This window comes from Micrasema longulum, unplaced genomic scaffold (assembly GCF_059751315.1).
Source record: "Micrasema longulum isolate JH-2025_06_02 unplaced genomic scaffold, ASM5975131v1 h1tg000897l, whole genome shotgun sequence".
Taxonomy (NCBI): domain Eukaryota; kingdom Metazoa; phylum Arthropoda; class Insecta; order Trichoptera; family Brachycentridae; genus Micrasema; species Micrasema longulum.
In genome coordinates, this window is record NW_028278088.1 from 3,059 (window position 1) to 147,237 (window position 144,179).

The 144,179-nt window shown below is 32.2% G+C and overlaps 6 protein-coding genes and 1 long non-coding RNA gene across 18 annotated transcripts; 3 read left to right on the forward strand and 4 right to left on the reverse strand.

Annotated features, from left to right (window-relative positions):
• Positions 1–231: 231 nt before the first annotated feature.
• LOC148278296 (uncharacterized) lies at positions 232–2,505 on the forward strand (the record flags this gene model as incomplete). Its single annotated transcript, XM_088231629.1, has 2 exons — positions 232–319; positions 2,197–2,505. Coding segments are annotated over 2 exons (251 nt in total), but the record flags the coding sequence as incomplete, so codon positions are not given.
• A 1,709-nt stretch (positions 2,506–4,214) lies between these two features.
• On the reverse strand, positions 4,215–29,997 carry Fmr1 (synaptic functional regulator FMR1). Of its 3 annotated transcripts, none has more exons than XM_088231613.1 (15): positions 29,896–29,997; positions 29,459–29,511; positions 29,221–29,371; positions 24,664–24,830; positions 23,626–23,775; positions 22,021–22,110; positions 19,951–20,098; positions 18,872–19,015; positions 17,430–17,567; positions 15,634–15,835; positions 12,867–13,020; positions 10,313–10,421; positions 9,385–9,481; positions 8,569–8,826; positions 4,215–5,667 (listed from the first exon to the last, which is right to left on the reverse strand). In XM_088231613.1, exons 1-15 carry the CDS (start codon positions 29,944–29,946, stop codon positions 5,594–5,596), a joined length of 1,986 nt encoding a protein of 661 aa, XP_088087739.1. In that variant the 5' UTR covers positions 29,947–29,997; the 3' UTR covers positions 4,215–5,593. The 3 variants fall into 3 exon arrangements, with proteins under 3 accessions (XP_088087739.1, XP_088087740.1, XP_088087738.1); XM_088231614.1 differs by having other exon boundaries at positions 4,215–5,659; positions 18,863–19,015; XM_088231612.1 differs by having other exon boundaries at positions 18,863–19,015.
• A 1,009-nt stretch (positions 29,998–31,006) lies between these two features.
• Positions 31,007–42,073, forward strand: LOC148278298 (uncharacterized). The gene is made up of 9 exons (XM_088231611.1): positions 31,007–32,591; positions 34,167–34,400; positions 36,194–36,448; positions 38,472–38,675; positions 38,960–39,186; positions 39,447–39,549; positions 39,638–39,782; positions 40,174–40,427; positions 41,739–42,073. Exons 1-9 carry the CDS (start codon positions 31,200–31,202, stop codon positions 41,925–41,927), a joined length of 3,003 nt encoding a protein of 1,000 aa, XP_088087737.1. The 5' UTR covers positions 31,007–31,199; the 3' UTR covers positions 41,928–42,073.
• An 8,881-nt stretch (positions 42,074–50,954) lies between these two features.
• LOC148278299 (WD repeat-containing protein 44) lies at positions 50,955–72,172 on the reverse strand. 5 transcript variants are annotated; one of them, XM_088231616.1, is made up of 17 exons: positions 71,881–72,172; positions 71,655–71,808; positions 71,409–71,563; positions 69,146–69,234; positions 68,954–69,064; positions 66,299–66,585; positions 64,406–64,535; positions 62,448–62,657; positions 60,947–61,127; positions 57,912–58,078; positions 56,770–56,893; positions 54,923–55,054; positions 53,882–54,083; positions 53,664–53,795; positions 53,187–53,585; positions 52,509–53,099; positions 50,955–52,378 (listed from the first exon to the last, which is right to left on the reverse strand). In XM_088231616.1, exons 1-17 carry the CDS (start codon positions 71,946–71,948, stop codon positions 52,235–52,237), a joined length of 3,276 nt encoding a protein of 1,091 aa, XP_088087742.1. In that variant the 5' UTR covers positions 71,949–72,172; the 3' UTR covers positions 50,955–52,234. The 5 variants fall into 5 exon arrangements, with proteins under 5 accessions (XP_088087742.1, XP_088087744.1, XP_088087743.1 ...); XM_088231618.1 differs by having other exon boundaries at positions 66,299–66,519; positions 71,881–72,078; XM_088231617.1 differs by having other exon boundaries at positions 66,299–66,522; positions 71,881–72,078.
• A 60-nt stretch (positions 72,173–72,232) lies between these two features.
• Positions 72,233–83,533, forward strand: LOC148278300 (RING finger and transmembrane domain-containing protein 2-like). Of its 4 annotated transcripts, none has more exons than XM_088231621.1 (6): positions 72,233–72,277; positions 72,803–72,949; positions 76,865–77,189; positions 78,152–78,577; positions 78,659–78,874; positions 79,909–83,533. In XM_088231621.1, the coding sequence occupies exons 3-6, from the start codon at positions 77,052–77,054 to the stop codon at positions 80,140–80,142; spliced, it is 1,014 nt and encodes a 337-aa protein (XP_088087747.1). In that variant the 5' UTR covers positions 72,233–72,277; positions 72,803–72,949; positions 76,865–77,051; the 3' UTR covers positions 80,143–83,533. The 4 variants fall into 4 exon arrangements, with proteins under 4 accessions (XP_088087747.1, XP_088087750.1, XP_088087748.1 ...); XM_088231624.1 differs by having other exon boundaries at positions 72,266–72,405; XM_088231622.1 differs by lacking the exon at positions 72,233–72,277 and adding an exon at positions 72,386–72,401.
• Positions 83,534–85,729: 2,196 nt separating this feature from the next.
• Positions 85,730–91,011, reverse strand: LOC148278301 (uncharacterized). 3 transcript variants are annotated; one of them, XM_088231626.1, is made up of 4 exons: positions 90,944–91,011; positions 90,432–90,778; positions 89,764–89,869; positions 85,730–86,188 (listed from the first exon to the last, which is right to left on the reverse strand). In XM_088231626.1, exons 2-4 carry the CDS (start codon positions 90,721–90,723, stop codon positions 86,065–86,067), a joined length of 522 nt encoding a protein of 173 aa, XP_088087752.1. In that variant the 5' UTR covers positions 90,724–90,778; positions 90,944–91,011; the 3' UTR covers positions 85,730–86,064. The 3 variants fall into 3 exon arrangements, with proteins under 3 accessions (XP_088087752.1, XP_088087753.1, XP_088087754.1); XM_088231627.1 differs by having other exon boundaries at positions 90,883–91,001; XM_088231628.1 differs by having other exon boundaries at positions 90,919–90,995.
• A 31,314-nt stretch (positions 91,012–122,325) lies between these two features.
• Positions 122,326–136,468, reverse strand: LOC148278302 (uncharacterized). The gene is made up of 4 exons (XR_015823223.1): positions 136,371–136,468; positions 126,871–127,029; positions 125,780–125,926; positions 122,326–122,615 (listed from the first exon to the last, which is right to left on the reverse strand). It is a non-coding gene; the product is annotated as an uncharacterized LOC148278302 (long non-coding RNA).
• Between the last annotated feature and the right edge of the window lie 7,711 nt (positions 136,469–144,179).

Genomic DNA, 144,179 nt, shown 5'->3' on the forward strand with positions numbered 1-144,179 from the left:
AAGTAGTTACCCCACTGTAAATAATTACAAAGAACCCCCATTTGGACCAAGTTTACTTAAAACTCAGTATTTCTATTCTGTTTTATTGAAACACAACTCAAACAAGAACAAATTATTATTATTTCCAAAGGGAAAGCGGAATAAGATTTTAATTTGATCGTTTATAAGATATACATTGCCTAATAAAAGTTTTTTCATTATGTTAATGAATTTCTAACATATTTTTTGCAGATGAAGCTTTGACATGCAATGTTTGCGACAGGACATTCCCCTGTCAACGCCAGTTGGACTCTCATCAACAAAAGAAACGCCATTTTGGGTAAAACTGTTTTTTAAGTTTACTTATTTTTAAGAACATTTTTTAATTCAAAACTTTTTAATTTCAAAACTTTTAAAACTTTCATATTCTTTCATCTTATCTGGTTGCTGTCCATTTATATCTGTGTTTTAGGAGCCCAATCGACATTTTGTGTCAATTTTAAGAATAAATACTCTAATCCAGAAATTTAGAATCGGGTTTTGGTCACATGGCTAGTCCCACTCTACCACAACTTGATTCCCATTTTCTTATGTTAAGTTATTTAAAATTCATTGAATGTTCATTTGGCCTTATTGGGGGTTTGATTTACATATACACTTCTTGAATACAAATTTTAATGAATGTGAATTAACATATTTCAACAATGTTTTGAGTATGTCTAAATCTTTGCATACTGGCTGGATTTCCTCTCTACCCAGGGAATTATTAAGATCTAAATTTGTTGCAATAGAGAGGGGAAACATTTTTGAAAAGGAATATGTAAGTCTAGGCATTTACAGGTCATACGACTTAAACCAGACAATGACAGGTCATAATGTCTAGACTTCCATATTCCCTTCTCAAAAATGTTTTCCCTCTCTGTTGCAACAAATTTAGATCTATACAAATTTCAATTTATTTATTTAATACGTTTATGTACATTATAAAAATATTTTCAAGGCATACATAACACAAAAAAATAGCAATACAATTTGAATGTGAAAAAATGGTAAAATAAAAATACCCAGCAATAAGAGTAAAAGGAAGCTACCCTCTCTGAACTTTCTTTCAGTGTGCATTACTTCTTCTTTTCGCCAGACTACTGTAGCCATAAGCTCCCAGTATGAAGTCCGACAGATACAACCAAGGATAGTATCCGTACTACCTTCTGAACCATCTCCAACATAATAAATAATAATCCCAACTATAATACAACTTTTTTTTCTCATTAACGCCCAAGGGGCAAATGCCCCTTTATGCCCAAAATAAATTTAAAAACATACATGCTAACATACGTATCGCTAAACACAACAACACGTTATTTTAACATAAGCTTTTTTAATGTTTAATTTTAAGTTCTGTATTTTATCCTATAAATGACCTGTGTAAAAATAATTTAAGTACTCAAATTGCTCGCAAATGCTTTTTATGAAATATTATCGGTGATGCTGGAATACCGCACAACCTTATTTTTTTATTAAAATAATTTCACTGCATAAATTCATTCTAGGGATTAAAAGCCGTTGGTTTGAATTATTTATTTTATTTTATTATTTTTATTATAATTATAATGTATTTATAACAGAACAGTTAGGTTCCCCTATAAAAAATATAATTTATAGTTCTGCTACTGCATACTGATACTTCACTGACGATATGACGTCAAGACGCTTGACTCACGCACGGAAGGTTCCGGGTTCGATTCCCGGTGAGAACACAAAAATTAAAATGTGATTTTTCTCAACCCTGGTTGTTCTGTAATGTAATTCACCACTGTAATTGGGCCTCCTGGCCTGTTGTGGTGCAAAAAAAAGGAAAATGAACTAAAAACATTGTAAAACTCGTCCGCCTTGTGATCTAGTGGCTAGCATGTTTGTCTACCATGCATAAGGTCTCAGGTTCGATTACTGACAAGGTCAACATAATTTTTTTTTTAAAAACATCACTGACAAAAAATATTTTCCTTTTCATGTTACTCAAATATTTAAATTCGGAGCCATTTTCAAATTAGAAAATAAATTAATGGTAGAAAATGGAAATCAAGTTGTGGTAGATTGGCTTTCGAATTTCAGAGTATCAATTCCTAAGTCCGCTATATTACAACGGATTTCAGATTCCCAATACAATGGATATCAAGAATCTTTCATTTCATGACTTTTTTCATAATATGCTTCCAGATGTTCAGCCTGTGACAGTCTCTACTTGTCACTGATGGCCTTGGAGCACCATAAGGAAGAGTTTCAGCACTGGAGTGATGATGAAGAGTACTGCTCAGCCGGATACGACAGCGAGTCCAGTGAAGATACTGCACCCAGTGAAGACTGTGAGAGACTGCTGTAACTCCTCACTACAACGTACAATCGAGTTTAGAATCCCCCTATTGATATTATGTTTTACGTAATAGGGATTAAGCAACAAAGCGCTTCGAAAGCATTCAAATACAGAGTAATCAAAATGTAAAACGGTATCAATAAACAAACAAATTTTCACTTTTGTGTCAGTTTCAGATGTCAATTAATAAAACTTTTTATATGCATTTTCAACAGTATCGATGCTTTCGAAGAGATGCCCCTTGTAAACACATAATCTCACATATTTTTTTAAGAATCTTAAAAACTTACGCTATATATTATTATGTATAAATTAGAATTTAGTCAACCCTTGTGAAGTCTTGGCCCTTAAAGGGCACATTATAATAATATAATCTTTTAAAGACAAACATGTATTTTAGACCATTTTATAATAATTCCATGTATTTTTAGCATAAATATAACATTGTTTTTAAAGTTTCTCCAAAATATATTGAAATGTGTAATTTATTTTATAGAAATTGACATAAAATATGTACCAATTGATTATTTAAGTACTTTTGTAGCGTTTGATGATAATTTATCCAAAATTTAAAATATTGCATGGGCATATGACATTTGAACCATTTCAAATGTCATATTTTTATTGTAAGTCACATTTTGCGAGAACAAGTAATATAATTAAATTACATCTTAACCATAAAATAATGCGATGATACTGTCTGTAAAATGATTTTTATATTTACAAGCTTATCCAGTTCTTTTCTTAATCTTAGGTTTTTAGGTTGTGCGTGGCACTGCTTCATGTACTGCTTTAGCACGTTTTCTGTCAACCACATATATATTTTGCAGTAATCTTATTAACTATGCATTATACACAGTATTCTGGTGTAACTATGGTGCTTTTTTGTTGAAAATTATGATTACGAAGAAATGAACAGCATCTTTTGATTTAAAAAATATATACCAGTAGTTGCTCATTCCATACATACTTACATATCTAAAACTTATCAGTCGATACCACATAGACTTCTTGAAAAATGAGTAACTATCCATATTTTAAAAATATGTTTCAAGAAAGTGGCTTCTAAAAACTCCATTAGTGCCGTTATCCTCGTATATTACTTACCTATATACAAAGTCATATCCACCTCCGAATGTTGGGAGATTCATATCTTTTTTATAAACCATATCAACCTTTCTTTATTTGACAAATTTAATATTCAAATATGTTTTTTTAGGAATTTAATCACATGTGGTCGCGTATCCAATCGTAACATTTTGTTAATTATTATGTGCATAGGATGCTCACTTGGAAACGATTTATAATAATGAATTCATCCGAGGAAGTTCAAGTAGCGGAAATAATTCAATGTTACCAAAAATTAAGCTTGGAACTCTTAAGTAAAAACATAAATTTTACAATCAAATAAAGTTTGATAATTGCAAAAATAAGTTTTTGATTAAAAAAATATATATGATATGCAGTTGATGACAAGTTATGCATTTGTTGTACAATAGTAAATTAGTTAATATCGTGGTATGTACAAGTTAAAAAACATTTTGAAGAACTTTATTGAGAGACTAAGAACGATGATGTAAAATGAAAGTTAGTTGGAAAAAACTAATAAAAATATCACTTTGTTGACAATTTGTTTGAAATAAAAAAAGGAAAAAAACATTTTCAAACTGTAAAATGAACAAGTCTAGTTACATAATTTCACAAGTTAAAAAACGTTATTCCAAAAAACTGTTAACTTATCAAATTACAAAATACGTATTGATATTTATGTTTTAACAACTTTCCTAACGGGAATATGATTTTAGAAAATAATTAAGGATCCATTGTGTAATATAATATTATGTTCAGATTAATAAAACAATGATTGAAATATGTACAGAAATCTTTATTTTTAGGAAATTACATAACCCCTAAATATAAATGGAGCATTCTTTTACGTCATTTCATGAGGTATGTCCAAATCCCGTAACAGATCCTAATGGAGTGAACTACACCCGAATGTCTCGCACATCGCATTTCGACCCAGCTCCTAGTTCACTTCACATTTCTATAGGGACAATATGCACACATTTTTGTTTAAGATTACATATTCTGGTAATACAAATTGTATTTCAAATTCGTAAAAAAAGCAATTATGATAAGTCTAGTTTTATATGTATTGCTTCATTAGTGACATATCAAATTGATACAAATAAAGATGGTTAATGTAAATGATATACATCGACTGGGTTTTATATCTTTCTAGGGCAAAAGACAATACAAACTTTTACAATAAAGTTTTAGTAAATAAAGATGCGTGTTCAATCTAAAGGAGATATTGAAACAAACAAGCCAATAAAGTGAGTATTGAAGAAATGAAAGTCATTAACGAAAGAATCAACACTCCAATCTGAAGGAGTAGAGGGCAAAAAGGCTAAAGCAACAGAATCCCAAACAATTATTAAATACAAGTTCTTCAACACAAGAAAAAATCAACCGTAGAGGTTATAAAAAAAAGAAAGGGCTATTTTATTTAGTATGTTACGAATAGTAGCAAGTATTAAAATCTATAATCATATAGTGCCTGCCAGCCAAAATACTGTATAACTACATCGGATCCAAGTGATCGCGACAAAAGTAAACTTTTATATGATACTTAAAAACACGGTTACACATTTCATATTCATGAAATCCCAATGAAAAAATATTAAAGTTAAACTCAATCGAGACTTAAAAATATATAATTACTTTAAACATCCACTGGGAAAATGCCATGTCTCCATTACTACTAATCATGTGGAAAATGTGACAGTCTGTCATATCATGGTGCAGTTGGGTAGTTTGGGATATATATCTAGCCACGCGGGGGCGCAGTCGGCAACTACTGTCGTTACTGCCGACGCGGCCCCGCGTAATGCACTATCACTGCTGGACAATGTCTATATGTAGTCGGGTGCTCGAACCGGGGAGCTGTTCGCCGCTCCCCGGCGGGGGTGCGGGATGCGCTCGCACAAACCCGTGTAGAGTCACTGCTCCAGGCCCAGAGGCCAATCGCGACATTGATGTATAATATTTTCCACCTATGCTATCATATTGTGGACAGCATATTAAAAGACAAACACAAACTTTAACTTGCAGAACACAACCTTCCACATTGATCATAGGCGAAAAAATTTAGTACTTTTTAAAACGGAATCTATGATCTATAGTGCCGAAATATGCGCTTCCTCGATGGGCAGCCGTTCCACTAGTCGTCAGCTCTCTCTAGGCAGTTCCATTCAGGATGGTTTCCTTAGGCTTCGGCCCACTTTCCTGGCGCTTCGGGGCCATCTTGGGACCTGCAAGTGTTACGCTTTATCTGATGTTTTATATTACAACTGGGTCCTCCGTGGGCGGACGTGAACAAACTCTTCAATCACACACTGGAGAAGTTACATAGTCATAAATATGTCTTTAGAATACATTGAAACAATTGTTGTATTGTATTATGTATGTCCCAAAGATATTATTAGATAAATTGTTGATATTTTTTATTTATTTTTATCTCTTGTACTTTATAAATTATTACATTAACTTTAAATGAACACTGGCTCTCAAACTTGTATTAAATCGACAAAGTTCATCAAATTTGTGTTATTATTTTACAATATATGTTTATTCAATCTAATTACTTTAATTTAATTAAAATATATATTTATAATCCGAATAAGATGACAGAAATTTGCTCCAAAACAAATAACCAACCAGAAGCCAGCTGTCAAACTAAAAAATCAACTTTCCATAGTGCCAACTACAAACATGAGCAGAAAAATATAGAGACATACTTAGGAATACAAGTAATTGAAAAATAAACTCTCCATATATATTTTAATATTACACCCGGTCTGAAAGGGTTAAAATTTTTGGCTTAATAATTTATCAAAATAGAGTACACCGAACTCTTGCATTACACGGTGGATCTACATAATACCATTGTAAAAAGAGTATAGAAAAATGGTGGATAGGTTTTTTTTGTGTAAAAATCGGAATATCAAAATATAAAATTTAATTTTTGTTGTAAGTACATAATTTTTCTTTTAATTGTTGCTCTAAAAAATGATTAAGATTGTTCACTATCTGACAGTAGACGCATATTTAGTACAAGATTATTTTTACCACTTGAGATATCCAGTCTTCCGCATACTTCTTTACGACTAGTAAGTGCAAGAGGTGTAGAAAATACCAAAATGATTGCACGGTATACTATTATGCATTTGTTGAATTGATGTTTCAAAATAAAAAAAATTGCACTGCATTATTCAGAAACCGTGTATAAGGGTTGTCTGGTGTACACTTATTAAAGAATAGCTACACTTCAACTTGGTGACAGGCATTCTGATAAAAATAAATACTTTTCTGAGTTGCCATGTCGGATGCCTTCGTGCCTAAAATGTTATTGGCTATTTATACATCGCACCCCCAGAAGAATAATGTCGCAAGTCTAAATTTTGTTGTTTCGGGATACGAATGCAGTTTTAACACTTCTATTTTCTCTTTCCTAAGATATGTTCATCTAATCTAAATGAACACACATATTTCTACGTTTGAGTGAGATATACCACAAACTTCAGGAAATCAATAGAGTAAAATATCGAGAACACAGCAGTAATTATGATACTACAGTAATGAGGAAGTTCAGTGATTTTTTATGTTAATAGACTATTGAAGCTCAGGCAAAAAAATATTTTTTATGTATCAGGGGCTATCATTTATAAAAGTTTTGTATTTCTTAAATTACTCCGCATGTGACATCTAAAGTTCTCTTCCGTTTTTTTCTAGGTCAGTTCTGCCGATTGGTCTGTTCACTTATTCTTATTCTTAGAGGGGGGGGGGGGTCAGTGCTATTTAAGCTCCTGACGTCAACAACGTCTGTGACCTGTGAAGATCTATTGTGACGTGTCCCCGTGAATAGTTCTCGCCCTCCTAGCCCGGGTCTATAAAGAGCTACTGTGTTGAAGGCGAGAGTTTAAATTTTGCCAAATCTCCCCCTCCAAGCCCAGGTCTATAAAGAGCCTGGCTGCTGTCTGGAAGGCGAGAGTTTACATTTTACTAAATCTCCCCCTCCAAGCCCGAGTCTATAAAGAGCCTGGCTACTGTGTGGAGGGCGAGAGTTTACATTTTGCTAAATCCCTCTCAAACCCCAGATCCGTAAAGAATCAGGCTATTAGGTAGAGGCCGAGTTCTTTAATATCCTCAGGTTTAACCAGTGCTCCCCGAGGATGAGGCTCCTTTTGAGATGTAAAGCATCACATTCACATAAAATGTGTATAGGTGTTTCCTCGTTTGCACTGCAGAACCTACATCTAGAAGTTTTGGAAAGGTTCAATCTAGCAAGGTGTATGTTCAATCTGCAGTGCCCTGGGCGGGCTCTAGTGATAACCCTCACTTGATTTCGGCTGAGCTTTATTAAGTCAAAGGCAAACCTTTCCGAGTAACCTTTTATCAGTTCCTTTGCATGGTGCTGACCAGGTACTTTTTGCCAGAGCATAACGCTCTGCTTCCTACCCCATGACCTAAGATCGTTACGAGGAGCACATATCGGCAACCCACAGTAGGGCTCAGGGCCTATTGGGGCTGTCTCAGCTCCCAGCTTAGCAAGGCAAATTAGAATGAATTAGCAAATTCATCAGCTGCCTCGTCGATGTCTGAGTGTCCGGGTACCCAAATTAATGTCACTGTTACACTCACTGACACAATTAAGCGCCCGTAGGCAGTCTAAGGTTAATTTAGAATTGATCTCGACAGAGTTCCGTTCACTTACCGGAAATCTTTCACAGCTCTCTTATCATTGGTTGATTCATACGAACTAGTGACATCATTCAAAGTAGTTTGTTTTTATTAAAACATTTTTTTTTTGTACATTTTCAAGAAACTTTGCAGTATAATAAATAAATTTTTACTGCACGTAAGGAAACATTATTGTATCCAATTTCCCGTAGGGTGAAGTTCCTCATTATGATTCTACAGTACTCTCCTCACATTTAAACAGTCAAATGAGCAAATGTCACAAATAAAATACAGGGCATTATAATAATATCCATTAAGTAATGAGTATGAATAATTTTCAAAAAAATTGTTTTTGCCCTCCGGCTGAATGGAAGATTTAAACACAAAGCAGTGTACTTCTGGGGGTGCGACATGAAAAACACAGAAAATTATAATCTACGAAGATTGACCATACGGCTACTTGAAGTGCTCACCCTTTGGCTTGTGATCTCTGGGACCCTTGGGTTGGACTGGCGGTACGGCCCCAGCCTCCTGGGTGGCGACGGCGCCCCCCGCGCTCCGAGGCGTGCCCCCTGCAGTCCCCTGCGCCGCCCCCCGGGGCCCGGCTGCGCCCGCCGCCGCCCCCTCCTCCTCCCCAACCCAGGCCCACTCGGGTTGCCCCCCTTCCACCCACTCGCTGCTCTGTCCACCAGATGGCCAGCTGTCAGATGCACCATTGCCATTTTTCACTCCTAGACGAAGTACAGAATATGAGATACATTTTTATGCAAGTTATAAATAAAAATGCCCGTTAGAAGGCAAAAGCGCTAATTGTTTAAATAAATAAGTGGATGTGTACTAATACTACTAGTATTTAATTTTTGTAACTTGCATAAAAATATAAGTTATATCTAAGGTACGGAAGACTAGCGCGGTGTGGCATAAACTTTAGTAAATTTGGGCTTTTTGTGATAATAAACCGTTGAAAATAAGTGCAATATAAAATTAACAACTATATAAACATGCATTATACTCATGAAAGATAAAAATCTGAAACATGTATGACCGCCGCAAAATCAATTTTTTCTTTGTAAAATTAAAGTACCGTTTGAAATATTACATACAAAAATAATCAATTTAAATTTATTTAGTTACCCGCTTTAATCACGTAAGGAGCTGAATTATTTGTTACAATCAGTCATTCGTAAATGTTATCAATATACAGTCGAACTTGGTTATAACGATCACAGAAATAGCGAGGTCTCGGATGCAATAAGGAAACATTAACTGGTAATAATAAACGTAATTACCTCTGTCTGCACTGGAAACATCATGACTATCGAGTACTGAACTTTCATCATCGGTTTGCCGGCGTCTCTCATCTCGGCGATTTGGTCGGCCTCCAAACTAAAGAAATATATAAATACACAGTTATCACATGCAAGGAAAATGAAAAATAGGGTAGAGAGGTAGTTTAGTAATAATTAGTAGAGGCTGGAAAATTTCGCAATCGCGATTAAACGAAAAATAACGCAAAATTTAGAATTTTTAAGCGAATGCGAAATTTGGCGTTTTTTGAAAATAACGTGTAATTTGGTGTTTTTGGAAAATAATGCGAAATTTGGTGTTTTTGGAAAATAACAACCTTAGCAAGCTTTGAACTGCCATAAAATAGTTCGCCGAAAATTTTAAGTTGCTAACTTCACGCTTGTTTCTCTGCGTCATTCTATGGAATCTTGGCTTGATTCGAATTGGAGGCCATATTTGTTTTCATAACTGTCTTATTTCCATAAAAGTGTTGTTTATTTTATTAGTTATATTTTTGAATAAGCAAAAAATTATAATGGTAACCGTATTAATGTTTTTTTCGTGCGACGTCAGATAAAATTTCTGCAAAAGTTTAATATGTATATTTTGAATTACCCGAAAATGAGACGTTACACGCCCTGAGGGACAAACAGCACGTATGAAATTTTGGCGCCAAACTTGTACGCAATGTTTATAATCAGCGCAGTAGGTGGGTATGACGTGTGACGTCAAAATGAAATGACGCCAACTGAGAGCCGTTTTGTATGAGCTCATTTTTAAATTGAAAAAATATGAATGTAGACTTGTTTGGAATACGTTGATAGTTAAATTATTAGAATCGTTAAAATCCACTCTAAATTTGTAATGTTATTTCCGTTTTGTGAAAATACCCTATTATTCTAAATGATACACATGCTGAAAGTAACATACCCGTGAACGTGGCCCCCCATTTTCAGTAGCTGGAGGTGCTCCATTAGGTCCGGCCTCTCTCACCCGCCCGTCCTCTCGATTTCTGTGCATCATGCCGCCATCGCGACTTCTGAAAATTCGATGTTTTAAATAAATAAATAAGCGGTTCAATGGTATAGTATAACCCCACAATATTTTCTAGGACCCAAATAAAAATTGAACCAATGATACCATATCGCAGTGCTCCGCAACCGGTGTGCCGTGGCACACTAGTGTGCCGTGAGCTGGATACAGGTGTGCCGCGGTCAAATTCAATGTATTTTGACATTTTAGTATAGAATAATAATAATTATTATAGTATAATATAATGTGGTTTATGTTGAGTGATGAAATCTGGCGGGACATTTAGCGAAAATACAAGTAAGTTTTGACGGAATCTGACGGGATTTCCTGTAGATTTTAGCGGGAATATAAATGACAAGGTGGCAACACTGAGCGGTTCAGTTCACGTATACTCGTCTGATATTACTGTCGTGTGCAGAGCTGTCACTATTTTTACAACACAAAGTTAAGTAAAATAAAAAAATGCAAGGTCCAAATGAGAATATATTGACGAGCTCCGACAAATTACAAGGGTTGAAAAAAAAACTCGAACTTTGGCAGAAAGAGTTGCAAAAAGGATGTATGGAAATGTACCAAAGGACCAACCATAGTACAATTGAAAACAAACAATTAATTGTGGATCTGGCCCAACAACATTTAAGTATGCTTCAGCAGAAATTTGATCAGTATTTTTATTCTATTAATACGGAACAATACGATTGGATTCGAAATCCTTTTGCAACCAATGCAATAATTTCTACGGAAGCACTGCCTCTGCAAATTTGAGAGGAATTTACAGATTTAAGTAATGACAAGACTCTAAAACTTCACTCCTCCGAAGTCCCATTAGATGTTTTGTGGATTTACGTTAAAAAAGAATATCCTCGCATTTCCGACAAAGCAATCTTAACACTACTTCCATTTTCGACAACATATTTATGTGAGCAAAGTTTTTCAACGCTTGTATTAATCAAAAATGATAAGCGGTCATGCTTAAAAGGTCTTGACCAAGAACTTCGGGTTGCGCTGTCAAAAATAGAGCCGAATATAAAACTTTTGTGTTCATTGAAACAAGCGCAGGTATCAGATTAGTTTAGTTAGCTTCTATTTTTAACTGGTTTTATAGCTATTTTTTAATTGGTTTGACTGAGTTTTGAAAATTTCTCCCCTGTAAATGTTCCAAAACTGCTGTAAAATTTTAAAATTTCGTAACAAAAAATATGTTATAGTTATACGTATGTATACCTTTCAAATAAAAAACTAAAAATGATTGTAAAATTTTGTATCAATTTAATACCTATATATCTTAGCTTTCGGTGTGCCGCGTAATTCTAGGAAGAATTTTGGTGTGTCGTAGGTGAGAAAAGGTTGCGGAGCACTGCCATATCGGATACATCATTCCACTGTTAGATTCTATTCAGTTTCTGAAACTTTCCTGGCCATTCTGATATACATATGTATCGAGTTTTTCTGGGTTATTGTGTCTTGTATCGTTTGGATTGCCTTACATCATCCATCATCCGAGTTAATGTGATCTGATCAGCACAATAACTCAGAAAAGTGTAATGTGCAAGATTCGATTTTTTTATAGTAAATATATTATATGTATTTATTCATACAAATACATATATATTACAAAAAATAATAACATATCCCTAACTCTATGAGGCCAAGACCCCTAATGTTGTGACATAATGTAAAGTGGAAGCATGCAAACAAAAATAAGAATTCAAAATCATTACATAAACAAAATGTATGTATTATAAGAAAATGTGTTTGCCATTGTTGAATGGACTGACTAAGTCCGTAAATAAATAAATGATAAATAAACATATCGTGGGTTTACAAGGAAAACCGGCTAACTGCAAAAAGCCAGTTTTGCGTAAGTTGAATTTTAAAGATTGGTTGTTCATTAAAAATCAAGTTGTTATTATTTTTTTAATAGATATTATTTATTATTCATAAAACATATTTTTATACATTACAGAATTTATATGAAATAAAAAGCAACAGAATTTTGAGAAAAAAAATAATTAAGTAAGATAAGAAAAATAAAATCCGCATTTAGCTGATTTTCCTTGTAAAGAAATTTGTGCTGGTTGAGTTAGCTGGCGACATTGTCTAACTGAATTTAAGTTGTATCGAATTCAACACCGTCTTCATCTTCAGATAAAGCATCTATCACATTAGCGGAAGTGGAAATACTCTTGTACCAACGATATTAAAACCTCTCAAATCTGCTTAAAAATCAATCATTAAAATAATATTAAAAAAGCCCTTTAGGTACCCCAGCGTCAAGTTATTTGAGGAATTTGAGATCTTAGTTATAATTCAATTATATATTTTTAGAATAATAAAATTTGTGAAAGTAAATTATTCTATGGAAGAGTTTGCATATAGCAGGTAATAGTCTCGATATGAATAACACAAGATAAACTGCGGCATCCTTCATTATCCTACTACAGTTAGTGACCTGTCTGAAGGCGGGCGCATGTTAGGTCTGCCGGCCCCTCCCCCCCTCCCGCCGCGGTATCCCCCTCCAGCCGAGTACTGCTGCGGGTGGTGGGGGGCACCCCCCCCTCGTGACGACCTTTCCTCCGACACCTCGGGGGTCACTCGGCGGGAACCTGAAATGGATAAGCTTAGTTGACTTAAATTTTCAAAAATCTTTCTCAATGAGGAAGTTCTGTGCTATGGGAAATTGGACATAAAACTTTTTCCTAACACATGGCAAAAATTAGAGCATTTAATTGTACAATGAAGTTTCTCAAAATCGCATGAAAAAATTTATAAAAATGGTTTTAGTACTTTGAAACGTCACAGGTTCACGTGAACATTTTTTTACAATAACCAATCAATTATAGCAATGTTATGTTGTTGTGTCAACCGGCAACAGATTTCCGCTTTTTAGGGTAGTCATGTTTTTTGACGTATGTGTTTTGACGTTTAGCAGGTACAAATAATTTGTTTTTATAATTGTACAGGGTTCTACTTTAAAATGTCATAAAAACTTGAATTTGTGACGTCGTAGGCGGTGTAATTTTGAATTTTCGATGGAGATTTTCAAAATTTTAAAAAATTATAGCCATAATATGATACATAAAAATAAAATATATTATTTGGCTTAGTTTGATGGTCTATTAAACAAGTAAAAAAAACAAAAAAAACCACTGAACTTCTTCATTATTTTAAAACTCATTAGCGAAAAAAGAAAGAAAGGGTCCTATTCAACTACCTCGATACTTTTATAAGGAAAACACCTGATTAGGTAATAATATGCAATAGGCCTCGTTAACTTTGTTCTTTTTAAACAAAATTTAATGGCGTGTCACCTTAAACTTTATTATTATAATTCCCTTATCTGCACCTAGTAGTATATAAGGTATTGGAATGGTACGTAAGGTACACTGCAGCATATCCATCATTTTTGCTACGTTAAGCTAATCAGATGCTAGTTAAAGACTATGAAATAAAATAATATTTATTCTTCTTCTTCTTCCTCTTTGTTTAGATCTGTTGATATGTTATGGCAGAAAGCTGCTACTATTGGGACGTTGAGATCCAGCAGTCTCTCTATATTTTAGACGGTCTATTGGGAAGACGGTAACTGGGTGAAATTCCCTCAGCTACAATGTAAGGGATTCTGGGTTGTCCATTCTGTTAACATGGTCTCTCCAAAATCTTCTTGCTCTGCTCCATCGCGCAACATCTTCGGTCCCACAGGTCAGTCTTATTTCTCCATTGCGGATTCGGTCTCTAAGAGTTCTCCCCGTGATTGCCCTAAAGTTTTCATTTCTGATGTTCCAAGCAGATTCTTTGTCCTGGTTGTGTCAGCTCTTGTTTCTATCCTACTCATCATGATTAGCCTGACACACATTTTATATATCCGTCCGTACTTAGCTTCCTAAATGCATACGTTTATTGCACCAAATAATATTACTGAGACATTTAGATATGGTGGAAGCTTTATCGGTCTATTCCCTAACTTCGGAGCACAGATCACTACACCAGAGATTTCTACACCTAGGCATTTGAATGACATAACTTGTTCCACTGGTTTGTCATCTATAGTGTTCGCCTGGGTTGTTTGGATATAGTTAAGCTCATTGTTTAGTTCGCTGAGATGCTCGTGTTAACCCTTTGGGATGCTAGGTGGAACCTGTATAGCATTCGTTGCAGGTCACCCTCCGATTCTGCAATTAAGGCTGCATTTGATTGAGAGGCTGATTTTGTCCATAATTAAATTATACAGAAAGGGGCTCTGACTGTCCTCTTGTCTAATGCCACTGGCTGTGGAGATTTACATTAACCAATCGAGCTCGAGACCTCTTGCATGATAGGCAAATACTCCATGCCATGAGCATAATAAAGCTTGCTTGGGCATAATGAAGCTTGCCTCACTCATGTCTCTGCTCAAGTCTGTGCCGTTTTAGTCCCGATCTAAGGTAAGGTGGGGGTAATTAATTCTTTACTAAACAGGAGTCACCAGACGTGTCTGGGGCCTGCGGTTTATGATTGCGGGTGCCCCTGTCAATGGAGATCTTTTGCTGAGGACTTCCCTGGGCACGGAATATACTTCTCCTTTATTGCTTTCGCTTGATGAGGTAAAATTCTTCAATAACTACAGTTTGAGTAGGTATGAGTGGTGACTAAAGTTAGTTTGCAACCAGTAGTCTTTGGGTAAGTCCTCTGATTTTGGCTGCGCCGCCGGTGACCGGCCTTGAGTGTCACCAGGGGGCATTCTGGTGCTCCAGAGTAGATACTAGCATTTTCTCTCACTGTTGATATAAATGGGTTTGAACTGGGTGATGGATTTATTTTATTTATACTTCCCCTCGTCCTTACCTTATAGACGATGAGGGGGGGGTTTAGAGCGACAGTGAAAGGGACATTGAAAGTTGTAAATGTAAATATTTGTTAGCACTTTTCCTTACTGATTTTGGTAAGTAGAGGAAGAAATATAATCAATTCGTAATAAAAAATTGGTCGCTTATATGAGTGAATTCGAAGGAGAAATTTAGTCTTTAAAATGGATTCGGGTATGCTTTCAATACCCATTCATAAATGTTTTTAAGTGCAATTTCTAATGTATTTTTATGCATTTTAAATGGCATAAGTTGTCTTCAGCATGGAATAAACATCGCTTCGGATCGGGCCGTAGTTTATACTCCTGATCCAGAGTCTGCGACACTACCACAAAAGTACAACCTGTCTCACTGTCATTTCGTTGCTTGTCTAACCTGCATTGTAGCGCATGGGCGGGGGTCGCGACCTCTTGTTGCGGTCGTCCCCGGTGCGGCGCTGCTGCTGGGGGCCCCCGTAGCCACCCGCGGACCCCCCAGGCCCCCCGCCCCCTGCGCCCCCAGTGCTGCCCGGCCCGCTGGACATCACACGCAACTGCTGGTCTATCTCCAGCTTCTCCTGCCGTAGCTGCTCTACTTCCTGACAATACATCAACAATAAATCGATTGACAATATATTTACAAATATGGGATTTAATGAAAATAAAGAGTGAAAAATCCCTCCACACAACTGAAACGATGTACTCTTCTGATCAAAAAATATTATTATTATTTGTTATAGGCGGGCAGCCTTTGCTGATGCGCCTGTATCTCGTATACTGCTTTTTGTCTGCGTTATTCTTCCTAAAAAGCATCCAAACGGTTTTTGAACTGGTTGACTGAAATGGAACGGACAAACTAGACTTTGTAATTTATTCCAGAAACTACCCAGCTAGAAAATTTTTCTTAGGATTGAGGTGGAATTGGGGACGATAGAGTGATTTTGAGTTTGAGTGATTTTTTGTAGCAGCAACTACTGACGCTACATCCATTTGAAGTAATAAGTCCTGATTCGTTGAGATAATCATTGACAAATTTAATCAAGTTAAGACTTGTCACTCGGCTTCCAGAACCGGAAGAGTAGGGTTGAGTTTCATCATGGATTTTAAACAACGCGTTGACATTAAATTTTGTTTTGAGTTATAAAAAAGTAGCAAATAAGTTCATGAAATCTTTAAATCAGTGTATGGCAATAATGTGGCGGCTCTGAAAACTGTTTACTAGTGGTATGAGTGATTTAAAAATGGAAAGGAGTCGGTTAAAGACGAACTACGGTTGGAATGTCTTTTGACTTCAACAACTTTGTTTAAACAAGCAATTGACCGTTCGAGGGCTTACCGAGGAACTGAACATCGTGTAAGGGTCCGTTCAAAGCATTTTAACCAATAATTTGCAAATGAGACGAGTGAAGGCGAAACCTTCCTCAGATCAGAATTTGTGAAGAAGATTAATTCAAATTTGACGTAAACTTATTACTTTGTTGTAAAATTATTCACCATATTTGTTTATCACACTTCGGAATTGTCAGTATCTGTATTTGCAGTAGCTTTTTGCTCGGTTTGAGTTTATTCAAAGGTTCAATGTTAGCATTTTAAAGTTTTTCCTCTTAACACTATTTTATTATCATTTTCCTATTCCCACCCAGTGATCCATAGGGCATTGTGTTTATACTGTTTGATTTCAGCATAACTAAATAATCCTGGTTACATGGAAGGTTAAGTGATCAGTTTAACGCTTCGGATACTAGTCCAGGGACTCAGACTAACCCTGCTGGGAATCGAACTTAACATATTTCTAACCTTCTTATACAAATAAATACATAGTTACAAGGTGTGATCAGAAAATATGGGAATTATTCAATTTGGCGGGTTTGGAGAGTCCGTCAAGTGTCCTCAAGTGTCACTAAATGAAGTCAACGACGATGCAAAATTACTGAAACACGTGACGAAACATGTGTTTACGGATATGACGTCGAAACTAAGGCTCAATCGTCCCAGTGGAGGCATTCTGGATCGCCAACACGTCTAACCTTAGCGGCTGCCACAGACAAAGTAAACAATGAATACAGCTGAAAATTCTAGCGTACAATCAGACTCTCCAAACCTGCAAAATTTAAAAATTCCCATTATTTTCTGAACACATTCGTATATAAAGTAAAGTGGCAGATACATGTTTTTTATTGAATAGTGGCTTACCTTGAGATGTGACAAATAGTACTCCAATAAAATTTTAGCATTCGCAATACTTTCCATTGTGCCAACAAATACAAACGGTACATGGCCTTCTTCACGCGGTATTGTGGGGTGAGGTTCATTGTCTCCTTCTATTTTGACCTAAAACAATCAATCAGCAATTAATATGTCATTAATACTCGCTAATATGTTCCTGAAATGCGTTTGAAATATGACAACTGAGAGTTAATGTAAATACACAAAGCCAAGAATTGATTAACAATAATATATACATCAAGCCATCTTTATACTACTCACTTATCATGCTTTAATGCAGCTGAATTGATTGCTATTTTGTAAAAATAGAAATCAAATCATCTGTTTTTAATGTGTTTCAAATGTTAGAACTCAGCCAATGTAAATATATCGTAATAAATTAAGATTTAAAAATAATATTTTATTCAATAACTTAATTGTTTTGTATCCCTCAGAATAAATAATGGAATTAACCTGTATCAAATATACTGTAAAAAATATTTTGCTCTGTGTAATGCATACCTACATGAAATTTGGGTAAGAGCATAAAAAACTTTCTCCGAAATCAAAATTCATGAATTTATTACTTTTAAGAAAAGCTATATAATAATGTTCACGAGTACGAATAACATATTTATTGAGTTTGTTAATAAAATATTCAACAATTCAAAAAAAAAATATTGTTATACATGAGGAAGTTAAAAGCAAAAATGCCACTGTCCATTATCACTGTTTTTGGGAAGACCAACAAAACCAGTAGCCAAAAGACAAAGTTCAATGTGCAACTTGTGCATGGTATAACAAGTAGCGAAAAGTCTATTCATTTTAAGTTCAATGAGCACATTGAATTTTATTTTTAAATGTATTTTTGCTAGTGCTTCTGTTGGTCTTTCCAAAAGCAGTGATCGTGGACAGTGGCGTTTTTGCTTTAAACCTCCTCGCGCATAATCCTATATGTTTTATACTTAATTGGAGATTTTGTTTATGAAATGAGATAATTACACACTCAATGTGGACTCAATACAAAGTTCACCACTTCCAATTTTTTTTTCCTTTAATATTATTATTTATAGATGTAGCATCAGGAACTCTGACATTAGAAATCCAAGATAGGAACCATGTCGCTTTAATACAATTTGATTCTCTTTTTCGAGCAAAGTAAAACTGACCCATAAAATGAAATATACAGGTATATCATTTAAGCGCAAATGTATTTAATTTTTATTTAAAAATAAGATTTCACGGTAGAGCATTGTGTAGAGCATTGTGTTTTGTTTATTTTTACAAATTAAAAAATTGGTAACAAAAATACATTATGGCATAAACACATCCGCGAGACTAACTTTGATCTACGAAAAAATATTAATCCTATTTTAAAATTAGTAAAAAAGAAATAGATACAAACGTATCTTAGCGCTCACACTACTCACTCTAACAACACCGCTCTTGTCCACCATTTCCTGAATGGTGCGACCGTTCTTCCCAATTACTTTCCCGACAAGGTCTCGCGGTACTTGGAGTAGGTCCTCGCTGTACTCCAACATGGAACGGGCTCGCTTTACTGCCTCGTCACTCTGGAAAATAATCAGATTGAGTCACCCTAACTTGTATAACTCGTAACTTCAAATAATCCATATGTGAGTAAAACTTGTATATCGGTTCAGTTTTGCATTGCAAAACTTCGCTATAATTCACAACTGAAGTAAAAACTGTTTACTCTCCAGGATTCAAAATTCAGGATTTACGAGTTTGCAAGTAAGGCCGACAATATATATTGGTACAATATTAACGACACACTACAATAGATTTACGCAATTTCAACATTTTATTATTTATAATTGGCAACATTTAGAGTGTGTCAAAGTTTTTTTAGTTTGGATTTACCCCCTGGGAAGTTATCAAAATAAATGTTACAACAGATGTGGAGAACATTTTAGAGAACAGAATATGGAAGTCTACTCATTTGCAGGGCTTATGACCTACACATGAGTACATTACACTATGTCAAAACTTGTTGGTTTGGGTAGGAAAAGGATGTATTTCCACTGAAAAATAATTAATAATTTTGAAATATCCAAGAGAACTAGTGTTGTCCCCGGCAACAATTGAACGGCGGAGTATCTCAAAAATGCAGTAAAAAAATAATCAAAAAAAGTCCTTCCGAATCAACCGATGATAGAATTGCGATAGATTTTCAGTTTCCGGAAAGCCAACTCAACAATCAGCAGAATTCGTGATAATACAATACAGCTGATAATACGATACATAAAATTTTTGGCTTAGTTTGATAGTCTGTTAATGAATTTAAAAAAAACACTAAACATCCTCATTTTATCACGCCTTTATTTACTTAAATACAAAACAAATTTTAAAATATACAAATCCTACTGCCAAGCTTCCAACGTTTTTTACAATATCACATTTAGACTCCTGATCACTGAAAACTTCAAATATATCCACTCTCGTTTCAGCCAATGTTTAGATAAAGAAATGTAAATATAGAACCAACCTCTCCACATATCTTGAATGTGCACGAGTTCTCCTCCAATTCTATGTTGGTTATACCATCCACTTTACGAGCTTGTTGTATGTTAGCACCGTGCGCTCCGATGGCCAAACCCATCAGATCTTCGCGTACAACAAACTCGTCTGAATACCTGCGAAACAACCGATATTCTTCACAAACATCAGAATGTGTAATAATAATTGACAAAATACAGTTTACACATAGACATAAAAATTAACTGCACAAAAGAAAACTAAAGTCTACTTATAATATTATTATATGTTTTGGGCAGGCAGCTTTTGCTGGTGCGCCTATATCTTGTGTACTGCTTTTTGTCTGCGTTCATCTTCCTAAAAAAACATAAAATGTTGACCGAAATGGAATAGACAGACAACTATGCTCGGGAATTTATTCCAGTCAGAAACCAACTGCTTGAAAGGAAGTTTTTAGTTGGGATTGATGTGAAATTGGGGACGATACAGCTTCCAGTTACGACCCCGCAAATTGCAGGGGTCAGTCATAGTAATCATTTACTATCTTATAAATTTCTATTGACTCGCCTCTCCTCCATCTTTCTTCCAATGATGTGAGTCCTAGTGCTTTTAATCTACCATGGTAGGACATCCTTTTGAGGAATTTTGGGATTATCGTAGCACATCTTTGGACTTTTTCCAGTAGTTCGATGTCTTTAGTGAAGTGGGACTCCATACTTGGTATCCACGATCCAACAGAGGTCTTACATCATCATGTTCCCTTTCCACACCTAATGGTGCATAGGGCACTGCATTGGTGCACCAATCGCAGCGTATGTTGATATTTTTTTTGTTAAATGAAGGTAAGATGATCAGTCTTACGCTTCAGGTCCAGGGACTATGAAATATTCTGGTGTAAAAAAAACCCTTTTGAATAAATATTTCACATCATCTATGCCGGAAATCGAAACTGAGACCTCTTGCACGGTAGCCAAACGAGCTGATCAATACACCACGAGGTCTTACATAGGTCTAGTATATTGAGGATATCTCTGGAGTAATATTTTGGAATATCTTATATGTTGAGTCATTGTGTAGAAGTCTCAAGAAGATGATACAAAGCAGAAAATGTCCTTTTATTTTATTGATACAATATTATATTAAATTTAATTCAGTAAGGTCGACATGCGGTATTTATTTAAATGGTGTTTTGCAATGCAATATTTCAAAATCCCTGGACTGGCACACGAAGCGTGAGACGGATCATCTAGCCTTCATGCATATAAGAAATTACCAAGATATGCTGCGATTGGAGTACCAATGCAGTTCCTTATGCACCATTGTGTTTTTGTTATTAATTATTTTATACGTTAGTTGTTTATATTTGATTAGTATGCGCTTTCTACATACTTTTCACAAAGATTATTAATATTAGACAATGTTTTTATGAATTATTATTACATTAATTATATATTTTCATTACTGTTATAAATTTTTTTGTATTTTTTGGTTTTGTAATTAACAAATTTAATATCACATTCAATTATTCTTTGTTATAAAAATTTCTGCTCAATACAGGTTTATAATAAAAATTCATTTTTTTATATTGAAATAAAGAAATGAAATAACGTGTGACGGCGGTGATGATTTTTGTTTCAACTGTAAATTGCATGAAATACTATTACTGAAAATGTTTTGTATTCAAAATGTCAAGTTTTACATAATATAATATGTAATCTATAATAAAACAAATGAACCCGGATTAACAAGCACGCACTGCACAATAGAACCCCTCTTTTGTTTTTATTTATAGTGGAAATTAACCCTGACATTACTTATAATAATGGGAATTACCCTTGACCTTTAGCTCGGGAATCTAAATACAGACTAGATTCATTTATTCAACATACAAACTGGTAAAAAAGATAGATATATTAGTAAATCTTAATCCACTGGTATTTTGCTACCCAATTTAAAATTATTTAAATTGGGTAACTACAATAATGGTAAGTCAATAAAGAATAAATAAAAACAAAACTATTAGGAGATGAACCGGTGAACAATATACATATATAACAAGATGTTGGAAGGTCCCTCTTACCCTCCTTGAGTGTGTTGTAATTTCGTAGACTCTAGTTGTCGTGCTGCTTCCTCAGTACGTTTCAACAGCAAAACTTTTTGAGATAGATTCCTGAAACAAAATATATTATGAACAAAGAGTGTTCCAGACACGCTGGAGTAGGGAAATCCTAACTAGGAACTCCGGTATCGGTTAGCCGAGTGCTGGACCTTCAATAAAGAACAAGTTTCGTTTTTATGTCTGAACTTAGCGATAGAGACCGAGGGAAAATATATTTTAGGATTTCTGCATTTATTTTATAATTTATAAGTATCACTCGAATAATATATTAAAATTGAAATTGTTGTATGTAATATTTTTGCTGCCAAGAAATAATTAAAACATTTCTAACTAATACTTTTCAAAACCTTCTTTCGGTGTCATGCCCGTGTTCAGGCATTGACTCCATCGTGTGCACAAAGTGCACCAAAAGCCTGCCTGTATCAGTCACGATTCTTTGCTAGCCGGAACTACTCCCCCACAGCTAGAGTTACCATTTCAAAATGAAGGGATGCCTGTTCAGGATGTCTAAATGCCTGATTTTTAAGATAAACGTCTGTCTTAGGAAAAAAAACCGTTAAAAAAAAGAACAAATATTTGACATTTGATTTAAGACAATACAGTACATATGAACAAAATAATATAATTACTTCAGAAACTTGGACATTGAATTTTTGTTCTTGAATTTTTTAGAAACAAATCCTTTTTACCTAACACGTAAAATTAAAAAATCTTCATAAGATATTTTGAAATTTTCTTGCCATCAATTTTGCCTTTATCAATTATGCTTCTACAACCGATACATCTTCTTTCTCGATAGACTGAATTTTAGTTTGAAATTCAAAAATGCCTGTCTCAGCCTGCCACGAATTCTTCCACCCGGCAATAGTTTTCCTTAAATTTTTCCCCCTATTATAATTTATTAAAGCTTATATTTTGGGCCCATAATTAAATGTGTGTGGTACTCAATCTTGCCGCAACATTAAAAATAAACCAACCTTAACCACTAATAAGTACTTACAACACAAGAAATTCAAGAGTTTTTATATTATGATTCAAAATAATGAAGAAAAAACTATTAAAAAAAAAAAAATATTCAAAATAAGAAGTCACAATATTTATAGCTGCAATCGAGATGGGTCCTGTGGAAATGTTGCGCTCAGAGATCAGAAGGCCTGAGTTCAAACCTCCCTCTACCACAACTTGTTTTCTTAAAACATGGTTATTTAGGACTAAAAGAAAACAGCACTGAAATTATAAGAAGGAAAACTTTTAAACAAGTGGATTACACGTAATTACTGAAAATGTTTAAAAACCTAATTTGACTTGGTTTAATTTTTTTTTTAATTCCACTGAAATCAGGTTGTCTCAAATGTTACATAAAAATTAAATGAGCTCGTGAAAAAAACTTACACTGAGAAAAACGTAAAGCAGGAATAAGATTTTAAAAATATTTATTTACTCGAGTTTTCACATTACCTAATAAATTAGGTGACAAGCATCTAAAGGGCACATTGCAAACATTTATGATATCTGATAAAAAGGTGAGATGTAGATAAATAATAATAAAAATCAAAACAAACTTACCTAAAATACATTTCTTGTAACATATCTGCTCTGTGCCTACTAGTGTCAAACCGTGAAATTACAGCTAAAACATTTCTTTCGGGAATGTAGCGACAAATTGCAGCACCAATTGCCTTTTGAAATTCCTTGTGTGCATTTTCAACTTTCGCACTGAAAAAGAGCAAATCATTAAACATACAATCTACCATACTACCGATATCAGTACATACTATACTTCAAAGAGATCCTTTATTATCCATACACATTTTAATAAAAAGAAGTAGAGTAACCGAGAAACAAAGCATAGACAAAATAACATTTTCAAAATGGTAATCACATTGATATGCAGCTATAAAATAGCGAACCAGGCTGTGGTCCCGTGGTAGACTCACATCATTTTTATTAGAGTTCTGAGGTTTGAACCCCACTCTACCACAACTTGATTTTATTTTTCTAATAGTGGGTTATTTAGAAGTTGATGAAAATTTTTTTTAGATTAAAATGTACATTTGAATTAATTATGTACACTTCAAGTAAGAATGTGTTGATAACTTTTGTTGTTTAAAAAATACACCTTTATTAATTATATAACAATTTATTTTTTAATATAAGTTATAAATTAAAAATACTCTGTACACATCCAATTATTTATTTGATCAATTAGCGCTTTCACCCTCGAAATGGCATTTTCAAAATGGTAAGTTTAAAGTTTATTGTGAAAGCCCCCTGGGCATTCAATGTATAAAACATTTTATTTGATAATTTATTTGGAGATTTTGGGAGTCTTGCTGTAGAATTGAATTAATTGTGTAGTGAGGGGTCAATAAAAGGTTGTGGATCACATTTACTCAAATTCATAGGTTAATTGCATATTGTGTTTCAAGAAAACAAGAATCTTTTGATATTTTGTAAATTAATTAATGTTGGACAAAGCCGATACTTGGAAAATTAATAAATAATTACGTATTTATCCACTCTTTAATGATTTTTATTGACCTGACTTAACAGTCTACAAGGGGCAGTAGAACTTTTGATAGAAAATATATTTTTATAACTTACTATTCCTTTAGGTCTTCGGGAACAGGTATCTCAAATTTAAGAAAGGTAGTTTTGTCTATGGGCTGGTGATTAGATCTTTTGGGTCGAACTCTCTCTGAAGAAACAATTTCTGTATATGGTGTGTCTAGACCCATGTATTCTAATACCAGAAAATCACCTCGTATCATCTACAAATAATTCAATAATAATATACTCATTATTAATAATGCAGTGGGAAAGATCAGTGTATTAAACGCAATATAAACTGACTGGTTATAAATCACCGATTTTATGATTTATGAAGAGTTGGAGCAAGTAAAAAAAATACTTGCTCGGTGAATAGTGATTCTCTTATAATAATACTCTCATGTCTTCATTGTAAGTGTTCGAGAGTAAGTGAATAATCACACCTTATAATTTCAAGGGCATTTCATAATGTAATAGCGATATTGATTAAAAAAAACTTTTTGACTAGCACCAACTAATTAAGCAGTCAGTGAATCAGCTGCCGAATTAACCCATGTCAACTTGATACTATATGTCTCTCCCAATTGTTTGAATGATTTTCATCAGGATTTTACAGGCGCCGTTGCGCAGTTGGTTAGACGGCTAACTGTGAAACTAGCGTCGCGGGTTTGATTCCCACCAATTGCAAGAAAAAATCCAAGAAATACTTTTTTTTCTTAATTGGTCTGGGTGTTGTGGTGTATTTTTCATTACCTCTTTCCATATCCCCTCTATCCCACCTTATTCCTTTAAAAAAAAAGTGTTTTGGGCAAGATGCAAACATTCCCAAGTTGTTTATACCATCCATTCTGGAATAAATGTTTTGCAACACAAATGTTTTGAGGATGTTTCAACTATTTATGAATTTACATGAATCATTTTTTCCGAGAGTAATAAGTAGTAATGACGGTTAAAAATGCTAAACATTTTGTGTTTACCAAAAACAAAAAAGAAGAAAACAGTAAATAAATGACCCGATATAAGTGATTTCAACCTATAATATTCAAATAGAATAATGCCAGGTACCGTAGATACTTGGACTGAATCCCAGAGAAAGGAATTTTCATATGCTATAATAATTTATTGATATTGCTGTGATTCTTTTTTTTATTTTTAAAAGGAATAACGCGCTAAGCGTCTATTTTAGAGGCTTGTCACAGCTGACCAGCGTAGGAAAAAAAGGATATGGAATGAAGTTATGAATTATGTACCACAACCCCCAGACCAATTGAGGAAAAAAATCTTTGTTGGATTTTTTTCTTGCAACTGGCGATGCAAGTTTCACAGTTGGTTGTTTTACCAACGAACCGAGTTGTGGTCCCGTGGCTGGTGTTGCGGACTCACGGATCAGAGGTCCGAGGTTCGAACCCCATTCTACCCCAACTTGGTTTCCATTTTCTAATAGTGAGTTATTTACAACTCGTTGAAAATGGCCGCCAAAATTTAAATATTTGGGTAAATTATAAAAACGCTAATATTTCTTTTAAAAAAAAAAAATTTTTAAAAAAGCCACGACGCCTGCCTGTTCATCCATATTTTTCAATTTTACACCTTTTCTTATTTTTAAGACCTTAATAAATAAGTTACTTGGTGAACATAAGTAGATAATATCGAGGCTTTGCTGCATTAAGTCATTAAAACAAGTTATGAGATAATCTCATTTAAAGCTTTTTTATTATTATTCTTTCAATGCATTATTTCTTCCACAATTTATTTTTATTTTTTTAAGCTTTAAAAGAGTAATCTTTATTCTCTAAGCAGAGCATAAAATTTGAAATCAACATTTTGCACCTATATTTGAAATATATGAAGACTGTTGACTTAATGGATTTTGTCAGTATAGCCTCGATATTTGCTACAAAAAGAAGTCAGTGTTCGGGTTGTAATAATTATTATAACTTTATTAATCAGTTTAAAAAGGGTAAGATAAAATAACTATAAAACTTGTTATATTCATTTTCACTTAGCATTTTACTTTTATATTTAGTAAATATAACTTTTTTTACAGTCACTTTATTGTGATACTTTTTAAATACAATTTAAATCAGTTTTATATGAAAACTTCAATCTTCTTTGTTAAAAGTAGAAGTGATTCAAAATGAGAATTGGAACATAAAAAAATTTCATGCAATACAAACACATTCCAAAACAACACAAATATTGGAAGAAAAATAAATAATATAATATACTAGAACGGTCACATAATACATACAAAACTATATATAGTTGGCTAGTTGGGGGTTTTAGTGCTTTGCTTATTTATTAAAGCAAGCAAAGTAAAAGTTATTTCACAAGTTTCCTTACTAAGCAGAAGTACAATATGACTACTGGGATGACAATATTGTTCGTCAGTGGAAATCTAAAATGCTGTAAGATACAGATAGTAAATTATTCAAGAGAGGGGGTTAAATTTTTTTGGACGTTTTATGTCACAAAAGTATACCATTTGATACTTGGGTGGTTATACATGTTTTTTTTTCAAACCTAAAAAAAGCCTTTATACAACTTTTTCAATATCAAAATTTGATATTGAAAATGTAAAAGAAAGTCAATGTCGCATTTTTTGCACATCCGCCGTTGTTCTACAATCCAGACAAAATGTTGGGACACCAATCTTTTTGCCATTTTTCGCGAACTTAAATCGGGATTATTATTATTGTGGATAATTTATTTATATTTTCTTTTTGGTCAAACCTCTTACCTAGTTCTCTTCTATACACGTTTTAAATGACTTTTTTTTTTTCGCACCGACACATACACACCCTCACACATTCATTTACACACATTCATATCATCATCATTCCCTTTCCGCACCTAATGGAACATAGGGCACTGCATTGGTACACCAATCGCAGCGTATCTTGATCATTTTTGTTACATGAAGGTAAAATGATCACTCTTACGCTTCAGGTACCAGTCCAGGGACTATGAAATATTCTAGTGTGAAAACACCCTTTTAAATAAAGATTTCATATCAACCACGTCGGGAATCGAGCCCGAGACCTCTTGCATGGCAGGCTAACGCTTGACCATTACACTACGATTACATTCATATACACATACATGAATACAAACGTCGCACACATACAATTTTATAAACTCTTTTCTTATATATCATGTATTATTAGATTAACTGTGGATTTTTTTAATTGGCTTTAGTATTGTTAATATATTTCTTCTTATTTTTTATGTAAATAGCTGTAAAAATCCCAAATAAATAAATAATTTAATTTATATGGCGCCTTTTACAATAAATATCTCAACACGGCTTGCAGCTACATATCTCATGGACGGTTGGGATTCTTGTTCCCTGTTTCCAATTATATTTTAATATAATAAGAGATAACGAGCTAGATTACAGCAGGTCTTCCAGCTACAGAGCGCATTTGGTTTTTCTGATAACTTTTAAAAAATCGTTTACAAATAACAGCTGGATTACGACACATTCTACAGCTACAGAGCGCATAGACGATTGAAATCATAAACCCTATTTATGAATTTTAGGTTTGAAATAATTTGATAATTCGTGATATTTACTTGAACGAATGTCTTGCACCTAAAAAACGCATTGACGAATGGGATTCTAGAAACCTAACAATGATTTAAAGAAAAAAAATACATTGAGTAAAAATACGATGAGAAGGGTTATGATTTTGAAAGCTTCTATAGTAAAAACCGTTAGTTTTGTTGCTTTCATGCCATTGAACATCTCAATGATGTTTAACCCGGATCATAATCACAAGGGACAAGTCTGAAAACTACAAATGGGGGATGGAGGTGAACCGCTTGTCAAAGCCTCTCTCGCCAGTTCATCGACTTGCTCGTTTCCCGATACCCGAGTGGGCTGGAATCCAAGCTATATTCACATCTTTATTGGATGCATTAATATCAATGTTTATTGTTGCTCTTTATTAAATAATAATATATGGACAAAATCAAACAAAAAAATCAGATTTAGCATCCCTTTCTTGAATAATTTATTATTTTATTGTTATTCGGAATAAAAAATTGTGTAGTGTCACTATTTTTATTATGAACAGCTTCAAAGGTTACAGCAAGAGTCCAAGAGATATTCGTTGTATACATCCACAAGTTGGATTAGGGAATACACTGTATTATCTAGACTCCACCATTCGATTCTTGTTTAATTATTCTGTTGGTTAACACATTAATTAAGAAAAAATAATCACGGAGAAGTTAAAACCATTGACAAGGCTAACTTGTATGCAGGTGGCAATGATCAATTGATCATTGCCTCTTTTGCGCTGTAAGGCTTAAATACTTCTAAATAAATCATTTACAGGTACTAGAGTATCGGAATCATGAAAATAGTTTATAATATTCTTATGGCAGAAAGACCGACTGGATTAGAAAGCTATTATTTCATACTGCTAGAGTATACAATTTATTTGCATTTGAGAGTGAATCGATAAGTGAATTTTGAATGTTTAATATTTGAACAAATCAAGACCGAGAAATTGCTATGACAACACAAATTTAATTGACAAACAGAAAAGGTTTTTATATAAAAGGGTTTAGAAGAGAAGAGGGAATCTGTTACAGTACACATACCTGAATCTTAGCAGTCCACCAACCACAGTCCTCCCGAACATTGGCTCTAGAGTATACTTCGACATCTTGTTTTTCTGTAAACTCAATCTTCGCAGTTTCTTTCGGAGGTAAAAATACTCGGGAGAAGGGAAACTTAGCTTCTGGACTCCAGCTAAAAAAAACAAAATGGTAGAAAAGAATAACAATTGAATGCATGCTTGAAAACACAGAAGACGATTGAAAGTCTGCAAAAACTTACTCATTTTCAAATGAAACTAGTACTTCTCCATCAATCACGTCCATAACATACGCCTAGAACAAATAATTCATTATTTTTACAACAGACAGCGATCTAAAATGTGCAAGCACGGTAGGACCAGACGGAATTTTGACAATCATTTACGCGCGAATTTCAACATTTAACTGAAAAATTTATGTAGAAGCGCAAAGAATATATGAAGCGGTTTACGTATTTCGCAAATCTAGCGGGATTAGAAGACCGCACATGGAAAAAATCACGCCCTGTCAAATGGACATGGCGTCCATCCTTGCCGCGAATGTATTTTTGTATGGAAATATTTTTGTAAGTATAGCACGAAACCTTCAACGGGGACTGCCAAAACATGCATAAAAATATTATTTATTGATTTTCGGAAGAAATTCCATTCAAAATGAAGTACTTCAGCTACAACAAACCTTATAATATGCCCCATTTTCACCATACACTTCGACCGCTAGTTCCTCCATCTTGGTTTGCGAGAGACAACCAAAGATTAAATACAACGCTGTGAATTCGGAAAGCAAAAGTAAACCTTCCGAAAGTTCCTAATTTTAATATTGAATAGGCAAGTACGATTTGAAATGCTAGATTTTTCCTTCTTTTATTAATAACTATTACTTGTTCATATTATCAATAACGGAAGGAAAATAAAAATAAGCTTATTTTCATAAGTACTTACTTATTTAACAATAAGAAGCTAAATCTTGGAAGTAAACTAAATTCTAAACATACCTACATAACAACAATTATAATACAAAAACAATGACAAAACGCAAAAAATAGAATTAAGACATAAATAAAAGGAATTTCAAATAAAAATAGAATTATCTTTTTTTTTTCCTGAAAACTCATTATTTAATAAATTAGTCTAAAAAAAATCTTATCGATTTTATTCTGGTCGATCGTACCCTTTTATTATTACATAATTTGTACGTTTTTATAAATAAGCACTGCTACTACCCCACCCTAAAACGCTGTGACCTATTAGATAAGTAAAGCAAATTGATGAGCAAAATAAAAGTAACCAAACTTGCCATACAAATAGAAGATATTATTATTATTTGATAAAAATAGGATTTGCTCTCTGGATGCACCTATTTAAAATCTATATCAAAGGAATTGAACCGTTGATATGATGTTCTATTATAACGTCATAAATATGTCATTTTCTCGAAAAAAGAATTACACAAAATCATAATATAGAGAATTTAAAAAATGTTTTCTAAAGCCGCCTCACTGTGGAAAATATTTAGATTTCAAATCAATAAATATTTAGATTTCAAATCAATAAAACCATGTAAATAAAAAGTAAATAATTAGTTCCACCAAAAAGGTGCTTTCCGAGTGTTAAGTAATGAGTAATAATAAGGAAGAAGGGTTTCATAGGCAAATATAGAGGATATGGAAAAAATCTAATGAAAGTCTGAAGGTGTAAAAAATATTCGCCCAATCCGCCATCCACCATAATTTCATTCACATGTGCATTTTATAGTTTATGCCTTATACCTCATCATCGTCTTCTCCTTTAATTTATAGTTTTCTATGGAAAACGCAAGTCCCTTAGCAACTGTCATCGTGTCATAAAATAATATGATAAATTAATAATGCTCAGATTCGATTGTTTGGACTTGTTGTTTTCATATTTTGTAGTGCGTACATAATTTATGTAAATATTGATTAATTTTAACATTTTTAATGGTTTTGTGTGTAAATATTTGGAATGAGTGATACAGATGATACAGAAGAGCTTCTGCTTATCCCGCCGGATCATTTTCTAATTTTTTCATCAGACTCTGAAGAATCTTTTGATTATTTGCCCAACAATAATTCAAAAACGCGATTTAAAAATATTTCTGTGGGAGTCGACAAGCTTAAACTGTGTTTGGAAAAATTAGAAAACGTTTCAACCTCGGAACCCTCGACCAGGAATGAATCTATAAGCTTTTGTAATTCTAAATCAAAAGCCAATACGCCGGCGAAACATCAGTATAATACACGAAATAAATATAAAGATCTTGCTCTATCGAATACAGTTGTTGATTCTTATTGTAAACGCAACATTTCTCATCTTTCTTCAATTCATTATTTAAACCTAGATTATTGGGGGGAAAATTCTTTGGAAAAAACATTTAAAACAACGCCAGCCTCTCACAAAATAAAAACATTTTTGCCTCCCAATTTACAGAGATGGTCCTCAGTTTCCTCTTTCGAAAGTGAAACTCCGAGTGATTTTTCAATAAATTCGTGTACTCCAATAGCGCCGTCAAAAATGGATTCAGACTCAAGTGCTTTCTTATCACCAGAAAAAAAGCAGGACAAGTATATTTTATCAGAAATTGACCAGTTTTTGAAAAATGTTGAAAGTAATCGTCCCAACGATTGTCCCGAAGAATCAATGTATAAATGGGCTAGTGAAAATTTTCTCCAAAATAGGCAAATAGACAATATTCCCGAAAGTCGAGAACATTCGGATTTCAGTCAAATGACAGTACTTCCTAAATCAGGAAGCGATTGTAATAAAGTTAGCAGCTTCGAAATTGGATCCTTGAAGAATTCTGTTCCTGATTTTGGATATGGAATGCGGGATATTATGTATTCCACTCAACTTCCTCAGACCGACAAGACATTGACTGCGCAAATAGTTCAAAAGGTTACTTCTACACCCAAGTCAAAACCGAAACCGAGTTTTGAAGAAGATAATAATGATTATTTGAAATGCACTTCCAAAGAACCTGAAACTTTGGCAATGAGGTACGAAGTATTTAACGAAGCCTTTAAAAGAAACCACGAATCTCCCGATGTAGATAACCAGTTTAGAATATTTCACCAGCCCACTTTTAAAGAACATTCATCTCAACATATCAAAGATCAGACAGACCCGTATAAGTTTGAAAAACCAAAATCTTGCGAAGATAATGATACTAATATTGATAAGGCCGCTTTGGCAAATGAGTCTGAAACTGATTTTCGTTTTAGTAAAATGTGTTTTGGTTCAGAGCAGTCTCTCGGCAACCTTCCGAGCCTGTCTGACATGTGGGGAGTTACTTCGGATACTAAACCTGAAAATGTCTTCCACTTACAAAGGTTTGAAGAAGAAAAACTTCGAAGAGAGGTAATCCCTTTTTTTTTTCATATTTTTATGTTAATTTACGTTCTATTTATTATTATTATTTGTTTATCACCAGAATACACGGTATAATTTAATTAACAATGGACCTTACTTATAAATCGGGTATAAAGTTAAGCTTGAGAATAGTGGTAGAATAATGATGGTATAGCAAAAAGTATTATTTATAAACCTCGCGATTATAGAGTTAAACTCAGTTTAAATCTTGGATAGCGACAATAGAAATTTATACCTGCACATTATGTGGTATAACGCTGGAATAAGCACGTGGAAAAGTCTGTCTGTCAAAAGTCATATTTTTCGGTAATCATAATGGATAGTTTATCAGTTTTTTTTCAATTTTGAAGTCCTGCGACCTTCTCAGTGCGATTCAAGTGATTTTTAATTATTTGTTTAAATAATATCTAAAATGTTATATGTGTGTGTGTGTTTTAATTATTAAAAAAAAGAAACACGAAAAAACTCTATAATTCGTTTTTAACTTCTCTTCTTCCTAATTTTGATTTCTTTTTCTAACGGTTTTCTCCATGTTTGTTCTCGATTACACTGACAGTAGTCTCGATTTGACTTTGACGTTATCAGTGTTGACTTTATAACCTGTGAATTGTTATTCTAGGTAATAAATATTTTTATAAGTAAGCTTTTTTTCATATCGGTTATAAATTGTTAAAATGAGTATAGTTATTTCTTAATATAAACCTGGTATAAGGAAATCTAATAAGTAAGGCCCTATGTATTCCTCACTGGGAAAACCCGTGCTTAGGAATTAATTTTTAAATTTTGGTTTAGTTTGATTTATTTCTTTCTTGAGGATTTTATTTTTCACTCATTGCTACATATCAAACATACATTTTCATAATATAAAAAATGTTAATAGAATAGGTAGTGTAAATATCAATGGATGAGATCTCCACACTCTTGAAACAAAGCAAGAATTTAGGGATATAATTTGCGACTTCCAAAAATCCTAGATGTAGATGTCCAAAATATAGACAGAATGGTGAATATTATTGTACAATTACCATCATCGTTTCCCTTTCTGTATGTGTAAGTGGTGCATAGGGCACTGGATTGCAGCTTAGAGTCCCCATATGGACAAAAACCATTTTATGATTATCAATTACAAAGTCAGCTACAGTTTACGGCAATAAAGTGGGCCATCGGTACTTAGGTCGAGAATCGCAAGCGCAAACTGAAACCGTCCATTACACGTTTGTTGTTAAACCAAAAATCAAACCAAAAATTTGGAACGCTTCTGTTCTATGCAATAGAGTGAAAGGGTGTCTCTATAAGTAAAAAGCAAATTATTACTCTGAGTATTGCAGCATATTTTGATCATTTTATACAGTGGGCAAACTGATCATTTAAACCAACCAATGACAGGTCGTATGCCCTGTAAATGCCCAAACTTCCATAATCTCTAATAATTCCCAATCACTGAAAAGGCTTAAATTCAGTACTTGTCTATGAAGCTTTGGATAATCTCAAAATATTTTTGAAATATACTTCCAATAATGTTATATGTTTCTTAAAATCAGATTGTATTTTTTTTTATTCCAGCACTGTGAAGAAATCATTCAACAGCTTCAGAAAAAGCTTTTGGAACAACAACAAAAAATCGCCATTGCAGTTAAAGTAGATAGATCCAAAGACGATGCTCTTCAAAAACTCAAAAATGCTCTGACAAAATTGAGCAACAAAGTTTCTTCTGCAGAAAATGCGCATTTGCAGCAACTTGAAAAAATAAACTCTAATTTTAAAACTGTACTGTCCGAAAATGAAGATCTAAAGCAGGTACGATAAAATTAGATTATATTCATAATTGAGAACATGATTGGATGAAGAGGTTATGTGACAAAAACAAAAAGCCGAGATATCTTTACAAAAATGGCGCTATATAAATCAGCCAAATATTATATTTGGGGTTCAAGTTTTTAACTCCAATACAATTATTGATAAAATAACACTTTCATTCACTCTTAAAAGCCACTTTTTGAAAAAAGTACATTTTTAAAAATTATGCCTTCATTCACTCGTGTCTTCAATGAGTGATTTAAATTTTCTGAAACATTCAAGTTTGTTAATGAAAATTCTTGGTTTAAGTTCATTGTAATTTATTATAGAAATAAAAGATGAGTGATACTTTAATCAGCAAATTTAATATTAATAAAAGTTTATATTAGTTCTTAAGATGTATGGACTAATTTAATAAAGCGTAAATAAATACAATATTTGAGTTTGTCCAAATGTTTGTAGACAAAAGACTGGATTTCCAAAATCAACAAATGGAAGAATTGAAGAAATATGGATGTTCAAACATAGGCAAAATGGTGAATGTTACACAGTGTGTAAAGTGGCTACTTAAACCAGTCAATGCCAGGTCATAAGCCATGTAAATGCCTAGACTTCCATATTCTCTTATTTAAGGTATTCTCCATCCCTGTTGTAATTTGTTAATAAATGAATACATTTGGAATAACCAGTTACCGATTTCATCGTTTTTGCGACATCATCGAGACTGGTATCTTTATTATAAAATTCAATGTATTTATACAGAAACAGTACGGATAGAGAATTCAAAATTAAACAATAGTAATTGAATTGAATTATTTCTGTCCGAAGTACCTTTTCACAAAGTGTTGCGGGGTAATACAACAGTTTATATAATGTTATTTAAATACATAAATATATTTTTGTGGCTCAGGTTCTTGACTATCCCATCCCGGTGAGGTTAATGACTGTCAGTCACGACATCTAAATAGCAAAGGATTAAAAAATAATTAGTCAAGTTATTGCAATAGGTACAGCATAAGTTCTCAAACTTATTTCGCCTACTTTGAGAATGAAAAATTTTCTAGAGCCCCCAAAAAACTTAACACAAAGTATTCGTCACTGTTCTTCCTTCCCCGAACACTTCATTAATTAAGTGACAATAAAATTTTCAGTAAGTTTTTTTTACATGTAAACGGCTAAAATGCTCTTTTAAAACATACTAGGTATATTAGGATATACCTAAATATAAGAAAAAAATAACAAAAGAATAATTATATTACTATTTTGAACAAAAATACCTAACTCTTAACAAACATTTGTACTAAACAAATTAACATCATTGCGTACCAAATTACTGTTCCTTTGGATACGGACCAAAGTATTATGAAAAGCATAATAGTACTCCAAAATTAAGACAACATTTTGTCGTTTCAGTTCGTTTCTATCCAACAGACCAAAACACAAATCTGCAGAAATAGAGCTTTAAATTTATTTTTACAAAATAGACATTAATAATGACCACAACTCGAGACAAAATTTGTTTTAAAACCCCCTAAGAATTTTATGAATAAAGCCTTTCTCAGAACTCCTGTACACTTAACTCAATTTTGTTAAAAATGGACTGTTGGACAGAAATGAACTAAAGCGACGATTTGGCAGTTTTTAGTGGTGTGATTTTGTATGCGAATGTTGATCTCATTTAACAATAATAGACAGTCCAACAGATTATCAAATATTTGTATACTAAAATGGTGTTGTGTTGGAATATTCCATTACTCTATAACTTATTTGTTTTAATATGACTTATTTTGCAGAAAACTGACCTTCATAAATCCGACATGTCTAAAGCATTTCAATATGCTCAAGACAGCCAAGCTAAAATTAAAATGATTGTAGCCGATAAAGATAAAACGATACACGATTTACAAATGGAGACTGATAAACTTAAAGAAGCGTTGAAGGATAAAGACGATCGGTATATGGAGTTGAAAGAATCTAATGCTTTGGTTGTGCAGTTAAACAAGCAGATATCAGAAACTGCTACAAATCTGCAGAATAGTATAGAAAAGGTAATAAAACACTTTATTGTTATACAATTTATGAATTTATCAACCTAAAAATGCAATTTCCTTGTATGAATTTTGCATGAGAGTTTTCAAGATAGTGGGTGATAAATATTCCCTTTTTATTAGCAGTGAAACTTAGCTTAACAAATTACAACAGGGATGGAGAGGAAGTACCTAGCTTACCAATAATTTTATTTACACTCTTTATTTTTGAAATACTGCACTTTATTTATGGGTAGAATACTAAGGGCCTTACTTATAAATCGGGTATAAAGTTAAGCTTGAGAATAGTGGTAGAATAATGATGGAATAGAAAAAAGTATTACTTATAAACCCCCCATAGAGTTAAACTCGGTTTAAATCTGGGATAGCGACCATAGAAACTTATACCTGCAAATTATGTGGTATAATGCTGGAATAAGCACGCGATCTGTCAAAAGTCATATTTTTCAGTAATCAAAATGGATAGTTTATCAGTTTTTTTTTCAACTTTAAACAATTTCGAAGTCCTGCGACCTTCACAGTGCGATTCAAGTGATTTTGAATTATTTGTTTAAATAATATCCAAAATATTATATGTGTTTTAATTAATTGTGATAAAAAAAGAAACACAAATAAACTATAGAATTCGTTTTTTAATTTATTATATAAATAAAAGACGAGTGATTCTTTAATCCGCCAATTTGGAATATCCAGTGACCGGTTTCATCGCTTTCGCGACATCTTCGAGACTGGTATCTTTATTAAGGAGTTTAATGTATTTATACAAAACAGAGGTAAGGATAGATAATTCAAAATTATAAGAAAGTAAATTAAATAAAGTTATTTTTATCTTAAGGATCATTATCATATTTAAAAAAAAAAAATTTTGGGTTAACTAATGAGTTAGTATAATGCTATTTTAATGAGTTTAAGTATTTTATTTTTAGTGCCCCTATGATTTCTGAAAAACGAAGGGTAAAAAGTCATTAGTAAAAATATATTACAATAGGTAAAGTAATGGAGAATGCATGTGTGTTATCTGTTCATTAAGTAATTTCGAGAATTTCTAGTTTATCAAGTTTATGGCCTTTAGGTGCAATATGAATTATTTTTACATTCTTTTTTATATCAAAGGAAAGTTTATTTTCTATTAAATGATTGGCAAAATTCGAACTATCTTTATTATTAGACCATGATTGTATGTGCTCTTGTATGTGTGTTTTAAAGGCTCTACCCGTTTGGCCTACGTAGCATGTAAATTAGCTAAGAAATTAGATTAATTCCTTAGCCTTACCTCTGTTTTGTATAAATACATTGAACTCCTTAATAAAGATACCAGTCTCGAAGATGTCGCGAAAGCGATGAAACCAGTCACTGGATATTCCAAGTTTGTGGATTAAAGTATCACTTGTGTTTTATTTATATAATAAATTACAATGAACTTCCATCAAGAATTTTCACTTACAAACTTAAATGTTTTATAGAATTCGTGTTTAACTTCTCCTCTTCTTCCTAATCTTGATTTCTTTTTCTAACGGTTTTCTCTATGTTCTCGATTACACTGGCAGTAGTCTCGATTTGATTTTGACGTTTGTTTATGTTGTTATAAAAGTTACTACACGCGCACGCGCGCGCACATATAAGTGTTGGCTGTTTAAAAAAATTAAGCATGAAATAACCTGTAAATTGTTATTCTAGGTAATAAATATTTTCATAAGTAAGCTTTTTTTTATATCGGTTATAAATAGTTAAACCGGGTATAGTTATTTCTTAATATAAACCTGGTATGAAGAAATCTAATAAGTAAGGCCCTAAAAATATTTATCGAATTTGACTTGAAATTGATATTTGATTATAATTCATGTTTATCGAGATTTATGAATTTATTTTCAGTATTTTTAGAATCCCATTCCAAAACAAAAATTTATTTCAAATTTAAAAATCAACGTAATACCTACAAATATATAAGTACATACATGTAACTCATTATTATCTATTACTGACTCTGTTACACCTGCATTGTATTGTGTTAATTTTATTCCAGTTAAAACAGGATCAGATTCTTGCTAATGAAGGAATATTGAATTTAAAGAAAGAATGTGAAAGTCTTCAGGATGAAACAACCTTGATAAAAAATGAGAGAAATGATTTACGCTTAATAATATACGAAGAAAAATCTAGAAATAGCCATTTAGATACTCAAAAAAATAAATTGCAATCTTTGCTAGATTCTGCTAATAATAAAATGGTATTTATTTCTTATTTTTTTATTTATTATGTTACTTAATAAATTGCATACCTATTCATCTATTTATTCATTTTTACTTTTTGCAAAATATAAAACAAAAACATAATGTGTCCTTGCTGGAGTAACCTGCGCTGAGGAGTACTTTACAATGTACTTTTATTTTGTTTTCTTTTACAAATGCCGACAGAAAACTTTATCTATAGACAGGAAATTTACAAAATATCAAAACAATATTACCTACTGTTTCAAAGTATGATAACTGTTATAAATATTTTTAACACTAGAAATCAATGGAATCCGAATTTGAGTCCAGTAAAGATAGAATGGTGGATCAAAAGAATGAAATGAAATCCTTTTATCAAAAGCAAGTGGAAAACATTGTGATGGGGAAATTGAGCGAATTTCAAAATCAATTGAATGCAGCTGAAAGCTTGATGGATAATGAAATGCAAAATAAACAACGAGAAATAGCCGTACAGTTTGCTAAACAACTTCAGAAAATAGAACAGCAGTAAGTTCTTCATTATTTTACTTTTTTATGAATCAGAAAAATATCTCAATTTAGGGACCATTTTTAAGGTTGGAATCAAGTTGTGGTTGAGCAGAGAACGTACCTTCAGCCTCTGATATACCATGGGTTGATAAACCGGCTTCGTTGCATACTAAATATTTGCATTCGATTTTCACTGAAGTTTGTGGACTCTCAAAGCCATCTTTTTCTTGTTTTCTACTGAGAACATTTTTGATAAAGGAATTATTCAAAAATTCTAGGCATAAATTGGAAGTCAGTCTTCTTGAGGAAAAACATAAAGAAGAAATTAAGCTGTACAGGATTCAGTTGGCTCAATCTTGTCAGACAATCAAACAACTGGAGGTATGTAAAAATATACCACAAGAATGTATAATTAGTTTTTGATATGTGATTTTTGTTTATTTATTATATCAATTATTTTCATATTCAGGATAAACTGGCATCATATAAAAATCGCAGAGGTTTAATAGCAGCCCAGCTACACAGTGTCATGGAGAATCAATGGCAGCAAGCGCTTAAAATAATTACCAACGGTGCACCATCTAATGATCCACAAAACATTCAAAATAATTCAGGTAATGCTTATCTCCTTGTCAGGAACATTTAAGTTTGTAAGTGAAAATTCTTGATGGAAGTTCATTGTAATTTTTTATATAAATAAAACACAAGTGATACTTTAATCCACAAACTTGGAATATCCAGTGACTGGTTTCATCGCTTTCGCGACATCTTCGAGACTGGTATATTTATTAAGGAGTTCAATGTATTTATACAAAACAGAGGTAAGGATATCCTTGTCAGGATTTTAAATATGTTATTTTTTAAAGCATTCTGAATGTGAAATATCCCTATGTTTTATAATTTTAGTAATTAATATCCCTTTGTTATTTAATTGTAATATTTAAAACATTACTTTTATTAATGAATTTTTATATCAAATAGAAAGATGGTTTTTTTTTTTTTTAGAATCCCAAACAACAGCGGGGTTTCATCAAGTCTCAAATAAGAATTTAAAACACTCGGATTCTAAGAACGCATTGAATCCATTGAATAATATAAAATCTAGTAATCCTGCTAATAGTAGTACAGACCAAGAATGTTTCTCTAATTATGAACATTTTGAAAAACCTTTAAAGATGCAATCAAATCGAGCTATGACCAGTGGTTCTCTTGGTGATGTCCACTTAAAAGAAGATGACATTCAACGCTATATAAAATTGGTGAGTGAATGTGTTTGATTTGAGTAAAATACTGAATTAAAATTCCAAAAAATGTTGTTTCTCTTGTAAGCGAAAGTAAAAGCCTAGTCGTGAATGTCAAATTGGTGTCACATATAAGTTGACTGCCACCTGTTTCCTGGTTTTAATGTAATCTGTCAAGAATGTGAAAGAAATGTGTACCTGTAAGGACTTGAACCACAAAACATAAATTAAATTGAAGTCTGCTAAATTGAGGTTTAACTGTACTGCCATTTACAATGTACATAAATTATGTTATTTGTAATTACAAAAACATGTTTTTAAAAAAAAGCACAATAGATTATTAAGGTCCAACTTATAGTCCATAAAAAAACAGTAAATAAACAAAGATGAATAAGTCACTAATACACATTATTGTACATAGTTAGAGAGGAAGAGTCTAAAGCTGGTAATTACAGCATGGAAAAGATCCATCTCTCTCGGTAGGCTGTTCAACAGACCAATCATTATCCCCACAGGCATCATCAAAGGTAAATTTATCCTGCATTCAGGAAGAACCAATGGTCTGTGTTGCCTAGCTCTCAAATAGTTGCTTGGTACGTATAATTTTATGCGCTCCAATATGTTGGGATATGTCCCACTCTTGATGATCTATAGTCTATAGGTACATTCGTGAGCAAGAGAGACAATTTCACGTGTCACTCAGGCAAACAGTCAAGTACTACCGCCTCGGGACTTTGTTAGGGGTGGTCCACTCGCTTAAGTTTTGATGTTTTTTTTCATATATCAAGCGATTATATTTAAAATATTATCACTTTTGACTTCAAATATAGTTGATTGATGAGATTGCTTATGAATATTAAATTTTTCATATTTTAAATCTCTCATTTTTGCATGAGTATTGACTACACAGTACAGGAACGTGCATTACACTTCAAAAATATCTAAAAATAGTCAGTGCCAAACTAATTATTTTAAATATACAAACTTGTTGATTGTCTAGGGTTGTACAGGGCTTATGATCCGTCATTGGCTGGTTTAAGTGGCCACTATACACACTGTGTAATAACATTCACCATTCTGCCCATGTTAAAAACATCCACATTTCCTGAACTCTTCCACCTGTTGATTTTTATGAAGTAAAAGAGCTGAAACCTTTATCGATGTGGGTGAGATTCATCTAGCTGAACCAATTCACCCTAAATCTTACACAGTATGTAAATTGAACAAGTTTGGATCTGAGTGACTCCCTAGGAAGGAAATCCAGCCTGTTAACAAGCATTTGGACATACTCGAAACATTGTTTATAAATATTATGAATATAATTTCCAGCTTCTTCAGAAAACCCCCGGTGTAATTGATTTGTATACTAAAAGTGAAGAAAATAGCGGAAACTCTAAACAAATGGGTGATCCGAGCAATTTCAAATATACAGAAGATGAAGAATATCCAACGAGTGATAGAAATACTGATATGTATGACAGAAAATTAGATAGGCATGCCAAACCTCCGTGGAAATGAAGCCATCATTATTTATATGTATTCAAAGTCACTATTTTTATGTTAAGTTTTATAGATATTTATAATTTATCTACATATTTCTATAGTTTTGTCAACCACATAATCTAAAGCATTCTTAAAATGTTTATTTTTTTGCAGGTAGTAAAAATAATATTTATTATAATTAAATTGATATATTTCTTTAAATTTGAAATCATCAAATTTATTACTGGAAAGACTGGACAGCATATAATGCATACAATATTATAACTCTTTTTGAGAATTTTTACAACCTTAGATAGTGTGTACTTTGAGATATAATAAAATTCCATAAATATAATATGCAAGTAAATCTCTCCAATTTTAGAATGAAATCCACTCAAAGAGTAATAGGTGTTATGTAATTTTTATCCATATTAATATGTTAATACTATAACCGAAATTCTTAATAATAAGTATATATGTAATATTGTGTATAGTTTGGAAGTTTGATCTCGTAAAGGGACCAATTAATTAAATAACTTATTAATTTAATAGGGTGAGCCTCGAAATGCCAATTAATTATAATAAAATATATTTCGTTGGCTAGATACAGAACTATTATAAGTCGGATTTTTAACAAAAATCAGTTTTTGATGTATTCATGTCCGTTAACATACTATTTTCGCTGTGCAAATGTTTTTATAAGTGCAGTCACAATATTTTATCAATAACTCTTATTTCTGCAGAAGTATTTTATGTGAAAAATCTATTTTATTTTCTATTATTTAGCTTAAAATTACTCTCCTTTTAAAAACAAACTGCCACAATGTTATTGTAATCTGTCAGAAGTGCCTTTATACATTGCTGCTGGTATAATTTAATAATGTGTCATAACCTATGAAAGTTTATTTTTTATGTTAATACCACATAATATGAAACAATACGACATAATCACAATGTCCTTGTTTATGAAGTCATACACTCTAACATAAGTGTAACTTTATATATCTGTAACTTAATAGTCCACTTTCGTCATAAAAATGCATTTTTAAAGTGGAAATAAAAATCTTAAATTCACTTTGTTTTAATGCAAAAATCATCAGTAGTCCCAGATATGCTATTTTAATAGGTACTATTATTATCAAAATAATCATTATTTCATATTGAAAGTTCTTTATATGTTGAAATAATTTCATTTTGTTCAAAAGTTATGTATTTATTGTGTATGCAGAGAATTGGTAGAATTCCATATTTAATTTGGTAATGTATCCAAAATAAAACAAGTTTATTGGATCATAATTCTACTTTATTTTTTATAAAATATACAAAGGGTATATTGTGACGCGTTTTGTCTTGTTAGGACATTTTCAAACAAACTAACTTAAATATTTATAAAGTTTCCTTATATACTAAAAATAATTGCTATTTTATGTTTGCGGATTTCTATTGGCTTGTATAGAGATATGTTTTCTGAGATTCTCACAACTCGGTGTAAACATTTTGGAGAGCATCGCAGTGTGGAAATTCAATTGAATGATTAACAGTACGCAAGTACCCCAAAAATGCTAACAGCAAGATCGTAATTATTATGATATACATATCTGCATTCCATAAAGCTTAAAATAAATAATGTACATTGCCAAAATGAAAAAAACTGCCAGCTAAAAATCAGATGAATTTGAATATGTAACTGGTTCACTCACTACCAGACTAGAATAGTGATGTGTTGAAAAATACATAAAATGTTTTGTTTTTGGATATGTTCAGTCTTTTATTACTTCAAATATTTTTGTATTACTTAGGAAAAAAAAATAAAACTAAATGGCGTGTGTAGAGTTTTCTATGATAAACTAACTGCAAATTGACAGCTGACCACAAACGTGACTGATAATACATAATGTTTTGTCACTTTTGGTAACTTTTTAAGTTCACATTAAAACCAATTGTTATATGGCTTATAAGAAATTGCTAGTGAAAACATGGTAAAGCTACTTACTACTGCTGACTCTTTATGATTCCAAATAAATAAAATATTGTTTTAAAAGTAAATATATATAATGAAATATTTTTATACTTTTGTATCTAATGAAATGTACTCAAATAAAAAGATGACAATACAATGTATTTTATTCTTCTCTTAGTGCCCTGTCAGGTATCCCCAAAATGGCGATCACTCTGGCGAAAGTCTCTCTGTCCTGTGCTGCCTGGAAAATCTGCTCCATAGTCCTGAAGCCAGTCCAGTCTCGTATATTACGCAGCCAGGACATATCTGTCTTCTTCCAGCTCCTCGGTGACCCTCAATCTTGCCCTTCAAAATTAAATGAAGCAAGTGGTACTTTTCTCCGCGTATTATATGCCAAAGAGACTAAATTTTACTAACTTTTTTGGTGATTAAGAGTTCTCTTTTTGTTCTAGACTTGAGACTTCAGAGTTCATTATCAGGTTTGTCCAGAATATCTTAAGCATTCTGCAATGCAACCACATCTCAAAAGCCTCCAGCCTGTTTATAGTGTTCACCTTCAGAGTCCAAGTCTCACATCCATACAACAATACAAACCACACATAACACTTGACCAATCTTTGCCTTATTTTCAAGTTTAGATTATCATTGTAGAAGAGGGATTTAATTTTGTTAAAATCAGTTCTTGCTGCCTCGGTTCTGCTTTTAATTTCTATATCTGAGTCGAGGGTCTCTGTGAGAATGTCGCCGAGGTACTTAAACTTGTCGACCTTTTCAATATCACTACCCTTTAATTGGAGAGAAAATGCGGAGTAGTCAAGTCAGCCAAATGTTATCCATTTTTTTTACCAACATTAATTGTTGAACCCAGTTGTTCGCCAAATGCATCCACACTATTTAACAGCTCCTGAAGATCGGTAATGGTATCTGCCAGCAAAACAGTGTCGTAGGCGTACTTGATATTGTTGATTACAACTCCATTGATCTTCCTACCTCTTACGTTGTTGTTCAGCTCTTTCTTAAAAATATTACTATTATTACGTGTTTTATTATTCTACATCAAATAATGTTATGTAGTTTTTTCTAGCTACTTCTTCTCTAGCCTTCCTCTCTCCACTGCTGGATATAGGCCTCTTCCAACTTCTTCCACTCGTTTCTCTCTTGACCCCTCCGCATCCAGGCACCACCAGCTATCTGGACAATGTCATCAGTCCATCTCTTAGGTGACCTTCCGACACACCCTTTGTTTGCCTGGTGTGTCCCTGTTTAGCCATATCCTGCCCATTGCCACTTACATTTTGCCCCACGATTCATGACATCAGCAATTTTGGGTCTTTATCTAATCTCTTCGTTTCTTATTATCCTATCTCGAAGACTCACCTTGCTACATAAATATTCTTTATATTACAATATTAGGGGCAGATATAAAAAGGTAAATAAAAAACAGTTTGAAAATACATACATTTGTATATAATATTTATAATACATACTACAAAAACAATTTTTATTCAAAATATTTAGGCAATTTTACTGACATTAAAATAGCCTACAGAATAAGAAATTAATAATCAATAAATTACACTTAACTTTCCATTAATGAATAAATTAAAATACAACATTATTATACAACCGTTGATGCATACCGAGAAGGTACTAAATACTATGTATATTATATAGGCAGTTTTAGTACAGAAAAAATATATACAAGATAGTTGCTTTTTATGAATCATTAAATGAATTTGAGAATTTTAAAAATGTACTATTAATAAATGAATTTTTCAGAATAAGTATTTGCAAAAAATTCAATGTGCGCAAGATTTAATTTTAAGACAATATTAGTGTCATTTATGAGTGTAGAAAACTGGAAAATATCAAAATTATTCTGTAAAATTTATGGCTTATTTTTCTGTTTGGAAAATCATATGATTTCAAATATCAGGATCAAGCTAGGAATGAAAAAACATAATACATACTTAGTTAGGTCGACTCTTTCCACTCGATTTCCTTTTCCAGGATTTTTACCCGAGTAGCTTTTACCATCTAAGTTATAGGGTTGATAATCAGTATCATGTTTTGTTTGGTTTTATGAATAGTAGCGTATATAAGAAAGTAGAAATTGCAAAATTAACAACCATAGTGAGATGATGATTTTTTTTTTATATAGAAAAATAAATGGCATCAACTTACACTATAATCAACATCATTTGCTTGACGGTATTATCACCTTCATACAGATTAAAAAAACGAAAGATAAAAATTAATTATTCATAGTATGTACATTTTTTTTTTGCATATTGGTTTTTCCACTTATAGAATAATCTGACAGATGGAAAAATAATTTAATTTTTAAGTAATGCATTTATTATAAACACATTCATTAGCTAATTACACATGAAATGTGATGGCATCCTGTTTCTTTAAGATCCTAGCAGTATTTCTTCACTTTAAAAGGACACAACACGGCATAGTTGAATTCAAATCAGGAGTTGCGTACTGCGCGATGTCTACAAAGAAACTAATGGGTCAAAATGTAAACCTACTCATTTATGAGTAGTTGAGTCACCTTCTGTTTGATGTGCGTAAGCGGTTTCTGGACTATTCTTAATTCTATGGTCATAGGATTCGTTAAGATCCAATCAAATTAAAGATTAAATACTTAGGTGTAATTTTTTTTTATTATATTGTAAAAATATTTATATTAAAATGCAAAAAAAACTTCAATTGTCGAACTATGTTATTCTATGACAAAATTCAACGACAATTTATTGATTAAAGCTGATAAAAATTCAATTTCTATAAAATAAAAAAATTGCACAATAACAAATTGATGTTGTCAAAATGTCTTTAAAAAATATAATTATGACAACTGTTTTACTCCAAAGTAGAAAAAAGTTTATAAATTGGACCATGTTATGCAGAAACCATTCAACCCGCAATTTCCGTTTTTTTTATTTATGAATGTTACTTCATTAATAGTGAACTTTTAATTTGCTGAAGAAATACTCAATCTAAAAGATCAACACAACCTTTTTTAGAGATTTTTTTTTCTAACCCACAACCAAAAGTTCTATGAGTATTTTTGTTAGAAACATCCTTGGGGTTGACAGCTTTCAGCATTTTTGACTCTAAAATTATTTTCATACTTCAGAAAAAAATCCGCCCCGAATGAAAATGATTTTGGTGATATTGAATGTCAACTTAAAATGTGACAAAGAGTATATACTCCCGTAGAATACATAACCATAATGGAATAATCTAGGAAAAACTGTCATAAAGATGGAAAAATAAGATTTTTTCGGTACATTTCTTCAATATCAGGGATGACTGACACCATCCAACCAATGAAATCCTAAAACTGTTACCTTATTGACAAAAAAAACAAAATGTTGAATAAGACATACGGTAAACAATGCTTCTATATTGTAATATTAGAAAAAACTTCTACTATTTAACACACTGAGGTATATTTTAAAAATTCTGCAAACATACAAATGCAATTATCTCAGCTTGCTAAATTGTGGGTTGGATGGTTTCTGCATAATATGGTCCAATTAAGTGAAAATGAAATTACTAGATCATAATTTCCCAATACAGGGTTTCTACCCCATTTAGACAGTAAAAGATACTGCCACAATCCTACTCTTGATATCAATAATAATCATGATTGAATCATTTTATTTCCGTATGGATAAATGATAAAATTTGTAGAAAAAATACAGTCGAAATTGGTTATTACGGGGAAGATGGGACCGACTGAATTTGCTTGTTATAAGCATTACTCGTAATACCAAAGAAAGGTTTTTTAAAATCCAATCGCCATTGCGTATTGTCGCAAATAAATATAGATATATATAATTCATACAGATACTTTAAAAATAAAACTGTTAAAACAGTTTATAATAAATGCTTACAAAACACACCACTTCCTAAATTTCAAATGCAGATGAATAAAAATTAAAAAAAACACGGTTAAAACCCAAAACCAAAAAACAAGGATGTCATTCATAAACTACAAAAGAAGTTGTAAATTGTAATGTGGTGCCGAGCTGGTATTTACTGATTTATTTCAAAAAGCTAAGATTTTTTTACATGCAATTTCAACCATATGTGATACTTTTTCAATGTTGTAATCGAAAACATCGATTAGGTACCTGGACATTGGTTACTTAGGTTCTTATTTCTAAAATTATGTTTTTAAAGATGTCTTGCTCAATTGTTTGAAATATTTTTGTACGGTATGTCGAGCAGAGCATAATGCTCAGGCAAAAAGTACCTGGTCCGCACCACGTGAAGAAATTGATAAAGGGGTACTTGAAAAGGTTTGCTTTTGACCCAAAATAGCTCAGCCGAAATCAAGTGAGGGTTATCACTAGATCCCTTACAGGGCGCTGCAGATTGAACAAACACCTTGCTAGAATGAACCTTTCTTAAACTTCTAGATGTAGGTTCTGCACTTATACACATTCTATGTGAATGTGATGGTTTATATCATAAAAGAAGCCGCATCCTAGAATGTTGTCGCCCCCTACCTAATAGCCTGATATTTTACCGATCTGGGCTTGAAGGGGGAGATTTAACAAAATAAGAATTCTCACCTTCCACACAGTACCCAGGCTCGTTTAAGACCTGGGATTGGAAGGGGATAACCGAGAACTATTTACGAGGACCCGTCACAATATATCTTCACAGGTTGCAGTGACATCAGGCGCTTATATAGCACTGACCCCCCCCCAGAATAAGAATAATTGTGAAAACCATAAACTAAAATGTCAACGAATGTTTCCTCATTATATCCGAGATCTCACTATTTCTGTTATCGTTATAACCAAGTTTGACTGTACATATTTCCAAATAATATAAAAGCAATTTACTAACTACATTTCTTTGTACAATGACTTAGGAAAATAATATACATAGTGATATAATACAACAAATTCTTGGTGAAAGAAATTGCACACAGAGAAAAATGGTAACTTTATTTTATAAAATATTGAAATAAATGTTATATTGTTATTGCGCCTTGGAAACTGACAATGTGCATTCATTTGACTAAATACGTTATAACAAGGTTTTTTTTTTATCCACAGTTAAAATGATTACGTATCAATTTTCATAAACTTACCACATTCAAGTATTTTTTTTTTTTAAATCGATGCTTCCAGAAATTTATATAAAAATCTGCGATGTTTTTTGTTTCTCTCGAGTATTTTTGTGAAAAACACTTAGCCAATTTCCAAGGTGCACCGGGGATATATTTTTTTAAACTATGTACATTAAAAAATAAAGACAAATAAATTTGGCACTTAGATATTTTGTATGCCTTTGGTGATAGATAATTAATTTATAATTGGTCTTTTATGTCTAAGAATTTATTTACAAATAAATTATTTCATAATAACATCTTATAGATAGAAAAAGTCAAGAAAAATATATTACAGAAAATAATTATATTTACTTGAATAAAAAACTGTATTATATGTAAGTGATAAAGATACAACAAATATTTTGTTTATATCTGGCCTAAATCTAAAAATATTAAAAAGATAGATACATATCATATCAGATAAGCATTCTGAGAATATGGAAAACAGGGCCTTTTTATCTGTAGTAAGCTGTTAAAAGTGATTTAACGTCCACCATTCTGCCTGTGCTTCAACATCTATATTTATATTTGGCTAGTTTTGCAGACTCATGGATCGGAGATTCGATGTTCGAACCCCGCTTTACCTCAATCTGATTTACATTTTCTAATAGTGAGTTATTTACAGCTCGTTGAGAATGTTCCTCAAAATTGAAATATTTGGATATATCATAAGAATGCAAATATTTACTTTTTATTAATAAAAAGTTGAAACACTAAATCTACATACAAGTAGGTATTGTTGAAATAAAAAAGAGGTGTAAAATACAATAAACACAAATTTGGATACTATCATTTCTTTGTGTGACTGGATGGATAAAAAATACAGTTCTGAGTGTAAAATGGAATCAGAACCCTGGACGAATGTTTCGACCTGATGGCTACATTCTGAGTGGAGAGTGTCCACCTCATAGTACACTCTCAGAACTGTGTGTTTTGCTCTTTTCCAGGCAGTAGCTACCTATGGTATAGTGGGCTGGGGAAGTTGCACGGCGTCTATTAATTCTAATCTAAAATTAATTCTTAGAGTGATGCTTCGATGTCCCCCACCTTTCCATCTGAGACATTGTTTCAGTTTATGAAGGTACTGGATATTAGACAATGTAAACAAAAAAGACATTGACACATTTTTGGTCATGTGGTCACAAGAGGAGATCCCAGCAGAATGCTCGTACGAGGTTTTCCTGTAGTTTGAATTATTCAATACCAAAACCAGACGACTTTCGCTCAGAGAAATTTATCTTTTGTGGCCCCAAGAGTGTTCAATGTCCTGGATGAACGAAAGCCATTTTCAGAAGTGTACAAGTTTGGATTTTGTCAAAGGGAAGAGACCACGATGGGAGACTGCTGCGAGATATTGCATAGATTTATATATACATAGTACTATTGAGCGTGTTGTCGAGATGTTTATTGAAATTTATGTTTGTGTAATAATTTTTATTTGTAGAATTCTTTAATAATATACATGCTTCCACTTTCTATTTTGTTGTATCCCAACTCAACACAGGGCTCTTGGCCTCATAAAGTTAGGGATACGTTATTATTTTTTTGTAATATGTATCTTAAAAAAACAAGTGATTCTACAGAGCAGTATTTCATTATTCCTAGACTGGTACCCGAAGTGTAAGACTCATCACCTTACTTTCTATATTATGATCAAGATAAGCTGCAGTTGGAGTACCAATGCAGTGCTCTATAAAGCACTCGGTGCAGATAGAGAAATGGTGATGATTAATCTATAACGGTTCTGAGGAATAGGATAATAGGGTGTTTTCACAAGTCAGGAATAACGTTAAAAATATAATATAGATTTAGAGCGGATTTTTACAATTCTAATGATATAACTATCAAAGTATTCAAAACAAACAAGTTTTCATTTATAATTTTCAGGTTTAAAAATAAAGACCCTATAATTACTTCTGTTATTCGAGAAAAAGAAAATTATTTAAACAAAAAAGATCCAGTATTCTTGTAACAGTATTTAATAACAACTATCCATTGTATCTCTAGTATATACCTACACAAAAGTAATACATATGTAAAATCACACGATAGTTGAAAAATAATTCAAATAAAATCAATAACATTGAAAAATATGGCAAAATACACTCATATGAAATCACGTTTCACTGTGTATACATATCAATTTAACACAAATATTTTGGGAGTAAAGAACAGGACATGAACAATTTATTTACAACTTCATTTTTTATACGAAAATATAATGTATGATAAAACTAACTTTACAATATAAATATTACATAATATGCCACATAAAATAGTAAACTGTTTTAATATCTAAAAGCACCAAATCGTCCAAAACGTATTTTCTATAAAAATAAAATTGATAATTATATTACATGCCTAAATTAATTGTTTAATGATAAAAAAAATTACGAAATCAATTTTCAAATCTGAGGAAAATTTTCAATAAATATTCATCACAGCATTCAGAAATATTTAAGAAGTTTTGTTTTATATATTTTCGTATTAATCTGTAGTGGTTTTGTAAATTATAGAAGTTAAAAAGCTAAGAAATACAGCGAGTTTACATTCGACTTTTCAAGCTCTCAAACTGGTAAAATATTTTTCATAGAGCATTCATTCACTTTGTTTAAATACAATAACATTTTTAAAATGACCCATGAAAAACTCTTAGCCTTAAAAAAACATGACCATTAAAATACATAAATATGTCGGAGGCTACAATGATTTACTGAATAAGGAATTATTGACTTTTGAAGTGAATAAAAATGACGCAACATTAAACAACTGGAATCTTTAGAGCACATGCACACAATAATTGTTGCAATTTTATAATTACTTGCGCAAATTTCAAAAGCACTTATTCCAAATCATTTTTCCTGTTTTCTCTTTTGGCCCCATTTTTCAAAATAGAAAATTTGATTTATGCATTTTAAATCTCAACATAAGTCAAACAGATTTGAAAACAACTATATTATGTTTGGAAAGTAACATTTTTGCAGTATACATAGAAAAATTATAAATTTGATATATTCAGCAATATATAAAAATAAGGACTTTTTCCCATGTAACACTTTAATTTAAGGGATTATTTTTAAGTCAATTTGAGTAGTGGGCATTTTCAATAATAAGTGTAATAATATTTTATTTTTTTTACGTTTAAAGACTGAATGTTTGAATATCGTTTTTATTTTGAATGATTAATTTATTTCTGATTATATTTATAATAACTCTTTTTGTATTTAATTTTTTGTTACGAGGCTAAGCCAGAGCTGAAGCGGGTAAAGAACTGTGTTTGGGTTTTGTCTTATTGACGAAAACTTTTATACAGCCGTTGAAATCAGCACTAACCAAAACATGTCCCCCGCAACCTTTTGTGTGTTGTTCCACCATCGGATCCTCTACCTGTGGGTAAAGATTACAAATAAATTAATTTATTTTAATTTCAACAGAGTTATCCCGAATTCTCAATTACACAGAATTGAGTTTCAATTGTACACATTAAATAAATATTTGAGATGAGGATAGAACTTACTTTATCTGGATCAGTAACAGATGGATTATTCCCCTTTGCAGCTTGCTCCCGTTCTTCAATCATCCTAATAATATTATCCGGATTAGGAGCGAACACGGCACAGGTAACAACCGCATTGTGTGCCTTGATTCCCTCCCAAAAGTCATTCCGATCTCTCCTAACAGAACTAAATTTAGAATAATCGTGATGAGTCTTCCAAATGTAAATGCACTGGTTTTCTGATCCGCTAACAATATATTTTCCATCATGGCTGAAGGATGCCTTTATTTGGCTGGAGACATTGACATATCCTTTGTATTTACAGGAGAGACTGAGGTCTCTTAAATCGTAGAGTCTTATTCGACTGTCGTTTGAAGTAACTAAAATCTTATCTTCTCCTGGCATGGGTTCGATTCCACTAATCTTTCTTCCTGTAGAATTTTTCCCTCTCGTCGATCTAACATCAATTTGTGTGTGATATTTTAATTGATCCGTAGTGTAGAATATACACCGTCCGTCGTACGAACCAACAACAGCGAATTTGCCATTTTGACAGAAATTAGCGGCGGTTATTAATTTGGTTTGACCATCTACTTCGTTCCACACAGCCACCTGTAAAGCGGTGAGAACTTTATTGTTTTTTTATTTCATTTTTGTATTTTTAATTAACTATAACAACATAAATGTTTGATACTGTACCTTTTTATCTGGAATGTTCCAAAGTCTCAATTTTCCATCCAAGCTTCCCGAGAGAAAATATCTGTCATCCCTCGGATGGAATACTATGGCAGTGACAAAATCAATATGTTGAAAGCAACACAAACACTCTTTACGAGAAATATGCCAGAGCCGAACTGTTTTATCCATAGAACTCGATAAGACAAAGTAGTTCTTGGACCATGAAACATCCAATAAGTCCGACGTGTGTCCAGAATATGTGCAGAATGGTCTCGGCATGAATGGTGTGTTTGGAGCATCATTTTGGTTCATGGGATTATTAGGATCTTCGGCAGAATGCACTGACTGGTGTGAAACTAATGATTCTTGAGAAGGAGTAGGTGAAGACTTTTGATCTGCATTATATTTTGTGCGCATATCCTAAAATTAAAATAAAATATTACATATGTACACAATACTTGATATTATTGGCAAACATTTAAGTAGAGTAGAGTTTACTTGGAAAAATGAATATGCATCTCTGACAACCCATATACGAAGGACTTTGTCTTGTCCTGCTGTAGCTAACAACCTTCCACACTGTGAAAATTTCATGCACCAAACAGGGCCAACATGTTCACCAGAGAACTCCTGCAAAATGTGATAAAAAAATAAATCATTGAAAATTTAAAGAGCGATTTCATGAAAGTGTTTCATATGTAGTATGGCGGACAAACCTGAACATGACGAACACAACCGTCAAAGTCGTAGGGTCCCTTGTGAGAGTTAGAAGCTTTCAACTTAATATTCTGTTCTCCTCTAACTTCATCAACAATATCGGCGACATCTTCTTTGTGTCTGGCGTGGGACACTTCTTGGGCGATGGATTTAGCCTTGTCCATTGTCTTTTTGACAGTGGATCCCAAAAATCTTTTTAATCTAAAATTATTTCCAATAAAATTAACATTCAAGCGAGTATTATTTTTAAACATAAAATATAAACATCCCAATACTATATTTTATTTAGTAACTATCCTGATGATTTTTTGTCATATTCAGTGTCATTTTTATTTTATTTAAAAAAATATATATTTAAAAAGGTCAACATAAGTTATTTATAAATCAAATATAAGATCAAAAAATAATATGAAGGTCCTATTTCAGGCTTTCTCATAACGAGGAAGTTCAGTGCTACGGGAAATTGGCTAATCAGTGCTACAAATGTTGTTATGTTGTTGTGGCAATTGGCAACAGATTTCTGGGGTCTGGGATAGCCACGTTTTTCGACGTTGAGCAGGTACAAGTAATTTGTTTTTAAAATTGTATGGCTTTCTACTTTTAAAAATGTCAGAAAAACTCACCGAATTTTCAAGATTTTTAACTATAATTATATACAACTTTAAAAAATCATAGCAATGATATATGATACATAAAAAATAAAAATAATTTTGGCTTAGTTTGATGGTCCATTAACAAAAAAATCATTGAACTTCCTCATAGTTATGAGGAAGTTCATAGTTATGTTAAAAAAAACTTAAATGTCAAACACAAACTATTTTCAGAATTTAATTATTTTTATATAAAACATAAATAAAGATATATCTCAAGACGAAATATAATTTGTTAAATTATTCTTCACATGTAGCACTTATTAATGTCATGCTGGACAGGGCTGATACGCAACGAAGTATTAGTTGAAAATATTGCATACAGCAGCCTCTGGCTTGGTGTGGTGAGTGGGTTAAAAACGATGAATAAAAAATAGTTTTGAAACATACTTAGCAGTTTTCCGTCTCAAGCCTCCAGGAGCGTGGTCATCCGCACCTTCTGATGCTGCAGTTCCACGACCCACTCCATCTGCTCCCTCTCCCATGGAAACCCCAACACTCATGGTATCATCATCTGATTCCCTGAAAATAATTAATTTGAACCAAAATTAAAGGAACGTATGAAACCCACTTCATCCTAATTTTGAGAATTCATTAATTCTTGTAATTAAAACCACAGTTTTTATTGTTTTAAAATTATATTATAATAAAAGTTATGAATCAAACTTCCTCTCTAAAGAGGAGCGTTTTGCTATCTTTATCTATCTATATAACGGGTGTTTTTTTTTTAGAGGCGGAGAACTTCAAATTGGCAACACTGTTTTCTGTGACAGCCGATTTGACAGTTCTCGGTTTTTCTAGGGTAAGTTTGGTTTGGAAATTTGTTATGAATAGACTCTCGCCGGAGTGAGGTTTGCAAATTGTTCAAATTTATTTGAAAAATATGGTTTGATTCGGGAAACCCATCGGGCATTACATGAATTATGTGGTGCTCATAAACGTCCATCAGAGTGATTAATTTGAGAAACTACGGATCGTTTTCACAATACATTTACTAACAATAATACGCATCCCGTAAGACGTTGTACACAACAAGCGATTGATGTTGAGGAGCGTAGTGTTGTTGATGATCCAAATGTGTCAATTCGTCATCGTGCATTTTCGTCAACATTTAAACTTGTGTCCATACACTTTATGGAAGATTTTGCCAAAATATCTTTGTTTACATGCTTACAAAATTCAACTTGTACAGGAATTGAAGCTGTACATTTGGTGAATGGGTCGAAGGAAACATTGCTATTGATCCAAAATTTTGTTTAAAAATTTTGTTCAGTGATGAAGTACACTTTTGGTTAAATTTGGCGGCCTCCATGGTGTAGGGTTAAGACGCTTGACTCACACACGGAAGGTTCCGGGTTCGATTCCCGGTAAGAACACAAAAATCTGATGTGATTTTTCTCAAGCCTGGGTGTTCTGTGATGTAATTCACCACTGTAATTGGGCTTCCTGGCCTGTTGTGGTGCAAAAAAAAAAATGGCTAGGTCAATAAACAGAATTGCCGCATTTGGAGCTATGATAATACACAAGCCATTACATCCTATCATACCCTCAATTTTAAATCTGGAAATATAATGTATCACTTAAGTTTAGTTAGAATGTAAGTTTAGATATATAATTGTAAAGCGCCCTTGAGGTAATTTTTTACAAAAATGGCGCTATATAAATCAGCCAAATATTATTATTATTATTATCCAGAAAAGGTCAACGTTTGGTGCACTTTATGAGCCGGGGGAATCAATGGTTCATATGTCTTCAAAAATTATGATGGATGGATGACGACGGTGAGCGGTAGAGACATGATTACTAACTATTTCCCGTCATAATGGGAAGGCATTAATGTTGCAGACATGTGGTTTCAGCAGGATGGCGCCACATGCCACACAGCGTGCGATATAATTAACTTACTGAAAGATATATTTGACAAATGAATAATTTCACAAAATGGATCTGTTAATTGGCCACCTCGTTCGTACGATTTGATGCCATTATATTGTTTTTCTGGGAATATGTAAAGTTGCATGTCTATGCTGATAAATCGGAAACAATTGAGCACTTGGAAAGCAACATTCGAGACGTTAATTTCATAAAATTATCTGTCAAATAAAGCCAATTTCATGGAAATAAATACTTCATATTGACCTTGTAGAGAATCGATTTTTAGACCCCATTATAATTCAATTATCTCTATCCTAGTTAGCTACAAGGCAGATATGTATGGTACAATATTTATAACTTACCTTTGTTTTTCAAACAGCGAAGAAGTGCTAACATATTCTGAAGTAAGTCGCATTATGTGCAAGCTTAATGGATTTATACATTGGGGCAATTTGTCCTCTGCAATGCTTAGCGGTACTCTTTCACCTAAAAATAAATACATTGTAATTATCTTGGTGCTTTATACTTAAACTTATACAAAGGAGTTATAGAATGATGACAGTCAATCGGAAATCATTATTTTTTAGTATGTTACTAAAAACAATTGTCCTTAAAACATAATATCGTCGGCTTTCCAACACAAGTTGGAAACTACATTTTACTAATTAAACTTCTTAGATTTTCACGGCCGTTAAGATGCACAATAAGTTTTTCTGGGTTATTATGCCGTGTGTTGTTCGTACTCTCTAAGTACGGGGCATAAGTTTTCCTTTGAGCCGATAATCTTAGGGAGGCCAAAGAACCACCAAACACGACTAGTAAAAGAAGCAATTGAGATTTACAAACATCCCGACAACATAAACAGAGATGATGGGATGCGATTAAAAACATCCTGGTACCCAGTCATATTAGGTAAGAAATTGCATAAAGATTGCAATGTAACACAGATTTGGGATACGGTATAGATCCTAAGTACATAATGGTACACATTAATCTAAACGACTACGACACGGTACAAGTCCCAAATACATAACATCACACAAAAACGACTACGACACGGTAAAAATTCTAAGTACCTAACGTAACACATATTCATACACAAATAACATCAACCCTGATGATGGACGCTGTAACGCGATCCGAAACGTCGGTAGAGAGTACGAACAACACACGGCATAATAACCCAGAAAAACTTATTGTGTACATTTTACTAGTTGTGAGATACTGCACTTTTAAAGTTAAAAGCTCACCCCAAATCAACAATCTATATAAAACTGCAAGATGAATATTATAAAATATTTTTTTTTTGTATTTATGAAATACAAAAGATTTTTATTCACTATTTCAACAAAGATTATTTGGTGCCATTTATGAAGACATATCATTTTCCCCAAATTTGTAGTTACTTGTGCCAGAAACCTGACGATATGTACTAAATACATATGTTTATATGTACATAATATGTTACACCTCAGAACATACTTGCTTATTATTTAATACACACCTGTATCTAAGTTTAATACTGTAACTTGTTCTAATATTTCCATATCAGTCAATTGTTTCCCAGAGTCAGTTCTTGTCCTTACATACATATTGAGTTGCTTGAGTAAATCTTCATCGCCAGCAGATTTTCTTCTATCTCTAAAATTTCTTTCCAAGCTATAGGCGCTTCTAAAAATGAAAATTAGGGTAGTAACATTATTAACCATCACAAAAACAAAACTTACTCAAAACTTGTTAAAACTGGCTGCTTGCAAGTCCTAAAATACAGAATGCATATATTATAACAAAACCCAAAAGAGCACACATAGGAATATGTTTTTGTGTACCCTATTTTAAGATTCAAAATAAAAATAAAATAATTATTATGCGCCATACTCCAGTGCTACGTTTTACTAGTGCTCTCAATGTAATCACATTCCCCGAGCAGAGCAGAATACAGAAAGTTCTACATTCGGATAATTTATTAACCCTTAAGCACTCGAATGCCACCATAGAGGCTACATCTATGATTTGCTGTATTTCTCGAGTGCCGCTGTTTTTGTGGAAAAATTTTTTTTTTTTTCCCAAAACTTTAAATATATCTATGGTCTAGAAGACGAACATGCTAATAAGGAACTTCAGCCCCATGGAAAAATTTGATATTATTTTTCGCGCGGAAAAAATTAGACCATTAAATTATAAGGTAAAGTTTCATGAAAATGTACAAAAAGAATATCAAAAAATATTTTAATAAAAACAAACTACTTTGAACGACGTCACTAGTTCATATGTGTAGGATTTAGGTTGTCAAGGGTTGGAGTTTCTACCTCAGTTAGAGATTGACAGAGAAGACACGAGGTTGCTGTTTGATGTTTATTTATTACATGGTGAATAAATAATGAATTATGTCGGGCGAGTGTTACGGCGATAAAGAGTTGAAGTAACTGCACTTGAACTACATGCTGGAGCTGAGTGAACTGGACTGACTGCCGTTAACTGGTCGACTGAACTTATTGGGCTGAATGACTGGCGTTGCGTCCTGTGGTCTCTTTATAGACCACATTTCTTCATGGTAGGGACGATGTGAATGTTGCTTTCTTCGGTCATCACACTATTTCAGGTGAAATCATCGATTATGGACTATGAACCCTACATATGAATCAACCAATGATAAAAGAGCTGTGAAAGATTTCCGGTTTACTTATTGTCAACGGATCAATCGGCAGAACTGACCGAGCAGAAGCCAAAGAGAACTTGAGACATCAGACGTGGAGTAATTTTAGAAATACAAAACTTAAAAAAATCATAGTGCTGATAATACGATACATAAAATTGAAAAAAAAAAATTGGCATAGTTAAATGGTCTATTAACAAATAATAAAAAAAACACTAAATTTCCACAAAATTGTTAATTTATCAGGAGAGCAGTTTAAAGTTGATGTTTTGTCTTTGACACTTATTATGAATATGCAACTACGATTTGGGAAGAGATGAAAAATTAGTGTTCTAGTGAGTGCAAATAGAATGACTCATTCAATACATTTGGCATTTAAATGTCCCATTTTTTTTTATACTTAGCACATTCGTCTTCTAGACCAGTGTTTTTAAACCTTTTTGAATACGTGACCCCCTTACGAGTAGAAATATAGCTAGCGACCCCCCCTCCTTAGACTCAATTTTTGCATTGCCTCGCTCAGGGAGTTGCAGTCATGAGCAATTCAAATATTAAGGTCTGGAGGGGGTGGGGGGTAGCCCCTGATAACTATCTGATAGAGATGAAGATCAGGGATGATGTTTAAATAAATTAGGATGCAGAAAGTGGCAATAGAAATATTATTTGAAGTTATAAACATAATGTGAAAAGAAGATAGTTTAAACAGTTATAATAAAAGTGTGAAACAATTTTGCCGCGATGTAGATGACAGTTGAAATTTGGTGGTGCCATACTAAAAAAAGTGATACCATTTAAATAAAATTTCCCAATATTTAGGGGAAAAATAATTGTATGCACTTCATGCAATTTCAAATTTTTATTTTCGTGTTTTTAAAGTTGAGTATTTACATAAAATTATTTACACATGTTGTTTGAAAAATTCAATAAAAAAAACACATTACAGTATTGATTGAAAAAAATACAAAATATTTTTAAATGATATTCATAATCCCCAATGATGACAGTTTTTACAATTTTTCTGCTGCATATTTAGTATAGTCTAGTACAATAATAATATTTTTATGTAATTTCATTTTTCCCATACATTTTTAATTTCCTCACTTTAGAGTTTTCCTCAGTTTTATAGTTCTAGTTTTTTTTTTGTTGCTCCTTTGAAAAACGTAAAACATGGGTTTTATTGTATTTTGTTCAGAGATAAACAAGTCCCAAGGGCAACACGTGCACTTTCCTGATATGTTATTACTGTATGAGCTAACAGTGCTAAGAAATATTATAACTCGATGGAATATTATAATGCACTGGAATGCTGCGGTCACATTTCAATTATGTTTTCGAGATTTATTGTATCTGAAAACATATGTATCAAAATAGAGGAATAAATAGTTGAAAATGAAAAAATTCCAAATGGAAGAAAAAAAACATGATTTAATTGCAAAATTTGAGAAAGTAAACCTGTTAAGTTATGTAAAATACAATTGCATGAAAATCTTTTTCATGTGCTTGATAAAATTCCTTCTATTCCTTGATAAAAAATTACTCAAGTTGGCGGTTTGCATAAAAACAAAAACCTTTCGAGTACAAAGGGTTAATATCTATTAACTCAAATCAAATATCAGTTTAAATAATTATCACAGGACTACTTAATAAAGCATACATCTCCTCATCCTCAACCTTCTTGCACTTTTCTTGTATATATATTTTTTTTAGTGTGTAACGTATTCTATTATACTCGTATAATTTTTTTAAAATTGGATGTATGCAGGTTTTTTAAAAAAAAGTTGGTGCATAACATAGCTCTATTTTCAGATACATATTTACCATAATTGTATCAATTCAATTTTAAGAAAATAATACAGTATAAAAATGGTTGTGAATAAACAAACCTGTGCGGAGCTCCTAAGCTTGAGTGTCCCATATTACTTGTGAAAATACTATGAATACTATTGCCATCTGCTCCAGATTTTAGCAATTCATTTTTCAATTTCTCAATACGTTCCAACTCTTCCTGAGATGGACCACTCGCTTTAGCCTTTTCTTCATCCTGAGGTTTTACCACATATTGACCTAGTACAAGGAAAAATATTGTTAAGTATGAAAATGGCAATAGGTAAAACTGTAAATAAGAATCGACTTTTTGAGGAATAATGAAACATGAACAGATCATACTAAAAGAAGTGTTGTCATAGTGGAGCACTTGACATACTTAAACAAATTTTAAATATGGTTAATTGGAAATCCCACGGCTAAATATTGAAATGATAGAGTAACTCAAGATACCGTATTTCCTCGATTATAAGATGTATGTTTTTTCATATTTTGGTGTCTCTGAATTCAGTATGCATCTTACAATCGGTGTAAAATTCTGTCAAAATTTTTTGTCCCCACTGGTTTTTATTTTCTTTAAATAATCGGCAAGAAGACTACATTTTTAAAATTTTATTTTATTTATTATACGGCAAAAGTGCGTTTTATAATATAAAATATAATAATATAACGTGTTCAGTCATACAAAAATAAAAAACAATATTAAAACATGGATGTATAAAAAAAATAACAAGAAAAATATATGCATATAATATATGTATGTCAGCATACAAAAGATATAAAAAAGTCAGGATTATTATGAACATAAAATGAGTTAACAGCAGATTATTATTTTGCAAATTAATCGTTAATCGAAACTATAGAACATCATAAAATATTTTTAAAGAGATGATTTGAATTCACAGAGACTAGAGTTAAAAATGTGGGGATATGAGAGGTACTTTCATTAAGTAGTCTGTGTATACGCGGTATAGGTGAGTGACAAAGATAGTTGGTTTAAGAAGAGTGACAATAAAACAGAGTATTTTCTCTAGTTCTACGTATCGGTATGTCAATATTGATTAAATCCAGGAGTTCACAACGATCGAATTTACAATTAATGATATTATATAAAAATATTAAGTGTTTTATTGTTCTGCAATCCTCCAGAGCATCATTAAAAAGTTGTTGTGTATGAACGAAAGCACTGAAACAAAACTGCAGGACATAAATTTGACATAAGTGAAGTTAATATTTCATGACATTTCGTGGGAAGACATACAATGACTCGTCATAGAGCGATACAGAAAAATTCAAAGTAAATCTGAAGAAATTTCAGATAGTGATGGCGGATAGAATATAAATAAAATATGCCTATTATTAAATCCTTTTTAATTATAATTGAATGACTTTATTGTATCTAATTTTTACAAAATTATATAGTACTTTTTTGGTCTTGAAAAATAAGGAAAGCAAGAAAATACGGTATATCTTATTTAACAAGACAGGCATCAATTCAACAAAATATATATGTGATGAAGAATGATGGTATGTTGTGATTGATATGAATGCGAAGTTAACCTTTAACTGCAGATCTAATGTCAAGCGATGGTCCCTTAACCGAGGAGGATCCGCTATGTTGACTATGTATGGACTTGATGGTGCTACTCCTAGACGATGCTTCACTCTTGCTAAGCTTGTCTACCGCAGGTGAATGATAATCACTGCCAAATGAGTTGTTCCTCGCCCCGAAACCACCACTCACAAATGATTCTTTCGATGAATTGACAACTACAATGATGAAAATAGAAAATTATAAATATATACAGTATGAAATGCTCGTGGAATATAATACAGGATGTCCCAAGAGAAAGTTTTTATTTTATTAGATCTCTGCGTAAATGCAACAACTCTGAGAGGCCTATGTCAATCCATAGCCGTCTTCAGGAATTTAGTGGCCATGGAGCATTTTTCGGGAGCAGACCATGCGCTGTGAGTGCGAGAGTTTTTCAAAAACAATAATTCGGCGATTGTAGCATGGAGAAAAGTCAGCAGTCATCGTGGGTTGAGTAACATTAAAGATACGCCAAGTGTTACTCCAATCAGGAAATGGGATCAGAAGTTTGAAGAAACCAATTCAACAATGGATATAGAGTCCGGATGACCAAGGTCATCACAAAGTGACTACAAAGCGTGGAAAGTGTAAATCAGTCCGTTTGTGACAATCTGGACTTTTCAGTTGATAAGCAAGCAAGTGCTTTAAATGTATCTCAATCACTATTATTTATTTATTTATTATAAATACAGTCTGAGCCAATAACGGTGATATGAAGAAACATATGTACAAGAAACTAAACAAAAAGAACATAAAATTGTGTAGCAAAGACAAACAAGGACATTAAAATAATGGTATACAATATATTAAATAAACTCAATCAACATATAAGGCTTTGAGCTGTTGTAATGTGGAAATGTTGGACAATTTCTTGGTACCTGAACTGAAAAACTTTACTCGTTTTAATCAAAGAACATGTTTTTAGCAAGACGGAGCAAAGTCACACACTTCCAACATGTCTCTGCCACGAGGTTGTGAAATTTTTCTTAAAAAATGATCTCCAAGAAAGGTGAAACAAATTGGCCTCCACGTAGTCCTGATTTGACCCCTATGGACTTTTTCTTGTTGGGATCGAAAAGTTATCTCAATAAACCCGGTTCTCTGGTGCAGTTAAAAGAAAATATCTATCACGAAATGGCAGCTATTACAGAGACTATGTTCCGAGCCATTCTAAGAATTTTTGCTGTTCGTTTCAATGACAGCAATGAGAATGAAGAATTACAGACAAAAGTAGTTTCCTAAAACCTGTATTTCAATAACTGATATAGGTTTTTTGATGGACATCTCTCTTTTATTTATATTGCTACATCAAAAGAAACTTTCTTTTGGGACACCTAATATAAAAATATACATAATATTATAATATGGACAATTTCACACATATGAGACTGTGTACATTGATTCGAATGACTAATTTTTTAACAGTATCAGAAATATTTGCTGGAATAAAGTGTATTTAGTGAAAAGAAGATTGAGTTTTTCTACCGACATTTCATGGTGGAACCGCATTTTAATTATAACAATAAAAATATGTATTTAGTTTAATGCCAATTATATTTATAATTTTCACCAGTTACCGGGTTTCGTCGTGACTGACATCATCAGACTGGTGAAAGACTAAACATTTTTTTATGTTACATATATGCAAGTGAAAGCAGAGGTTGTAAATGATGATTTTTTTATATTTGTGAGAATAAACCAGTTGAAATTAAACCTTCTTACCGCTTGTACATAACATAATAATTTGTTTAGTCTCCAGTCTGACGACGTTGGTCTGAACAAATCCCGGTCATAAACGGTCAATAAAAGTGAAATTAAACTAAATACGTATTTTTATTATTAGGTATAATTGAAATATTTACAATCAACAAACATGCGTCAATTTTTTCTATCATGATTACTTCGTGAGGATTTAAAAAGTTACCTTTTCTATCGGATAAATCGGTACTGCCCATATCAAGAGAGTTCTGAAATTCTCTTGTGAGGGATTCTATTGTACTTGCTGGGCTCGGTAATGGGCCCATCGGATTTAGTATCTCACTTAAAGATGGTGGCTAAATAAAAAATACAACAAATTAATATAATAAGAACATTATTTAAATAAACAATATGTTGAGTATGTCCAAATGTTTGTAGACAAGGTTGGATTTTACTCTCGAGCGAGTTATCAAGATTTAAATTTATTGCAAAAGAGAGAAAAAACATTTATGAGAAGGGGTTGTCTAGAGCTGAGGTAATGTAGATGTTCAAACATAGGCAGAGAATTACGGTTTTAAAATATAGTAAATGGGTAGAAATTAAAGGAATTTAAGGAAATAATCTGATTGGGATCCATTAAAAAAGAAAGTTGTTTGTAAACATTTAAATACAAACATTTTTTATAAATGTTAAATGGGTATCCTCCCATATTCGGTAGTTTATGCATTTTCGTCGAATGCAGCCTTGAGGTGCTATTCTGAATCTTCTCGTGGGGGTAGAGAATGGTCAAAATGGGGATTTTTATTTTTTGCATGCGACTACACTTTGGTTCATATATGGCCACACTGACGATTAAACGTTAAACAATGTAAAATAAACAGTTTTATAAATGACACTTCATAGTTTGACATCATAAAAAAAACCAATACGGTTTGGTCTATTCAAGCTAATTAAGCGTTTTGGTTAATGTTTAAGGTCGCAATAATGTTCTAAATGAAAATAATCATGTTTGGTTTCACACGCTCGTATATATTTGACGTTAAATCATCAGTGTGGCCATATATGAACCAAAGTGTAGTTGCATGCAAAAATTGAAACTCCCCAAATTTCTTTCTTCTCTCTACCCTTGTGAAAAAATTTCAGAATAGCATCCCTGGTATACATAAACAAACTCCGTAACTATGAGTATGTTTTTGTCTGACTTTTTTTTTCAATATTTTAACTCTATGGGTCGATGCTAGCATGTGTATTATTTTAATTTGTTACATGTATTAAAAAAAAATATACAACCTCTCGATGTTCAGAAAAAAACTTCATTTGTTTTTTGAAAACCAGATAAATCAAACATGATATAATATTTGAAATAGGATTAGAAATCCAATTGAATGTATCGCTCAAACAACAAAAAATCGTAAAGTGATTTTTTGATGGAATAATACTGTTTATGTATACACCTATCTATCCTACTCTTGCACACCATAAAAAAATCTATCTCCCTTATTAATATCATCCAAAGCGCGCTGGCGAGCCAGTCTCAGTGGAAAAACGTTGCGAGAGCCGAAATGTCGTCTGCACCGCAGGTAGTTTTTGTGTCTCCACGTTTGTTAAATAATATGAATAAAGGTAAAAAAACATCAAATTTCGATCAAAAACTGGAAGGAAAATAAGTCGATACTCTTCCGTTCGCTATAACCTTAATCAGCTGCAAAAAAGGCAGATTTAATGTCTACGTCACAATACTTACCTAAAATCCACAGAAGTTTTTATGAGAATCTACCGGCTCAGTAAATGTATGGAATACCGTGGAAAAAACGTTGTTAGAGGCATCATAGGCAAGGTTATTCTACATTTTTTTGTTTTATGTTGATTATTTACTTAATTAAAATGTTTTTTCATTTTATTTTTTACATGCAGACTTGTTTGTTTCCAAGTAATATCAAATTGCAATAAATCGTGTATATCGTCTAATAAAAAATGATAAAAAACGTTTTTTATTGTTTCAGAAAAAATCTTGTTTTTGTTAGCAACGTTATTCGGGCAATACATTCAATTAACATTTCCAGTTTAAAAACAAAATTATTTTTCAAACACGCATAAAATTTAAAAAACACAAACCAACCTTCACATTCAAGTTTTGCAATGTTGGCTTTTCGGCTACACTCATTTTAGATCCTTTACAAGCTTGGGATAACACTTGATCCGCATCGGGAGAACCGAGAGAATGTGTTGCCGCAACTCGAATTTTCTTTTTCTTTCTTGGTGGAGCAATCGGCAATTGTGGTTCCGCTTGCCTCACAGTGTTTCCCAGTTGCGACATGGACATTATAGACTGTTCAGACCCTGCTATACGAGAGTGTTTTAGGCTATTTGCTTTTGTGCTGGCAATCACATCTGGTTCTTGCATAACTTCAACAAATTCACAATGTTAAAGTTGTAACAAACTGAAATTGCCTGCTGTTTCATGCAAAGAATGTGATACTTGAATGATAATCGTTGGGGACTCAAATCCAGAACATTAAATAAATATTATAATTTGGACAACCGTGGATATATTGATAATTATTAGTCCCCAGCGATTATCAATAAAGGGAAAGTTCTAAGTTTAGAATTTAAATGTACCTATCAAGACAATGGTTATAAACTTCACTTATTTAATATCTCCAAGAATGTTTTCAAAATTTAATCACATTATTACGATAACATTTTTTTCCAACAAAAGATAACATAATTCTTGTTCCCATTCCTGAAATGTTTCAGACACACAATATTCAATACATGGTAATATGTAAAAACCCTAAATTTGTTTGAAAATGTAAAGAAAGTTTATGTTATAAAAGGAATAATTACGTATTACAGAAATTAAAATATTTTATAAAGAATTGAGGTGGTATTTGCTTTGAATTCTTATTTAAAATAGAAATATTACTAACAGGCTTATAAAATCTTGATTAAATCAACTAAAACAGTAAATGATAGAACATCCAGCATCCTGCTAGCAAAACTTTACGACCTTACTGGTAGGATGCACATTTTTTGTTATATGCGGATTTACTCTTAACGGGCTGTGTTGCCAATGTACTGAATCATAAACATCGGTGGAAAAAAAAAACCCACGATATCAGATTTTAGGTGACCATTTAAACTGTTATTTTCTAAAACTGTTATCATACAAACAGTAAACACTCATTAATATTTTAGTTTATGGTTTTCTCCATACATTTATAACGAGCTTACTTCTCAGCCATAGAATTAAGAATAGTCCAGAAGGAGCGTAGAACCATACTTGAATACATCGGACTGTGTCCAATAATCCCTCCACTATGGCCTACTTTCGCCGCGCGCATTCGTGATGTCACCGCGTAATGTTGCTTGATGGGAAAAAAAAAATCATAACACAAATGTAAGGTAAAAAAAGGCAATCTGTTAATTTCTCTAAAATTTTATTGTGCATGCGGAAACATTGATTAACACAACAGAGTAGATAAGTAAAGGGTCATTTAATAAGAGTAATTGAATTGATGAACTTTGAACTTAAAATAAAAAAACAAATTTTATTTTACATAAAACGGATATTTTTATATCATGTTAAATAATATTTTATGTTTTAAAGATAATGTTGTTCAAATGTCCCCCATGGCGTTGTTTAATCCGAGGTCTAATTTTTATTAGTTCTTGCATTAGATGAGCAAAGTAGGGTAAAAAAATTTACTACCCTGGCAGCACTAACGAAATTTCCATTTTGTTTCTTTGACAATCTGACAGATGGAAAAATAATTCCATTTTTAAGTAATGCATTTGTTACTTAAACATTTGTTTGCTAATTACACATGAAATGTGATACCATCCTGTTTCTTCAAGATCCTAGCAGTATTCCTACACTTGAAAAGGACACAACACGGCATAGTTGAATTCAAATCAGGAGTTGCGTACTGAGCAACGTCTACAAAGAAACTAATAGGTCAAAACGTAATCCTACTCATTTATGAGTAGTTCAGTCGCCTTCTGTTTGATGTGCGTATGCAGTTTTTGGACTATTCTTAATTCTATGTTCTCAGCCATACCGAATAAAAATATTGTCAACAGTGCGAAAAATCTTCAATTGTTTAAGAACATTATTTTCAAAAACCCAAGTAGTAAAATCCAAACCAGTGACTAACCTAAACTAAAATTGTCTATTATTGGGGTTCTTGTTATTAAATCAGGTTGTGGTCCCGTGGCTAATGTTGTGGACTCACGGATCAGAGGTCCGAGGTTCGAACCCCACTCTACCTCAACTCGATTTCCATTTTCTAATAGTGAGTTATTTACAACTTGTTGAAAATGGTCACTAAAATTGAAATATTTGGGTAAATTATAAGAATGCTTATATTCTTTTTTTTTAAATATATTAACCGAGGCGTTTTTATTGATATTTTTATTAAAATCATTGACTATGAAATTTTATTTAGTTTAGAAAAAAAAAACGAAAAATATAAATGTTATTAAATTTAAATAGGTAAGTACAAACTAATCAAATGTCAATCCACTTTAATTTTACCGTGCCATTTAGCTTAAGATGATATGTGTGAAATAGGCTATTCTCCGTCGTATGTCACGCGGCTGGTTAGTTTATTTGGAAATTCTTGTAATAATGAACAGAATTTAGTTATTTCCTCATTACCTCTAAACGAATTTGGAAATGTCTGCTTAGTGACCTGAATGATAAATCTATTTACGTATACTGGGAAACCACAATTTTTTTTTAAAGATATACATTTGAGCAACGGAGACATACCTGTTGAGTCTGGGAGTTCTTCATCTTCAGCATTCTCTAGAAGTTCTCTCGAATTTGAAGTTGTAGTTGTTATTCCTGCTCCTAAATGACTATCGCGCCCTAAACTCAAACCTAGAAAAAATAATTTTAATATTAATAAAAATAAAATTATTACATATTAAAATTTTTAATGGTTTTTTTTCATATACATACCTGACGGATCTACTGTTCCACCGAGTATACGACCAATTCGCCCTAGTGATGTTAAACTTTGTAGACTCATCGTATCATGTTCTATTATTCTGAAATAACAAAACATTTCAAATCAAAATTAGAATAGAATTTTACATTTTTAAACACTAAATTTTAATTATGAAAACGATAACAGTATTGAAATTAAAACGATAACAAAACGAAACAGTGCGAATAAGTGTGAACACGGGCAGATATTAACAAGTGACGACAAAGATGGAGAACATTTTATGAAGGATATGGAAGTCTAGGCATTTATAGGGCTTGTGATCTGACATCTGTGATTTGGGAGCCACATGAACTGAAGTACTCTCTTATGATAGAGAAAATCCAAGTTTCTGAGATATCTCTACATAAGAGAGTGCGAGTATTATCCTTGGCTCTACCCGACCGAGTTTCTCCAGGGTATGCTTGGCTACAACAGTTTAGAGACTAGAAGGAATGTGTATTTGACTACAAATTTTTATCGATTGTTGCACGGTATGATTGATGATTCTGAGATTATGATGAGCATTGGTTTGTATGCTCTTGATAATTACCTAAGACAGCGACAGCATAGATTGTTTCATATTCCAATATACAGGACCAACCTGCCTATGGTTATGCCTGTTGGAAGGGCTAGCGCTATACTGAACAACATCACTCTGGATATTGATCTGTTCCATGTATCCAAAGGGGTTTTCCGGAGCAGGATTCTTCTACTACTTTTACATGAGTCTCATTCATGTATTTTTTATAATATGTACATATTGAATATATGTTTGTAATGTATATGTTATATTTAAATAAATGAATTGAAATTGAAAATATAATTGGCTGGTTTTGGGGCCATTTTACACACTGTGTAAGATTCACCATTTTGTTTATGTTTGAACATCAATATTTGTTCAAAATAATGTCGCTAGGTTCTGTCCTATTAACAAACAAGAGTATTTAGGCATCAGACACAGATTATATGGGTCAGAAAGTTACCACTCTAAAAAAAATATTTAGTTATTATATTTTTCCATCTGTTTTACTATCTTTCCGAGAGTAGGCTTTGAAGTCGATCGGTAGATACATACAGACGATCATTAAGCGTACCGTCTAGGTGATTTCCAAAAGTCATGCAAAATTCATGTTCAAGCGAGCATTTTTGCTTGAATTGGGATTTATTTGAGTTTATAATCGCTATGAAGTGAGCATTTTTTACTACAGAAGCTATTACTATTTAACTATTTTAAATGTTAATGACGTAAGGAATGTGGAATGTTTGCAGTCATTCCGTTGGCTTGTTTCGATCATATGATGTGGATATGACAAGTAGGTAGAACATACTGAGGTAAGATACAGATAGTACGGAAGTTAAGTATACCGTCTCGATATAAACAGATGTTCATAATCGAGGCACAGGTTATGTTTCAGAGTCTTAAACCCACAAATAAAATTTTTAAAAACTATCGTACCTGTAAAAATAAAGATTGAGGCAAAAGACAATAATAAAATATTATTTGACTATGTTAACGTTTTGCCAACTAACAAACAGTGTCAGTATAAGATAATGACAGATCATTTCCCTGATTGCAGTTTTAAATCCAAAGTAACCCACCAGATCGTGACCCGACAAGTATCGTCACAGCAGCTGACGGTGCCACGACAGAAGGACTACTATGGAGATAAAACAACGGGGAGTGTAGTACTAAAACTGTTTACTTTAATACCTGTTGAAAATCGTGAGGAAAAAAACCTGAACACATTTAAATAAACAGTCAAAAACTTATTTAAAAAAGAAATTGAAACTTAAGTGTGCACATAAATATATTATATTTTTAATTTATTATTAAACTATGTAATTACCTTTTATGAATTAAAAAAAATAAAATGTAATGTAACCCGCAGACAAGCTTATATTAGATAGGATAGCTAAATTTTCACATTCCTTTGCACAATATTGTGACTTGTGCCGAATCGCAAAGCCCAAACTTCATTTTAGAAAAAACAAGGAAACAAACATTCACACTCCAGGTGTGTGAATTGTTTCCATACTACATTTGAATATACATAAGTGTCTAAAATATATTTGTATAAAGTTAAATTGAGATTGAACATTGCAAATTATTTACGAAATAAATAGTCGAGTGCAACTAAAAACATGGACTGCCTGGAAAAATTATGGATGCACGCACAGAAAGCTTAATCAAATGAAATTTAGATGCAGGATTTTAATATTAATTTAGAAAGGTACCTAAAAGGATGTGCTGTTTTGGAAGTAGCCGGAAAAACTCCTTCCGCTGAACTGTTTTGAGAGTCAGGAGTTGAATTGACCGATGGTCCACAGTCGTCATCCTCCGTCTGCATAAATTGTCGAAGTTCGCGAAACTTTCGCCTTCCTTGACCCACCTACAGTAAAATATAGCAAATAATTGAGCGATATTATACATAAATCTGGACTTTTACACCTATATATTATAAGATAAAAAAAACAACAAACATTTTTTTCTGGAGTTAGGTCTACGGCATCTTTCACTTCTTTTACTAAGTCTTGTGTAGTTTTTGTTGCTGGAAAATCTAATTCACTATTTTTAGGATTTTCTGTTGGCTGGGCGACTACATCTTTTTCTTGTGTGTGATGAGTGCCTGCTTTTCTGAAATAACAACCCAAGAAATAAATTTCTGTTTGTAAATTATGTTTGGTTTAATTTTCACTTTTGACATACGTGTTGAATTTGGATGGCGTTATTTCCTCAGCATCGAAAAACTCATCAGAATCACTACTATGGGGCATTGTGTTATTGTTAACAAGATTTTAATCGAGAAATAAAAATGTAAAGAATTAAATGGTTTGTCAAAAATTGCAAATGTCAAAGATGATCCGTAGGCGGAGCGCTGTCATGTCAAAATTGTCAAATACAGGATTTTTCTTCTTCTTTTTTATAGAAAGCGAACTATAAAATTGACGTAGACCTAGCGATAAAAAAGTTGGTATTTATCTATGAAAATATTTACACCGTCAATTTTCTACTTTCTACCACAGACTACAGATATCTTCTTTCTACTCTCTTGTATTTTATCTCTGTAGTCTGTGATTTTATCCTACATGTTTATAATTTGTGTGTTTGTGTTTTGATATTTTTTACAGTTTAATTTTACGTTATTTTATGCGAAAATGTGATTTATCCATAGAATTTAGATTTCTTAATGCTATGGATGTTTTTAAGATAGTCACAATTTCACAATAGTCTGTGCGATCTGTGGATATTCAAATTATTTATTTTACCAAACGACATTATTACATATATTTGTCATGTTTTAATTTTAGAGTTATTTATTTAAACAAATCGCACCCTTAGTAATAAAAGGGCATAATACGAAAAAGTAGTTTTTTTGGGAAATTGCGTTTAAAGATTCTGGAAACCTGCATTCCAGCTTATTTTTCGAATAAAATGCTTATTATTTAAGTTATAAATGAAAAATTACGCGGATTTGTTCTTTGATAACTACTCCATAAATAGCCCTAAAAAAATATTTGATTATAAATAAATAGTAATAGTATAAAGTAATTGAAAAAAACACTTTCAAATTAGGCCCATATAGTACGAAATCACATAACACCTATAACTGTTTACTTTTTAATCACAGTTGGTACTCTATATCACAAAACCAAACCGCAAGTGTGAACTTATTGTTTCCATTTTATAAATTAAATATCAATTAAGTTAAAGTAATACTTTAATAAAATCAGTATCAAAAGTAAAAGCCATTACAATTACCTAAATGTTGACTAAGGTAATTGCTCTTTTCTTTACTCCTTAGGTAATTTTAATATTATAAAGTAAGATAAGCATTATCAATTAGATATTATAAACTCTTATAACTATGAACTTTACAATTTTTATATTGACCTCCACTTACTATTTTTTATCTCTATATCACAATATCTCCATTTTAAACTTAAAAAATTACCCATAACATAAACAAAATATCCGTTCTGAAAAATAAACAATCAGCCTCAAAAAACTTAATAGTAAGTACTTTTCTACATAATCAGTCTAAAAAAATAATCTTTAAACCCCGAAGGTTAATCCACATAACGATATTTATAAACATTTATGTTTAATAATCTAATAAAATGAAGACAATATGTTTTTATAATAAGCATAGTATGGATCTATCAATTGCTTGTTAATAAGATCCTTGAGGTAATTCTTTTTAGCAGCACTAAGTTAAGATGCCTCTAAGTATGCCTTTTCCATGGTTATTTCCTCAATATCTGGCATCCTTTTTCTCGTGTTACGTACATCAACTTTTTTAAAAATATCCTTGTATGAACCCTTATAATATAAAGAAAAGGGGTCGTCTTTGGTAAACTCCATACTACATTTTTTTTCTGTTCATCAGTATTAAAATTAAAGCCCCAACTTTCTTGCAATTGCCGAAGATTGTAAAAAAAACTATGTGTTAAACTGTAAACTATAAATGGCGTACTGGTCTTTCTTGATCTTGATTGCTGCTATGTACTGAATTGGGGAGTATATTGGTCCAGTTTTCAGATCTCTAGCTATCCATTTTTGTATCAAACTGTGTACATTATCAGCCTCATTTTGTGTGTGGCCCTTGAGATATTTGTGAGTTATTGATGTCAAATTTTTTATATTGGCAACAGCATATAAGTATAAACAAGTCAGATATTTATTTTTGTTTTGACCACAACAGTTATCAGAAATAAATGTTATATTTACTTCTCTGTTACCAGCTTTTTCAGACACCATCTGTAAATAATGGAAAACACAGCTCCCTATCTCCGTAGTTCCTCTTTTATTTATTCATTAAGGAAATCATACAGTCTTTTTATAAATACAAGGTACAAAAGAACAATAAAAAAAGTGAGACCAATTACAGATTTCACATTAATTTATTATGAATGCAGGAGGAGAGGGGAAAAAATAATTAAATTCTATAAAAATAAAAATATTTAATAAAAGTACATAAAAGGGAAAAGACATTGTTTAGCTCCAACTCTACTTTCCTCCCCTCTCTCTCTGCTTCCATGAACATTATATTTCTTAGTAAAAATTCACAACCAACAATAATTAATTAGATGCAGGTAGTAGATGTTCATATTTATAAGTATAAATTAAGAACATATTACAACAGAGATGAAGAACATTAAGGATAAGGTAATATAGAAGTCCAGGCATCTACAGGGCTTATGACCTGTCAATGGCTGGTTTAAGTGGTTGAAGGTTTCCCCAGGGAGTTGAACCCAGTCCTTGTCTACAAAAATTTGAACAAACTCAAAATATTGTTTAAAAATTAAGAGTTGAAATTAAAAGTTAAAATATTTTTTTTTACCTTGAGTCTCATCACAAAAATAACAATGGGCATTTTCATAGCGTTTAGAGATATCTATCGTTAGATAATGGTCTGAGTGATTTGCTTTATGAAATTTCCTCATTTTTAAATCAGGTAAATTCAATAATAAATCCTGCTTGGTATGGAAATCCAATTAGCTCAAACTAAAAATAATAGTCCAAGAAATTTATTTTATAAACTAGTTTTAAAAACACACCCTTAGGTCAACGCCAAATTTTCAAATCTACATTTTTTTCTAGATATTGTTTCATGCTCTGGTTTTGTAAATCTGCGTAAATTATAATTATAAAGTTATGATCTTATTACACAATTTCGTATACTTTTTTATTTTTAATAGAAATATTAGCATTCTTATAATTTACCCAAATATTTAAACTTTGGGGGCTATTTTCAACGAGTTGTATAAGGTGGTATAGTGGGGTTCAAACCTCGGACCTCTGATCCGTGAATCCGCGACACAGGACCACAACCCGATTCGCTGTGTTAATTCTAATTTAAAACACCCAGTAATCTCAAAACCAGCCGAAACGCTACTATGGCGGTAACCCAAGACATTAAAAAGTAATATCCTATATTATATTCTTGTTACTACCTTGATATCAGCGTAAATATATTTCTGTATTTCAAATCCAAGGATACTTATTACCTCGGGTGTTGTGTATGAAGGCAATCTTTATTCCTTCGATTTATATATTTTATCTACAATGAGGAGTTCAGTGTTTTATTTTTAAAAAAATATTTGTTAATAGACTATTAAACTAAGCCAAAAAAAAAGTAAATAAAATTTACTTTAGAAATAGAAAAAGATAAAAAATTTTACTATCTTGACTTGTCTTCAAAAATAAAAAAAATATTTCGATATCTACCGTAAATAAATATATTCACACACAATTATTCATAATTCTTCAAATCATTCAATTGCCTATAAACATTTCGCGTTCCATTCAATGATACATAGGTTAATTAACATTCCACTAGATGATACTAATTACAAAAAAGAACTCAATACAATACAACAGATTGCTAATAATAATGGATATAATGAGAATTTAATTGATGACATATTAAATCAAAAACAAAAACGCAAACATATAAATAAATATTTATATTCTACTCCCACAATAAATTAAGCAAATCCACCTAAACAATAGAGGCAGATTCTTTTTATAAATGTCAATTTTTCTAAACAATTATCTAATTCCCTGCCATCAAACATTAAACCCGCATTCTACACAACTAATAATATAGGAACATTGTTTAAAAATCACAAAGACAAAGTCCATTAATATAATAAATCTGGCATATACCAATTAAGTTGTGATTGCGATTCAATCTACATTGGATAAACTAAAAGAAACTTTGATATTAGAGTAAAAGAACACTTAAGGTGCCTAAATAATAATAATTTTTATGAATTCGCAAACCATCTGATAGAAAATAATCATTATTTCAATAAAGACACTGGATTAAAAGTTCTTCATGTTGAAAATAAAATATTAAAATTAGACAACTTGGAAATCTTAGAAATTAAAAAAGCTATTTTAATTTCAGTTCCATTAGTTCAGTATACCTTGAGAAAGAAGCTTGTTTAGCATTGAAACCGGTCGATGGAAAAAACAAATATTAGTGGCTAAAAACAAAGTTGTTTTATTTATTACTAAAATAACCTTTTATATAAGCATTGTTTTATTTTAAAAAAAAAACAATAAAATTGACTTAATAGATCTTTGCCTGAAAGTTTTTGTTCAATTATTCTAAAAAAGAACTAAATCACATATATCGTGTACCGACTATTCTTAATTCTATGCGTGTACCCTTTTAAGTAGGCATAATTCAATTGTCAAGCTGTGACAAATGTCGATTGTCAAATGGTGTGAATTGCTACCAGATATATGTATACTCTTGATTTTTGACAATTGTCAAATGTCGTAGACAAATATCAACTGTGAAATATCACAAATTGCCACCAGATATGCCCAATTTTCATTTGTAACTTTTTAAAAATAAGTATTTGCGTTCTTATGACTCAACCAAATATTTAATTTTGAGGGCCTTTTTAACGAGTTGTAAATAACTAACTATTAGAAAATGGGAATCAAGTTGGGGTAGAGAGGGGGATACGAACTACGGATCTTTGAGCCGTGAGTCCGATACACGAGCCACGGGAACACAACCCGGTTCGACACATAGCTAAATAAGCAACCTGATACACTTGAGATTTGACAATCCCCACATGTCTGGGACAAATATCCAGTGTTTTATAGTTACCCTATGTCGTAATGTAGCAGAAAAAAACATACTTATTAATATTTTTCAACATATTTTTAGGCGAGAGGAGAAGTTTCACAATCTCAAAATACAGATTGGCGTAGCAGGGTAACTCGTTCTAAGGAAAATATTTCAACAGTTTATTTACACAATTTTCAAAGGCCAGATCATGTCAACTTAAACCCGGGGATCGAAACTCAACTGTTACCGAGAAATTCACATGTTTCGGGAGTAGAAATATCTCACGATGATGAATCACACAGGATCCGCAATGAACGAGAGATTTGACAATGGCGAAAATAACTTAGTGTTTCAGCCTCTCAGGAACTACCAAGTAGATGATGATAATGAAGACAGTGAATCCTCGTCACCAATTAATTCATTAGTAAGTGTTTAATTTAAGGTTGCAATGAGGTGTTTTTAAAAATATTTTTTTTTATGTTATTAGACTATCAAACTAGGCCAAAGAAAAATAAATTTTGTGCTGTAGTATCATTGCTATGATTTTTTTAAGTATTGTGATTTTGAAATTCCATCGCTCGTGACGTCACTAGTTCAAGGCGGCAAGTTTTTCTGACATTCAAAAAGGAGAATCTGTCAAAACATACTAAACGTTGGAAAATATAGCTATCTGCAAACTGGAAATCTATCACAACATATAACAATGCTATAATTGATTGGTTATTGTTCACCTGAACCTTTGACATTTCAAAGTAGTTTATTATTTTTTATTTTTTTACGCACTTTTGAGAAACTTCGTGGTACAATTAAATGCTTTAATTTTTACCACAGTTAAGAAAACTTTTATTGTATCCAAATTTTCATAGCACTGAACTTCCTAATTACAGGTCATAGAATGGTTTGGACTCAAAGAGTGATTGGGTGATTAAGTAATGTTTGTTTAATATGATTATTAATTAGGTGGGTAAGATTTGTGAACAATTAATAAGACTGGGTAATTTGCAAGGAAATTTAATCTGAAGCAGATATTCAATAAAGTACATATTGATAAAAATGCTCTCCAAGATAAATGTATATTTATTTAAGTATATAATTGAATTTGAGCCCTGATAGAAGTTAGACGTGTTTAGAAGTGATTTATATATTTTGATGGATTTTGAAACTAATGCATATCTATAACATTATGTTTTATTTATTTACACTTGCGAATAATATCAATCTTATCTTAATTATGGTGTATGTTTCTCGCTGGAAGTCGATTGTTAAATGAAGTCTTGTAGACAAATAACTGGTTTCATCACTCTCGGGACATTGTCACGCCGGTATTTATGTTTAAATATATATATTGTAATATGTTACTAATGCTTATTTATATTTTTATTTCAGGCGGACTTCTCAAGATGGCTTCATACAGTAGTCAAATATTTACCTGTCATATTAATTATATCCATAAAATTTTTCTACGACCACTGTATCTCTCTATTATCATCAGCTATTATGATTTTTGGATTTTTACAAACCGATACTTACGTTAAAAATAAAGTAGTCAGCTGCATGGACAAAAATATATTTCAGTCTTTTAAAGTTATACTCTTTTCTCTTTGTTGTATATTCATTGTAGATTTTTTGACTGGTTTTAGTGTAAATAATATTGGTTACTTAATTTTAAGGCCAAAACTAAACGAATCTTTAAATTTTTTGGAAATGCTTTGGATCCTAGCCATTTCCGACTTTTTCTTTAAATTCATAACTATAGACTTAAAGATATTAGTGTCATGTTTACCCCAATTTATTCTACCATTTGAAAAAAGGGTAAGTATTTTTATACTGGGACCATATATGTACATTATCAACATATTACAATGTCGACATTGATATATGTTTTATTTTTAGGGAAAATTGTTCTCTGTTATTGAAGCAACATCACAACTCTATAGACTGGTGGTACCGATCAAACCGTGGTTATACTATTTACTGAAATCATACAAGGGGAATGAAAAAATGTTTTCAGTTGTGTTATGTACAGTTTATATAGTGGCTAAGGGATTTGAAGTTGTAAAGAAGGTTAAAAAGTGGAGGAAGTCAATTTCTCACCTGATACAAAAATCTGTAAGTTGTATAAAAATATATAAATATTGTTATTGTTTTGACAGTTTTTTTAAATATTGAAAAAAATTATGTGACTAAATGCATGTTTTAGACTAACTTGCATATGAGAAGCAAACATTCAAAAAGTGATTCGTCACATAAATATAGAGCTTGAAAAATTAAGAAAAACTTGTTTTTAACAACAATATTTGTTGAAATGAATTTAAGGACATATTTTATATATTATTCTTTTTTTTTGTCAGCCTCGTGGTGTAATGGTCAGCGCGTTTTCCTACCGTGCGATAGGTCTCGGGTAAGATTCCCGACATAGTTGAAATGAAATATTTATTTAAAAGGGTATTTTCACACCGGAAAATTTCATAGTCCCTGGACCGGTACCTAATGCGTAAGACTAATCATCTTACTTTCATGTAACAAAAATTATCAAGATACGCTGCGATTATTGTACCAATGCAGTGCCCTATGCATCATTAAGTGCGTAAAGGGAATGATGATGATTTTTTTTTCATTAGTATGTTTACAAAAAGTGTTGTATAGTTGTGAAAAACTTTAATTGGACTCATACATTACTATTATTATGTGAATTGTTTAAAAATTTGATGTAAACATATATTTTTTTTGAATTTGGATAAATCACTTTTTGAATGTTTTCTCCTCATATATAGATTAGATGAAACATTTCTAATACAGAGAGAGAGCCTATTTGTAATTCAAAAACAAATCCGGAATTGGTTGCATTATTGTAAATATGTATTGATTACAACAATAAGATTTGCTGGAGATTGTTTAGTTTGCTTTTGATGCCACATATCGCTACATCGATGCACATCTTTAAAATTTATGTTATGTTGCAGTTGCAGATAATGGCTATTTTGTGTGACACATCAATATAATTAAAATACAATCAATACATAAATAAATAATACCTACTGTCATTTCATATAAATCTTTCCAGTTTGACTAAGTACAAAATAGCTATACTGTTGCATTGATGTGGTAAAATACATGTCGTAAAGTTAGTTGTAATTTTTTAGGCTTGGGGAACCTGTCCAAGTCCTGAGCAAATCCAAATTGCTGGAAAGATGTGTCCAGTATGTCGAGATGCATTTAATTCTCCCGTCCTCCTCAAATGTTCACACATCTTCTGTAAAACTTGCTTAATTCTCTGGTTTAACAAAGTACAGACTTGCCCGGTCTGCAGAGCTCACATATACACAGAAACTTCTACGAACAACGGAGGAACGAGTTATTTCTGCCAATTATACTAAAATGTATTACACAACCACCCTACTTTATATGATAAAGTTTATGCATTTTAAACAAATTACTCAATTTGAAATAGTCGATAATTTATAAATATGTTAAAGAGTGTGTTCGGTCAATCCAACATTTTTAATTCATCATACAATACAGTTCATTCCAGTTCATCATTATTATTTATTTACGGACTTCTTTGGTCCATTTGCTTGATTTACCCGAGTATTTCAATTTTGGGGCTATTTTCAACGAGTTGGGAGCAACTTAATGATAGTAAATAAAAATCAAGTTGTAAACGGGGTTTGAACCTCTGATCCGTGAGGCTGCGACACTACTTAGGGACCCCTACTCGGTTTAATATCAAGCATGAGAGTCATTGATCGACTCTCTTGTGCCATGTTGATTGATCGTGATGCAACAAAGTGTGAAATTAATTATCGCTAGATTGAGTTCTAGTTTTTTCAAAACATCATTATAATCTACCTGTTGTAAAAATATATTGAAAATAATTTAGTTATACTGATTTATATGTGATCAAACTTGGTTGTAGCAAAAATATGAGACTGTTTACAGCCAATACTTATATTTATACAAAAATATTGGTCGTTAGTTAAATTAACACCTTTATTGGAAACATTTGAAGAGTGATTTTTCAAAGTTGCCTAAGCCAGAAAAGTTGTTTAGAGAAAAACAGTTATTTGTGCTTTGTCCATTTTTAACAGATTATATAGTAAAATATTTTAAAAAGTAGTGACACAAAAACATACTCATAGTGACCATCATTGTTTATTTTACACCAGGGCTGCATTCAACGAGAATACATATACTACAAAAACTGGGAGAATATCCATTTTCGGTACATAAAAAAGTTTGTGTTTAAATGTTTCCAAATAACATTAGTTTTTTATATATCCCAATCAGATTCTTTCGTTAAATTCTAATTTCAAACCGTACTTTTACAAGTGCACCCATGTTAGAAAGAAGAGCTTGGTTTTTGTGCCGCTATATAAACAAATACTTCCCAATGAAAAGTTACAATATTATTTTCACAGTGTTTTTCTGAATGGTTTTTACACATTTTCACGAAACAAGCAGGCATTTTGGTTTCGGTTCTAAACATCAAGCTCACGTCACTCCCGGCTGATGGTCAAGGAACAACTAAATACGCATTAGGCACCGGTTAAGTAATCATTTTTGAGGGCTCAGGCGCATCTATGTGTATTAATAGGTTGATGAATCAAATACACTTTGGTAATTTGCCATCATTAAAATGTTTATTGAAATGAGGATTTTTGAGGGCATTTTTAGGAAAAATGTGAAATTCTAAAGCTTCACATTATTAGACTAATACCCGTATGCAGAGGCAAACCTTAAGGTGAGGTAAGTAAATTCTATTGTATTCACCTTCGGGTTATTCTCTGCATATTAGATTAGAATGTACTTTCCTCATCTTAAGTTTTGTCTCTGCATACGGGTATAAGAGACAGTGGGCGAATTTTCTTGCTGGTTATGCAGCTTATAATTTAATTATGATTACAAATTTTGACTTACGACTGTTTGAAAAATCACTCTCTCTTTGTTTTTTAAAAAAAAACATTTTGCCTTAAAAATATGTTGTTTCAAGAATTGGGAATAAATACTCCCCATTATTCAAGTTACACATATGTAATACAGAATACGCTTTAAATGCAATTTTTATACAGCTTTATTTCAAGTAAGATTCAAAGAAATTTGTAGCGGAAACGTGAAGCTTTTTTTTTAAATTCAGTGATAGACTAGTGTTAGTTTTTCAAATATTTATTTAATGACAAAAGTAATTTTGTGTCATTTGCATTGTCTTGGCATCACTGGTATTTATATCACTCATACCCGTATGCAGAGACAAACCTTAAGGTGAGGAAAGTACATTCTATTGTCTTCACCTTCGGGTTATTCTCTGCATTTGAGGTTAGAATGTATTTTCCTCACCTTAAGTTTTGTCTCTGCATACGGGTTTGAGTGTCCATTATTATGATTGTTTGCATATTTTGATTTTTATTTAATGAATAATAAGAAGTTTTTTAAAATAACCTGAAATTTGTAATTTTTTCTTCATATTTTTTTTGCGAGCGACATGATTTGAACTTATTAATTAAAGTTTTGAGAGGGCTTACAAAAAATATTTTGCTCAAATACTAGAAAAAGCTCTTACGAAGATTTGGGCTGCTTCCAACCATTACAAAATATGTTGAAGTGATTCATCTAGTAAATCAGATGATTGTGACAAAATGCTTGTAGAAAAACCTCATACACTTTAATTGCACTTCATGTGAAATTTTGTCGAACACTGTTGAATATGGCCAATATTAATTTCCCAAGTATGTTTAACGTCTTCATAAGAAACAGATTAACATATACAAGAATTGCTTTGCTGGAATAAAAGTAATGGATTCTAAGTCGTTCGAAAAAAAATGTTTTCAAAGATGTGAAAGATAAGTTTCCACCATACATAAAAAGATCACTATAACCTCTCATTCCGTTCCGATAATAATGTCAGCCAATGAACAAAATCCTATACACAATAATACATTCATTAACTGAATATTATTTGATCAGAAAGCAAGGTTATTATGTTATCTTTATCAATTATTTAAGAAATATTGAATACTTTTAAAATCATCATTGTATCGGACATTGCCGCTTATGTAGAGAAAAGCGGCCCATAGCGCATTAATGCGCGCCGAACATTAAATATAATATCAAGTCTAGCTGCCCTTGTTCAGGATCGTAGACGCGAGAGCTTCAGAGATGATAGCTGCACCGGGAAAAAGCTCAACTGAGCGTACAAAAATTATCGGACCTCTGGCAACGGCTGGATCTTCGCGAATTGTCGCCAGGCTGCGCTAGCGGCGCCCTAACGTATAGAATCATATGATTTTTTTTGTATTAATTCATATGTTGGTTTTTCTCATCTATTTCGGCTATGAGTCTCGATTATGTAATTTAATAAGCTGCTCTTTAATAAAGATAGTTAATTATGTCACTTGCGGGGGCAAATGTTAGAATATCGAGACTAGCCACAAATATGTATGGGATGGTGAGGTATTAGGCCTCACAGATCTCACTAAAACCTTTGTTACCCCTTTACACAGTATGTAGGAATTGAGATATATGAAAGATGTTTACATACTCAATTCATATGTAAACTGTATACCGAGAGAGTTATTCAGTTTTAAAATTGTAATGTAGAAACAAAATGTATAAATGTTCTGCCAATGAGAGAGTGCGCTACGAGTTAATCTGGGACAGCTCGACCCTCTCCTAGGGGCCTCATATAGTGTCTCGCACCGTGTCCGACTGCAACACGGAACAAATACAATAAAACCCGACTGTTTTTTAATGAATAAATTGTGTATAAATGAAGACTAACTGTGTTTTTATTTGAATTACGCCCTCTCCGCCTTTTAACTCCGCCACCTACCCTTTTGGAGGATATCACCGCCGACTCAGCCAGAGAAGTCTACGAGATAGCGGGAATAGCAGCTGCCGAGCCACCCATATTCTACAGTTCAACTATATACACGGCGAGGTGTCTTGTATAGCCATAATATTTTTCAATTTTAAACTTAATTTATATTTCAATTATTGTTTTTGTGTTTATAATAAAATTGCCTTTTTTGGTTTACAATAATGAGAAAAATAAATTTTGCTTTATGTGGAATCAAAGTATATTATTTATATTTACTTAATCATTTCATGAGATGTGACTTAAACGCCCATCAAAAAACGCCTTTTCTTAATTTGCTGATACCTCAGTGTCTTTTTGTAAGTAATTTATTATTGAAGAATGGAGAGTATAATTAAGAAAGAAGTCATAAGTTATATTTATAATTCTTTTTTGTGTAGTACTGATTGAAAACATTGTTTTTTTTTTTTTAAATTATGTGTTGCATTAAAAATGTTTACTAATTAAAAATAAAATAAACAAATTATTGTAAGACATCACTCCTCATTATTTACTTACACATACAAGAATTGTTTTTATTTTACGTAATGGGAAACGTTAATGTAAATATATGTATTAAATTTATTTAAAAAATGTATTTACTACTTATATTTTTTATCAGAAAAAACAAAAAAAATAATTTTTAATCTTCAAAACAAAAAATTAAAATCATGATGTATCACCAAGTTTTTATTACTTTCTCGCTCACACAACATAATATTTTCTCATTTAAAAAATAAATTTTTTAATTTTCCTTTAATGAAGGTTTGAAGTTCGAGACTGATCAAAATCACCCCATTCCACTTACCTACTCTACTCGAATCATAAATTTTTACATAAAAACTATCTCCGCATCCGATGATGTCATACTTGGTGACATCACGAATTGTCTGTTTTTATTTTTATCCAAATCACTAGATTTTGATTCTTTATTTGCCCATTGAGAAGAAAGTAAGATCTTCGCCACATTTTGTCGGGTTTCTGGCACAAGTAGGTAACTACAAATTTTCGAAAATTGAGATTTCTTCATAACTGGTATCAAATAATCTTTGTTTAAAAAGTAAATAAAAATGTGTCATATTTTATAAATAAAAAATTAATTTTTTTTATTATATTAACTTACGGTTTTAATTGAATAGCCGATTTGGGATTAGTTTTTAACTATATGCAATATCTCACAACTGGTAAAATGTTAGTTAGCAACTTGTTCCTGAAACCCAACGATTTTATGATAAACAATTACTTCAAAACATTACATAACAATTTGAAAAGTAAATGATGTATAAAAAATTAGTGTTTTTTTGTTTTATTAAACTGTTGAATTGGGGATACACCATTCATACAATTGATTTATTTACGCTCACAGGGCTTTTACAATAATACTTTTTACTACAAACATTAGGAGAAATAAGGAATGCATAGTATATTTTAAATGTTTAATTATAATCGCAAATCCATTTTTTAAATAAATATAGTCTCTGGACTGGCACCTAAAGCGTAAGACTGATCATCTTACATCCATGTAACAAAAACCAATTATCAAGATACGCTGCAGTTGGTGTACCAATGCAGTGCCCTACGCACCGTTAGGTGCAAAAAGGGAATAATAAATTAATCTGATAAACAACTCTGGTAATAAGTGACAAATAAAAATGCTAAATGCTACAAAAAAATGAATTCCGTAAAACTGGTAATGAATTAAATAGTGATATTGCTTGACCCGTTAAAAAACCCTTTCCTCCTTATTACAACATAGATGATGAGTATTTTTGAGAAGGGAATATAGAGGTCTAGGCATTCACAGGGTTTATGACCTGTCATTGGCTGGTTTTTCACATCTCAAATGTTCTCCGTCTGTTGCAATATGAAATTCAGTCTACAAGCATTTGAACAAACTCTTTAATATTTGTGATTCAGAATGTCGTACTAATAATGAAGAAATATTGCCAATCAAACTGTATCATTAGTGGATGTTTAGACATAAGTTAGTAAAATATGTAAAAATCTGGAGGGTCAATATTTGTATTTTTTATAATCATGCAGAAATATTGGATAGGTGAGCTGAAATTCTGAATACAATTTGGATGAAAAATATCAAATAAAAAAAAAAGTTATATAATGCATACTGTGTATATTATATTTTTTATAAGGGCAATTATAACACAAGCTGGAATATATCATTATTACTTATTATAAAACCAAGTAAAAGTTGGTCCACCGTATAGTTATGTACATCAATATAAGTGAGTGAGAATTTAAATACATAGTAACAACATATCCAACATCTACATACAGAAGAAACATTATTTGCTAATATAGCATTTTTCTACCTTAATAATATATCAACAGTGGACTAGAGAGAAGTTACAATTGGTAAGCCAGCAGTAATGAAATTTTTAACATTAAATCTAAAATTTGTATAATTTAAAACCTGCTTCAGTGCAATTATTTATTTTAGTTTTGTTTGTGATTGAAAGAATGCTCCATCGGATAATGTTGCCTGTTTGTTTATTTCTTTGTGTCTTTTCTGAGAAACTATTTCCTCTAATACTTCGCCATCGCCTTTTATTAATCTGAAAGAAAAACTACATAAACTGAATAGGAATGAAGAAATAAACATAAATGTTTGTGTATTGTAAAAACAAGTATTACAACTTCAAACAACTCACATTTATTGAGGGAACTGCAAAAACACAATGAACAAACAATCACGCCGTTTCCCCGTAGGGGCAGGCTTAGTAGGAGACGATAGAATGTCATATTGCCCTGTCTTTGCATTCAGACCTCACTTCCTCTACATTCGTACATCTTCTCATACACGCACGCATATTATTCTGACTTTTGACATGTCAATTTTAAGTATTTGTTGGATTTAGTTGTGCCATGTCTTTCTCGGTCTTCCCCATTTTCCGCATCTATCAACATTCTCATCATAAACCCTTTAAGCCGTTCTTTCACTGTCCATTCGTCCAAACCAACACAGCATGCCTTTCTTCATTTTGTCAATGATGCTAGTATCAACCTTACATAATTTATTTTTAAATATTTTTATTAATAACATTGTACATACATTTATAAGGGACAGACACAGTTTATAGCAACACAATCAGGAACGGCCCATGCCTGGGAACTTGCCCCCACTCACTAGAAAATCTGTGTTTAGTTGGGGCACTTGTAATCCATTTATAAACATTAATAGATATATTTGCATATTTATTAATATATATTCATATTAAGTTTATACATATCATATGCACAGATCTTGACATTTTTGCACCTATCACACACCGTTTTATCACACATTCGTCTGAGAGATCGCATTTTGACAGCATTCACCCTACTTTTATCATTGTTTGTTCAATTCCATATATCGCTCCCATACACAGATTTGCCTCATGCGTCAAACATTTTTTTGTCAAGGTAGATTTAAGCGGACCATTCACCCTGTTCCCGGCACTCACCCTCCTTTCAATATCTTTCCCAGTCTTTTCATCCTTAGTAAACATACTTCCCAGATACATAAATTCTTCTACCTGATTCAGTATATCTCCGTTCAAACTCACATTTAGTTATACTTTCATCCCTTTCAAAAACCATTACTTTCGATTTATCAACATTCATTAGCAAATCACTTGCATACATCGTAGACTTTTGCTACCAAGTATTGTGGGTCTTTGTTGCTAGCAAGAAGCACAGCATCATTAGCATACAAAAGACAATTGACAGTTAAATAACCCATTTTTGCTCCCATTCTTAAATATTTCAGTTTTTTCATGGTTATAGATGTAAAGGAACTGCACATTAATAATAATAAAATAGGAGCACAAGTTTTGACCACTTTCAACTTAAGATTTTTTACCAGTAACCAAGTTTCATCATGACCGACAAAGGTGAAAAAGTTTAGGGATTAAATGTAAAAATAAAACATATTTTATCTAATGATGTAATAACTTATATCTATATTATTTATTGTTTCAGCATTTACTTTGTGGAAAAACATTTTGAATTTATTTAAAATAAAACACTTTGTAAATTGACCATATGCAAAAGTCATAAATAAAGGGATCATAATGAACAATTTAGAAAATATTGAAATACAAAAAAATTTAAATTCAGAGAAAACTTTAATTAATAGTATTATATTTTAAAATGCATCACCCCTGCTATCAATATTCCCCATAATTAGGAAAACCCCACCCCCTCCACCTCACATTGCCTTTCCCCTTCCACCCGACCCTATCAGTACCTAAGTATTAATCTGTGTATGTATTTTAGTTTAGTTTATATTTACACCTGAGGATGGGTAATACTGATTACCCGAAACTAGTCGTGTTTTAATGTATTAAACTCTTGTGTGGTAAATTTACAAGTGTTTTATTTTAAATAAAAACTTATATTTACCAGTCTGAAGATGCCCATTAGAGGGTGAAAGCGCTTATTGTTCAAATAAATAAGTGGAAGTGTACCAAGTATTTTTAAATAATAACTTATATGTAAATATAACAATTTAAACATTTAATTACATAGCTGAATGGTTTCTGAAATCGAACTCCCCCGTTAAGGGTGCCATAAATAAAAAAACTGTGTTTTGAGTTAACTATGACATGCAGAACTGCCATATCTTAAAATTTCATTAAAACCGCATACATAATATTTATTTATAGTGCAAAAATAAACAATTATAGATTTTTTAATACTTATATTATTATTGAATACTAGCTGACCCGAACGACGTTGTCCTGCCCAAACGTTGGCTTGCCTTGGAAAAAGACTTTTTGTTGATAAGTAGGTACCTAGGTACTTGTTTGTGATTGAATTTCAAAACTAAAAATTGTTTATATTCAAATATTAAATTTAAGTAGGTACTTGTTTAGGGTTCAATTCCAAAACATAAAATACATATTTTTTCAAATATGGCATTCTTTTTGCAAACGTCAAACTCCGGTCTTCTCACCAACTGTGAGGGGTGTACTTATGTGGGAATACGATTTTTAAAAATGTATTGAATTTAATATTATTTTAGTGTTACCAAAAATCTAATAAAAAGAAATAAATGGGTAGAAATTATAAGGAATTCAAGGAAAGAATCTGATTGAGATCCACAAAAAACAAATGCTGTTTGTAAACATTCAAAAACAAACTTTTTTATACACAAAAAAACAACATCTTTCCATTTTTTTCCAAATGCATTCTCCTCTAATACAACCCTGGTAGATCGATGAATAAAAAATTTATGCTCCTAACTTTTTTTTACATATTCGATTGAAGATTTTAATATCTACGAACACACACAGCGCACAGCGCAAAGATCTATATTTCTCTGAAAACCGCACGTAAATCGGTTAAGCTGTTTAGGAGGAGTACGGTGACATCCCATGTACAGAGGAATTATACATATATATATATAAAGATATTGCAGTATAGTTATATTGAGCACATTGTTTTATGTGGCCAAAACTTGCAAAAGTCAAAATCTTCAAACTCGTTTTTCTCAGTTTGACGCATTTAGAGTTAATAATAACAACCCAGAAAACTGCTACCAGATTATTCCCACATAGCTTTGGCAATTCTGAACTCCACCCCACTTCAAATAAATAATGTTATACCAGTTATTTTTATACAAATTAATAAATAGTAAAATTGATTCCCCTAATCTACTTGAAAGACTTCCATTCCGTGTGCCATCTAGACCGACAAGATAAAATCTTTTGTTTTACACAGACCAACTATTTGAAACAATCCACATTACTTAGACAATGCGAGCAATACAACAATAGATTTACCGAGGCTGATATATTTTATATGTATGTAAATTTAGGTAAAAAATTATAGAAATATTAAAATATGCAGATATTTAATTAACTTTATTATTACATACATATTTTTAATTTCTTATATTTTACATTTGTCATAATATTTAACATAATTTAAACTATTGTCTTAAGTGTTACCAATTTTTTTGGTGTGTGCATGAGTGTTCTACACTAATATACAAAGAAATTGTCAATATTTGTGTACGTACTGTTTTGTTAACCAATAAAATAAATATGTGACACCCTTTTCAATAGGGCGAAACTGCTTATTCCAAATGTTTCTAACTTCTTTATTTTCTAAGAGATGTATCTGAGGATAGAACAAATAGGGTAACCTGTATCTTCCTGATTCCTCGTCGAGAACTTTTCTTACAACAGATTGTCGTTTTTCCCATTCTTCTTTTGTCATAGGCGCCATCGTTTTAGATCTTTCCATTAATCCTGTAATAAAATAAATCGGAACAAGTGTAGGGTAATTATTGTGCAATAACAATGAGCTGTAGGCTTATTCTGTCACAGTTTCGTTTGTTCTTCATATATCCATCTCATTCTAACGCAATTAAAAACATATTTTGCTCTCGCTTCTCATACAATATTAATTAGTTACAGAATAATGCCACTGAAATAGAACCTGTCTCAATTGGCATATGAAAAGTTTCCTGGCTGAAAAATTAATGGTGATCGATTTATTGATATATTTACTAGACACATTGAGTCATAGACACACGATTGTAGAAAACAAAAATAGGTTTAAAAAAACTCTAAAAAGTTGACAAATATTTGTTTTATTTATTTATTTATTTTTGCACCACAACAGGCCAGGAGGCCCAATTACAGTGGTGAATTAGATCACAGAACACCCAGGCTTGAGAAAATACACATTTTTAATTTTTGTGTTCTCACCGGGAATCGAACCCGGAACCTTTCGTGTGTGAGTCAAGCGTCTTGACCACTACACCACGGAGGCCGCCTATATGTATAGATACAGAATCACAGAACCCACCAATAGGAATATTACAAGATTTTTCCTCAGTTGGATTCCCAGATGTTTCGATAGGTAAATTATTGGTACAGTCTTTTTCCAGGCTTCTACTTTTTGATTTTTTGTGTTTCTTTTTGTGACTTTTATGTTTTTTTTTTAGTCTTTTGGCAGTTTTACGTTCTCTCTTGATTTTTTTCTTGAGTTTTTTCATAACTTTGCGAATATTGTCTGAATCGGTACTACTAGCACTAGAACTTGCGGGATCACTGTCGCTTGATGAAGTTTTTCTCACTTTTCGAGTGGCTATCTCCATTTTTAAAATGATTTATTTTTCTTCGTTTAAACAATTAACAGAAAAAAATTCAAAACTGAAATTTAAAATACTAATTAAAAATATTTAATTTTTAATTATTTTAATAACTAACAATATATCTGAGGAGATACAAAAAAAATCTACGAGGAAACTATTTACGGCAAGAAATAAGACTTTTTTTAATTTGTTCAATACAATTAAAAACAATAAAATTAAATACGATATGTAAATGCACTTTTATAAACAATATGAAAATTGATTTGACACTTGATACTGACACTGACAAACTTGACAGTTTGAAATTTGATAACGAGAGCCACAGAAAAGCCAAACCTATGAAACAAACTTTAAAAATAAATATTGTGGGTACCTACCTAAATTTTATGAGCACAGAATATTGAATTTTTTTTATAAAGTAAAAAAGAAATATTTGCGTACTTATGATTTACACAAATATTTCAATTTCAGGGGGTATTTTCAACGAGTTGTAAAAAACTCAACATTAAAAAATGGGAGTTGTGGGAGAGTGGGGTCCGAATTTTGGATCTCTGACTCGCGAGTACGGATGTAAAATTATGTAATTTTACCAAAAGTTGCGGTAAAATACCGTAATTTACGGCATTTTACGGTAATTTTCGGTAAGAAACGAATTTGACGTACTAATTTTTATTTTTCAAAGATATTACAAATACGAGTAGTTTTGTTTTAGGACACTTTACATGACTGTAAAAACCAAGTTTAGAAAATTATTACGATTTTTAAGTTAATTTTATTTTCTCAGACTTTCGTATATTTTTTTTCTATAAAACCTTCAGAGACGTAATTATTCACAAAAAAACTAATTTTGAGCACCATTTTTTTCAAAATCGCGGCATGAGCGGTGGTCGTTCAAGATCACAAACTTTCATACATGATAAATATAGCGCAGGAAATTGGTAAAATAAACCAAAGTAGGGAACAAAATGCCAAACACTCCTCTAGTGGAACGGAAAGCCTGTTGACTTCTGCCAACAGGCCGGCTTCTTCTGAAGAGTTTTAAGTGGTTTCCTCTCCATGTGAGCAAATGCTGAGAAGTTCCTGATTAGCCCATATTAATATATCCCTCCTGATCCCAATAGTTTAGATAAACTTTAAGATATTTAATTGCAGAAAAATCCACTTTTTGAAATATAAACCTTGTATATTATAAACAAGGTAAATAATAAAGCAACTCCCATAAATAAAAAAAAGGTCACAAACTTAAGGTTTTACCAAGGACTCTATGTCCACCTATCCTGTTAAGTTTCAAAACATGATAACCTTTTTTATAAAAAAAAGTGGAAAAAGTACATACCGAATGACCTTGAACGTCCCTTACTTCTAATAAATCTCGACAACCACCCGATGGATCTAAACCTGTTTTTGCAGTCACGCAAAGCGTTGTAAAACAAAGCTACTCGTATTTGTAATATCTTTGAAAAATAAAAATTAGTACGTCAAATTCGTATCTTACCGAAAAATACCGTATTTTACAAAAATCTGGTAAAATTCCCGTAAAATACCGCGGTAATTTTACCGCCTTGCATCTCTATCTGCGAGTGACTAGCCACGGGACCACAGATCGTCTGAAACACTATTTTTTCAGATCTTTATAATGATAAATTGAAAGAGTAGAAATAAGTCTCTAGTACATAACGTAGAATGGTGTATGTCAAAGTTATTCATAGATATAGGTTTATTGATTTTTTAATTACGATATTACTATAGTAACTAGAATTAGAAAAGCTTTTACCTTAATGATTGTATTCAATGAAATTGATAGGATAAATAAATATTATCGTAACCTGGTTATTTTTCATTTACTCAAGTAAATGTTTTTGTCTACACCTACAAAATAATGAACAGTGTTGTTAATGTAATATTTAAGACAGGTTCTATGTGGGAATAAAAATGTATAATTTGAATTATGCCATGAAACCTCTTTCCTTAGTTTTATTTATATTTGGGGTAAAGAGTTTTGAGGTTGATAGAGGAAAAATAATTCTTAGTGGATTTTTTTTAAAGTTTTACTCGCGGACATTTTGTTTTCTACTTTTTATAGTACTTAGTTTTTTTTCTGTCCAACGATTTATGATATTCTTTTCAAATACTGGAATAGAAAAGGCGGCGATAGACGCCCTTGTAACTTATCCTCCTATAACTAATGGAGTAATTATAATTTATACCGCAATCAAAATATGCGAAGTTGGATGTACGAAATTGCACGTGAATATTGAACTCATTGATGCATATTTGGGAATAAATACAGAAAAATATTTCAAAAATTTGAAACGTTATATAATGTTTAGCCAAATATTATATTTCGTCGTTTGGGCATTAGCGTTGGCATACGATAATTACGTATACAATCTTAGCATCCAATTATTTTTTTGGCATATATTGAAAGTGGCGGTTGATTTCCAAACGGCTCAATTTTTAATTTTTTCCGTGGTACTTTTTCACCGTATAAAACATTTGAATAATTTTTTGGAAACTCAACGTCTTCGTTATAAAGATAACAGCGATCTCGCAACGGATAAAAATTCATTCCCAAATAATATTGATATTTCTTCGAGTCATTTAAGCCACAATAGTAATTACCGTACAAAAAATCAGGTAGAAAATTATAATATACCGCTTTTAATGACGACAAAGGAATATGATAATCTCATTATTTTACGTCTTTTCAAAATATATGACTTTGTGGCTGATAGCGTTCAAATATTAAATAGTTGCTATGGATTAACCGTGAGTATTGAAAAAATATTATAAAAAATAAATTCAATGTCTAACTCAAGTTACTTGAGTAAATATCAGTAATTTTTTTGTTGTGTACCAAGATTAATTTTTGGAAAACCAATTATTTAAGGGTTCCCTATTTAAAAAAACCAGACGATAGTAAATAAATATACATTTGCAAGTAAATAACAAGATAAAAGTTATGTTATGCCATATGCAATCAAATTTTTAATGTATTTTGGACCCAAAATTAAATAAGTAATTTTCAAATTATCTTATAAATTAAAATAATTCGTTTTAGTGATTTAACTTTTAAGAAATATTAAACATATCATGATGTGGAAAATAACAGACTTTTTTTAAATAATAAAAAATAAAATGTTTCTTTGCAGCTTTTCCTGATGACTATAACCGTGTTTTTAAATGTTTTAAATATTTTACACAACTGTTTCATGTTTTCATCGACTATTCTTAATAAAATAGTAAGTATCTAGTACCTACCTGATATTTCTCCAAAAAACTGTTGTACATTATGAGTATTTTATAAATACGAGCTGAACCCGGCAATGCTTTCCTATTGCTAGATTTGAGTACATACTCGTATATTGATTAAATGAACACAATCGAAAGTTTGATTTCAATTATTGTATTTGGTCCAAATTAGATAGGTAGGTATACATTATAATTTTTGTGTTTCAGTTTACACAAATTGTGAGGACAGAGAATTTTAATAAAAAGGGAATTTGAACATTGTTTTCCTGTCACTGTCTTACATGCGTCTCCCTAATACTGTGCGAAAAAGACAACTGCATGTCAGACCTTTTGTTAGAATAGGCAAAATCGACGTTTTGTTGTCCCGTTTTTCGCACCCCAAAACTTAAACGATTTTGTTAAACTTTTTTAAGAGTATCAGAATAAAATTTTCTGTATCAGTACGTTCTGAGTTTTTAAACAGTAGTTATATTTTTATACCGTACGCCCGAAGACAGCAGATAAAACGGTTTTTTTTATTGTTTTTTTTATGGTTGTAGTTCCCATTATAAACTATTTTTATAAAAACGAAACAATGGTAAATATCTATAGTGCGTAAAAAAATACTTCGCTAGTGCCATAATCCAGAGCGAAAATACGGGAATTCGTTTGTATAAAGAAAAGTCGGACCGCGTTTCCTCTTAAGATTAAACATTATTAAGTATACTTACAAAATTTTACTTCATAATGCTTTTATGTAACATAAATCAAAATCAATGAACCATACAAACAGGTCCGGTGTTCTTAAATTAAACCATTGACCTATTAGTACACATAGACGCACCCTGAGCCCTCTAAAATTATGACACTTAACTAGTGCCTAAACGCTCAGTCATGGCCAACGCGTATTTGGTCGTTCTTTAACCGACAGCCAGTGTTGATGTGAGCTTGATAATTTATTTAAAGCCCAAATGCCTGATTGTGCGTGAAAGCGTGTTAAAACTTTTCAAATAAAAGGAAAAAAGAAGGTTCAACTTTTCGTTCATAGGTAGGAACCTGAGTACTTGAATATGATTGAATTGCAAATCTAAAAATAATTTATATTCAAATATTGAATTTAAGGTACCTAAGTAATTGTTTATATTTGAATTCCAAAACATGAAACAGTTAATTTTCAAATATATAATTATTTTTGCAAATGTCAAAATCAGCTCTTCTCACCAACAGGAGTGCCTTCTAATTTGGAATGCGATTTTCAAAAATGTATCGAATGCTCAGAGAAATAATGCGCCAAGCTATAGAGAAGCCCAAACGTTGGAAAACCATTTTATGACTATTGGGTATTAAGTTAGCTACAGTTCGCAGAAAAACAATAGGCCGCACTCAGGTCGCGAATTTCCTACTGGATATTAATTTGTATTGTAAATATGTACCTGTGTATTTATTATTGCAGGGTTATTTAACTAGAAATAAATGTGTGTGTTTATTTTTTTATTTATTTTTTCATTTTATTCACAATATACTTATTTTACATCTATTGAGACATAAATCCCAACTTCATGGAATAAAAGTCCTGTGTTGAGTTTGTTTGTTTGTCCGTCACATCTCTAAAACGGCGAGTCGAAGCGGCCTGAAATTTGGACACGTCATTTAGATGCGATTTCAAGGTTAATGTTACTATTTTCGAGTAAAATTTGAATCTACCTGTACATGTTCAGTAATATGCAGCGTAATAACGAAATTCATTGCTATCCTACGAGGGCAGATGAACGTTTTAGACTCCCAAAGACAAGAATTAGGGATACTTAGAACAATTTGTACCATAAAGGACTAAAGATGTAGGTAACGAGTTGCCGAAAGAGACTAGGAATGTTGGGTCAGAATTAATAAATATTATGTATTAGTCAAGGAATAAATTACTACAGTTACTATTTTTTACTTTTTGTAAAATTATCTGATTAATAAGTACATTTCATTATATTGCAGAGTAAACCAGTCTACTATGGAAATATATTTGTATGGGTGTTTCGGATGATTTTGCCTGTAGTATGTAACATTTGTATATCTGACTATTTGACGAGTGAATCACGAAAAACGGCTACAATACTAGCCGACTTAAGCACATCCCGCAAATTGCGTAAGTTAAATAATGACATATTTCATGTTTTACAGAGTTGATATTACGAGATCATATTTATTTAATGCGTGTTTGTATATAATTGGCTATTTTTCATCAAAATGACAATATTCGCTTAGTTGTTTTTTAAAAAGATTTACAGGCTTTCCTCTAGGGCAGTGGTCGGCAAACTGTGGCTCGCGAGCTGCATGCGGCTCTTTAGCCACTCGAATGCGGCTCGCACAGCGCAATTTACACCCTTTGTTCAATTTATTTAGTCTACGGGAACTATAGAAGAACTTCTGGGACTTTTGCCTTTTGAATTATAGAGAATATTGCAAATACTGTAACCGAATGCATGGAGAAGCATCATATTAAACTTGATTAAATTATTTCAATTTTAATATAGTATGGAGCTAAAAGTATGACCGATGTGAGAAAAGTTTTTTTTTCTATTTTCGAAGAAAAAATGAATCACGAGATATTTGTTTAACATTGCATCGTTCGTCTAGAAGCAATTTGTGGGCGCCTTTTTACAAAATAATTTTTCAATGTTATGGAATTTGTGAATAAGATTATCAACACAACTGTAGCTGAAGCCTTTTATAGTCACCAATTTAAATCATTTTTAATTTAAATAGAGAGTAAATGCGCATATCTTCTGCTGCATAGCACGCTGGGTTTAAACATGGAAACTTTTAAAACGAAATTAAATTGGCTCCTTAAAAAAAACTTAATTGTTGTACTGTTGATATTTAGCTCTTTTGACTAATGAGTTTACCGACCACTGCTCTAGGGCAGCTTTCCAGCTTTCTTCTGCCCTGATAAACGACTTTCATATTTTATTAGAATCTTTTATCTTTCACAATATTGTTTTAAGTATTTATTTTATTTTATTTTTATTAACATAAACGGCAAATCTGCCTTTTATAAACATTTATAATGTTAACATATTTGGCTTAATATTTTTTTTATTTTTAAACATGAATTACCTTATACCCAAGATTTATAAAAAAAAAATAAACCAAAAATTGTACAATATTTATAAAAAAAAATTTACCTTAAAATTTTACAGCATATTCAGTAGAAAGTTTAAATAATAAAACATTCTATGCTAAAACAACAAGAAAATCATAAGTACTGTTTCACACAGCTAGGAAAAGTGAACAAAAAACTTTATACAAATATATATTATGAAATGCATGAATAAATAAATATAATTACCATTCACCATCTTTGAAAAAGTTCAAAAGATTTGTTTTATAGGAACAATACCCTACACTAAATATACGTGGGAATAACTATTGCCGAGTTCGTGAAGTCTATTTAATACGGCATTATAAGTATACACTGTCCGTGAATTGTTGCTACAAAACAGTGGCACCTGTCTAATAATTCTTCCAGGCACCCTGAAGTTGATAAGAGATAACAGTTCAGGGCAATCCTATATTGAATTTACAATTTTGAATAAATTTAAAAGGTCCATAATTTTTCTTCTATCGTTAAGTTTTAACAAATTTAATGTTTTTAGTAAAAAATCGTAATTTAAAAATTCATGACTGATTCTAAGTTAAAAATTTATATACCGTAAGAATTTTTTTTGGACTCTTTCAAGAGAATTTTGGTGGCAGTTGTAATAAGGAGTCCATATTGTAGAATTATACTCTTACTGGCTTCTCACTAATGACGTATACATCAACTTCAAAGTGCCTATGTTTTTGAATTCCTTAGTCACACGTAGCATGAAGCCTAACATTTTTAGAGATTTACTAGTTATATTATTGATGTGCCTAATAAAGGATAATTTTTCATCAATAACGATACCCAGGTCGCGCACCTCAGAAGTTGAGCCTAATTGCATATTACCCATCAAATAATCAAATCAAATTGGGTTTTTTATTCTAAAAAATCTCATTATGTGGCATTTTTTTATATTTTATTGTAGTTTATTGGTGTAGCACCATTGGAACATTTTATCTAAATTACGTTGCAGAGTCACACAATCATTTACGGAATTAATAACTTTAAAAATCTTCATGTCATCGGCAAACAGAAATATTTCCGCATCATCAAATACATCCATTATATCATTAACAAAGATGATGAACAGTATTGGGCCCAGATGGGAACCCTGAGGAACACTACTAGTAGCACAGAAAGATTTGGATAGGGTGTTACAATTTTTTACCGTTAGGGTTCTATCAGTCAAGTAGTTTTGAAACCATTTAATCATGGGACCACTTATTCCTAGATTTAATAGTTTGGCGACCAAAATGTTTAAACACACCTTGTCTAAGGCCTTGCTAAAGTCTGTGTAAATAGAATCTACCTGTTTTCTCAATGAAAATGAATTTGCTATGACATTTTCGTATAACATTTAATTAGTTAGTTTAAATCTAGCAGACATGAATCCATGCTGAGAGGTTGTTATAATATTGTAATTGTATTGTAGTAAATATATAGATTTTTAAAAAATGCCATTGGATCTGCACCATTCAACCATTTCACTGCATTCATTATTATTTTACGAATTTATTGTAGGTTTTGACGTTAATTTATTGTAAATTTGCTAAATTCGCAATGCTAACTTTTTAAGACGAATAAAAACTGCAGAGTTTTACGAGTTGGTACTCGTATGTACATACATTTTTCTTGGAGTGCTTTTTGCGGATATGCGATAATCTTGAACTACCGTTTGTTCATTATTACAAGAATTTCTAAATAAACAAACCAGCCGCGTGATATCCGACGGAGAATATTAGTCAGTTTCACCTATTTCATCTTAAAATTATAGTGGATTGACATTTATTAGATTCGTTTGTACCCATTTAAATTTGAAAACATTTATGTTTTTTGTTTTTTTTTATCAAACTCCATAGTTAATGATTTTAATTTAAATATCAATAAAAACGCCCCGGTTAATGTATTATTAAATATATATATCAGCGTTCTTATAATTTATCAAGACAGCTTGGCATTAGATTCGTGATTATTGATTTCGGTTTTTTGATCTGAATTGTTGATTCAAATTTATTCGTTTGATGGGTTTAATTTACTAATATTGATTTTTACTCTATATAAAGCATGATAATAATTATATTAATAATATTAATAATAATAATCGTGCCGTGGTGTAAAATGGTTGAAATGCTCTCGATGACCAGTATGTTAAACATGTAAACGGATGATAGATAAAATCTGCAATATACTAATAAATAAATACAATTATTCTAAGTAGAACTTAACAGTTTACGTTTTTTGCTTTCAGATTACAACACCAAAAAACTTTTAGACAGATTTTCTCTATTAGTGGAATGGAGTAAACTAAAAATCACAGCATCAAACGTTTTTGATTACGACTTTTCGTTATTAAACTCAATAATAAGTGCTATTTGTGCCTATGGAATAATACTACAAAATAGCACAGTTTCCCAACATTTATCAAAAGGTATTCTTGTCATTATTATTCATATAGGGGTAACTGCTGTACCCGTGGAACTGTGGATGGCTTTACCCATGGACACTACGCATACTTCACAAACTTTACAACTTTAAAAAAATGCATAGTAGTTTTGTCAAATGGCAACACTAGCTAGCGGCTATATTGCATCGAAGTTTGTAACTTTTTTGTCAATGTTCGCTTCGTTTTTGATTTTTCTTCTGTTTATTCTTACTGCCCACAGGCACATAAATGTCTACAGGTATATTGACCAATGTCTATAAGTACATTTGGACAACACGTTATTTTGTCATAATAATTGATAACTTGAGTCTTATGTTTTTTAAGTCTATCTTTAATTTAATGAGTCACGCTCTTAAGATATTTTTACGAATCTTGCACAACAGGCTTTGAAGAAATATTGATATGCATATAAGCGAGACGCGATTCGGTTTTCGTAGTGATTTTGGCACAAAGGAGGCCCTTTTTTCTATTCAAATGCTCACCCAATGTCTTGACCAACAAAGAGATGTCTATATGTGTTTTACCGACTACGAGAAGGCATTCGGTAATGCAAGACACAATAAGTTGCTAGACCTTCTTGACAAAATTGGGTTGGATGGGAAAAATATAAGGATAATCTACAACCTCTATTGGAATCAATCTGCACACGTCCGTATAAATGAAATTAAAACTGATAACATACATATTCTGAAAGGTGTAAGACAGGGTTGCATACTTTCACCAATGCTTTTTAACTTGTATTTAGAGAGGCCTTGCAAGATATTGACATAGGAATTAAAATAAATGGCAAAGTAATCAATAATATAAGATACGCTGACGATACTGCCATTATAGCTGATACTGCCCTACAGCAACTTGTCGGCAGATTAAATAATGCAGGTAAGGAATTCGGACTAATGAACGCTCTAAAAACCAAAGCTATGGTAGCCAGCAAACGGAGAGGCATTAACATCCATCTCACTATAGATGGTAGCAGGATAGAACAGGTTTCCTTTTTTAAATATTTAAGATGTTGGCTAAATAATGAGTGAAATCCGAATTCTGAAATAAAGACCAGAATTAAAATTTGCTCGATCAACCATCTATAAAATGCAGAAACTCCCGTGCAACCGAGATCTGAACCTAAGCACAAGATGAAGCGCAATAAAAGCGTATGTATTGCCAGTGTTGCTGTATGGAGTGGAGGGTTGGACTCCTAAAGTTTTAACGAAGAACAAAATTGAGGCCCTCAAACTTTGATTGTGCGGAAGAATGCTTCGAATCTCATGGAATGATCGTGTCTCCAATGAAGCGGTTTTAAGCATTATGCACAAAGAGAGGGAGGGAGTTACTGACCACTGTCAAAAGAAGAAAAGCCTCATACTTTAGTCATATATTCCGCAATGAGAAGTATGCCCAACTTATTATGGATGGAAAGATAGAGGGCAGGCGGAATATGGGACGGAAAAGAGCACCATTGCTCAGAAATCTCAGACAGTGGTTCGGTGTGCCGGATGCAGCGGCGCTGATTAGACTGGCCTATGGTTGTGATGAATAAAAGACGATGGTCACCAACTTCCGGTAGGAGCGCCAAAAGAAGAAGGAGAAGATCTTTAATTTCGTTTATTGTGTCATAGCTATTTCTTGTTCATATAAAAAATCTCAATAATCTATTCTTGCATCCATCATTATTTCTAGCAGGGATGCTGGATTTAACAACAACATCCGCGAATTTTGTCTTCAACCTTTTCTTGTGAAACATTTCTATAGCTTATTTCTGGAAGTATATATAATCCAAATATACGGAAAGATATCAGTTTGTATGTTCTCAATAATTATACTAGAGCGAGATCTCATGCATTGTTAAAGCAACGAAAAGTAATTACACACTTTTTTTACACACTATTTTTTACACCACAACAGGCCTGGAGGCCCAATTACAGTGGTGAATTACAACAAAGAATACCCAGACTCACACACGAGAAAACTCATATTAATTTTTTGGTGTTCTCACCGGGAATCGAACCCGGAACCTTCCATGCGCGAGTAGAGCTTCTTGACCACTACACTACGGAGGCCGCCAATGACCAAAATCGCAATGATCATGATCGCCAAATCAGCGCTATGATTTTATGGTTTTACGCACCCAGAAGCCGTACAAACTAATTCAAGTCAGAATTCACATTCGCTTGCTGAATACGGCTTCTGCGGATAATATGGACATTTTTTTCTGTACATATCGGTAATAAAGCAAATATCTGCTTTCTATTCATTAACTTCCAACTTATACTTATAGTCTGCATTACGTAATGGGTTAAACAGCCCGTAAAGTAATGCAGACTACAATTTGTCAAATAAATTGATAACAGAAAAGAAGAAATACTTCGTCTTTGTTGAGTGCTCTCACAAATCAGTCAACGACGGATCACAAGCTCTTTATACATTGCCTCTGTTGAGGTGTGTATTTTTTTTATTTTTATTATTTACACCACAACAGGCCAGGAGGCCCAATTACAGTGGTGAATCACGGTTCAGAACACCCAAGCTTGAGAAAAAACACACTTTTAATTTTTGTGTTCTCACCGGGAATCGAATTCGGAACCTTCCGTGTGTGAGTCGAGGGCCTTAACTACTACACCACGGATGTCTGTCTGTCAATCTGAATATATACAATGAGGAAATTCAATGGTATTTAAAAAAAAAGTTTGTTGATAGACTGTCAAATTGAGTCAAATTTAAAAATAAATTAACCAAGTACCGTATTATCAGCTCCCTATTCTCCTCCCTGGATGCGAATCGCGGCACCTCACTAGGGCCCAAAACAGCAAAATTTTGAGTTTCGAAAAAAAGTGTCTTGACTTTAACTTTGTAAGGAATGAAGTAATAAGAGAACGGATGCAGTAAACTTTGGTTACAACTGTCATCAATCGGAGGCGATACGGTTAGCTTGGCCATGTGCTGCGTGTGCCTCCCGAGAGCCTAAACCACGCTTATCTACTTTACATCAGGTTCTCGACGTCTTGGACGTCCACTGCTGACTGATCGTCGGCAGTTCGTGTCAGAACTACGGAATGCGAACCTGACTTGGAAGGATGCACAGGAGCTAGCAGCCGACAGCGATGCTTAGAGGATCTTCGTGGACACCATATGCTCCAACTAGGGAGCGGAGATGGAATGAAGAAGAACAATAAATTATCAGCGCTACGATTTTATAAGGTTTTGTAATTTTCAAATTACTCCGCTTACGATGTCATAAATTCTCTTCGATGAGTTCTGCTGATTTGTGGGTTGGCTTCCCGTAAAACGGAAATCTATCACAACACTCTTATCATTGGTTGATTCGGCAAAACTAGGGAAGTCGTTTAAAGTAGTTAATTTTTATAATTTCTTTAAAACATTTTCGAGAATCTTCGCAGTAGGTACAATTAAATCCTTTAATTTTTGCCCCGTTTAAGAAATAATTTTTTATATCCAGTTTTCCGTCGCTTCCGTCACAAAACGTCGAATTGTGTGTGATTTTCAACAATTTTTTTTCAGACGATCTCTCAATTATTATATGATTTATTTATAAATAATGAAGACTTAAAAATGGCGTGGAATTATCACTTTTTGAGACGGTTCAAACTTTTGCATACAAAACATACTGGATTTGGACCCCCAAGGGAAACGTCAAACTTCGCACATTTTGTAGAATTGTAATTTTGTTTTAATAAAGTAAAATAATTACGCTTTTATTTTTGTTCTCCTTTTTTCACTTTTGCCCCCTCTTCCGACTTAAAAAAAAGTTATTATAAGTATGAAAATAAGGGTTTTAACATATTTAGAACTGATATTTTTCTTTCCTTTTGTTTCCTCTTTCATCCACCCTCTTTATCTCTTCTATCACCCTGTTTCCCCCCTAGAAAGAGTCAGTAAGAGGGTAGGGGGGGAGGGGTGGAGAGAGGAGTTATTTCGTTTCTCTTATTTATTCAAATTATTACTATTTCTTAATTTAAAAAAGAAATTTACTGGGTAGGTACTTAAATAATAAAAAAAACTAATTAATTATAGTAACCTAATCTGTTGGCTTCGTGGTGTGGTGGTCAAAGCGTTTGCCTACCATGCAAGAGGTCTCGGGTTTGATTCCCGACATGGTTGACATGGTGTGATATAATTCACCACTGTAATTAGACCTCCTGGCCTGTTGTGGTTCAGAAAAAAATATATGTGTACATATTTATTTAAAAGGGTGTTTTTACATTAGAGTATTTCATCGTCCCTGGACTGATACCTGAAGCGTAAGACTGATCACCTTACCTTCATGAAACTAAAATAATCAAGTTATACTGAGATTGGCGTACCGATGCAGTGCCCTATGCACAAAATAAGTGCGGAAAGTGAAGGAATCATAAAAAAAAATCCTGGACGAGCGTCGGTGCCTCGATGGCTATTCTTGGGTGAAAATTCTGAAAAAGAGGCAAGTCCTCCTCGTAGTTCATTCATTTTCCGACCATACTTGAGGTCCCGAGTTCGATTCCTGGGAAGGTCGATATTAAATATTTATTTTAAATGTATTTAAAACACTACAATGTACATGTATCATCGCTCCGGGATTTTAAAATATTTTTTTCTTAAATGGGGGTTGCCGAGTGAGCCGAGGGAGTCGAGTGAACGCGGTTGAAATGCGATCTCTTAGACGAATGTGTGGGAAATCAATGTATGACAGGGTTACGAATGATGAAATCAGGCGAGAGTGTAAATCTAAGTCATAATTGATACGATTAAGAAAGGGTCTCTGAGACGGTTTGATCATGTAGAACGAATAGACAACGAAATAATGGTAAAACAAGTAAATATGGCAAAAATGAACGTTAACGTGAGACGAGGACGACTAAGCAAGACGCGGCATGATCGGATAAACTAAAATCTTAAGTCTAGTCAAGTCAAAAGCAGACAGAACCAAAGGGCATGTATGACAAGATGTATGAATGTGGAAGAAGCTAGGAATATATGCCAGGACAGACGTGTGTGGCGGTCCATTCTCTCTGTCTACCCCTACGGAAAATGGCGTGATGGTAGTAGTAGTAGGAGTTGCAAAATTTTTGATTTAATTTAATTAATTAGTTTTAGTAATGTACAAGGTTTATATTTCACAAGTGGGTTTTGTTTCCTGGCTATCTATATCTATTTTTTTATTTATTTATTTATTCCGGAGGAACTTTCCTCGTGGTAAGCTTTAAAAAAAAAACCTAATAATATTTTTCAAAAAGTCATTTAAAAAAAAAAGAAAAAAATTGTGATCTCAAAATAGAAAAAATCTTTCATTTCTCGGACTGACAGTCCCTCTACAAACCCTACCCAGCCGCTTCCCTTGTTCGTGTCTGGTACTTATCGCCTTGTTGGTCAAATAAGTTTTTATCGCATTTTTTTTTGTCCGGGAGGGGTAGAGGTATGCGCAAGGGATGCTTGTGCAAGAACCATTTTGAGATCATATGTTTTTTTTAAAAATTACTTTTTGAAAAAAAATAATTATGCTTTTTATTAGAGCTTACCATGAGGAATGTTCCTTTGAAAATTCGCGGTATGTGCCCTGAAAAACCGTGTATATGAATGTCTTCGCATTTGCTTAAGCTAGAGAAATAAACCAAAATCAGTGATCGAACATCCCATTTCCAAGATAAACAAAAACGATTTTTTCCGAGTACCTTAGCCTTGCACATGACACGTAAGGCTACTTAATATAGGGGTCCAAATATAATATATACTAGCGGACCCGTTCTGCCCGAACGTTGGCAAAATACTTTTTATTGATAAGTAGGTACCTAGGTACTTGTTTGTGATTGAATTCCAAAACTAAAAATGGTTTATTTTGAATTCAAGCAGGTACCTAGGTACTTGTTTGTGGTTGAATTCCAAAAAAAAAATTTTTTTTTCCAAATATGGCATTCATTTTGCAAACGTCAAACTCCGGTCTTCTCACCAACAAAGGGTCGTACTTATGTAGGAATACGATTTTTTTTAATGTATTGAATTTAATATTGTTTTAGAGTTACCAAAAATCGAATAAAAAGAAATAAATGGGTAGGAATTATAAAGAATTTAAGGAAAGAATCGATTGAGATCCACAAAAAACAAATGTTGTTTGTAAACATTCAAAAACAAACTTTTTTATACACAAAAAACAACATCCTTCAATTTTTTTGCAAATGCATTCTCCTCGAATGCAACCGTGGTAGATCGATGAATAAAACATTTGTGCTCCTAATTTATTTTTTTTATATTCGATTGAAGATTTTAATATCTACAAGCACGCACAGCGCAAAGATCTATATTTCTCTGAAAACCGCACGTAAATCGGTTAAGCCGTTTAGAAGGAGTACGGTGACATCACACGTACAGAGGAGTTATATATATATATTTATATAATTTTTTTTTTAAGCTAGAGGAACCCACATTATTCCTGGACTGGCATCTGAAGCGTAAGACTGCTCACTTTACCTTGTTTGCATTTTGTTTCCCAATGTGGTGACCGATGCACCATAAGGTGCGGATAGGTACATGATAGTAAACTTGCAAGTACCTTAACTCTCTCTGTGCAGACGGATGAAGAATACAGTTCTGTGTGTGAAATATAACCAGAATCCTGGACAAATGCTTTCGACTCGATGGTTAATCTTAGTTAAAAATCTTAGATGAATAAATCGAGTTGAGATATGTCCACCTCGTAGTGTTAAGGTTTTGCGCGTTCGCCTAACACGCTCAAGGTCCCGGGTTCGATTCCTGAGAAGGTTGATATGAAATATTGATTAGAAAAGTGATTTTATACTGGAGTATTTCAATATGAGATTGCCCAGAACTGTTATCTCTCATCAACTTCAGGGTGCCTTGAAGAGTTACTATAAAGGCACCACCGTTTTGTAGCAACAACTCACGGACAGTGTATACTTGTAACGCTGTATTAAATAGACTCCAGGAACTCGGCAATAGTTATTCCTACGCATCGGATATATTTAGTGTAGGATATTGTTCTCATAGATCAATCAAATAATATGGATGTACATAAATTAATTATAAACATAAATACGCAGTGTTTAAAACTGTCTGAACATTTTGTTAATTATCTCTGTTCATTAAGTTAGCCTTCTTTGTTTATTCTCAAGCGAAAAAAAAAAAAAAGTATATTGTTAAGTGTCCTCGGCACGGGTAATCCCAGTTAGGTCACATTATTTTTATTATTAATTATAGTTTATTATGAAAAAATATGAATAAAGAAATAAATAAAACCTAATGAACTTTTTCAAAGATGGTGAATGATAATTAAGCCTTTAGTATGACTGTTATATAAAAGAGTGATTTATGATTTTCCTGTTATATCTACCATTTAAAATAAATAAAAAAACATGCTCTAATACAGAATTTCACCTCACACATTTAAAGTCTGAATGAGGTATTATTCAATATTAGATCCGGAGGTTCTCTGCAATCTGTATATTTTAGGCTGTGCAGAGAGCAAGACTTAAAAAAAATGGCGAGGATTCGTTTGACACATAATCAAACTTACTTTTAAAGGTATTGTAAGAAATTAATTAAGTGATTCATTACAATTAAGTACCCATATATAAATATAAAATAAAATTGTGGCGCCTCCGTCATAGACAATCCTCAAGGAGCTACCGAGGAGCGAAACCACACAAGCGAACGCAGCTCGTTAAGTTACCAGCCTGCGGTTTGATACCCAGCCGGAAGTAGAGGGAGACAAGAACAAAGGCCATAAAAGGCGCGAAGTTCAAGGCCCGTTCTTCTCTCCTTGTCTGAAATTCAACTGCAGTGCTTCCTCACATAAAATTAGTCTTCTATAAAACACGTATTAGATATAAATTGGAATTAAGTTAGATTTTATTGAATGTGTAATAAAATATCTTTGTATTACACGCCAGTTTCTTATACTCGTAAAATAAATAGTGTTATCCATGTAAGTAAACCGTTCTTATTTCTTGTGTGATAATATATATGTGAATCCTTTTCCCCGCCACCTTCTGAAAAGAACGTAGTAGGGTGTTGAGCGAGAGGTCATAAGGTACCGACGGGACCGCTTGCAGGCTCCAGCAGGGACGCGAGGCCCCGAGCGGATGGATGCAGGTAAAAAGGAAGATAGCCTAATCCCACCTCACGCACACGCCTGTGAGTATAAAAGTTACACACAGCGTGTACAGAGAGACCCCGACAGGTAAGCAAAACGCCACACACACCCACAACATGTTCAATACATAATATCACAACATACGAGTACATCAGAGTTATACCAGGGCAGGCTTTTTTCTCCAAAATGCATGTCTTAGATTGTGCGGTCAGTCGGACTTTAAAAATCATTAAAACTGGTAAAATACACAGTTAAATAGTTTTTTTGTATGAAAAAAATGAATCAAAATCATTCCAACTGTTGTGAAGATTTAATTTTTCACCCTTTACTACGGCTGGCTGCTTTCTGCATAACTACGTCCAATTAAGCTCGGGTTTCCTAGGACAGCGGTGCCCGTATTTTAACGGCCGTAGTGAACATTAACGCGGTTGACAGCCGTCGTAACGGTGACTAGAGAGTGGTATTCTATAAAAATGGTGTTGATAACACCGTTAAAAAATAAAACCACTCTCTAGTCACCACTACGACGGCTTTCCACCGCATCACCGTTCACTACGGCCGTTAAGATACGGGCACCGCTGTCCTAGGAAACCCTAGCTTTACGGCAACCCTATATACTAGGACCCATAGCGGAAGGAAAAGTGTTACTTATTACATAATTATTTTAGCTGTAAATCTTTACATGAATATCAGCTGTCATATTTTTAACTAATTTAGAAATGTAGCTAATGTTCGATTATTAGTACCGTGAATAATTTATTACTATTGAATAAACACAACGTAAGCAATTCCATTTGTTAATAAAATGTCACGATGTTTCATTTATCTGAATAATGAATACTTTTATAATTAAAGTTAATGTAATAGATACGGATAGACATAACAATATTGTAAGTATTTCTAGTCAAAGAAACCTCATGGAATCATGTATAATTTGATATACGCTACCCAATCACTTTCATTTTTGTTTCTTATTTTTGGAGTTAACCCTTATACTGCTAAACAACGATATATCGTTGTTGTTAATCCCTATCATAAAGTTCCAACTAGACTGATGCTGACGTCATAATCCCCAAAAGGGTAAATGAATTCGGGAACTGCTTGTTGCACTTAACCGTCAGTGGTATAAAACATTTTCAAAACATACAAATTACTTATTCGACGGGTTATCATTTAGTTTCGTACCTATTTCAGCCCCACGGAAAATTTAACACAAAAAATGTTTTTTTACGCGCGGTTAAAATTTGAGCATTAAATTGTATAGCAAAGTTTCTTGAAATGAATAAAAAATATTTAAATAAAAACGAACTACTTTGAATGACGTCACTTGTTCATATGAATCAACCAATGATAAGAGGATTGTGGAAGATTTCCGGTTTGCTAATCGTCAATGGACCAATTAACAGAACTAACCGAGAAGAAGCGGAAGAGAACTTGCGACGTCACACGCGGGTTAATGTCAGAAATACAAAAATTTAAAAGATCGTAGCGCTGATAATACGATACATAAAAATTAAAAAAGCTTTGTCTAATAACAATTTTTTTTTAAACCACTAAACATCCTCATTATAAATTTACTTATGATGTTTAAATTCGCAGTGCTTTTAAGAAAAGAGAAACGAATAAACACAGGAAACTTCTAGCTAGTCGGGACCTGAAACAGTGAACTTTTTTACTTTGCAAAAACAGTCAAATGAAAAATAAATTAATGTTAATAGTTGGTTTTTTAATCACTTATATGACATTTGAAGAAAATAATTGCATTCGGTGTTTTTCCCGCGATTAAACCCGATCCAATAATTAAGAAAATATTGATGTACTTCCGTAATGAATAACTAATTAAATACTTACTTACTTTTAATATAATAACTCTTATCTAGTGAGGTCCCTATATCACCGGAAAACCCCATAATTAAGAATATAAACAAATAATTAAAGAGCCATAAAACATAAAAATAATTCACCATGGAACCTAATGATTGTCAATTAGGACGTTTGAATATTAAAAAAATCATTTGTTCATTTATTATAATGGGTGCCGACAGCAATGGGAAATTCAAATGTTTTAGCTGTTCATTAGGTAGTAATTATTACTCTACTAACAAAACGTAATTATTACTATACAAACTCTATTCTACAAACAAAACGCAAATGAGATATATCAGCTCGATATTGATCCAAAAATACTTTAGAAAAAGCTTCTTCGATTTCGTGCTCTTCGTAAGAGTCATATTATAAATTATTATCACTATCACTTAAAAAATGATCGTTATTGTCTAATTCACTTTCGGAATAGGTTTAGCTGCTAAGCCTCCGAGTTTCTCGGTGAGGTACTATTATTTCTTTATCACTTTCACTATCCGTTATCATTTTGAATGATATATTTTGTAAATTTATTCACAATAAAAAGGACGCTTTGCAGAGTAAAATTATTAGTTAGAGTAACAAAGTAAGATTAAAAATATATTTAAATGTAAAAAATATGTAATTTACCTAAGCTGTTTGTAATTTTGGCAACTGTTGTCTATCTCGCTCAATCCATTATGCGTGAACTAGCTATTAGTGAAACGGAATATTTTTCTTAGAAGAGATATCAATTTGTGAGACAGTTGTACAAAAACATTATTTTTTAAAATTAAAATTATATTATAACATCTGCCAAGAAAGAATATCACTTCTTAGTACATTTACCGGTTACTTTTAAGTTTCAATCTAAATAACTCCCTACAAACATTTGGACATACTAAAAATATTGTTGATTAAAATAACTTGCATAAAAAATTTAAAGTATTTTTAGGCATTACCTAAGTGAAATAATTTATCCAGGTGAAACTCGCCGACATCAATAAAGGTTTCAGCTCTTTTAGTTTGCAAAAGTCAACAGATGGAAGAGTTGAGGTAATGTAAAAATAGTCATGAATGTGGATGTGTAAACATACCACTAAAATAGTGAATATTTTGTAGTGTGTAAAGTGGTCATTTTAACCAGCCAATGACAGATCATAAGTCCTGTAAATGCCTAGACTTCCATATTCCCTTGGCAAAAATGTTTTCCCTCTCTGTTGCAACTAATTTCAAGATATATTTTACACAATTTTTGTTTAGCATGCATTGATGGAAGTGGTAGGTTTGATAATATATAACAGAGCACTTTGCCCCGCAATCAGCAAAAAACTATCATTATTATTTCGTTTCAATAATAACTATTCAAACAATGCGCCTTGAGATTGCTGTACGAGATCAGTTTTGTTTGTTTTTGTTTTCAATTAAGAAAGGGTTTACAACCGCTGTACGAAAATTGTCTATTTGCGGCACGAATTGTCTATCTTGCTCACTCCACTGGGCTTGAATTAGATATTTATGAAATGGAAGATTTTTCTTGGAATTGCTATTAATTTTTAAAACAGTAGTGTGTTTGGAAAACAACGTATTCGATAAAATATTTTTAAAATGTATTAATAATAAGATTTCTGATTAGATTCTTGAAAAACTGCGTAGCAGCGTAAGGGTTAAGTGTGTAACTACCATTGGCCACAATGTGATTCCTGTTGGAATACTAATAAAGTCGTACTCTTTGATTTTTGGCTTTGTTCTATTGGCATTCCAGAGCATGTATGCCGTAGAAAGATTTTGCACGTTTTATTTAAAACTGGGGATGGAAAAGGCTTTTATGGATGTACTTATAAATTTCCCCCCGATTTTGAGAGGTCTAGTTATTATATTTACGTCTGTTAACATATGTGGGGATGGCTGTACAAAGTTATATAAAAACATAACTAGAATAGACGAGCTTCTCGGATTAAATACGGAGCGATATTATAAATCCTTAAAAAGATATATTGTGGCTACCCAAGTTTTTTGGATTACGTTTAAAATGTTCGAGTTGTGGCTTGATCGTATTACGCTCGGTTTAAATTTTCAGATATTGCTTTGGAACATTTTAAAAGCCCTATCTGATCTGTTCGGTGTTCATTTTTCTATTATTATTGCTGTTATTTTTCACCGTTTAAAATTATTGAACCAAATTTTAGAGTCGTGGAGACTTCATTTCAGCATCTATAATAGCGTAACTCGTACCAAAATTAACAAAGGTCATGTGTCAGTAGAACGTACTTTTTATCCTAAGATTTATACTGAAGAAACAAAGGTTTTAGCCAATGTCATTACGGAAAATACTAAAGTATTGGGAAATGAGAAGTTGGGTTGGATACCATCGAAAAATAGTGAAAATTATTCCGTTTTTTTACGTCTAATGAAGACGTATGACATCATCGCTGACAGCGTGGACATCATTAGTGGCTGTTATGGATTTACCGTAGGTATATCTTATTTAGCATACCATAACGATTAACGATGTGTTATCTCGTATACTCGCTCCAAAGGAACATCCTTATTACCTCACAACACAAATAATGTGATTTTACCTCGCAATTACCAAATTAAAGATCTTGGTAGTATTTTTAAAGCGAATTTCAGGTTTAAGTCCCATATTACTAGTGTTGTAGATACATCTAGTAAAATGCTTGGATTTTTTCTTCGAAACTCTAGATATTTCAATAATACTACTAAAATTTACGCATTGTCTGGTAAACTAGTCCGCATCATACTAGAATACTATTCCATAATTTGGAACCCTTCTGAATCAAATCACATTTTTGAAATAGAGTAGGTTCAAAAGTGATTTTTGGGATACTTATTTCTCAAAGAAAATAATAATTATTCATTCTCGTACCCATCATTATTTCTAGCAGGGACGCTGGATTACAAATCTCTCGAATATAGTCTTGAAATTTTTCCTGGGAAACATTTCTATAAGCTGAATTATGGAAGTATATATAATCCAAATATACTGAAAGAGGTCACTTTGTATGTTCCCAATAATGATACTAAAGCGAGATTTCATGCACTGTTTTACTCACCCAGATGCAAGTCAGAATTCACATTCGCTTGCTGAATACGGCTTTTGCGGATAATATGGATATATTATATAAATATAGATAGCAGCTATCTGCTTTCTATTTGTTAACTTCTAACATATGGCAATAACTATTCCGACGTTGCTAATATTTTTCACTTAAAGTATAGCTTATATAAATCAACTCTATTAAATCATTTCGAAGATGATGAACGGTAATTTACATTTTTGAGATTATAGTGCTTTCTATGTTTACTTTTGTATGGGTACTATTGTGTACCATATTTACGTGGATACTTATTTTTTAAATTACTTTAATTGTCATTATTATTACAATTTTTATAATTTATTTATTTTTTGAGTCAAAAGAATTTTATTGTATTTAATATACTTATATTTTGTACCTTTTATAGAAAAATATACATAAATTATTTTCCTTTTAAAATTTTATCTGCACACATTGTTTAATTATTTTTTTATATCTAAATATGTTTTTTATACAAAACTGCTGTGTTATATATATAGTCTTTATGTAAAATAATAGTTTTATATTCAATTTTAAAGTTTTTAACATTATATTGAAATGTTTATATTATTTTTAATATCTATCTTTTTAAGGTAAAAGGCACTGCGTGCCGTGTATATTAATATAAATAAATAAATATATTTACAGTCTCCATTATATAACGAGTTAAACAGCCCGTAAAGTAACTTAGCCTACAATTTGCCAAAGAAATGAATTGTGCGTTTCGTAAAAAATAATATACCAAATAAAATAATAACATTTTATTGCAGATTCTGACAATGGCTTTAGCAGTGTTTTTAGGTGTAATTTCAGCAATCAACAATGTGTGTTTATTTGGAAAATTAATTTCACAGTCAGCTGTAAGTGAAAACATGTATTAATTCAACATAAAAAAATAATTTGCATGTTAAAATAATTATTTTTTTTAATTTCAGGGAAAAATATTATACGCATTTGACGTGATCTTCTTTCTTTTTCAAATTATTGCACCGATTTTACTAAATGCTTTACTTTGTGATATTTTGAGAAGCGAATCCCGAAAAACATTTAATATTTTGGTAGAACTTAACACAAAAATTAATTTACGTAAGTTTTGGATGCAGGAAATGTAATTTATTATTCGAAATTCTATTACTAATATTCCCTAATAGTACATTGATAAGAGTATAGGAGGTGTGCACCCACTAAATATTTGTTATATCTCTGGGTACACCAATTGCCGTAAGGCAATTTCTTACTACCTACCCAAATTAAATATCCCCTTCAAATTGTTTATTGACTCGATCATTGGCATATTTTTGAAAATTCATTTGGTGTGGTATTTTTGCAGATTGGCTGATTAAGAAAACGTTGAATAAGTTTATACTTTTGGTCGACTGTCGGAGACTTAAAGTGACTGCCGCCAATTTTTTTGATTTTGATATTTCAATATGTATCTCTATGCTGGGTGCCCTTATTGCCTATGGAATTATTTTCATAGAGAGTGACAGGCCCAGTGGAAATAATTTTACTGGTTAGTTGAAAATAATTCAAAACGTATTTTATATTTAAGAAAATCAACATAAATTAAGGAAATAAATTATTGGTATAAAAAGTAGTACTCGCGCTCAGCCACCGTGCGGGCTGGGCGTGAAATATAGTTCCTCTCGAACCGTAGCTTATAATTTTATAATAAATTTGAAAATAAGTTGTTATATGTTAGAAAACAATTGGTTAATGTTTATAAGTCGTTAGTGTGTAGTAGTGTAGTCATTTTTTAGACAAACAGTGGAAAACAGAAGCCCTTTTATTTAATAGCATTGTTTTTGACAAATAGTGAACAATGGAAACTTAAAAAAAATAGTGCGCCTGGAACCTTAAAATCATATTTTTTTATGAATCCATTAAAACCGTTTAAGAATGCATCAGCTTTTGACGCGAAAGTACCTAAATTTTGCTATTTGGAACACTACACCCATAATTAATAAATTATAACAGTGCTACTAAAAGTGAACTGACATTTATTGATATATACATATTATTTCAAATATCTGCCTTCTAATAACATACAAAATGATAAATCGAACCGCTCATACACGCGTTTGTGTAATATTCATGTAAAAAAGTGAATTGAACAGGAATGTTGCGTCTCATACAACGAAATAATACGGACCAAAATGGACACCAAGTCGTTGGGAACAATAGGCATTATCCCCCAGTAACTACACACGTGCGTTTCCAGAAATAATCATGCAGCCAGTGGGCCACATGGCGACGGTATTTACCTACTGTCTACAAAAGACTCTCTTCGGACATCTATCTCCATTTGTTAACCATGGAGTTGATACAGTGCTTTATTTATTTAGTTTTTTATTGCTTACTTCTTGGCATGAACACTTGACAAATTTACTACTACGCTCTATTTTTTGTAAATTTAATGATATCATATAAAGTTTATATTTGAAGCACTAACTTTGTGGTTATTCATTATAATAAAATAAATAAAACAACTTTGTTTTTAACCACTAATTTTAAAAATTAAATTAAAAAATTAGTGGTTAAAAACAAAGTTGTTTTATTTATTTTATTTTAATGATATCATTTTAGCTTTGCTAGAATTTCACTCGTCCATGCGCTTTGTAGCTGCACAATGATTGGTTATCTAGCTTTCATATATCAACTTTAAAATACCTAAATTTTGTAAATGGGGTCTAGAATTCCAATCGTCTATGCGCTTAGTAGCTGCAAAACGTGTTGTAATCTTACTCCTTTTCGTTATTCATATTATTATTTTTTTTAAATATCATTAATACACTAAATTTATAAGTCAATTTTTTAAATGTGTAAACGGGGGATAAATTTGAAACTGTTAATGCGCTCTGTAGCTGCAAGACGTCCTGTAATCTAGCTTCTATCTGTTGTCATTTCTAATTGATCTTAATTGAAAACGAGGAACTAGAATCCTAACCGCCCATGCGCTCTGTAGCTGCAAGACGTGCTGGGATATTTATTAATTGTACAGCGCCCTTGAGGTGATTTTTACAAAAATGGCGCTATTTAAATTACAAATATAAATATAATAGAATAATATATCACATACTAAGGAGAAAGTATAAAATACTAGCGGATCCTGTTAGTTTAATCGGTAAATATTATATCTTCATGATTTTTGTTTTCAGACGTTATTTCCGATATAATTTGAAAATGCTTCAATAAGGATAAAATAAAGATCCAAAAGGAAACAGAGTTAAAGTTCAATAAAACAATATATGAATGGATGGCATATAATATCCATAATATTCATTTGGAGGATAAAAATGCTATTTCTACTATCCAAGATTAGTCGAAATCATTAAGCCTGGATATGACAAAATATATATATTTAAAAAATCCAGTTGAAGCAATTTTATTTCTATCTCTCTTCATAAACCATGTACGATTAATTGTGATATATTTAATAAATAAATAATAATAACAAAATCACAATCACACCGCTTTTTCACAACAACAGAAAAAAAAGCTCTCCATAATGCTTTTGTCGGTTACAATGCCATGTGTTGTTTATCCTTCATGCCGATGTATGGTTTAGCATTGCAGCGTCAATTATTTAGGCAAGTGTTTTTCAACCTTTTTGAATACGCGACCCTCTTTCGAGTAGAAAAATATCTGGCGACCCCTCCCCCAGGACCCAGGATGCGGACGTACCGTCAGATTTACCCCCAAGGGGTTGCAACTCACAGGCTGAAAAACACTGATCTAGGCTGACATGTTGATACACGGCCCAATAACCTAGAAAATCGTTATCAACAGCTTTTAGACTTTACATCCTTTACATTATTATTATTATATAAAACTCATATGGCGCAATTTTCATAATATCTCAAGGGCGCATAACAAGGTGATTTTATAAATATTGATTAGATTGTGACATGAAATTTAAAATTTACATCACACTTTTTATTAGAGCAATTTATTTTGTTATCGCGTGTTACAGATTTATTCAAAAGTAATTTATAGAACAGGTGGGTTTTATTTTTTTTCCGGAACATTACTTTATTTTCATACACAGTATTTGTGCTCAAACCAACAGTGGTACGTGAAAACCAGCACAGACAGAACTTTCAGGTGAGGGGGTCGCCTTTCCTTCTCAAGTCAAACAACTGGTGAACTTTTTTAACTCAAGCACTTTATTATAACAAAGAACAGGTTGTTAAAAATAAAGCGGTGAATCACTGTCGAATCTCCAGATGGTGTCTCGAATTTCTTCTTTGGGCGATCTCCGTTCGTCTCTTTCTTGCGGCTTCTTGTTCGGAACTGTCCGTCTCTCTCAAAAACCTGAGCTTAAATAATTATTGATTGATTTGGTGCTTATTTTGTAGAAATCCATATTTAAACTTATAATTAGAAATCAAACACTGATTTGAGTCTACTGAACACTTTATTTTATTTTTATAAATATAAACATAAAAACTTCGTGACAATTGTTTCGCCTTATTAGGGCATTTTCAAACGAATGTGAAGATTATTTGGATTGAATGTCCTTATATAGTTATATAATTCAAGGTACTTAAGTAGAAAATAAAAATAATCTTATGAACTATAACATGTACATTAATCATAATTGAGGGAAAAACCAATGGTTAAGGTTGAGGCTAAGTGTTTAATAGGTAATGGGGAATTTAGGTATTTATATTTGAATTTCGGGGAAAATATAACAAAGTAAGTATTTATTGACATACAAGTATGTATTGTGAGATAATTAATGAAGCTTTATAGTTTTGTAAATTTAGATAATTGTTGTCGAAAAAATATCAATAATATTATAACAGGTTGCTGTTCATTTTAATTTTAAAACATGAAATAGAATGAGGAAATTTATATAAACATAAATGTATTATTATACAATATTTCTATTTTTAAGAATTTTTTATCAAAATATATAAATGCAATTGTAACATGATTCATCAATTAATTACGCGTCATATAGGCGTGTACAAAAAGGAACAAAGTGAAGAATAACAGTCTATTTAAATATGTTTAATAGTGGTGAAGATATTAGGTTGGTTTGTTCATTTATTATTTTAAAATTTGGATTATTTAGATATTTATTAATTTCCAATTGTTCAAGTATATTAAGTTTACGCCCTTCGCTTTCAACGTGTAATGGAATTGGTTTATTTGAGATATGAATTTTATGATTATTTTCAATTCAGTGATTGGCAAATTGAGAATATTGTTTTTTATTTTTAAAGGAACTTATGTGTTCTGAATATATAGTTAAAAAAGAGCGCCCAGTTTGCCCCACGTAAACTGCATTACAGTCTTTACATTCAAGTTTGTAAATACCGTTGATTTATAAAATATTTATCTTATCTTTAGAGTTTGTGTATGTATTTCACCAACAAGCTACAGAAAGCGGCTTGGTGGGATTTCAGTTTTCGTAAAAATATAACAAGTGAAATTTTTTTAAATTGTAAAAATGTAAAATTATACTATTAAAATAAAAAAATAAAAAGAAACAAACATAATTGTATTTTTGTTTCCGCAAAGCCAAAGCTTGTCTGCGAGTTACATTACATTTAAAAAATAAATTTAAGTAAGTAAATAGTTTAATAATAAATGAAGAATAAAATATATTTATGTGCACACTTAAGTTTCACTTGCTGTTTTTATTTGACTATTTTTTAAAAATGAATTTAGGTTTGTTTCCTCACGATTTTCAGCTGGTATTAAATTATACAGTTTTGGTACTACACTCCCTATTGTTCTATCTCCATAGTAGTTCTTCTGTCGTGGCACCGTCAGGTGCTGTGCCGATACTTGTCGGGTCACGATCTGGTGGGTTACTTTGGATTTAAAACTGCAATCGAGGAAATGATCTGTCATTATCTTATACTGACACTGTTTGTTATTTGTCAAAACGTTAACATAATCAAATAATATTTTATTGTTGTCTTTTGCCTCAATCTTTATTTTTACAGGTACGATACTTTTTAAAATTTGTACTTGTAGGTTCAAGACTCTGTCGGTATAATATTTGAAACTTAGTCCCCATATTCTTAATCTATATTGAATTATTGGGTCAACTAGCCCCAAGTAAACTAGTCTCAGGTATGGTATGTATGGTTTTAAGTGGTACATGTTAAGTAGGCAAACTCTTAGCTTATTGCAAACTGTTTTTACCCGTTCTTCCCAATTAAAAGTGGAATCTGTAATAATACCTAAGTACTAATATTTTGATACATCTATTTTTGTGCATTTGCAGTCTTGTAGATTTTTATGCAAACATACGTGAGTGTGTGAATATATTAATAAATCTTCTTTTGGTCTATTATATGGGGACGTAATGTGTAACGCTTTCGTTTTTTGTGTTTATTGTTAGGCTATAATCATGTGACCATCTTAAAACTTGATTAAAATCCGATTGCAGGTTTTGCTGCGCGTCTATTTGTGTGTCTCCAATAGCAAAAATTGCAGTATCATCTGCAAACTAATAGCACAGTGAGTGTCGTATGACATTTGCCTTAGAATAACAGTATATCCAGTATTCTAGGGGACCAACTACTTGGCTCTTGGCTACTCCCGCTTTTACTTGTACTTTTTTGCCGAATGTCTTGTAATTTCACAATTATATTTCGATTATTCTCTAATATCCTCTGATCCCAGCATCGTCCAAACATTCTACAAGGCGAGAGTGATCTTAGGTGTCGAAGGCTTTAGCATAATCGACAAATATAACACTCCGTGTTTTTTGTTATTTAAGGCTTGGTTTATGTTGTGTGCAAAGTCAGACAATAACTGCGCTGTGTTTATCCTTTTTTAAAACTCATACTGTTAACAATTTATTATTGAATTCTTATCAAGATATTTTGTTATGTTCTGAACCAAAAATGTTTTAAATATTTTATTTATACAAGTTAATATGGAGATAAGTCGATAGTTACAGTATTTCAAGTGAGAGTTTCCTTTGTAAATAGGCCTTATTATAGATATTTTTCGACAATCTGGATCAATTATCTCATATTCAAATTGAGATGATTGACATAAGAAACAGTATTCAAAAACTAGTTTTTAAGTGTAGTTATGGTCCTGACAAAATACCTACAATACTTTTAAAAAAGTGTTTTGACTTCCTTGCATATCCCTTGTATATAATCTACAATAAGTCGCTATGTGAGGGACATTTTCCCCAGTATTGGAAGTCTGCTTTCGTAACACCTTTACATAAAAGTGGGGATAAATGTGATGTCACAAATTATAGACCGATTTGTATACATTCTGCAATACCAAAGCTCTTCGAAAAAATAATTTTGCAAAAAATGTCTTCAATTGTCAATCAAATAATAATTCCAAATCAACACGGTTTTATGCCTTCAAAATCAACACTGACTAATCTTATAATATATGGAAATGTTATTATGAACTCTTTTAATTTACGTAAACAAGTGCATTCAGTGTATACAGATTTCTCTAAAGCGTTTGATAAAGTGAACCATAGAATCATGATTGATAAGTTATCCAAGTTGGGTTTCTGTTGATCGATTTTAAAATGGTTTCAGAGTTACCTAACTGGTAGATCATTGGCAGTAAAAATTTGTGACACCACATCCAGTACCATTGAGGCGACTAGTGGAGTCCCGCGAGGATTCCATTTGGGTCCGATACTTTTTAACATTTTTATCAACGATATTGTTGACATATTTAATGGTGTCGAAGTTTTGTTGTTTGCTGACGACATGAAAATTTTTAGAGTAATTAACACTATTGATGATTGTATTACTATCCAACATAACTTAAATAAACTATTTTCGTGGTGCTCAACAAATAAACTCCAACTAAATTTAAAGAAATGCCAAATCATGAGATTTCACAGGACTAAGTTTCCAATAATGTTTAATTATTCTATTGGCAATTCTGAACTTTTATCCGTTTCCGAAATACGTGATTTAGGTGTTATTTTCGATACCAAATTATCATTTATTGGTCACATTAATAGCATTAGTAATAGATCTCTAAGAATGTTGGGTTTCATTATCAGAACCACTAAATATTTCAAAGATATTGGTGCACTTAAAATAATGTACACGTCACTTGTAAGAAGCATTTTGGAGTACAACTCTACAATCTGGGCTCCTCATTATTCTAGGCACCAATATTGTATTGAAAAGGTCCAAAATAAGTTTTTACGATTTATAAATTAGGTGTTGGTATTGAATTTTTAAATTATGATTTGTTACTGTTTATTTTGAAATTATTAAGACTAAGTGACAGGAGAGTTATAACTGATTTAATAAATTTATATAAAATAATCCATTCCATGTTTGACACCCCTGCACTTTTATCAGTAATTAGTTTTAATGTACTAAAAAGGACAACTCGGCAAACCTACCAATACTGTGGCAACAATACTTCGACATCATATGGTAAAAATGCAGTCATCAATAGACTTCACTCTCTAGGCAATAAGTACCAGGACATTGGTGACTCATTTCACATGAAATTTATTACATATAGAACGGCTCTTCTTCTTTATTTAATTGGTAATAGTTCTAGGTAACTATTTGTTACTTTTGTTAAAAAATTGTTTTAAACTTCTTTATAAGTGTTTTTTTTTCTTTTTTCGTTTCTTTTCATAATTGATTTATAAGTAAAAAATATTTCTCTTTATAATTTTTTTTACATCATTATATATTTTTATACATAAACATATACTATTTACCTAAATATTAGTTTTCAATAATAATACATATCTATATATATATATTTTTAAATGTTATTCAAAATTGTCTTCTTAGTTATTTTTTTAACTGGTTCAAAGTATTTCTAATACCAAATTATCTTTTTTTATCGATAATTCTATAACTGGTATATTTTATTATTTTATATAGTTTATATTTCTTAGACTTTCTAAATTAATAATATTGTTTTAAATGCTCTGTATTACTTATAATTATGCTAACATGTATGTATATTTAATTGTATTTGTAACTAATATGTAAAAGGCACTAAGTGCCGTTTATTTCAATAAAAAAAAAATTCAAAAAATCCCCTTTTCTAGACACAGATTTATTATTTTACAAAGTACGGGGCTGATATTTTCCTTTACATATTTTAAATCCCGAATTCTTATTGAGTCTATACCTGGTGATTTTAGTGAGTTTAGTTCAGCTACAATTTTTCGTATTTGAATAGGCTTAGCATATGGGATACGCAATGATTGCATTTATTTTTTACATGTACGTTATCCAATAGAGTTTTGATTGCAGTTATGTTTTATTTTTTCTACTATATTCACAAAACTTTAGGCGAAATTACTTACCATATCATTTATTTCTGTATTTGAGCCCATGAATATAAAGTATACTAACTGTTAGCTGTCAGCGGTGAAGATGTCAGTCGGTACTCAGTACAAATATTAATTTCTTCCAACATTACATGTAACGATAGTTTTGTCCACGAACCACGAAATTATGGCACCTGAGCTTGAGATAACAGTTGTTGATGAGGACGAGCACTCTACCAGGTTAAGGCTGGTGTTTGGGACGGTAAGAAGGTTGTATTTAGAGCAATAGTATTTATTTTTCGATAACTGTCACTTTCTTTACTGTCACTTGGAAGTAGGTGTGAATGTAATAATTAATAAATAAGTATCTTGTTCTGGGAAAAAAAAGGAACAATCATGTAAAGAAAATACCTGAGCTTACTCACACCTCTTAATGAGTATGAATGATAACATGTTTGATTTGGTATATATTTATTTTTTATATATTTTTGTCTAACATATTTGAATTATTGTTTGTTAATTTCCGTTTTTATTTTACTCGCTTTTGTTGACATCAATCCAGGTGGTTCCTTACTCAGATTATTATTTTGGTATTGTTTAAGCTCTTAGTTTACCGGTTTTAGTATTGTTTTCGGGTTTACCTCTATTTTGTATTCAGAACAAGCTATATTGTATTGATTCGTGAAGATATACAGTTTAGCTTTATATTTTCCGTAGAAGCCGATTGATCCAATACACATTCGGGAAAAGTCAAAGGTATCTATTGGCCCAAATTTTCCAAAACCCTAAAATGAAATAATCGTTTAGTTTTTCTGTAGAGCCTTAATTAAATAAAATAATAAATGTTTAAAAAAATATCAAACATAATAATATGATAAATACATAAAATAAAGCAAAGGTATAAATGGTTAAATGGCGGAATTATTGCCACTGGCGATTTCTTAAAGCCTGACCAAATACAAAATTAAAAACAAAAATAAAAATAATTAATTTTTAAAGATAGAAAAATATTACTTTGTAACATTCACCATTCTGCTTATATTTAAACATCTATATTTCTTCAATTCTTTCATCTGTTGATGTTTGTGAAGTCCAAGAGCTGAAACCTTTATTTATGCGGGTGAGATTCATCTAAAAGTATTTCACCTACATACTAGGCAACGTCTGAAAATGTTATTTTTTCCATTTCTATACTTCTTTGTGGACCAGGTTGATTTATTAACAATATTTTGAGTTTGTCCAAATTTTTGTAGACAAGGACTGGATTCGACTCCCTGGGGAGCTGTTTTTATTACAAATATGGGCAGAATGGTGAATGTTACACAGTGTGTAAAGTGGCCACTTAAACCAGCCATTGACAGATCATAAGCCCTGTAGATGCCTAGACTTCTATATTACCTTCTCTTAAATGTTCTTCATCTCTGTTGTAATATGTTATATTTAAATATAAGTTATTACATCATTACAATGGAATTCCATCAAGAATGTTCAATAAATAATTTTAATAAAAAATATTATAAGTGTAGATGTAAATATTGTATTAGACTTGTTTATCATAGAACTAAATAAAAATGCCGTCGCGCGTCGTGGGTTATGTAGAAATGTTTTACTTGAGGTGCAACTATGAAAAACAGAACAGTTACGAGTAAATCGTATCATTTATAAACACAATGCAATTTAACTAGTTATATTTTATTGGAAAATTTCCAAAATGTTGACAGCTGCAAGTGTTTAGAAAATAACAGCAATTATCAATATTATTCCTGGCCGATTACCTTTCTTTCCCATCCCTTCCCTTGACCCATCCTTATGGTGCCTACCTAACATCAGGATAGATCAAGATAGAAGATATTCAAAATTAGAATATTTGGAACAAAACAAAAAAACATTTTGACATTACATTTCATTGCATAAAAGATCTTGGATTCGTCGCGCGTCGTTGTTAACATTGATACATTTCTTAGTGCATTTCATCATCCAGTGCCCGAAATTGAAGAACATCATTCCTATCCATAGAATTGAGAATATTCCTGAAACCGCATATGCGCATCAAACAAAAGGCGACTAATCTACTCTCAACGAGTAGATTTACGTTTTGACCCATTAGCATAGAATAAAGAATATTCCAGAAGGAGCGTAGAATCATATCCGAATACATTGAACTGTGTCTAAAAGTTCCCCCACATTGCCATATGTGATAATTATAATCATAACACAAATGTAAGGTTAAAAAAAGCAATTTAAGAATTTCTCTAAAATTTTATTGTATACGCGGAAACATTGATTGACACAACAGAAAATAAATAATGGGTCATTTAATAAGAATAATTTATTGAATTAATGAACTTTGAACTTAAAATATAGAACAAATTTTATTTTACATAAAACAGATATTTTTATATCATGTTAAACAATATTTGATGTTTTAAAGATAATGTCGGTCAAATGTCCACAACGGCGTTGTTTTATCCAAGATCCAATTTTCATTAGTTCTCTCATTAGATGAGCAAAGCTTTTTTTAAAGATATGATTATCTAACATTTGTGTTATGGTTATATTTTTCATGATCTGGCAACATTACGCGGTGACTTCACGCATGCGTGCGGCGAATGTGGGGCAAAGTGGGGGATTTCCGGGCACAGTTTAATGTACTCAAATATGATTCTACGCTCCTTCTGGACTGTTCTTAGTTCTATGTTCCCGTCCTTTATTTAAATATTCCTAACCTATCACAAAACGAATGAATTTTTTTTCCATAAAGCTAGGGTTTCCTAGGACAGCGGTGCCCGTAGTTTAACGGCCGTAGTGAACGGCGATGCAGTGGACAGTCGTCGTAACGGTGACTAGAGTGTGGTTTCCTAGGAAAACGGTATTATCAATACCATTTAACACCGTTTACCTCGGAAACTACTCTCTAGTCGACGTTACGACGGCTGTCCACTGCATCACCGTTCACTACGGCCGTTAAAATACGGACACCGCTGTCCTAGGAAACCCTATCTTTACAGTCCGCCTTTTTGTTAACAGCAAACTATAGAGCAGATACCCATAAAAACCGAACTAATATTGAAAAAAAAAATTTTAATTATTTTACAAGACCCTTTTACCGCCTTTAAAGTACCCTAGATTGGAGCCAAAAGACTATTTAACTTCACTAAAATCAACAGATGGAAGAATCGAAGAAATATGAATGTTCAAACATTTGATGGACGTTCAAACATCAGCACTTCCTGCGAGACCTGCAGTAATAATCTTTCCAGAAGATAAGTATAGTATTTGAGCTAAATATTTTTATAGGCCCTATTTCAAAACTTTTATTAATAATCACACGAAATTACTTTTATCATTAAACAAATATTTGAAAAACAAACACTTTAGTCTATCACTGAATTAAAAACACAACAAATTTCTTGAAATCTTACTTGAAATTATATTAAAATTGCATTGAAAGCGTATTCCGTATTACCACATAAAAAATCTGATGAAATTGTTCTAGGTTTATTGGTCAGAAGTTAAAGAGATAAATCTGAACAATATATCCGCTGATTAAAGTCGCCTGACGATTCAAATGTCGCCTCATTTTACGGTCGCCATTATTTTCAAGGTTGGCGGGAGAGAGAAAAAAATCATAGACAACATACGCGTCGTTTCAATTTCTATTCGGTATGAACAACATTTAAAACTTATGCACGGATCATGGTGTACTGTTGGGTGGATTTGGATGATCGAATTCATTACCAGCCGAACAAAATGGCTTTTCTGAAATGTTGAAAATCGTACACGTAATTTATGAATTAAATTATTGATTATTCGGGCTTTTAAAACCAATAAAAGAGTCTTCTTTTCAATCTTTTATATGTACATAATGTTAAATCCGATGTTCCCCCTCGTAATAATACCCTTTTGTAGATATTTTATGTTATTGAGGAAAAAAAACTAAATATTTTACCGGTTTCGCGTAACATTTTGAGTCCAACATGCCGAATTTGTCATATACTTTCTCTTTTAAATGGTTTAATTCACAAACATCATTTAAATTTACTGTCCACGACAGCTCGTATCTTGTACGAATCCATTTCCAAACTCGATGGCGGCTCTGAAAATAAAACTTTCAAGGTAATTGTTATTTCTTAAACATGTTATCATTATTTTTACTGACAGCTGTGTAGGAATTTCACTGATTGATAAAAAGTTGTACGATACCGATCTAACTTATTATTAAAACGTGTTTTTTTTACTTATTTAAAAAAAATAAATATTTCCAGTCAACTATGCCGGGAATCGAACCCGAGACCTCTTGTATGGTAAGCTAACGCGTAGACCATAAGGCCGCGAGTTGGACAAACAGTTCGGTAGTCAGATGACAGAAGGGGCCATCTGTAATTTTCAAAAATGATCAGGAGAGCTAAATTAAGACTCAAATTTAAAACTTTAATCCATAGACTAAAGAAAAATGTGTTTTTTTTTCAATAATTAATTACCAATTTAAATGATATGTATTTAATGAAATATTAATTAAAACTCTTGGAAAAAAAAAACTAAAAAATTACTGATGGTCCCTTCTGCCATCTGACTACCGAGTTAATAAATCATTATAGTAGGTTCTAATATAATACTTACCCTTCAACACATGTTATTAGTACTAAACTATTTTGATATAAAAGACAACAATTATTCTTAGGTTAAAATTTAATATTTTGCTTTAGACATCTTCAAGATTGGTCAACCGCTTACATTTTGAAATTAAATAGTAGGTTTTTGATGTTTTTTTTTTGAAAAATACATCATCACACATTAAACCTGCATTCTGCACAACTAATAATGTAGGAACATTCTTAAAAAATCGTAAAGATAAAGTTCCTAATTATAATTAATCTGGAATATAAAAAAGTATCCAGGGCATGTCTACATGTATTAATATGTCAACATAGCAAGGTATCAAAATTAAAACAATGAGATAATTTTTTTAGAACCAATGAGATCCCGAGCAAAGCCGGGCAAACATTCTAGTACATTTTAAATAAACCAAAGCATAATTACCATAATTGGTCCCTGCTTCTCTTTAAAGGTAAAATTCCCAAAGACAGAAAAGTGACCCGTAATTGGGTCCTCCGCAAAGTCATAATTCATTAAAGGCATGTTTTTTGCTTTTAGACCTTTACATTTAGTAATACTTCTAAAAATTAGATCGTACTCTCCCTGAAATTGGTATTAAAAAATATCGAAATCATATTAGTTAATAACTCACTTGTAATGTCTCTATAACAAATGCTCAAATAAAGCACTCAAATTCACAAAAGTTTTGTTTTTTGTTTATTTTTTTTTTTTAAATAAATAAAATATCTGGGGATTTCCTTGGATAGATATTTGAATTTCAAAACACATTCTCAATATGGAACAAAAAAATCATTTATGGGAAGATTGCGAAATGTAATGGATGTAAAGAGTATTGTTTTTATATATAAAACAATCATTAATAAATTACTGTTTTTCTATTCTTTTTTTTATGTGCTGAAGGAGAAATTAAAAATATACAAATTCGTCAAAATAAGGCGATAAGGATTATACTCGAAAGGAATATCTATTCTAATGTAGAAATAATGCAAAAAGAAATTGGCTCGCTCACAGTAAAGCAGCAAATTATATAATGTAGCAAATTTTATCCATAAAATAATTAAGGGGATAAATAAAATAAACACAATCATAAAATTAAACCAACAATGTCATACATTTAAAACAAGAGATAAAAAAAGATAAAATTACCAATGGGGAGAAAAACAGAGTCTCAAAACTCATTGTACAAGGTATTGAAGCTATACAATGAGTTACCTGAAGAAATAAAGGAGATTGAAAAGATCGAAATATTTAAAATTAATTTGAAAAAACATGTTATTGAGAAATTTTTATAAAAAATTGTAATCTTATTAAAAATTTATAAGATGTTATAATCTAACTTAAAAAAGCATAAATGAAAAAAAAAATAACATGGTTTTAATCTATCGTTCGTATCATCTCTATTTAATTATGCCTCAGTGTATTAATCGTGTTATTAACTCTTAAAAAACTGTGGTAAATAATTCCTTTACGCGCAGAGATAAAAAAAAGATAAAATTACCAATGGGGAGAAAAACAGAATCTCAAAACTCATTGTACAAGAGATCAAAGCTCTACAATGGGCGTAAGTATAGCCTGTGAGCTCGCCAATACATGACAGATGACATTAACATAACCATAGAAAAACATAGCAGTTGAGCTCTCAGAAGTAAAGCAACGTGAATGCAGCAATGCTTGAACTACATGTCAATAATATTCTAATAATAAATAATATTATTTGGACATACGGAACTTTAAAGCACACCTTGGTTTAATTACTAATAGTATTTTATCGGTTAGGTAGGTGTATTTAAAAAAAATGTTGCGTACCTGAAAAAAGCACAAATAATTATGTTTTTGTAAATGATGTCAGTAGCGACACTCAGAGAGTGGCTTTGTGACGTTTTGACATTTTTTATAAGAAATTCATGGCGTAGCCGAAATACTGTTATAAAAACGAGGATGTTTTTGTTGATTGACGTTAGCAGGCGCTACCCAGGGGCGACTTTGTGACGTGAGAAATTATTTAAAAAAAGAGATTTATGGCGTAGCCGAAATATTGTAATTAAAACGAGGATGTTTTTGTTGATTGACGTTAGCAGGCGCTACCCAGGGGCGACTTCATGACGTGATGAAATTATTAATTTAAATATTTTTTTTCATTTTACATAGCGTAGTCGAGATAAGAAATTGCGTGGTGTTTCGAAATTTAACCGTGTAGGTAGCCGCCTAGTTACAATATTATTTTTGTATTTGTATAACTCCTGTTTTATAATGTTTATGTATTTATCGCTATAAGAATTAAACTAAAGATAGTTTTTACTTTTAATCGCTATCCGTTTTTTAAATTATGTTTGTAACACTCAGTAATATTTTTTTTTCAAGTATTCAATGTTATTTTTGCATTTTAATTAATATTGTTAATATAAAGCGTATTTTTATTTATTCGAATTTACTAGACTGTTTTTATTACAAAAAATAAAAATGCACATTTCTCTATGTATTTTTCTGTTATAAACAATCTATTAAAATAATACACATCAAATTTCCATTGTCTGTTGATTTTATTTGCAATCTTCTTTTTTTTCGATGGTTAAAACTCTAGGAAATTCAAAGACAATAAAAACTTTACTGTCATATATTGGCGAGCTCACACGCTATACATAGCCCCTACAATGAGTTACTGAAGGAATGAAGGAGATGGAAAAGATCAATATTTAAAGTTAATTTGAAAAAACTTGTTTCTGAGAAATTTTGTAAAAAATATTGTAATGTTATGAAAAGTTTAGTTCCTAAAATGTTATGAACTAACTTAATAAAGTATAAATAAATAAATTAGTTCATAACATCTTAAGAACTAAACTTTTCATAAAATTACAATATTCTTTACAAAATTTCGCAATAACAAGTTTTTTCAAATTAATTTGAAATATTCCGATCTTTTCTATCTCCTTCATTTCTTCAGTAACTCATTGTACAGCTTCAATTCCTTGTACAATGAGTTTTGAGACTCTGTTTTTCTCCCCATTGGTAATTTTATCTTTTTTTATCTCTTGTTTTAAATGTATGACATTGTTGGTTTAATTTTATAGTTGTGTTTATTTTATTTATCCCCTTAATTATTTTATGTATAAAATTTGCCACATTATATTTTATTTGCTGCTTAACTGTGAGCGAGCCAATTTCTTTTTGCATTATTTCTACATTAGAATAGATATTCCTTTCGAGTATAATCCTTATCGCCTTATTTTGACGAATTTGTATATTTTTAATTTCTCCTTCAGTACATAAAAAAAGAATAGAAAAACAGTAATTTATTTGTGATTGTTTTATATATAAAAGCAATACTCTTTACATCCATTACATTTCGCAATCTTCCCATTAATGAAATTTGTTTTGAAACTTTTTTGGGAAATTCAAAAGTTGATAAAATGTTGTCACTATAGTCGCATGTCGGCCTCGTAGTGTAATGGTCAGTGTATTTGTCTACCATGCAAGAGATTTTGGGTTCGATTCCCGACATGGTTGATCTGAAATATTATTAGAAAGGGTGTTTTTACACTAGAATATTTCCTAGTCCCTGGACTGGTACCTGAAGCGTAAGACTGATCATCTTACCTTCATGTAACAAAAATGATCAAGATACGCTGCGATCGGTGTGCTAATGCAGTGGCCTATGCACCATTAGCTGCGGAAAATGAATGATGATGATAGTCGCATGTTTAACAAAAAAAAAGAACTTATATTAAAAAATATTTTGGTCTCCCGAAATGAGCCAAGAGTTTTTTTTTAATTTAGATTTTTTCAAAACATAAATGTGAGCATTTTTTTTAATTTCTAGTATAAAAATATATTTTCCAGCATTTTTTTAATTAAGGAATATTCCCTTTTTTATTTTGAAATATGCATATTTATTCTAAATAAGTCATAAGTAACTAAGTAATTTAACCAACTAAGTAGTAAAGAAAGAGTTGTCTCGTACATCGACAGTGGACGGTTGTGTGTTTTGTTGTCAGCGCGTACAATTCTGTGTGAATTATAATATTTCTTCGGTGCATTGTACTGGATTAGTCAAGTTATAACTCGACATCGAGGGAGGAGGGTTCGATAAGTTTTCGATTTTTGATTATTATTTATTTTTATTTCATTTCTGTTACTGTGTTCTTTTTCGCATTTTCGTTGTTTGAGGCTTAAGTATGGAAAATCTTGGGGACCCTCCTGATCTCGAGCATAAAAAAGACCCAGGGCACCTAGTTCCCCTGATTTGCAACCATGCAAACTTCCCTTCCCTGCTCCCGACCTTTCCTCTCCGTCATTTACCTATTCGGATAATGCTTCTGGCCCATTCTTGGTGTTCGTTCAATACCAAGAATCTTCAAAACCCCTTCACCCTATCACTTTTCGTAAATTTTTGTATACCAATAAAATTAGTAACATTATATTAGGAGGTGTGAGAGTGGAAACAAATTTAAAATTTCTTTGAAATTTAAGACTGCCGTTGCAGCAAACAATTTTTTAACATCAAATTTTGTTGTGACTAACTCCCTGAAAGCCTATGTACCGTCATTTAAAGTAACCAAATTAGGAATTGTAAAAAGTGTATCTACAGATCTTACAATTGAAGAAATTATTGAGTCAATCGAGGTCTCTTATGGATGTGGTAAGGTAATTAAGGCTCGACGTCTTAATTATAAAGATAAATCTTATGAATCTGTGACATGGAAACCATCTCAGTCGATTGTTTTGACTTTCGAGGGGCAAACATTACCCAATAACGTCTATTTGTTTCATAATTCTTTAAAAGTGGAGCAATACATTTTTCCAACTATTTTATGTTTTCAATGTTGCCGCTTTGATCACACGAAAACACAATGCCGATCGATCCCTAGGTGTTACAAATGTGGGGAATCTCACCTCGGAGAAGTATGCCAGACTGAAAACATTAAATGCATAAATTGCAATGGCTCGCAAAGTGCCTCTAGTTTTTCATGCCCAGAGCTGACTCGACAAAAGAATATAAAGCATACAATGGCCGCTGGTAATGTGACGTACAAGAAAGCTTCCAATTTACATCCCACATCTGCCATTAGCTATGCGGAAAAAACTTCCAAAAATATTAAACGCGTTTGAACTCCCATCACAATGGTTTCGACTCCTATAAAGTCAACTGCTGTAAATTAAAGACATGTTCAGGCATGGAATTCAAAGGAATACGAATAACTTTTCTTCTTTCGAAATGGACAGGCCAGTCCAATCCTGCGGATGGCTGTGCTCTTCAAAATAATGCTTATTCCCAAAACAATTCATCGAATTCAACATCATCAGAACTTGTCCCATCAAATATTTCCAGTCTAATTGGTTCTATTGCTAAACTTCTACTTACTTTGATTTCAAATCCTAATTCATATCAACTGTCCAACGCTGCTTCATGTATTCCTATTATTAGTTCTCTAATTCAAAATATTAAAAATGGTGGTGAAGTGGATACTTAACTCAAAACAATTTACTATTTTACAATGGAACAGCAGAAGTGCTGTTTCAAACAAATCCGAAATTGTATCATTACCTCAAGAACATAATGTTGACATAGCTGAAATTTCAGAAACATGGCTTACTCCAAATTTCTTTTTTAATATCCTTGGCTATTAGACGGTTCGACACGATCGTCTTGATGGTAGAGGGGGAACAGCATTATTGATCAAATCAGAAATTCCGTTCTCTCACATCACCATACCAACACACATAAATTACCAAGTTGTTGCAATAGATATATCGGGAATCTCTTTTGTTTCTATATATATCCCTCCAAAAATGCATTTTGATAGTTCGTACTTCGATTCTATTACAACAAAGCTCTCATCTTCGTTTATTCTTTTGGGGGATTTTAACGCCCATTCAATTTCATAAGGATGTAATTTTTCAGATTCTAGTGGTAGAGCTATCTTAGACTTTACGAATAGCCTTAACTTATGCATAATTAACGTCTTGCCCCCCCCCCACACAGAATTGAAACGCAGTCGACCTATCTATTTGCACGTCGTACTTAGCAGGATTAAATAAATGGTCGGTTTTAGACGACTCACACTCAAGTGATCATTTTCCAATTATTCTTGCTTTCGAACGAAGCTTACACTCAATTTATCTGAACCGACAGCCAAGAGGTTACGATCTGAGACAGGTTGATTGGAAAGATTTTGAAACTGCCGTGGAAGCGGCTAGCTTTCCTTTTTTTGAACTCGATGATACAAAATCAATGCTATCATTCATTACTAATGAAGTGTACTCAGTTGCAGATAAACTTATCCCCAAGAAAACAGCATAACGTAAGCAAGTTAAGTGTCCCCCATGGTGGGATGACGAGTGTACTTCAATAGTTTCTGATAAGAAAAGAGCAATGCGTGAGTATAGGTATAACATGTCTTTGGGTAATTTTTTAGAGCTGAAAAGACTTCAAGCATTAGCTAAAAGAACTCTTCAGCGCAAAAACGTCAAGGTTGGTGTGAGTTTTGTTCCTCACTCTCACCAGAAACACCTGTTTCTCAAATTTGGAATGCTGTACGTCGATTCAAAGGGTGCTTATCATCATTGTCTAGCTCTTCTACTGATTAGATTAAAGATTTGGTAAATAAACTAGCTAGTTAGTTAGGGGAGCTCCCCCGTACGTTCCTCAAGAATGTGATCTATTTTCTGAAGCACAAAAAGTTGTGTCACCAAGTTGGCTTTCTCAGAGATTCACTCTGGAAGAAATGTTTTTAGCTATCAGTCATGCACGAGACTCTACTCCTGGTATAGACTTTATTTCTTATCAAATGATAAGACATTTCCTACATTCCTTTTGCCTTGAACTTCTCAAATTCTATAATAATATTCTTGATTCTTCTGTGGTCCCAATAAAATGGAGACAACAACTTATTATTCCAATTCTGAAACCGGGTAAATGTTCATCAAAAGGCTCATTATATCGCCCTATTGCGTTATCTTGTTGTATGAATTCGTTATCCTGTTGTATGTAAAAATTCTAGAATACATAATAAAGGCTCGAGTAGAATGGCATGTTGAAACTGAACGCCTCCTTCCCTACACTCAGTTCGGCTTCAGGAAAGCAAAGTCTTGTCTAGATAACATTGCTTTACTATACGTGGATATACAATCTGCAAAGACATCACAAATGTGCACTGTTGCGTGTTTTGTAGACATAGCAAGTGTATATGACAACGTTAACCTCCCTTTTCTGGAAAGAAAGCTTTGTACGTCAGGTATTCCAAAAAAATTATCACGTATAATATTCAATATGTTTTCCCAGAGAGAGCTAGTTGTTGAAACCCCTACTGGTAAGATTATGCGTACTATTTATAAAGACCTACCACAAGGCTCAGTTCTTAGCCCTTTGCTGTTTAACATATATACTATAGACCTACATAGTTCCCTCTCAAGTATGAGAAAAATTTTACAATATGCTGACGATTTTGTTATTTATCTCCACCATAAAAACATAACGCAGGGTGCGATCGAAATGGAGACAATAATGCATTATCTAGATTTGTGGCTGAGCAGTAATTATTTAGAAGTTGCTCCCTCGAAAAGACAATTAGTAATATTTTCCAATAAACATAAAATACCGGATAAATGCATCAATCTTCAGGAAATACCGATCCCAATTAAGCAGTCAGTGAAATTCTCGGGTATGACTATCCATAGGAAATTATCATGGAATTCACACATAGAAGAGGTTGTCGAAAAGTGTGAGAGGAACCTTAACATTCTTCGAGCTGTGTCTCGAGTGTAGTGAGGAGCTGTCGACCTTAAAAATGTTGTATAAAACATTGATTTGTAGTTATCTCGATTATAGCAGTTATTATTTTGACCCGTTGCCAAAATATCAATTGAAAAAATTAGACCAAATTCAGTCCAAGAGTTTACGTTTAATTTTGGGAGCGATGAAGTCCTCACCTATTTATTTATTTAACTTTTTGTACATAATGATTATTTGTACATTGGCAGGCTTATTGCCAAATGGCAATTTCTTCCAACCAACCTATTGTATCTCTACAGGTAGAAACTGGTGAAATGCCATTGTTGCTGCGCCGGAAATATCTTGCGATAAAATTTGTTTTGAAACGAATTGAATTTCAGGATCATCCTTTGATAAAATCCTTATCAATTCTAACTCAAAAGATGACAAATGAAACAAACGCTCACAGATATATTCCTTTATTGTGTTCGTCCATGCAGTATATTCAGTCAGTATTGACAATTTACCCTAGGGACAACTTGCCGATATTTTCTACTTCATTTGAAGCACTAATATTTTCCTCTCAAATAGAAGAACATATAAGTATGGATAAATCATTTGCTCGATTGAATCACCAAGGTAATAACCAAACATTATTGGCGAATATAGAAGAAAAATGGCCTGGTTCCACATTTATATTTACTGATGGATCTAAAACAGCCCAACGTTGTGGTGCGGCATTTTATATTCCAACTTTTTAAATAAGCAGACTTTTCATATTGCCTTCCGATTCCTCATTTTTTACTGCCGAGTGCATTGCACTAAAAGAGGCTTTAATGGAAGTTATACACCTTGAGATTCCTATGTCAATAATATTTACTGATTCCCTAAATCTGATCAAAAAGTTGAAATCTGGAATTTATGGTAGTAATGATGGACTAATTTGTGAACTGAAATATCTTATATTTTTTGCATTCGAGAGAGAGATGATTGAGTACCAACTATAATTAATAAAATCAGATCTGAGTGGACAATTTTCTGGCAGAATTCTTCGACTGGGTTGTTTTATAAAAGTATTCAATGCTCCATCCCCATTACACCATGGTTTGAAATCGAAAAGCAATCAAAATTGAACATCTCTTTAATATCAAGAATGAGAATAGGACATTGTCTCGTTGCCTCGCATTTATCGAGAATAGGTGTCTTTACTCTTGAAAACATGCTTCCCAGATACACAAATTCTTCTACTTGCTCGAGGAATTCGTTGTTTACATTTATTATGCAGTCAGTAACCTCACTATCCCTTTCAAATACCATCACTTTTGACTTACTTTCGTTCATCGCCAATTCGCTCTCCAGGCATACATCATACATTCTAGAGACTATTTGCTGCAAATCAGCCTTGCTGCTTGCTAACAGAACTGCTTCGTCAGCATACAACAAGCAGCTTACTGAAAAATTATCCATTTTTGCTCCAATACCCATACATTCTATCTCTTTCATACAGTTGTCCATATATAGATTAAACAACCATGGTGACATTACACATCCCTGTTTCACGCCTTTTGAGATCGCAAACCAAGATGTAAATCCCCCATTAACTCTTATACACGCTGAACGAAATGAAAGAAATGAAGAAATCTAATGAAAGAAAATTGGACCTCTCGGATTAAACAACGCCGTGGTGGACATTTGACCGACATTATCTTTAAAACATCAAATATTATTTAACATGACATAAAAATATTCGTTTTACGTAAAATAACATTTTGTTTTATTTTTTATGTTCAAAGTTAATTCATTCAATTACTTTTATTAAATGGCCCTTTACTTCTCTACTCTGTTGTGTCAATTAATGTTTCCGCGTGTACAATAAGATTTGAGAGAAATGAACGAATTGCTTTTTTTTTAAAAACAATTACTTTACATTTGTGTTATGGTTATATTTTTCGCGATCTGGCAACATTACGCGACTACTTTAAGTATGCGCGCGGCGAAAGTGGGGCAGAGTTGGGGGATTTTGGACACAGTATGAAATATTCAAACATTATTTTACGCTCCTTCTGGACTCTTCTTAATTCTATGGATTACAGTGACTACTTGAAATTTTGAATATCCTAAAAAAGTTTTTCGTGATACGCTCTAGTGTAAATATAAGTAAATTAATGGTTGGAAACAACAAAATATTTAAAGATTAAGTGATATATTTACTCACATACGGTTGAAAGGTGATATCGCATTGTATTTGAATAAAAACAGACAAATAACATAGGAATATACTGAGAACAGATAATTTAGACATTGCTTACTAAAGAGCTCTAAGTGAGAGATTGAATACTTTCATAACAATGCATAACATTTATGGTATATAAATAATTTTTATCTTAAAAAACCATCTTTGGACATTTTATTATCAGTATGTTTTAACAAAATCAAAACAATTTAAAACGTATTAAAATGACAGCCATTGATTTTTGTACGTACCAACATTTAAATAAAGATTAAATTAAATTAAATTCCAAAAAATCAGTGTTGGGAAGAATTAGATGATTGTTGATACGGATTCATGAAAAATTATTTACAATTCAATTATTTAACTATACACAACGACTAAAGCAGCATATTATTTTTATCAAAACAAGAAAATTTCAACAAATTATTCATTTTGTATTGCAAAGCTTTGAGAATCATTTAAAAAAAAAAAAGAATCTGTAGGTAATTCAAAAGAGTGTTACCAGCAACATACAAAATATTCAGACTTGTCTGGAGACATTTACAGTTTCCTATCTAGAGTGCCAACGAAACTAACATCCTTTTTCTATATTTAAAATTTTTTATTTATCAAAAGCATTCAAAAATTAAAATACAAATTATCAAGAACTGGATAAAATGCAGTTCGTCAGCAGGTGCTTATGGTTAACAACAAAAACACAACAAACCATCACGCCGTTTCCCCGTAAGGGTAGGCAGAGAGGATAGAACGCCACAACACTCTATCTTTGCATACAGATCTCGCTTCCTCTGCATTCATACATCTTCTCATGCACGCGCGCCGATTATTCCTACTTTTGACATGTCCATCTTCAAGTATTTGTTGAATTTGGTCATGCCATTTCTTTATCGGTCTTCCTCTATTTCTGCATCCATCAACATTCGCATTGTAAATATTCTTAGCCGGTCTTTCGCTGTCCATTCGTTTTATATGTACAAACCAGCGCAGAGCTGCTTTCTTGATTTTGTCGATAATTCTTGTCTCAGCCTTACATAATGTACGGATCTCAACATTTGTGCATCTATCGTAAATAGTTTTACCACACATTCGCCTGAGAGATCGCATTTCGACAGTATTCAGTTTACTTTCATCTCTGTTTTTCCAAATCCATACTTCGCTCCCATACATCAGGAACGGGACCAGGACTCCGTTGTGAACTGCCAATTTTGCCTCTTGTGACAAGCATTTATTTGCCAAGGTCGATTTAAGTGCGCCGTTTACTCTGTTCCCGGCACTCACCCTCCTTTCAATATCTTTCTCAGTCATTCCATACCTAGTAAACATACTTCCCAGATACACAAATTCCTCTACTTGTTTTAGTATAACTCCATTCACAGTGATTTCACATTTAGTCATACTTTAATTTCTTTCAAAAACCATCAAATTCGATTTATCGATATTCATCAGCAAATCGCTTCTCTTGCATACATCGTAGACCTTTGTTACCAAGAATTGCAGTTCCTCTTTGTTGTTAGCAAGAAGTACGGCATCGTCAGCATACAAAAGCCTTTCAGTTCTTTCATTATCGATATACACGTTAAACAGCCTTGGTGACATCACACATCCCTGCTTCACTCTTTTATGAATGTCAAACCACGATGTGTATGATCCGTTTACCCTAACACATGCTGTGCTATCTTTATATAGAGAAGCAATAGCTCGTGTCAGATTTCCGCTCACTCCGTACTCCGAAAAACACCTTCCATAATTTTTCTCTGTCAACTCTATCAAACGCTTTTTTGCAGATCGACAAATGCACAGAAAAGCTTTTGGTTTTTAGCAAGAAATTTCTCTGTCATGTTTCGAAAGTAAAGATTTGATCCATACATCATCTTCCGTTCATAAAACCGCTCTGAATATCCCACACTTTATCGTTTGTAACTTTTCTTACTCTCTCAATCAGTATTCTTTTATACATTTTGCCAACAGCGCTCAAAAGGCTGATTGCTCTATAATGTCCGCATTCCACCCTTGAACCTTTTCCCTTGTATAGAGGCATAACAACAGCCCTTCTCCAGTCTGGAGGAGTGAATTCTTCCTCTAAACATCGGTTAAGAAGTTTGTGCAGCTATACAAAAATTATTTCACCACCCGCCTTTATAAACTCTGTAGCAACATTATCAAAACCCTTCGCTTTTCCATTCTTCATATATTTGGCAGCAATTTTTATTTCTTCCATTCTTATCTCTGTCGTACCATTATATGCATTTAAACTTACCTGAGGAGGTGCTGCAGTGCTTATATTTCCTGTATGTGTTTCATACACCTCCTCAAAGTATTCCTTCTATCTTGTTTTTATTCCACAATCATTTGTCACCATTTTTTCATCTTTTCTTTTTATAGCTGTCATACATCCATTTTCATGACTGTTTCGGGAATTTTTTACCGCTTTCCAGAATATCTTTATATTTTCTTGGAAGTTCTCGGTCATTTTGATTCCCTCTCTTTCTTACAACAATTTCTTTCGTTCACACACACGTTGTTTCACTCTCTTCTTACATTCATTATATACGCTTTTTAATTGTACTTACACGATGTATTTTTTACAAGATTTTCCACGTCTTCTTTCTTGCCTCATCCCAGTTCATCGAGGGTCGGCGCCTCTGGTACACAGTCTCCAATTCTTCCTTTTTTAAATTTTAAATTTCGAATGTATGGAAAATATGAATGGCGGTCTATCCTCCCTGCCTACCATTTTGTAAAAACATTATGATGACAATATTCTTAATAAATTGATAGAAACTTATTTGATAATAGTAGGTATTCGTAGATTTGATTGAGTATTGATAGGTTTGAATAAACGAGTATTTTGTCATACAGTTATTTAAAAATATGTGAAACAAATTATATTCGCTGATAATTTCAAAATTACGGTTTTCACAATTCAATTTATTTCAAGTCATCAGGTTTTTTTTATATTCATATTACCTTGCCTAAATTCGTAAAACTGGCCCTTAAATGTTATTTCTGGAAGAAAACTGCAGAACCAACGTCAATTACGTTATGAATATTGCTGATAAAGTTGGCAATTATTGATGATCGATTAAGGGATATTGTTGACCTTTAACACGAGTGATTCACAAATTAAAAGAATATCTAGAATCTCACTTTAAATTCACGTTGTATTTAGTTTTTTCCTCATATACAAGTGTATTTGGTATCTTATATTTATTTAAATTTTACATTTTAATTTTGTTCTCCAATTCGATTCGGTTTATTTAAAGTAATTTGTTTGTTTAACATCATGTGGACTAATGTTGTAGGTATTGTAAGATTAAGCTTGTTGAGGGTTGGAGCTCCTACCCCAGTTAGAGATTGACAGAGAAGATACGAGGCTGCTTTTTAATATTTATTTATTACATGGCGAATAAATAATGAATTGTGTCGCACGAATGTTACGGTGATTAGGAGTCGAAGAGACCGCACTTGAAATACATGCTAGTACTGTGTGACACTGATTTAACTGGACTGACTGACTGGCGTTGCCACGCCTTGTGGTCTCTTTATAGGCCACGTCCCTGTGTAGCTCATTTTTTCATGGTAGTGACGATGTGAATATACTGCAGAACGATGCTCCCGATTTTATGTGCAAAACTGTAAGAGTTGCATTATATGTTGTATTGGGTTCTACCGAAAATGATGACATTGCTTTCTTCGGTCATCGCACTTTTTCAGGTGAAATGTTTTAGCACGTGTGTGTCATTGATTTTGGACTTTTAACCCCACAGGTATATTTATTTTTTTATGACTGTGTACAATAAAAGTTTGCAAGCCCTATAAATATAATAAATACAACAACTTTGTTTTTAACCACTCATGTTTTACTATTATGTTTGGACAAAAAAATTATAAAAAAAATAGCAATTATTCACTTTGGTTTCATTTCGTGTGCACATATTTAAAATGACATTAGCATTAAACACGAATTCATTAATTTCTGAACATATTATTATCATTTGCTTACGTTCTGTGATTATATCATTGGGATACGGTTCGGGGCCGTATTTCAATGGGAAGTAATTATTTGTTTAAAATTTCATCTATATAGAAAAATTAAGTTTTCTGTTTAAAAAATAGAATACGTATACAATTTTCCAGTAACAGACAAAACGTCGCTTCAGATCGTTTTTGTTCAATAAACCAGAACAAAAATCTCTAGAAATAGAGCTTTAAAGTTTTTTTTTTACGAAATAGGCATAAATACTGAGACGAAATTCGTTAAAAAACCACCATAAACATTTAAAAAAAAAAAGGTTCATTTGAATTTTATAAATAAAGACTTTCTCAGAACTCCTGAATACTTGACTCAATTTTGTGAAAAATGGTCTGTTGGACAAAAACGAACTAAAGCGACGATAAGACAAATATACATAAAGACAAAAGACTGGATTTCAAGCACTAGAGGGACATTAAGATTCACAAATTATAACAGGGATGAATAATATAAGTCTAGGCATTTACAAAGCTTATGACATGTCATTGGCTGGATTAAGTGGCCACTTAACAAAACGTGTAACATCGCCATTCTGCCTATGTTTTAACATTATTCTTCAACTGTATATCTGTCGAATTTTATGAAGAAAACGAGCTAAAACCTTTATTGACGTGGGTGAATTCATGTGGCTGAATTATTCACTACTGAGCAGCGCATAAAAATGCTATTAATTTTTTATTCTTCCTATTAAAGTGAAAGAAATATGGATTTTAAAACATACACAGAATGGTGAATGTTGCACAGTGGGTAAAGTGGCCACTTTTACCTGCCAATGACAGATCAAAAGCCTTGTAAATGCCAAGACTTCCATATTCCCTTCTTTAAAATGTTCCTAATCTCTGTTGTTATTTATTAATACGTTAACAATATTCTACCAAACCTTCTTACAACTGGGCTGGTATTGTATATTAAAAATTATATCACATGCAAGACACCTTTTTTGTAGTGATTCTATATTAAAAATAATCAAGGATGCGCCGTAATAATTTTTAATGTAACTAAAACGATATTCCAGTCTCTTATTTCAGAATTAAATTTATATTTATTGAAAGCCATTTCTCTTATTTATTTCTCTTTTCATTTCATGTACGTATTTTTTCCTAATTTGAAAAAGTAATACTACTACTAAAGTAAAAAAGTACTAAACTATAGCTGTTAATTATGTGAAAGTACTCTTATGTATATAATAAATAATACACTCACGCCCATGGGCCAGTGGAGTGGCTACATCCACAAATAAATTTAAAAACGTGTTAATGTATTATATCATATCTATATGTATGTTTTTGCTTGCTGATGCTTTTATGTTTGTACAATTATACACATTTTTGTAGATAAACATTGATTTTACTTTATACCGTCTCGATATGTACCGATGAAGGTAAAGTTTGTAATCGTGGTCCTGAAAATCATTGTGATCACGTAAACTGATTCACCAAAAGATGCCGACTCATTTCACTTCATTCACGAGTACACCTACCTACTTAGAGTAGAGTTCTGTCAGTGGATACATTCGTGCGACTCTACGAAAAGATATTTTAATTAGGTTGTAAACAAACTGTTTTCTGTACCAACAATATGACGACGAGTTTGTAGGAAACTGGATTTCACCCTCTAAGGAGTTTTTCAGGTTAACATATTACAACAGAGACTAGGCAAATTTCAAGCGAATATATGGGGTTACGCCACATTACTCTATGTGTGTGTAGCACACTGACTATGTTGAGGCGTTCAAATTTATTTGCTACCTATTGGACCCTGGTTAAGATGTTACAATGCCTACAGTGGGTACCGATATTGTCCCGGCCCCATAAAAACAACTGAACTGATCGTGTTCAGGGGCTTTGATATTCTCACCGCGATCGCAAATAAGTTATTTTTGGGATGAAGAACTCATTGAATCCACTGTGTCGTGTAGTTGTCAAGTGCCCTTTCTTCCTGACTTCAAGATATAATTTGATACTGACTGCCGCGAAAGAAGTTCAAACAATAAGGTACCAGAACCCTGTACAAGAAGGGTTATTGCATTTATTGTATTAGGGTTCCGTGGCAAAGTAAATAAGCATAACGCATCCCGCGAACCAGACCATCTTCAGCGTTTATCTGCCAACAGGCAAGTGGCGCGATCAATATAAAAAAAACAACAGACAAAAGAGTTGAAGGAATGTGGATGTTTAAAAATATACAAAATGGTAAACGTTACACACGTGTGTAATGTGGCCACTCAAACTAGCCAATCATGTGATTGGCTAGTTTCAAAATCATATGTATCAATGCTTAGACTTCTATATTATCTTTTCTAAAATCTTCTTCATCTCTGTTTTTTCCATCAACCATCACGCCGTTTTTCTGCAGGGGTAGGCAAAAATAGTAGAACGTCATATCACCCTGTCTTTGCATACAGACCCCTCACGAACGAAGATTATTCCGACTTTCGACATGTCGGTCTTTAAGTATATGTTGGACTTGGTCATGCCATGTCTTTCTAGGTCTTTTTCGTTTTCTGTATATGTTATGTAGTTATGTATCATGGTGGTCGTGAAGATTAGTAACAACGCCTTGTTTGGTTGACTGTGCTTTATTATACATAGCAGTGCGAGCGGTGAGTTTTTAAATTGGTAAGCTATGAAAATTCTGATAAAATGTCCATAGCGGTAGTATGGCATATAAAAAACAAGTCTATTTTACATTCAATAAATAATTCCTAACAAATGGCTCCAGCGGCTATTAGTTTCAGTAAAAATATTTTCTAATGTAGCACAAACATTTGATTTAAAAAATACAATTTAAAAAAACATAATTGCAAAAATAAATCAGAACCCTTATGGATTCAAACCCCCGCCTACGTCATTAGAAAGCAACGACCCATCCGCGCAGCTATTTCGCGTTTTGGGCTAAGAGTCGAAAAAGTAATTAATAAACTGGATAATTCATTAGCGCACCGGTGCATCTTTGGTAAAGTTAGACTATTATAACTTGTCTTGAAATAAAACACTATTTCTTAATAAATGATAATAATAAAATAATTAAAAAGTGTTCCTTACCGAGTACGATAGATCACCAAACAAAACATAAATTACGTTTTAAGAATCATTGTTTCATCGACTTTTACATCACATTATTATTCACAAAACGACATAAGTTATACATATTATAATTCTTCATTTATATTTATTCTGCACACTATACACTAGTAACGTTTTTATCATAACTCTAACTAAATTTTAAAAGTTTAAATGGATACTGAAGAATAACCTACAATATTCAACTGTCATCGTATGCACAAAAACGAATTAACGAATCGTTGTTTTTTAAAACCCACTAAAGGATTTATACTATATTATGGATTAAAATATCAATTCGTTTCGATTAAAATATCAAAATATTTATTTATTTTAAAGCAAATTTACTTTCAAACCACCGAAACATAAGTATGCTAAATTACTTACGACATACAAAATATATTCGTTATCTCTTTATAACACATAACGAGTGCGTATATTGTCACCTCCCTTAGACTGTCGTACGTCAAATTGATGTATTTTAAAGAATACTAGCCCTTATGAAAAAGTATTGAAAGACTAAATTGCATTAATGAAAGCTGCAAGATTTTACTGTAATAGCAAGTGTAATTTTTCGAACGAGATTCTAAAGTTTTAGGTTAAAGACGTATTTGAATTAGTGATTTTAAAGTGAGCAGAGTTATCTCGTGTAATCCAGTAGTAATAATTTTGGCCAATAGAGGCGCAACTGGTTAC

Coding starts and splice junctions, on each gene's coding strand:
- Fmr1 (XM_088231612.1), bottom strand. CDS start 29,946: ATGGAGGAACTAGCGGTCGAAGTGTATGGTGAAAATGGGGCATATTAT. Junction 23,776..24,663: donor CCCGAAGACCTAAAGGAATA/GTAAGTTATAAA, acceptor GCTCTTTTTCAG/TGCGAAAGTTGAAAATGCAC. Junction 9,482..10,312: donor ATGGGGGGCCACGTTCACGG/GTATGTTACTTT, acceptor ATATTTCTTTAG/TTTGGAGGCCGACCAAATCG.
- LOC148278298 (XM_088231611.1), top strand. CDS start 31,200: ATGAGTGATACAGATGATACAGAAGAGCTTCTGCTTATCCCGCCGGAT. Junction 34,401..36,193: donor AAAATGAAGATCTAAAGCAG/GTACGATAAAAT, acceptor CTTATTTTGCAG/AAAACTGACCTTCATAAATC. Junction 39,187..39,446: donor CTTCAGAAAATAGAACAGCA/GTAAGTTCTTCA, acceptor CAAAAATTCTAG/GCATAAATTGGAAGTCAGTC.
- LOC148278299 (XM_088231616.1), bottom strand. CDS start 71,948: ATGCCCCATAGTAGTGATTCTGATGAGTTTTTCGATGCTGAGGAAATA. Junction 64,536..66,298: donor TGCAAAACTTGAATGTGAAG/GTTGGTTTGTGT, acceptor TTTTTTATTTAG/CCACCATCTTTAAGTGAGAT. Junction 58,079..60,946: donor AGCTTAGGAGCTCCGCACAG/GTTTGTTTATTC, acceptor TTTCATTTTTAG/AAGCGCCTATAGCTTGGAAA.
- LOC148278300 (XM_088231621.1), top strand. CDS start 77,052: ATGATGAATCACACAGGATCCGCAATGAACGAGAGATTTGACAATGGC. Junction 77,190..78,151: donor CGTCACCAATTAATTCATTA/GTAAGTGTTTAA, acceptor TTTTTATTTCAG/GCGGACTTCTCAAGATGGCT. Junction 78,875..79,908: donor CTCACCTGATACAAAAATCT/GTAAGTTGTATA, acceptor GTAATTTTTTAG/GCTTGGGGAACCTGTCCAAG.
- LOC148278301 (XM_088231626.1), bottom strand. CDS start 90,723: ATGGAGATAGCCACTCGAAAAGTGAGAAAAACTTCATCAAGCGACAGT. Junction 89,870..90,431: donor ATCTTGTAATATTCCTATTG/GTGGGTTCTGTG, acceptor ATTTTATTACAG/GATTAATGGAAAGATCTAAA. Junction 86,189..89,763: donor GAGGAATCAGGAAGATACAG/GTTACCCTATTT, acceptor TTTTTCTTTCAG/ATTAATAAAAGGCGATGGCG.